This window comes from Molossus molossus, unplaced genomic scaffold (genome assembly GCF_014108415.1).
Source record: "Molossus molossus isolate mMolMol1 unplaced genomic scaffold, mMolMol1.p scaffold_m16_p_24, whole genome shotgun sequence".
Classification (NCBI taxonomy): Eukaryota; Metazoa; Chordata; class Mammalia; order Chiroptera; family Molossidae; genus Molossus; species Molossus molossus.
In genome coordinates, this window is record NW_023425360.1 from 11,610,203 (window position 1) to 11,714,197 (window position 103,995).

The 103,995-nt window shown below is 48.7% G+C and overlaps 1 protein-coding gene across 1 annotated transcript; it reads right to left on the reverse strand.

Annotated features, from left to right (window-relative positions):
- Window positions 1–1,800: 1,800 nt before the first annotated feature.
- On the reverse strand, window positions 1,801–84,774 carry CERS3 (ceramide synthase 3). The gene is made up of 12 exons (XM_036278006.1): window positions 84,724–84,774; window positions 77,337–77,438; window positions 62,701–62,874; window positions 54,819–54,933; window positions 50,665–50,783; window positions 44,400–44,457; window positions 43,447–43,497; window positions 41,268–41,360; window positions 38,034–38,162; window positions 34,474–34,580; window positions 22,021–22,174; window positions 1,801–2,089 (listed from the first exon to the last, which is right to left on the reverse strand). The coding sequence occupies exons 3-12, from the start codon at window positions 62,871–62,873 to the stop codon at window positions 1,937–1,939; spliced, it is 1,152 nt and encodes a 383-aa protein (XP_036133899.1). The 5' UTR covers window position 62,874; window positions 77,337–77,438; window positions 84,724–84,774; the 3' UTR covers window positions 1,801–1,936.
- Window positions 84,775–103,995: the final 19,221 nt, after the last annotated feature.

A 103,995-nucleotide genomic window follows, 5' to 3' on the forward strand; every position in this document is an offset into this window, starting at 1 on the left:
TCTGCAGAGACACGCTGGCCCGGGCTCGGCCATCGTTCTAGCGATTCCGCGGAAGGAGGTTCTGTTGGAGACTTCGGGAGGGTTTTGGTGTTGGTTTAACCAGAAGGTTTTTAAAAACATCTTTTTAGCCCTGGCCAGTTTGCCTCAGCGGTTAGAGCGTTGGCCTGCGGTCTGCAGAGACCCGGGTTTGGTTCCCGCTAAGGGCACGTGCCTTGGTTGCAGTTTGTCCCCGGCCCTGGTTGGGTTGTGTGAGTGGCAACCACTTGATGTGTCCCTTTCACATTGATGTTTCTCTCTCTCTCTCTCTCTCTCTCTCCCCCTCCTACTCTATCTGAACAAAATATCAAAAAACAAACAAACAAACATTTTTTTAGTCAAATAACAAGAAGTTCAGAGACCTTTCCTGTGCACAGGGCCATCCTGTCCAGGGGCCACGCCCGAGTCAGGGGAGCCTGGACGGACGCTGTCCTAGCTGTCACTTGGCTTTAAGTACGGGCCCTGAGTGGACCAGGACAAAGCGCACAGTGTGACCGAGAACCAGGAGACCGGGGTGGGGCTGCCACTCCGCTCGGCTCCTCCTCTGCCAGGCTCGGTCTGCCGGTCAGCAGAAACCCGGGAAACACCTGCCCGCGCGCTGGGCTCCGAGACGCGCCCCTGTGGGGACCGAGGCCGCTCCTGGGCCGCCAGCCCGCCTCCACCCTCCCCAGGACGCAGTGGCCCCAGGAGCCCCCTGAGCTGGCAGTCAGGGGCCCTCCAGTCTGCCTTTGCTCTGGGACTGCCGGGCAGCCTGCCTGGGCGGAGGCAGAGCGGACAGTGGAGCGCCCTCCTTCTGCTCCCGGGACCCCCTTCGGAGGGGAACCCACGGCAGGTCATACCCAGAGGCCCGGGCTCCCCGGACAGCAATGGCTCAGTGAGCAAGCTGACTGTCCGACGCCCCGAGAGGCCCCCAGGTGGCCCCTCTGGCCTGCGGGGCAGCTCTGCTGGCCTTCGGGGGGCTCGGGCAGCAGCAGGGAAGCTTCTCCCTTAGAGACGAGAAGGAGAGGCCAGCAAAAACCGGAAGGCACAGAACCCAGACGCCCTCCTGTGGCTCGGGGCGGAGGGAGGAGGATTCCCAGGGAATTTGAGAACTACCCTGGGGGAGCCAACAAATAAATAGTTTCCGAGTAAAGTGGGTACATCTGCATGCCCAGGTGTGCCCAGACACCTCCAGGGGAGCGGTGGTTAAGGAGGTCTTTCGTCCCAGGCTCAGCCAGTGCCAGGCTTGGGCAGGCTCTGCTCCCACACGGAGCTGGGGTCGGAGTGAAGGGTCAGGTGGCCACAGCCCAGGGCACACAGCGCGCTCTGCCAGGCCTGCCACCGTCTGAGCCTCACCCCGCCCCGCGCGGCGGGCGGGCATATTCCCGTGGCAGAGAGGAGGCACCGAGGTTAGGAGGGTCAGGGGCCTGGAAGCCGGGTCCCCCGCTTGTGTCCTTCTGCCCCCTCCCACTGCTCCCTCGGGTTTGCTTGTGGGAAGTGAGCTGCCCCTGTGGCCAAGCATCCCGGGAAGGCGGGCTCGCTGCGCACGGCTCACACTCTCGCGGGTGGGCAGGGTGGGGAGGCGTCGAGGCCTGAGCAGAGCAAGCTCCGGAGACGCCACCATCTCCCGTGCACGAGCACGAGCAGGACCGATCGGTTCTCCGGAGAAAGCTTTGAAATCTCTGGCCAGTCTGAGTCCCAACTGCAGTCAATCCGTGGGAACGCTTATATTTAACATCTTAACACAATTCAACAACATTTTGTTAAATACATCTGAAGGGGGGTGGTTAGAAAGAGGAAGGGCAAAACTAGGGTCCCTGTGAGCCCGCGGGCCACAGTGCGGGACGGGCAGCAGCCCTTGTCGCACAGAGTGTCCGGCAGCCTTGTCACACTCTGTGTCCAGGACCCAGGTGGCTTCGCGCTAACGGCCGTGCTGCCCGTTGGGGATGAGGCTCCTGTCGGCCGCGAGTCCGTTCTTCACACAGTCCTTCTCTTTGTCTTTGGTGGTCTCTTCCTTCTCCTCTTCTTCTTCCTCTTCTTCCTCCTCATCATCACTCCGCACATCCTGGATATTCTAGACAAAGGGAAGAACGGGCTATGAGTGACAGCCTTCCGCAAGCCTTGCTTGAACGAGCGAACAGGTGGGCCCAGGTCAGAGCTAATGCCCCCAGAGAGGAAAAGCCAGTATCCAAACCGCCAAACATTCACAGGACAGGACGTACCCTGAGTCACAAAACACAACTTAACAAACTTAAAGAACTGAAACTGTGCAAAGTATGTTTCAGGGCATAATATAACTAAACCAGAAGGCAATATCGAAAATACAATAGGGAAATCTAAAACACTCGGAAGTTAAAGGACACACCGATGATCAATGGATCACAGAGTACATTTCAAGAAAACATTTTGAACTAAAATGAAAATACAACATTTCAAAATTTGTTGGATGCAGCTAAAGCCGTGCTTGGAAGAAATTTCATAGCGTTAAGTATTCACATTAGAAAAGAAGAAAAGGTTTAAATAACTTGAGCTTCCATGTTAAGAAACTAGAGGGCGGGGTGGAAAAGGAAAAAAAGTCCAAAGCAAGCAAAAGGAAGAAAATAATAAATGAAAGCAGAAACAGTAAAAACAGTGGAGAAAAGGAATAAACTCAAAACCTGGTTCTTTGAAAAGATCCATGAAATCGGTAAATCACTAGCAAGGTTGGCAAAGCCAAAAGAGGCGCCAACGACCAGAAAACAGAAAGGAGAGACCACGGATACTGCGGGCATCCTGAGATCAGGAACAGAATCCCGGGAATAACCCTGCAGATATATATTTCACAACTGCAGTAAGTGGACCAATGTCTCAAATACTACAACCACCAAAATTCACCCCAAATGATATGAACAACCTGAATAATCATATAACTATGAGAGAAATTAAATCTGTAGTTTAAAATTTTCTGAAAAAGAATTATCATCAGGTCCAGATAGTTTCACAGGCAAATTCTGTGAAACATATAAAGAAGAAATAATACGCCCTGGCCAGTTTGGCTCAGCGGTTACAGCGTCGGCCTGCGGTCCGGAGAGACCCGGGTTCGGTTCCCGCTAAGGGCACGTACTTCGGTTGCAGTTTGTCCCCGGCCCTGGTTGGTCGTGCGGGTGGCAGCCACTCGATGTGTCCCTTCACGTCGATGTTTCTCTCTCTCCCTCCCTTCCTCTCTCTCCCTCCCACTCTATCTGTACAAAAAATGGAAAAATATCCTCGGGTGAGGATAAAAAATAAAAATAAAAAAAAATAAAAAAAAAAAGAAGAAATAATACCAAATCTCCACAGTGTCTTCCATAAAACAGAAGAGGGCAAACTTATCAACTTTTTATGAGGCCAAAATTATCCTATTACCAAAACCAAACAAAGACTGTGGAAGAAAAGATGACTACAGACCAATATCTCTAATAAACAAACATAAGCCTAAAAGTCCTCAACAGAGTATTCAAATCAAAATCAGGAATGTATAAAAATAATAATACACCACAACGAAGTAGGATCTGTCCCAGTAATGCAAGGCTGGTTCAATATTTGGAAATCAATAAATGCAATCTATTTTATTTATAATCTAAAGAAGAAAAAAATAGATAATTATATCAATTGATGCAGAAAATCATACGACAAAATTCAACATTCATTCATGATCCAAACAAAAACCCCAGCAAGGCATGGAAGCTGACGCCATGCTTGACGGCGAATGACGGAACCCCCCTAAGGCCAGGCACAGGAAGGGTGTCCACTTCCATCACTGCCATTCACACTGTATTTTAAGTCTTAAGAGGTGAAAAGAGGTGAAAGTAAGAAGAGGTGAAAAAATAAATAAAAGTCATACAGAATGGAAACAAAGTGACCCTATTTGCAGATGACATGACGATCTACGTAATCCCAAAGAATCTTTCAGAAACTCCTAGAAGTAATATATGTAAATTTAGCACTAAGGCTGCAAGATACAAGGTCAACACAAAATCACACACACACACACACACACGTGCACACACACACGATTTCTAAAACAACTGTAGTATGCTGAAAAAGTCCTCAAATATATTAGGTCCTAATTTCTGGAACTTGTGAATACTTTATACGGTAAAGTCTTTGCAGATGTGGCTTAGTGAAGGCTCTTGGGAGGAGAAGGTCACCTGGATCGTCCAGATGGGCCCTGAGTGCTGTCCCAGGGTCTTTGTCAGAGGGCAGAGGAAGTGACACAGAGGAGAAGAAACACGAGGACAGCTGGAGAGACTACAGCGATGCAGCTGCAGGCCCAGGCCGTCCCCAGAAGGTGGAAGAGGCAGAGAGCAAACCGTTCCCTAGAGCTCTGGAGGGAACAGACAACCCTGCCGCACCTTGATTTCGTCTCACAATGGATCATGGACTTCTGGCCTACAGAACTGTAAGAGAATACATTGCTATTGTTCTAAGACTCCAAGTTTGTGGTAATATGTTATTACAGTAGCTATGGGAAGTGGACACAGCTTTCCGACTAAAACCTGAAATTTAAAATCAGTAATATTTATAACAGCTTCAAAAAATAAAACACTTAGGTATAAATATAACAAAGCACGTATAGGATCGGTATGTAAAAACGACACAATTCTGTTGAAAGAAATCAAATATCTACATAATTGGAGAGACATACTGTGTTCCCTGGTAGAAAAATTTAACACAGAAAGGTAATTATCCCCAGATTGACCTACAGAGTCCACACAATACCAACTAAAATCTCCGCAAGACTTCCTGTAGATATAGACAAGCTGATGCTAAAATGCACATGGAGAGTCAAAGGAACTAGAACGCAGAATAGCTAAAGCAACTCTGAAAAAGAATAGAATTGGAAGACTCAAACTACCCAATTTTAAGACTCACTATAAAGTTACAGTAATCAAGACTGAATGGTATTAGCAATACTATTAGATCAATGGAACAGAAGAGAGAATCTACAATAGAGCCACACAAATGTGGCCAATTGGGTTTTGACAAAGGTGCAAAAGCAACTCAATGGGGAAAGAGTAGTATTTTCAACAATGGTTGAAAAAAATCAGAAATCTATAGGCAAAAAATTAAACTTGGACCTGAATATCATCATACCTTATACAAAAGTAAACTCAAAATGGATCATAGATCTAAATGTGAAATATAAAACTTTTCGAAGAAAACCTCATGACCTTGGGTTGGGTGATGAGTTCTTAGACATGACACAAAAAGCCTACTCAAGTAAAAAACAAAAACAAAAAGACTTATAAACTTAACTTCATCAAAATTAAAAACTTTTGCACTATGGAAGGATTAAAAAGTTGAGCTGCAAACTGGAAAATTGTATTTGCAAATCCCATATCCAACTGGTATTCTCAAAACTCAACACTAAGAAAAATACCAAACCAATGAGAAAATCAGCCAAAGATATGAAAATAGACACTTCTTCAAAGAGGATACAGGATGTCAAATAAGCATAGGCGTAGATGTTCAATATCATCAGCCGTTTGGAAAAGGCAAATTAAAAACCATGATGAGATAAAAGTACAAACGCATTAAAAGAGCTAAAACGGAAAGTACTGGCAATACCAATGCTGACAAGGACACGGGGTGGCTGCAAGGAGCACGTAGACATTGCTGATGAAAATGCAAAATGGTACAGACACGTTGGGAAAGAGCTTGACAGTTACTTATGAAGTGAAATAAATGTCCAGTGTGTGTCTCAGCCCATCATACTCCTGAGTATCTGCTCTAGAGAAATGAACGTTATGTTCTAACAAAAACAAACATTTATAACAGCTCTATTCCTAATTGCCCCAAATTGGAAGCAACCCAAATGTTCTTCAATCAGTAAATGGGTAAGCTGTGGTCCGTCCATACAATGAAATGCTGCTTGGCAACTAAAAGGAGCAAAACCAGGACATTTATGAGAAGTTGCATACACCTCAAAGGCATTATGTCGGGTGAAAAAAGTTAGTTTCAAAAGCTCACCTACTAAATGACATACGAATGACCTTTGTATGACGTTCTTGAAGAGACAAAGCTATGGGGATGGAGAACAGATGAGTGGCTGGGGTGGAGGAGGCAGTTATTTGGGGTGATGGGATTGTTCTGTATTCTGAGTATGGTGATGACTACACAAATCTATACCAGTGTTAAAAGTCAAAGAACTGTAGCCTGGCCGGTGTGGCTCAGTGCATTGAATGTTGTCCCATGGACTGAGAGGTCTCGGTTCGATTCCCGGTCAGGGCACATGCCTGGGTTTCAGGCTTGATCCCCAGTAGGGGGTGTGCAGGGGGCAGCCAATTGATGTTTCTCTCTCACATCGATGTTTCTCTCTCTCTCTTAAAAAAAAAAATTCATAGAACTGTGTACAAACAATAAAAAAAAAATCCATAGATCTAATAAGTTTACTGAGAAGTTTTAAAGTAAAACTTAAAAGTATTTCTTTTTAGAAAGCAAACCATAGGGTTTTCCCAGTAAACATTTGCTGAGTAAAGCATTACTTATGTGGGCATTTGGACTGTCACGAGGTTTCTGTTGTTGGCAATCAGGATGTGTCCCGTTTTCTTTGTGCAGGGACTCCTTCCGGGGCGGTGCTTAATGGAGGGGTGTATGTTTCTCTCTTCCCTTGTGTTCTCAGAGCTGTGAGGGAAACTCCCAGAAGAACGACATCGCCCCTGAGGACGGGGATAGAATTGCCACAGATCAGACTTCATTGCGAAAGACAGGAGATGGCATGACTTATTCAAACAACACTGAGAACGCGTGCTCTGGGCAAGGCCGGTGTCCACGGGGCCCTGCCCCGCTAGGCCAGCTCACCAGCATCTCTACTGGACCCAGACTGCAAAGGGAAAGACCATGGATGACGGAGGCCGTCCCTCGCACGTCGTTTTTCAAGATGACATCCACATGAGTTACTTTCTCCTCTGTGACCTGCAGACCAGAACTGACCACCTGCAGAGATTCTCAGGGTACATGTAACCAAACACCTCCCTCCGGGCACACTGTTCACGCAAACGCGGCGTGTGGAGAGGACCAGTGTCGTCCACATGTCCTGCTGGCTCAGTCACGGACGTGGACTGCACACTCAGGATGCACAGGCTCCCCGTGAACACCGGGGAGCACACTTGGCGTCTCAGCAGGGAAGACGCAGCAGAGCGGGGCGCCCTCTCGAAGACATCTGGGAGCCGGGGTCACGGCGCCCCTGTGCAGAGGGTGTCCTTCAGGCAAGGGTCACACTCGGCTGGCATGTGCTTTCATGGACGGTGGCCTTTGGGGCCTTTTTTTCCTTTCTCAAAAAATGTTTGTAGGGAACGGGGACGTGTGAATCCGAACCAAGACACCTCCCGCCTCTGTCCAGGATCTGCGGCTGCTTCGGTGAGAAGCAAGCTGGTTCTCAGGTGTGTTCCCCATCGCCTGGGCCACCCCTCAGCACCCTCGCTTCCGGGAACAGGTCCTGGCCCGCAGGAGCCTTTGGGAACGCAGTGGGTCCCCTAGTCACAGAGGTTGGGGATAATACTCCTGACTTTTAGGGGGCGGTGGCCAGGGATGCCATCCCCCACCCCGCCGTGCGCATGACGGCCAGATGGGCTGCCAGAGCGGCGTGGAGGTGAAACCCTGTTTACAATTATCCGAGCCCAGAGCCCAATTCCACTTCACATTCAAGCTCAGCGATGGTTGCCTGGTTTCAATATATTCTCAATTTTCCAGGAATGCAACTCTGCACATAAATCAAAGGAAGACTATGCCTTCTGTTGTTGTTCCGAACTTCACAGTTTCAGAAGGCCAAGCCTCTGCCGGCCAGACTGCCGGGGACACGCGGGTCCCCGGCGCAGCGCCTGGGTCAGCCGTGGGTGCCGCCGCCCGTTCTCGGCCGGCCCACAAGCACACACACGGCGGCGGTCCCCTCAGCACCGTGAGTGGAGTCGCGCACACGTGGTACACGCGAAATGCACGCTTATCAGAAATGTCTTTTCATCTCATTTCTTTTTCATTACAGCTGTGGCACTATATTGCTTTTCGAAATGAAGGCTGTAGGTGAGTCACACCACCTAGGAATTTAATTTCAGCCTAGTGCAGGGGGTGTGGGTGGCTTGAGATGACGGAGCAGGTTCAGAAAGGGTTTCCCGGGAGGGAGAGTCGGTTTGATGGATGGTTGCACGTTATGCAAACTTGAACAAGGCAAACTGGAAACAGCGTGGTATTCAAATATTAACGAAAGCCCACATTATATTCAATTGTGTCATGTATACGCCATCTGTAGTAGAACAGTAACCCTCCGAAACTCTGAAAGAGATATTTTTCACTGCCCTAAAAATCCTCCTTCCTCCACCTATTCACCCCTCCCTCCCAGCCCCTGGCAACCAGTGACCTTTGCATTGTCTCCACAGCTCCGTCTTGCCCACAGTGTCATATGGTTGGAATCCTTCTCAGATTGCTTCTTTCACTCAGCAGTGTGCGCTTAAGTTTCTCCATGTCTATTCCTGGCTTCACAGCTCGCTTCTTCTTAGTGCCAAAGAACATTCCATGGCCTGGATGCGCCACAGCGTGTGTACCCACCCCCTCCCGGAGGACACCTTGGTTGCTCTGACGTTTTCGCAATTGAGGACGAAGCTCTATGGACATCCGTGCTACAAAGGCCCGTGTGCTGGCGCTGGACCGGGCAGCTAGTGTGGACAGTGACAGGTCCTTCTCAAGCAACCTAGGACACAGGAGCTATCCTCCTTTGGAAACAGAGGAGAACGAGGCTCAGAGGAGCTAAGGAACTGCTGCAAGTCTGCACAGCGACCAGAGGCAGACAGCATGGAGCCCTGATCCAGGCTTAGACCCCTGACACAGTGCTCTAGAGAACCCCGCTGGACGTCCAGACTTGGAAGACGGCGCCAGGAGGCAGACCCCGTGCTGCCCGAGGCCCCTCTGTGTAAGAAAGCCCCCTCCCCGCTCCTGTCCTCCCACCGGACCGTCCCCGTGCCACCTCGCCCCGCCCCAGCTCGGCCCCCGCCACCAGCAGGACTGACCTTTAAGCACAAAGTCTGAAATGATGGATATCATCCCTGATCAGATGTGCCAACCGACTTTTTCCACATGAGAGAAACACTGAGATTTTTTTTTTCTATTCTACTTCATTTTTCAAAAGGTGGTCGAGATCTACGAGGCTGACTCGGTGCTTCGTTGAGGATTTGCAACCGCAGCTTGGAAATGCCGGCTAAGGCATGCTGGGAGAGCAGAGGCTTCTCCAGTCAGCGGAGGTCAGGAACGCATGGGGTGTCAATCACACCGTTCCGTAGTCCAGGTCCTTTCCTGTGACTGCAACGCGTCACAGAAACCAAAAGCGAGGCCCGCTTGCTTCAGGGGACCAGCAATCTGCACACACGCTCCCAGGCGAGCCGCGGTGGTCCCGGACACCGCCTGTCCCCACGGCGGGGCCAAGACAGAGTCCCTCTCCTGGGACCAGCCAGCTCCTCCCCTCGCATGGCCCTTCCCTTCTGTTGTTCCCTGCACACGGCGCTCCTCACCCCCGCCACCCCTTCTTAATTGTCACTGGGCAGGGAGAACCTGTCTCATGAACACTGTTGGCCTTCCGGAATCCTCCGGAAGTCGGGAAAAGCCCAGGCACAAAGAAGGATCCAAAACCTTTTTGAAGACTGATGGACCGATCTCCAAAGGGCAGTCGCGGCCTGGGCCACAGCCCTCACACCTGCCAAAGCACATGGCCCTCTGGATGCTCCCGTGGTCTACCGGCCGAGCCCCCGGGGAAGGCTTAGCCGCCGCCGTGATCCAGAACCTGTTAATATCTGGATAACTTTAGATAACTTTCTTTCTAGAATTAGCCAAGATATCTAGTATCCGACTGAGCCTCCCCAGAAATGGCCGGTCTTCTAGAACACATCATTAACAGTGTCATCCGTTCCACAGCCGGAAGGGGTGAACAACAATCCCCACAAGGTCTTTTAAGAGTCCCCCACCCCACCTGCCGGCAACTCCCTTTGGTTACACAAAGTGTTGGTTAAAACAAAACACAAGGAAGAGGTTACATACGTAAGAGACCTGGTTATTGGTCTTAGCACGGGTTTTGGAACCTACTGGAAGAGAAGATGCGTGTTCTGAGGACGGGGTGTCTGAAATCACAGGGTCCGAGGGCACCCCCCTGCACTCAGAGAAACAGAAAACCCTGGACTTGGGACCAAAATGACCTCCCGCGAATTCAAGTCACATTAAGCTGAGCTTCCCCTCTGACGGGTATGTTCTGGGAGATGCAGGCCGTGTTACGCAGAACAGCACAGTGCCTGAAGGTGCGGAAGGGACTCCTAAGCGTATCTAACCGCCTTTCTCTTTGGTGCTGACGCGCCTCTGATAACCGGGGCGGAAGAGGCACATACCCCTCCCTGCCCGCCTCCACTCATCACAGCACTTGTCCCAAAGGGTCTGTATATGTCCTGCAACACCTCAAGACAAGGAGCTCTTCTCTCAGCTAAGCGCCGCCTCTTCCTCCCCGTCATCCTCAGGGGTGCATCCTCAAAGCCCTCCCCCGGGCATCTCCCCTGCTCCGCCCACAGCCACGCCCCCACTCACTGCGCGGGAGCCGCCAGACCACTCAGTTCACGCGCAACTCAGCCCTTTCATCCCCACCCCTCAAAAAAGTGAGTACAATAAGTTTGAGGTCAACCCCGATGCCTGTCCTTCAGCATTATTTTTCACGTAACTGTTTCTTATATTTTAAGATTCCGGGATATATACCCCGTTACCAGTTGGCGGTGGCAGGTGCCCGCCCGGCCGGTGCCCACTGCGTCTGTGCCCACGACTCCGCGAACCTGGAGAGCTGTGTAGTTTTAATGCCTTAACGGACCCTGTGCGTGGGAATGTGCGGTCTCCGGTCCTGTCGGAAGCCCGGGAGGTCATGAATGACTCACGATGTCCCTCTGCTGTTTGAGCGGTTTCATGTCTAAATCCGCAATTGGCAATGAAACAGGGAACAATATAACCAGCGTTTTATGCTGTTTCGAAAGCAAACTCTTCGCTTTAACGGAATGAAAAAGTGCATTCAATCAAAGCATTCAATTTTCTGAACTGCTATCAACATACTTTCCTTTTTGTTATGTCAGTTCTCATTATCCAAGTTGACAAGGTCACAGAAAAAAAAAATTGAATTTTCCTTTTTTTATCCTCAGAGAAACTGCATGTAAATCGGATCCTCTGAAACCTGGCCACGCAGCACACGGACACTTCCCATCCGTGGTCTGGGACATGAGTTTTCTAGACCACGCTTCTCAAACTTCAGTGTGCACACGAGTCACCGAGGTCCCTGACGGATTCAGACTCCCCTTCGGAAGGTCCCGAGTGGGCGCATTTCTGAGCAGCGCTGGAGACGCCGGGCTGCCGTCAGCCACCACGCGTGGCCAGCAGGCTGCCCCATAGGCCGCAGGCCGTCTCTGGACCACCACTCTCAGAACAACGCTGTTGAAGCAAGGGCTGTCTAGTGGTTCTCCAAGGGTTACAATGTCCTGATTTCGAATCATTTTGATCTCCCTAGTCTCTCTCTGTCATGAGCCTTTTTAGTCCAGGAAGGCAACATAAAATGACCAGCATGTTTCACTTCCTATAATAGACAGTTGTTTAAAAACAGTTAGTAAATCACCTTGGGAGGGGGGGCGTGTCTTTAATTCTCCAGGGACATGCACTGTTTAAAGTGCTCTGTTTGTGGCCCTGGCTGGCTGGCTCGGTTGGTTGGGTCTTGTCCCGGGCACCGAAAGGTCGCTGCTTCAGTTCCCGATCAGGGCATATGCCCAGGTTCCGGGATCGATCCCCGGTGGGCGTGGGGGTGGGAGGCAGCCGATGGATGTTTCTCTCCCTCTCCCTCTCCCTTCCTCTCTCTGATTTTAAATAGAATAAAAATAAAGAACTCTGTTTTTCTCAAAGTACCTATTTCCACAGTCTGAACTTTCAGTTAGAAGGATTGTTAGACGGAACATCTGGGTAACATGATGTGCAGAATGGGAGGCTGTCCACACAGGTGAGGAAGAGCGAGCAGACCCTGCACACGGGGCGTCCGCGGACGCTGTCCGGGGTGGAGAGCACCCACGGGGAGCTGGTCTTCTGACTTACTCTAGTGGCCCCCAGCCTCAGAGGCAGATCCGACTCACTCAACTTGGAGGACGAAGACTGTTAGAAGCTCCAACGGCTGGGCCCCAGCCCCATAGATGCCGATGAATTGGCCCGCGTTAGGACCTGGTCTGTGAGTAGGTTTCTTTTATGGCTCCATAGGTCATTCTAGTCAGCGGCAGTTAACACAGTGAATATGTAACAAGTTGATCTGAAATAAAAAGAAGGTGTCCTGGGAGATCTTCCGGCTGTGAGCCGAAACTCCTATTCCGTATTCGCCTCATACGATTCCGATCCGCCCTTGGTTAGAATATCTATCAGGCAAAATAATAATGAGCTTTTTTTTCATGAGCCGGCTTCTGTAGAATACTCCTGGAGTCCTCCGATGGGCCTTTTAGACAAAAGGTCCTCGGAAACGCGTAAGCACCTGTCACCGAATGTCACGCTTTCCCATTCGTAGACAAAAGGCTCAGATGATGAGCTGATCAAGTTCCACAAGAAGGATCGTAACTTCCCAAAATCCCCACCATCACCAGAGTCCCCGAACAGAGAAACGTGTTTTCACCCCCTTCGGCTCAAGATGAACGAACGGCAACTCACGCGAAACCCTGCGGCCGACGGGAGCAGCTTGCACCGAAGGGCACAGCAGACCTGCCCGGCTCCGCGTGAGTCAGGCCACCTAGGACCCGCCTCGGGTGAAGGAGAACCCGGATGAGACGGAACAGGAGAGGGGTCGGGTCGGTGGAAGACTCCACAGCGGACCGCAGGGCTCTGGCCGGGGAGCTGGAAGTGTTCGGTCCCCAGAGCGGAGCGGGGGCAGGGCGTGGCGGCTGGCGTCGAGGGCACGCGTGGTTCTGCGTGCTCCCTGCAGCCACCCGTGGCTGGGACGTCGTCAGGACAACTTGCGAAGTGTGTGCTGAGAAGCCTGTCATTGTAAACACGCGAGCCTTCTGAGTCCTGTCTCCCTGCAGAGGGTAAATGCGGTCCTCTCTGCAGGGACCGGCGTTAGGTCCGAGCAGGGCTGGGAGGCCACGCGGACGCGGCTGCACAGCCGGAGGCCCTGCAGGGCCACAGGCCCAGTCCCCCAGCTGAGGGAGGCGCAGACTGGGCTCCTCTTTGGTATTGTTGGCCGAAGGCAGCTTCATTGCCCGGGTTATGCCTCCTGTCCAGAGGACTGTGTGTACCCAGCGGCAGGCTGGTGTTGGGCACAGACGTCCAGCCCCTGGGCCTCCACAGGGCCTCTCCGGGGGCCGCCAGCAGCCCTGGGGCTCTCTGGAGGGCTGCTGGGCCTTCGCGTTCATTGCATCCACTCAACTCTCCCTCTGCCCGTCCAGCTCCCCCACACCCTGCAGACCCCAGCGCACCCCGAGACCCTCCTTTAGGCGCGTGCACACCCCCGCAGCTGACGTGGGTACGACGACTGGGACACAGGCTAAGTTTGCGTCAGAGCTGCTCCTCGCCTTTGCTGACCTTTACCCTCCCCACGACTCTTCCTGGACAGCGGTGCTGGGGCCCTCCCGGCGCCTGGACTTCCCTCACACGCATCCACCACCGCGCATCCAGATAAGTGGGTCAGGGAGAGGTCAGGGGTGCGGGAGCTTTAGAGAGGCTTCCGCCAAATCCTGGTACAAGCAGTCGGCCGCTGTAGCTGCCACACAGGACCCGCTCGGACGCCAGCCCATGGCCCGCTGGGCCAGGCCTCAGTGACTGGGTGCTCTAGAGACGGGGGCAGTGGCCCCCACCCAGCCACGTGAGTGGAACAGCCAATCCTGTCCCCCCGAAGGCGTGACCGAGCTTTCCCGGTTCACAGGAGCAGAGCGCAGAGCGTCCCCACGGGCCCCAGCCGACGGGAGCAGAGCGCAGAGCGTCCCCACGGGCCCAGCCGACGGGAGCAGAGCGCAGAGCGTCCCCATGGGCCCCAGCCGACGGGAGCAGAGCGCAGAGCGTCCCCACGGGCCCAGCCGACGGGAGCAGAGCGCAGAGCGTCCCCATGGGCCCCAGCCGACGGGAGCAGAGCGCAGAGCGTCCCCACGGGCCCAGCCGACGGGAGCAGAGCGCAGAGCGTCCCCATGGGCCCCAGCCGACAGGAGCAGAGCGCAGAGCGTCCCCACGGGCCCAGCCGACAGGAGCAGAGCGCAGAGCGTCCCCATGGGCCCCAGCCAACAGGAGCAGAGCGCAGAGCGTCCCCATGGGCCCCAGCCGACAGGAGCAGAGCGCAGAGCGTCCCCATGGGCCCAGCCGACAGGAGCAGAGCGCAGAGCGTCCCCATGGGCCCAGCCGACAGGAGCAGAGTGCAGAGCGTCCCCATGGGCCCAGCCGACAGGAGCAGAGCGCAGAGCGTCCCCATGGGCCCCAGCCGACAGGAGCAGAGCGCAGAGCGTCCCCATGGGCCCAGCCGACAGGAGCAGAGCGCAGAGCGTCCCCATGGGCCCAGCCGACAGGAGCAGAGCGCAGAGCGTCCCCATGGGCCCAGCCGACAGGAGCAGAGCGCAGAGCGTCCCCACGGGCCCCAGCCGACAGGAGCAGAGCGCAGAGCGTCCCCATGGGCCCAGCCGACAGGAGCAGAGTGCAGAGCGTCCCCATGGGCCCAGCCGACAGGAGCAGAGCGCAGAGCGTCCCCATGGGCCCCAGCCGACAGGAGCAGAGCGCAGAGCGTCCCCATGGGCCCCAGCCAACGGGAGCAGAGCGCAGAGCGTCCCCACGGGCCCCAGCCGACAGGAGCAGAGCGCAGAGCGTCCCCACGGGCCCAGCCCACAGGAGCAGAGCGCAGAGCGTCCCCATGGGCCCCAGCCGACAGGAGCAGAGCGCAGAGCGTCCCCATGGGCCCCAGCCGACAGGAGCAGAGCGCAGAGCGTCCCCACGGGCCCCAGCCGACAGGAGCAGAGCGCAGAGCGTCCCCATGGGCCCCAGCCGACAGGAGCAGAGCGCAGAGCGTCCCCATGGGCCCAGCCGACAGGAGCAGAGCGCAGAGCGTCCCCATGGGCCCCAGCCGACAGGAGCAGAGCGCAGAGCGTCCCCATGGGCCCCAGCCGACAGGAGCAGAGCGCAGAGCGTCCCCACGGGCCCCAGCCGACAGGAGCAGAGCACAGAGCGTCCCCACGGGCCCCAGCCGACAGGAGCAGAGCGCAGAGCGTCCCCACGGGCCCCAGCCGACAGGAGCAGAGCGCAGAGCGTCCCCACGGGCCCAGCCGACAGGAGCAGAGCGCAGAGCGTCCCCATGGGCCCCAGCTGACAGGAGCAGAGCGCAGAGCGTCCCCACGGGCCCAGCCGACAGGAGCAGAGCGCAGAGCGTCCCAATGGGCCCCAGCCGACAGGAGCAGAGCGCAGAGCGTCCCCACGGGCCCCAGCCGACAGGAGCAGAGCGCAGAGCGTCCCCACGGGCCCAGCCCACAGGAGCAGAGCGCAGAGCGTCCCCACGGGCCCAGCCCACAGGAGCAGAGTGCAGAGCGTCCCCATGGGCCCCAGCCGACAGGAGCAGAGCGCAGAGCGTCCCCACGGGCCCAGCCGACAGGAGCAGAGCGCAGAGCGTCCCCATGGGCCCCAGCTGACAGGAGCAGAGCGCAGAGCGTCCCCACGGGCCCAGCCGACAGGAGCAGAGCGCAGAGCGTCCCCATGGGCCCCAGCCGACAGGAGCAGAGCGCAGAGCGTCCCCACGGGCCCCAGCCGACAGGAGCAGAGCGCAGAGCGTCCCCACGGGCCCAGCCCACAGGAGCAGAGCGCAGAGCGTCCCCACGGGCCCAGCCCACAGGAGCAGAGTGCAGAGCGTCCCCACGGGCCCCAGCCGACAGGAGCAGAGCGCAGAGCGTCCCCACGGGCCCAGCCCACAGGAGCAGAGCGCAGAGCGTCCCCACGGGCCCAGCCCACAGGAGCAGAGCGCAGAGCGTCCCCACGGGCCCAGCCCACAGGAGCAGAGCGCAGAGCGTCCCCACGGGCCCAGCCCACAGGAGCAGAGCGCAGAGCGTCCCCACGGGCCCAGCCCACAGGAGCAGAGCGCAGAGCGTCCCCATGGGCCCAGCCGACGAGAGCCTGAGGCCGAGTGGGCGCCAGCCGCGGGCGGGCACGCAGGACGGGCCCACGCTGCTCTCGGGCCTCCTGAGTCTGGCGCACATGCCAAGCGGACACCGAGTGCAGACAGCCCCGCCGAGAGCCCAGAGGTCCACCGACGGCGCACCTACGTCCCCAGGGCAGGACACGGAAAGGCCACCTGCTGTACGATAAGTTAGCTTATAAAACATTTTATTTTGACTTTTCACGTTTTATAAACTAACTTAGCACGTTTTATTTAAAAAAATTTTTTTTTTATCCTCACTCAAGGACATTGTTCCATTTTGTGTTCAGATAGAGTGGGAGGGAGGGAGAGAGAAACATCAACGTGAAGGGACACATCGAGTGGCTGCCACCTGCACGACCAACCAGGGCCGGGGACAAACTGCAACCAAGGTATGTGCCCTTAGCGGGAACCAAATCCGGGTCTCTCGGAACCATAGGCCGACGCTCTAACCGCTGAGCCAAACCGGCCGGGGCCTAACTTAGCACGTTTTATAAACTCATTTATTGTACTCGTCTCTGTGAACGGAACAGGTCTGCAGAAGAGCGGCTCCCTCCGTGTCGCACAGAGCTCTCGCAGAGACTCACGCAGCAGGTGGGGCGGGACGGTGGCAAGGACGACGCCGACCAGGGCGCAGCCTGCCGACCTCTGCTTCTACCAGTCTCCTAAGCCCATTAACAGAACTGCCACATCCTGGCGTTGGCGTGAACGTGGAGATTCAGTCACAAGCTGCGAGACGCAGAAACAGACACTCGCTTCCTTGCACCTCTGCACGTGGCGGGTTTCTGTGCGGGGGAGGAGGGGTCTGTTTCTCCGAGGGCAGAGTGGACACGCCCTGTTCCTCCATCCATTCGGTGCAATCAGGGCACGGCTTCTCTCACCTGTTCCCTTGGCTCCCCCTCCACCCCTCACCCCCCTCAACGTCAACAAGACGTGACCAGTGGCTGGGGGCACACCGGGGTCAACACCTGGGACCAAGGAAGGGAAGGTGGGTCTGAGCACCCACAGGCAGCTCCCGCTGCACAAGTCCTTTCCCTTTACAACAGGCTCCAACGACAGGTGTGTCCATCCAACGACCTGGGCAGCCCAGCACCTCCAAAGAGCCGGTATCTTTAACCCACAGGGAAGGAAGATACGCAAGACGAGGCATCAAGAGCACGCGTGAGGGGAGCTAAAATGGGACAGAGTCAAGCACGGAAAAGCATTTGCCTAATTAAGCAATTCAAGGGCAGGCAGTGCCAGGGGCGTGACATTTGCCACCTGCAGCGGAACCTCCCCGGGCACCGCCCGCACCCGGCGCTGGCACCCAGATGCTTCCCGTGCCTCGCTCTCGGACCCGAGGCCAGGCTGGAGGCAACTCCAACAGAACCCTGCTGTGCGTATTGAAACACCCCGGGGTGGCCTTTCCCCACCGCAGGCCGGTCTGCCTGGAGGTACGAGTGGGAGAGATGGGCTGTGTCGTCAGCGGCATTTAGAATATGTGACCACCACCGTCCTAACACTGAAAATAAACACGTTAGAAAAGCAAATGGGAGAATTTCCAACAACTTGGGGAAGACCCTGGACAGGGTCAAGTAGTGCCGGGCTAACGCTGTCCTGTGAAGAAAAGGGAATTTACTGACAAGGTCACTGCGTGGATTCCAGTCCCAATTCACGTGGCCTTGGGGCCCCCTTCTCGCTCTGAGTCTTGTCTCCCCATTGGGCACGTGACCCCTCCTTCCAGTCCTGTGGCACTTCCTTCTCTGCAAATGTGAGGGTGGGTAAGCTGGTTAACCTGGAAATAGAAAGTGGTAGCATTTTTATAATGCTCTCTTGCAACCACCAGCCTGGGTCTTTCTAGGATGTCTTTCTTCTGCAGTAAGGGCGGGTTTTACATCCCCTGTCACCCACTGACAAAGAAGCCCTGGAGGCTTCTTGCATGTTACAAATGTGGTATTTCTTTTCCCTGGTGACCGAGACGGGGTGGCAAAGAGGACCATCCCGAGTGTGAGCCGTGAACGTGACTGGGAGACAGCTCAGCACGCTGTCCTGGCTGCCGGGCAGGGCTCCGACACCTGACACCAGCTGCAGCATGGCCCAAGCGAAGGGAGGGAGGGCGGGACTGGGAGCCAGCTGGGCCGACGGGAGCCCACAGGCTTCGCTGGGATTTGGCACAGAGCGCTCGAGGGGACGATAATGGCAGCCCACACTATGACGTGTGTCCTGTGGGCCAGACAAGGCGACAAGGGCTCTCTCCGACCCGGCAGGTACCGAGACGCCAGCCCCGTTTTACCGGAGGGGAGGCTGACGCAGCGGACGGATCTCACGTCCCGTCACCGGGAGGCCTGAGACCTGCACCCGCGGGGAGCTGCACTCTTAGCTAGCACCCTAACTGCTTACTAGGAAGTTCCCTGGGACTAAAAAAAATAATAACTACAAAACGTTCCGTTATGCTTTTAAAAAGTCCAAAAATAAGTAAAAGGGTTTGTCGCTCCATTTTCGTGTATGATCTTGATTATTGGATTTGTTCAGGCACTCACTGTTTTTAAACGCCATACAATTATTTTCAATTAATTTTCTGGCTATTTCAAAGAATTGTTTGAATAAAGAATAATTCAGCCCTGGCCAGTTTGGCTCAGCGGTTAGAGCGTTGGCCTGCGGTACAGAGAGACCCGGGTTCGGTTCCTGCTAAGGGCATGTACCTCAGTTGCAGTTTGTCCCTGGCCCTAGTTGGTCGTGCGGGTGGCAACCACTCGATGTGTCCCTTTCACATCGATGTTTCTCTCTCTCTCTCTTCCTCTCTCTCCCTCCCGCTCTGTCTGAACAAAAAAATGTAAAAATGTCCTCGGGTGAGGATAAAAAAAAAAAGAATAATTCAAACAATTATGCGAATTACTGTTCGGCTCAGCGGTTAGAGCGCCAGCCCTCGAACCAAAGAGTTTCGGGTTCGGTCTCAGTTGCGATCTGTCCCTGGCCCCGGTCGGGGTCATGTGAGAGGCAGCCAGGCGATGTGTCTCTCTCACATCGATGTTTCTCTCTCCCTCCCTCCCCCTCTATCTGAAGATACATAGAAAAATATCCTCGGGTCAGGACTGAAAAAAAAAAAAGAAGAATTAGAAAAGGAGAAGTATTGCACATTAAGAGGCTCGGGTTCCCGTCTTGGCTGTGCCGTGAAATCACTGTGCGGATTTGCGGGGGGCCTCGGTTACCCCAGGTTCACCACAGGGTCCCTTTCTGTAACTACAACGGTTCAGCGTGTGACAGCGTCCTTCTGTGAACCTAAGAGGCACTGCGTGTCGAGAGCAGATGGCTGAGCAGGTTGCCAAGGGCTAGTTTCTCCACCCTGACGTATGGCTCCTCCCTCCAGGTCTTGGCCACGCACCAGCCTGAGATGTCACAGAGACATGCTTGGGTTGGCCAGCACCCAGCACGATATTTACAGAGAAGAAAGTAAAAGCTTCAGCATGATCCAGTTTCTCTTGAGCAACAGTAATGAAAGCATGCTGTGCCCCTCCAGCCCCCCGAAGCCCTTTCGCGTTTGCAGAGAGTGACCGGTGAGCACAGGAGCTCGTCACCCCTTCCCGAGGCTCCGCATAGTCGCGCTTCATGGGAACCAGTTAGGTTCCAGGGCCGTCTTGTCCTCAGGCAGCAAGGTGCCTGCTGACCACGGTCGGCAGGAGCCGGCGTTGGAAATGACAGTGAGGTGGTTATTTTAAGGTATTTGACAACAGAAGCAAACGGCAGGTCCTCACTCACCATGTGCAAGCGATGACCCAACTGTTTAGGGAAAACAAAATGTGACTGTCCCAGCCCTCGTCAGTTTGGCTCAGCGGTTAGAGCGTCGGCCTGCGGTCCGGAGAGACCCGGGTTCGGTTCCCGCTAAGGGCATGTACCTCGGTTGCAGTTTGTCCCCGGCCCTGGTTGGTCGTGCGGGTGGCAGCCACTCAATGTGTCCCTTTCACGTCGATGTTTCTCTCTCCCTCTCTCTCTCTCTCTCCCTCCCACTCTGTCTGTACAAAAAATGGAAAAATATCCTCGGGTGAGGATAAAAAATAAAAAAAAAAGTGTGACTGTCCCAAACACCACTGTGAAGAAGTGCAATCAGTCTGTCTTTTACAGTCAGCCCTGCAGACTTGTGGAGACCATAAAAAGATGGACAAATTATGGTGCAACTGCTCACCCCAAACAGCACGGTTTGCTTCCCCGGATCATTTACTCGTCTGCAGGTTCAGAATCACTTACTGAGGGCCCACCAGGCAGAAGAAAAGTAAAAGGGACACATTCTCAAGCTCCGTTCTAAGATTTCAAAGTAATCTCAGGGGGCTACCAGCTCCTGCAATGCCATTTATTAACTACCTAAGAATTACACACCTGACAAACACCCGAGGTTGTGTGCTAAAATGCTGAATATTTATTAAGTAGCATTGAAAACGGACTTGTTAGGTGTTTCTCTTAAGAATTTCAACCGCCCCCGCCCTCACCCCCCACGGACGCGGCTCTGTGGTGAGATGGTGTGCTTTCGGAGGTGGTGGCTTTACGGCTTTGGTGGCGTGAGCTGGTCCCACGGCCACCCTGCGGAGGACAGAGCGCGAGCACGCCCGCTGAAGTCACGGGTGCTGTGACCACGGCCAGCCTTGCCACCCTGCGGAGGACAGAGCGCGAGCACGCCCGCTGAAGTCACGGGTGCTGTGACCACGGGCGGCGGGCCTCCGCGGCCACCGCCAGCTCCCGACTGGAAACAGCGCGTCCAAGGCTCAGCACGAGGAACCAGGACTTCTGTCCACGCTCCCGGCCGCTGGGTTTTTAATTAGGCCTGGTGCCCCCCCGCCAGAGATCAGACATGAAAATCACCAAACAAGACTTTCTTCTGGATTCCGTGTTCGGTTCTGCCTGGCTCCCTCCCAGGCCTGTGACGACTGTCAGTCGTCAGTTAATAAGGCAACAGTTTCTGCCAAGGGACAGGCGCTCCCGGAAGGCTTGACCCAAACTTCAGACAGGTTCAGCCCGCCGTCCCTCCTTCCCCCCAGCCCCTGGACGTACACTTGTCTGACAGCTCAAATTCTCATCCTTATCTCGGTTACTTCGACTTCATCAGTCACTTAGAGCTCAAATACCCTTGCCAGAGATCACAGACAAGCTATTTAGAATATTAATAAACTAGAACCAGTCAATGAAAATTGTTCTTGGCACTCCAACCTTAACGGAGAGAGCCTGCTCTCAGAAAAACAGGCTCCAGTTCGGTAATGTAGTTGCAAAAAAAACTAACTTTCAGGATTGGGTTTGAGATCAATCCAGATGTGGCCCAATTGCTTACACCTCTGCCTGGATCTCGAAGTTAAGACACGGCAGAAAGCAATGGTCGTGATCACTGAGACACAGTTACTGAATACAGCAGGAAAATGAATCAATCAGAGAGCTGAGTGAAAGTGAACTCAGTGCCCGGCCGGTGTGGCTCAGTGGCTAGAGTCAGCCCTCCCACTGACGGTCTCGGGTTCAATTCCCTGACAAGGGAATGCTCCTGGGTTGCAGGTTTGATTCCTGGCCCCAGTTGGGACAAGTGTGGGAGGCAACCAATCAATGTGTCTCTCCCACATCATCGATGTTTCTCTCTCTCTCTCTCTCCCTTCTACTCTCTCTTAAAAAAATAATAATAATAAATGGGAAAAAAATAATTTAACCTGTCCTCTAATAAAAGTTATTTCTTAAAAATGCCTTAGAGACCTACTTAATAAAAAAAAATCTAGCTAAAATTAGAAAAAATATATTAATAGTGATCTAATTTTTAAAAAATTCTGGTTAACTCTAAATTCACTAGAATGTCCCACCTGGCACTGAAGTCTACTTGCTCAGGACGCCACGACCTGGCCAGCCCTTACCTTCATGAATATACATCTTCTGAGCATCTTCAGGATGAAGTAGCCCCAGTAAAGGTGAAGGACTTGCAGGACCATGAGCTGCAGGTTGAGGAAGATGTACGAGAAGAAAGGCTCGAGGTAGATCATAGGTATGACCAGCGTGCAATACAAAATCCTGGAAAAGCAAACAGATGACAGGGGGCTCTCGTTACAGTCCAAGCACTTGTGCATTTTTCTCAGTGAGAAAACAGATACATTTTTTTTTTCCCTCCCAAGGCATACAACATTCATTTCATTTCTAATGATGTCCAGGAAATTCTCAACAGAAAACAATACGATAGCATTACCTTTTATATCATTATTGGCAAGCCACAGAAAAAGCACAGCGTGCCTCCGGGGAGAACACTTAGAGCAAATGGAATTTTTATAGCCACACGGCCTGCGCTCCAGTGTTCGGGTACCTTGGTGTTGCTCTCCGCAAACAGAAGAATGTACACGAGCCCCATGCATCTCCCCAGATTTGTAGAACAAATGAGATAATGCATGTTTACACAGGGTGATTATTGCCTTATGACACGATCTCGGTTATTTGGCGTCAAAGGCAAATGGGGGAAGTCTACAAAAGTACATTTTCTGGATGAAAGAGCCATTTTAAAGAAGCGAAACTCCCATTATCACTTCTACTTTCTAAAGGAAATTGCACACTGCATTAATTTCAGAAACAGACTCCTAGGCGCAGGTGACCTGCCCCGGATAACCCAGGGCACACCACCTCCAGGTACGACCGCAGCGAAGGGCCATCGAGTCCCTCCCCAGACGTCAGACACCGCTGCAGCCTTAGAGTTCTTGGACAGGTTCGTGTGTAAGTATTTTATTCTAACTATAAAATTAATGTATTCCTATAAAATTGGGGAAATCAAAGTTGCCCATAATGCCATCATCTTAAACAGCACTGTAATTTTTTAGTATGATCTTTCAGTTTTATCCTACACATATTTAACTTTATTTTTAAATGAACATAGAGTAAAGCCGACTGTTTTTTGGTGTGCAGCTCCATGAAGTATAATATACGCATAGATCTGTGCAAACGGCGGCACCACTGGGCACAGCACAGTCCCACCCCCACCCCCTGTGCTATCCCTGTGCAGTTACACCCTCCCCATGCCCAACGCTGGCAACCACTTATCTGCCCTCCGTCCCTTTAATCCTGTCTCTTCAAGACGGCCACATAAGCAGGACCATACAGTGCGTCAGCGTTGGGACTGTCTCCTCGCACTCGGCACCGTGCCTCTGAGATTCGCCCGAGCTGTCCTGGCTCTTGAAGCATGTTCCTTTTTATGACTGAGTAGTTTTCCATTTTATGGGCGTACCACAGTTTGTTCACCTATTCACCCCCCGAAAAGCATCTGTATTATTTCTGGTTTTCCCACAATTATGAAAAGAACTGCTGTAAACATCCACACACAGGGGTTTGTGAGAACATGTTTTCATTTCTCAAGGGTAAGTACACACGGGGTGGGGTGGGGAAGCGAGGTGTTGCCTTCTAAGCACGCACTGCAGTCCACAGGAAACTGAGCACCGGGTCTCCAGGGGGCTGTGCTGCAGGGACTCACCCTCAGCAGCACCCAGGATTGCCGGTGGAGGTTTTGCCACTGCAGTGAAAGTCACACTTGTGGGATTTTATGTTCAATTTCATTTAGCCTTAAATCCAAAAATACTTCACACTGGAGATGGTCTTCCCCAAAGTGACAGTTATTTCCTTAGAAGTGTGTATTTCCAAATGTGAGATACAGTGGATGTATTCAAGTGCAAGGTGTATACTGAAAGCTATTAAGACTTTGCCATACACTTTCCCAAAATTATAGCAATTCTAAGGCCACTAGGAATTCACGAAAGAGTTTCAATGAACCATCAACCAGGACCAAATGGGTCTAAAATTTAACTTAAGAAACAGAACAGGCCCTGGCTGGTTTGTCTCAGTAGTTAGAGCTTCAGCCCACGGTCCAGAGAGACCCGGGTTTGGTTTCCACTAAGGGCACATACCTCGGTTGCAGTTTGTCCCCGACCCCGGATAGGGTCGTGTGGGTGGCAGCCACTGAATGTGTCTCTCTCACATTGATGTTTCTCTCTCTCTTCCTCCCTCTCTCCCTCCTGCTCTATCTAAAGATAAATGCAAAAATGTCCTCGGGTGAGGATACAAAAAAAAAAAAAAAAGAAACAGAACAGCCCGGCTGGTGTGGCTCAGAGGTTGAACGTTGACCCATGCACCAAGAGGTCGCTGGTTCGAATCCTGGTCAGGGCACAAGTCCAGGTTGTGGGCCCGATCCCCAGTGTGGGGCATGCAGGAGGCAGCCAATCGATGTTCTCTCTCATCCATGTTTCTATCTCTCCCTCTCCCTCTCCCTTCCTCTCTCTAAACTCAGTAAAGAAAAAAATTAACAAAGAAAAACAAAACAATTTCAGCTTCCGTTGCCTGTGATGCTGGCGGTTCCCGGTGTCTGCTCAGTAGCTCCACCTCCTCTTTTGTGAGTGACGGGTCTTCAGCTGCTGAAAAAGCAGTGATACAGACCCTGAACTCCACACTACAAAGATAACAGCCACCTGCCCGTTTGACTTATGCAAATTCTTTTTTACAAAAAAAGTAGGAATTACAGAAAAATATATAGAGGTTAAATAAAAATCACCTAAAATCTCACAACTCACCTAGTCCAGTCGGTGAATCTAATTTAAGACATCTTTCCTAAAAACAACCTTAAAGGTGCCTGCCCCCATTACCACGTGGTTTTATATACCAGGGATCTTACTATTCATGTGATTTGTGTACCCTGCTTTTATCACTCAATAATATGTTAGAGAGAGTTTTCCATGTCCATGTATGTAACCCACATATCAGAGGTCAGAAAGCATTTTGTAACAGAACAGACAGAATTTCAGGCCTCTGGGCTATTTGATCTTTACGCAATCACTCCACCATGCTACTATAGCTCGAAGGCAGCCATGGACAATACCTGCCTCAATCAAAGGGTGTGGCTGTGTGCCAATAAAACTTTATCAACAGAAACCGTTCCTGGGCTACATTTGGCCCTGTGAGTCCTAGCCTGCCGCCCACACTCACCCTGCGCAATGGCTGCACAGAAATCCATCCACAGCTATCACAATTTATCAGTTGATTGAATGCCTTACTGATAGGCATTTACATTCTTTCCAAATGTTCATCACACTGTAAAGAACACTGTGTACGAGAACACCTGCTTCCTCAGATCTAGGCCAGGTATTCTGTCAGCCTCTGTCCACAACATTGCATGGCTGGTATTTGCATTTTTATTTATGATATTTGCATTTTATTTCATCTATGTATATATATTAGTTTGGTTATTTTTATTTTATTTTTTTATCCTCACCCAAGGACATTTTCCCATTTTTTGTTCAGACAGAGTGGGAGGGAGAGAGAGAAACATCGACATGAAAGGGACACATCGAGTGGCTGCCACCTGCATGACCCAACCAGGGCCGGGGACAAACTGCAACCGAGGTACGTGCCCTTAGCGGGAACCGAACCCGGGCCTCTCTGGACCGCAGGCCGACGTTCTAACGGCTGAGCCAAACCAGCCAGAGCTGTATTAGTTTGGTTATTTTTATTTAAACATTTGTGAACTGCTTCTTTGTGGCATCCATTTTTTCTACTGAAATGTTGGCTGTTTTTGTTGATTCATAAATGCTGTTTATATATTAAGGACAACATTATTTTTAAATCATGTTAAATATCACAACACAGATTCTTTTAACCTTGTTTATGATTTTTTTTTGGCAAATTAGTTTTTGAAGTGTTTTTGTTTTTTTTTTTTATCCTCACCCGAGGACACTTTCTCATTCTTTGTTCAGACAGAGCAGGAGGGAGAGAGAGAGAGAGAAACATCGATGTGAAAGGGACACATCGAGTGGCTGCCACCCACACGACCCAACCAGGGCCGGGGACAAACTGCAACCGAGGTACATGCCCTTAGCGGGAACCGAACCCCGGTCTCGACGGACCGCAGGCCGACGCTCTAACCGCTGAGCCAAACCGGCCAGGGCAGTTTTTGAAGTGTTTTTGTAACCAATTGTTTTCTTTATAGCTAGCCTCCAAGTTATGCTTCACAAGGCCTTGCTCACACCCACGATCACACACTTGACCCTTGAACAACATGGGCATGAGGGGAACCTGCCTCCCACACAGTTGAAAATCCACATAACTTTTTGACTCCCCCAAATCTGAACTACCAACAGCCTCACTGCTAACATCAACAGTCAATGAATGTATATTTCCTGTTACATGTTTTATATACTGCATTCCTACAACAAAATAAGCTAGAGAAAAGAACATGTTATTAAGAAAATTATAAGGAAGTCAAAATGCATTTAAAGTATTTCTTAAAACACACACACACACACACACACACACACCTGCGCACAGGTGGACCTGCGCAATGCGAACCCGCGTTCTGCAAGGGTCCGAAGGAACTCATATGCCGGGAGCCACTTGCCATTCTGATGGCTGGGTCTTTCGGCAGTTCTGCGCTTCACTCTGTACTCAGCCTGGAATGCCCTTCCCCCTTTCAACTGTGCCTAATTTATAATTAAGCTTCATCACAGATGCGTGTGTGCAGGGGCAAAACACATAGTACAGGCAGGATTCGGTACTCATCGCACTCTCGGGCCCCCACTGGGGTCTCGGAACACAAGCCCTGCGGACATCGGGGGGCTGCCGTGTTGCTACTGCTGTCACTGCGCGGACCTCTCCAGCACCCTGCTGCGGAGCTCACAGAGTGCTGCCGGGACCTCTCCAGCACCCTGCTGCAGAGCTCACAGAGTGCTGCCTGGCCGCTGGGCCTTCTGCCGAGTGGGGAAGAGGAGGGAGCCGCCTGGAGAGGAAGCGCAGGCTCAGAGGCCATGGGACCCTGTGCGCCTGAGCATTCTCGTCAGGACAGAGGGGACAGGGCCCCCAAGAAGGGCACCGGCGCTCGGAAGGGAGCAGCCCCTCTGACCCTGGGGCCAGCGGACTACAGGGCTGCAGTGGCAGCTTCAGGACCTCTTCCTACGGGTCTCGGTGTCCTCACTAAAGGACGGTCCAGTCGCTCAATCTCAATTGCTTCTCTTTCAATAAAAGAGGAATGGGAAAAGAAAGACACACACACACCTGCACTGGCCGGTTTGGCTCAGGGGTAGAGCGTTGGCCCATGGACCAATGAGTCATGGGTTCGATTCCAGTCAAGGGCATGGACCTCAGCTGCGGTTCGTCCCAGGCCCTCGTCGGGGTCGTGCAGGAGGCGACCAGTCAATATGTCCCTCTCATGTTGATGTTTCTCTCTCTCTCTCTCTCTCTGACTTTCTCTCCCTCTCTCCCCCTCCCACTCTGACTGAGCATAAATAGAAAAATTTCCTCGGGTGAGAACTGAAAAGAAAAAGAAAGAAACACACCTGCCCTTTCACTTTGGTCGAAACAGGCATGCGCTGTATTCAACGCCTGTACATTCTTTTTTTTTTTTTTTTTTTTTATCCTCACCCGAGGACATTTTTCCATTTTTTGTTCAGATAGAGCGGGAGGAAGAAAGAGAGAGGAAGACAGAGAGTGAGAAACATCGACGTGAAAGGGACACATTGAGTGGCTGCCACCCGCACGACCAACCAGGGCCAGGGACAAACTGCACCGAGGTACACGCCCTTAGCGGGAACCGAACCCGGGTCTCTCTGTACCGCAGGCCGACGCTCCAACTGCTGAGCCAAACCGGCCAGGGCAACGCCTGTACATTCTTTTACCCCACAGCCACGGGTCCCTCTCTCAGAGATGCCAAGGGGCTGCGGGCTCAATTCCTGCAGCCGCTCTGCTCTGTCCACCACTACCGTCCGGGGCCGGCAAAGCTTGGCTGGCCTTTGCCACTTTGGTTTTGTTTCTCATCTTCACTCTTTTTACTGCTGGAGTTTAGATGTTTTGTTTTGTTTTGTTTTCTAATCACTTTGTTGGTATAAACAGTTTTTTTTTTATGGGGTAGAAAAGGCAGCCGCCAAAAATCTGTACTTTCTAATAGAAACAAAGTTTAAGGCCTTTTTTTCTCGTTAATTGTAGGTGTGAGCAGTAAGCCTGTTCAGATAACAAATACTGGTCCACAGTTGAGTAACTGCTATCTTACATTTCAAAGATGTGCAGTGTGCAGTGGAAGAAAACTTCATAAATACTTAGGGAAGGCAAGTGACGCCTGCTCTTAATCATCCAAATTAGTAATTTAATTTGAAACATATCTGTGCTGTGTTTCAAATGTCCTATTTCTAGTCTTGGTTCTTCCTAACTAGCTGTAGCTGTGTGGTCCTGGAAATATGTTATGTCCTCACCTAGAAAAAAAAAGGGGGGCTAAATGCCTCAAACATGTTGATGACATGAAAGACAAAGGAGGAGGAAGGACTTGCTCCAGGTGAATGACAACTGATTGCAGCATGTGATCCTGGTCCAGATCGGTTGTGAGGGAGAAAGGCAGTAAAAGACATTACTGGATCCACTGACAGAACTGGAACACTGAGGGTGGATTGCCATGTCTCCTGAAACTGACCACTGTACTGTGATTCTGTGACAGAATGTCCTTGTTCTAAGAAATAAAACAGAAGTATTTAGGACTAAAAGGACATGACGTTTGCAACTTTCAAATGGTTCAGAAAAATGTGTGTGTGTGTGTGTGTGTGTGTGTGTGTGAGAGAGAGAGAGAGAGAGAGAGAGAGAGCTGAGAGAGAAGGAATGACAAAGTAAACAGAACAGAATGCTAACTGGTAAATCTGGGTAAAGGGCTTTATGATTTGTGAGAGGTCTTTATGATTTACTTGAAATTTCCCAATAAACTTGAAATTATTTCCAAATAAATAAATGAATAAGGGAATTGGACTAAATTGTGAATAAGGTCCCTTATCCTAAAATTCTATGATTTGAAGAAGAGCGATTATGATTATCGTTGCTGTTCTTTACACATTTATAAACAGCAGAAGTGCCAGGCATGTGGGGTGCTAGGGAAGTTCTGCTGAGGGCACAATGTTGAACAAGACATTGAACAAACATGTGGTGAAACTCACTGTCTCCCGCACAAGGTGTGTAACTGGAAAGTCCGGTTCGAGATACACATCTGCAGTGGTGGCTCGAGGGAGTGGCCCAGCTTCAGCAGAGCCAGTCTCACGTTGCACAAGACCCTCCTACTCCCCGGCAGCTGTGCACGGGGCCCTGCGCCATCCCAGGAGGTCATGGATGCTGAGCATGACACCATAAGGCCATGCTCTGCCCTTGACTTAGCCCTCGTTCAGCACTGAGGCCCCAGGCTTTATGAGGACAGAAGGGCCCATGGTGGCCTCACTGTTGCCTCCTTCTGACGAACGTCAGCTAGAGCACAGCTGGATGCTTTCAGCTTCCTCTTCTCTCTTCTCTCTTTAAAACTGCCCTCTTGCCCTGGGCGGTTTGGCTCAGCAGTTAGAGCAAAGGCCGGTGGATCAAAGAGTCGTGGGTTCGATTTTGGTCAAGGGCACATACGTTGGTTGTGATTCAATCCCTGGCCCTCACTGGGGTCGTGTGGGAGGCAACCAATTGATGTGTCTCTCTCACATCAATGTTTCTCTCTCTCTCTGTCTACCTCCTCCCCTCCTTCCTCCCACTCTATCTGAAAATCAATGGAAAAAATTCTTGGGCGAGGATTAAAACAAAAACAAAAAACTGTTTTCTCTCTGATCACCATTCCAAGTATTTATATGTTCTCATCACCCACAATATTCCCTTTCACGTGAAACTCCCCAGGGTACCATTTTTCTACACCAGTGAGAGCTGAAGTCTGAGGTCTGGTGGAAAAAATAAACTTCCCACAAGTGTATCTACCCTTGGAGCTACGGATCTGAATATTATTCACAGTTGGAGGTGATTTTATTTTCTTGTTGGAAAATCCAAAAAAAAATAGGTCAGTATTAATAGTCTTCAACTGTAATGATAAAGTGGTGGATACAAAGGTGCCTCCTACTGCCACTAGGAACAGCCACAAGGAAGGGATCACGCCGTGGTGAGTTCCAGAAATGAAGCGATGAGCCAGCCACCTGTAAACCTCGGTTGAAAGAGCTCCCAACCTGCAGCTGGGCCAGCCTGGGCCAAACCCATTACCTGTTCTTGCCTTTTATGGAGGAAAACTGCCAGGAGTCAGAGAGTCATTTCCCTAACTTCCACAGGTCTTTCTAGACTCGTGGCTTTGTATAAGTAGATAAATGACATCCAGTAATTTGAAAATGTAGAAGTCATTATTTTAAAACAATAGCTGGGAATACAGCGTGAAAATACATACGCCTGAGATTTAAATACTTTTGAATAAAAATGCAGACAGATGGGGTAACCAGGCAATTTGATGGAGGCAATGTGGACAATGCCAACTGGACGCTGTCCCTAATGGGGAGAGTAACAATGTTTACAGAACCACTGTCATCAACTCTGGCTGACCCTGCCTGAGAATCAGCTACACGAAACCCTGTAAGGAGCAGGAGGGGAGGGGAGGGACGCAGTTGTACGAAGACAAAAGGAAATCACTACGGAAAGCAACTGTGCGAGCGGCTCGGGAAAACGAAGGGGAAGCCAAGAGAGAGAGACAAGTACAATGCACGAGCTCTAGTTCTTTCCCGAGAAGCTTCCGGAAAAATTTCAGATCGGTCAGCTTTCTCCCGACTCAACGGTTTGGGTTTTTTAAATTTTTTTTAAAAATGAATTTTAGAGAGAAGAAGAGGAAGGAAGAGAGAGAGAGAAATATTGATGTAAAAAACATCAGTCAGTCCTGGCCGGTTTGGCTCAGCGGTTAGAGCATCGGCCTGCGGTCCGGAGAGACCCGGGTTCGGTTCCCGTTAAGGGCACGTACCTCGGCTGTAGTTTGTCCCTGGCCCTGGTTGGGTCGTGTGGGTGGCAACCACTCGATGTGTCCCTTTCACGTCGATGTTTCTCTCTCTCTCTCTTCCTCCCACTCTATCTGAACAAAATATCAAAATATGTCCTCGGATAAGGATAAAAAAAAAACAAAAACAAAACACATTGGTCAGCTGCCTCCTGAACACCCCCTATTGGGACTCAAGCCCACAACCTGGGCATGTATGCTAAGACTCGAACCTGGCAACCTTTGGGTGCATGGGACAATGCGCGACCAACTAAGCCACACGACAGGGCCCCAGTCAACCTTTCGTCTCACCCCCTAGTGTGCAACAAGGGCATCTGGAGAGATCAGAGCAGCCAGACTCCAAACTGCCGCCCACAGCACCTGTCAGACGTCTGGATGCCGAAGGGTCTGCCGCGTGCGTGCTGTGTGTGCCCTGGTGACCCCAGCAGACCCGGCCGAATCAAACAGCCCTGACAAACGAGTGCGCAGGGCTGCAAAGACTGTTGGAACCGGTAACAGCAAGGAATCGCAAGCTGATTATGTGACGTGCTCAAGCTTATGGGGAGGCTGTTTGAGTCGAGCAATACGCTGCAGCTGATTCTTCCAAAACACACTGAAAATGCATCTCCCAAACGTCCAATGGCCTGGTGAGGTTTTCTTCAACCTTCCAAACAGTGCAGACCAGTCAACGTCAGTGCAGAAAAAAGTTTTACCGGCAAAAAAAAGTTTCTCCAGTCAAGTCTGTTAATACTGGTTTACTGACGATCAGCGAGCTCCCTGAAGCCAGCCAGCCGTGCTGTGGGTGCTCTCTGAACCCAGTGAGGTATCGAGACCAGGAAAATGCCAATTACATGGGACCATTTCTCCCTGAAACCAGAAACACTGGCAGGACAATGAGCTCTCAAATGCAGGATTTTTAAAGTCAAGGACATACGGGAAAGTAAACAGTCCACCTTCACAGTCACCCAACCCCAACGCGATGTCCGGTGGTTTATGGGGCAAGAGTAAGCCTGCGCGTGGATTTTGAGACATTGTGGGAAGTCTGAGCTGAGTGTCCTCATTGCTAAATAAAAGTCAACCACAACAGCAATATTTAGAGGCTTCTCAGAGGGCTCGCCAGACAGACAGCTCCCCTGCTGTGTGCTTTTAAAATATGTCCACAAATTCTTTGAAACGATTCCCATCAAGAAGTGGAGTCTAGTCCGGCCGGTGTGGCTCCATGGATGGAGCATCATCCCATGAACTGAGAGGTTCCAGTTCGATTCCCCGTCATGCCTGGGTTGTGGGCTCAATCTCCAGTGGGGGGCGTGCAGGAGGCAGCCAATCCATGTTTCTCTCTCTCTCTCCCCCTTCCTCTCTCTCGAAAAATATCAATTAAAAAAAAGAAAGAAAGAAAGAAAGAAAAGAAATGGAGTCTAATTTTCTTTCCCTTAACCATGAGCTGGATCCAATGAACAAAATGAGGTTGGAAGTGACTTGACGTGACTTCTGAAGTTAGGTTATAGAAACAGAGCCAGCATCCGCCTCGCCCCTCTCGCGCTGCTCACCAGCGTCCCAGCTGCCATGCTGTGCGGAGGTCCGGCCAGTGCGGGGCCATGTGTAGGTGCTCCAGCCGACAGGCCCCGCTGAGGCCCTGACCAACAATCAGCCTCAGCCGGCTGATTATATATGTGTTACCTCAACCATGTGAGTGAGGAAAGGCTTCAAGAACATTTCAGCTGACTTCCCAGCCACCATCTGACTGTAACCACATGAATGAAAATCATCTAGCCGAGGCCAGTCGATTCCCAGAACCATAAGAGATAATAATAATCAATAAATGTTATGCTTTTAAGAGTGAGGTCTGCAAACTATGAACTGTGGGCAAAATCTGGCCTGCAACCCATTTTTCTGCAGCCTGTGAGCTAAGCTGGGTTTGGCACATTTTAAAAGAAACTAAACAAAACAAAGAAAAATATGCAACAGAGACCATATGTGGCCTTCGAAGCCTTAAAGTCGTTATTCTATGGCCCTTTACAGAAGTTTGCTCACCACTGTCTTAAGCCTCCACATTTTCAGATGGTTTGTTATGCGGCTACAGGTAACTGGAACACACGGAACGTAGGAGGAGCCGTCGATGGGCAAACCCTGGATATAGAGGCCCATGAAAGCCACGTGAAAAGCCACAACTCAACTGTTACCTGCAGGTCAATACCTATGCCAGCGTTGATTACTATCGTGAAATTTTTTGATTTCAGAAACACACTTGCTCAGCCAAAGTAAAAGTGATGGCAATGTGATCTGTCGACCAAGAAGAAGATAATAAACATGGCCCTCAGCTCTGGTTCCAGATTAAATTCCAAAGTCTGAAAGACTCCTTAATAATTTTAGTAATAATAGCTGGCATTTGCTGAATGCCTTACTAGGTTACAGACAGTGTGCTAGGCTATTTTATGTGTATTACTTCAGCTAAGCCTCGTGACAACCCTTATTTCCATTTTACAGATGAGAAAACCGAGGCACAGGGAAATGATCTAATCTATTCAAGATCGCATAGGTAGTAAGTGCAGAGCCAGGATTTGAACTCAGGACTGACTTGCATCCGTAAACTTAACCACTGCTTCTCCTCTCCAGAAAATGTCCTATCAAGACATCCAGCCCGTGCTTAAAAAATGTAACAGGCTTCCGTAGGAAGGACAGCGTGCTTTGACCTCTCTGGCGGGCCTCCCTAGAGGCTAGTCAAGGGCTATTCATCTCCCAGGAGCCCGGCCTGGAACCCACGCTCCATCCCCTTCCCCTGGAACTTGGGATCTTCAGTAGCACTACTTTTTCTGCTGCGAGGATTTGAAACTCCCAGACTGGCCCCAAACTATGGCTGGTTACAAACGGCTCCTTCCAAACCATCAAAGCCTTCCTCGCATTTTTCTCCTGCTTTCTGTCGGTCAACGCAGGGAAATTTATGCTTGCCAAAGGAATGACTGTCGGGGAAGACACAGCCTGGGTTCTTCGTCGCCAGCCTTTGGGTCGAGAACATCAACAGCCTGATCGAGCGCCAATCAGCGTGAAAAGGATACGCAAACCACTGTTGGGACCAGTGGTTTTGAGAACTGCGACAAGTATCAGTTTCCTCATCTACAAACTGAGCGACAGCACCTGCGTTCAATCTGTTGCGCACACCGGTGCCAAGATACACAAAGGGCCTGGCCCAGGTGGCTGGCATACAATTAATGGCGGTTATAATTACTGTAATTTCGACACAGCGCATGCCTCTCTGTTAAAGAGCTGATAACTGGCCAAGGACATTTCACCGGAATAACTGGAAAAAATGTTAATCCCGAGAAAGATCCATATTCATGAACAAGGCGGAGAGGAAGAGTTGGTGCTTCCCCCTCCCTTTGCTCTAAGCCTCGTCCACCGTGGAAGGCGGTGTTTTCATTTTAATGTAACAACGGCCCCCTTCGCATTCGTTTCTCCAGCCGAACTCGGCACCAGGAACTGGGGACCACGAAAGAAGGGGCGATGCGCCGATGTGAAGGGCAGGCCGCCTCCGCGCAGGCCCAGGGGCAGGGCGCGCGTCTCGGGTACTCACCAGAAGGGGAAGATGACGAGGCGGCTGATGAAGAAGATGGCAGAGAAGATGAGGAACAGGCTGTTGCAGGTCTGCTTCCACCCAGCGTAGGAGAACATCTTAGCAGACTGGAAAAGAGACGGGCATCGCGTTCAGATAAAATGGTGCGAGCACAGAGTTCTGAGTGGGAGGTTTGTCAGTGATGGAGTGTCTGGGGCCCGCTTCAGAACCACCTGGGCGGGGCGCGCGTGAACGGGGACATAGACGAAGCACGATTTGCGACAGTGGTCACCGTCATAGTGGGGATGGGTCCATTGGGTCTGCTACACTCTTCTCTGTCTTGTCAAAATACGTTCAGATAAAAAGGATATGTTAAGATATCGCTCTTGTCTTTCCCCAGCACGACGAGTTAGCACAGCTGCTCGGAACGTGCACTTTATTTGGGCGTGTATTTCACTTCTCCGTTGCCCGGGAGGTCAGCGGGGACACGCGTGAGGCGCTGGGCTGAGCCGGGCGCACGGGGACGAGACAGAACGAGGCAGCCACCTGAAGGCACATGGAGGCACCTCCTGGGCCTTGTCCTGGTTGAAATCAGGTTTCAGGCACTTGATTTTCTCTACTGACATTATGCTGACCTGCACTGCTTCTATTATCTGTGTCGAACGAGAAGAACTACAGAAAGCATTGGTTAATGTGGCCTTAGCAGGTTAACTGATGGGGATTCTCTGTCCCATTGTCCAGTGGGGCCCAAGGCCGAACGGGACCGTGTCTGGAGTTGGGCTGGGGTGGGTAAGAGTTGCTGAGGGTAGCGCATCCCTCCAGGGAGCGTGGCTTAGGCCTGGGTCATTTCAGGGCTGAAATCACCCCAGAAGCTCAAGGCCCCTCCGGAACAAGAAAGGCTACGTCTTTACACTTCAGGAAGGGTCACAGTGCATGCTGCACCCTTACCACGGGGTAAGGGCATGGTTAAGCCATGGGGTTGGCAGGGGGCCCAACGGGAACGGTCTCAATTGCTGAACTAGAAGGCAGTGTGCCGGTGGCGGCAGACGGCGTGGAGGGAAGGCTAGTTCCGTGAGTGCCGGATCGGAGGGGGGCACTGCCTGAGGGCCAGAGGCCAGGCCAGCGTGGGTAGCCAGAGACGTGCACAGGTGTGAAGACAGCCCTCTCTTTGGGGCAAACATACAGCCCATTCTGACTGTACAAAGATGGGTGTCAGACAAGTAGCCCCCTTTCCTTGGCTCAGCGACAGTCAGGATTCTGGTAGAGTGTTGGGCCTGGATCTGAACTTGAACGTGTGCACAGTGAGCGAGGACGAGGAGATGCACGGAGGAGGGAAAGGGATTCTTATAAGTAAAAATGGTAAACGTTGAGGCTGTTTCTCCTCGGAAAGAAAAAGCTAAGAAATGGCCCACAACTGTCTGGAGGGTTATGAAAGACTAATAGTCCCCATCCCTGGAAGGTCTAAACAGGCGCACAAGTCGTACCACGTCTGGGTTCAATTAGAACTTGACTGAGAGGACAAACATGTGAAAAACGGTCCGGGGAAGCTGTGGACGAGGCACCCCGGAGAATATCGGAGCGGGCCCGGGCCCCTGCCGCACGCTGTCCCCGCCACCAGCCGACGGCAGCACGGGCCTTGCTCACTGAGCCCTCGTGTGGCCCGCCACGGGCGAACCCGGAATGATTCATGATCGCCAACCGCAAGCAGGAGCTGCTCTCATCATTCACCCACGAAGGACCTCTGAGTGTGACATTCCATTCGCCTTGCTTTTCCCCAAAGGTCCTCGGAACATTTTCTAACAGTAATGAGCTCAACGTGACAGCGTGCCCTACGGGTCAGGTACGGCTTCTCACGTTACAGTGGAGGACAGAAAACAAGCCATTTTGCCCCGTTGCCTAAGGAGTTGCGCTGCGTCCACGGCAGGGTGGGGGAGGGCTGGCAGGGACAACCCTGGGCTTATTTTCACTTCCAACATCGAACTCCCTTGAAATAACACAATGAAGCTGTTTTCACAGTGGGCACACACCACAGGCAATTGAACTGGAGGGTTTCGAAGCAACAGCGTAGCATAACATTCTTAAGTCATGGCCCATGTGGTCTTCATTTCCAGGCAGGGTCACTGAGATACGATCACAGCAGAGATGGCCACATTCGGAGAGCGACACATGGAAAAACTGGCACGGTCGCTTGGCTAAGCCATTTGCTGTCCCGGAGCAACGATGCAACGATAATGATCTTGACCTTCAGAATGGGATCTGCATGTCTAATTCGGATTACAGACAAGAAACAAAATGCCCTGTGCAGCTAGCGTTTCAATAGTAGCCAGTTGCTTTGAAATGGCTTCCAATGACTTCTGGTCATGTCTAGAACAGGGTTTGGCACATTACAGTCCAGTCTGGGGGCTAAAACGCTGGTCAGCTCTTGAGTTAAGAATGGTTTCCACATTTTTAAAGGCGTATAAGGAAAGAAAAATAGGAAAAGCTAAGAATATGTGGCCCTGGCCAGTTTGGCTCAGCGGTTAGAGCGTCAGCCTGCGGCCTGGAGAGACCAGGTTCGGTTCCCGCTAAGGGCACGTACCTCGGTTGCAGTTTATCCCCGGCCCTGGTTGGTCGTGGACTCGATGTGTCCCTTTCACGTCAATGTTTCTCTCTCTCTCTCTCTCCCTCTCTCTCCTTCCCACTCTATCTGTACAAAAATTGGAAAGGTGTCCTCACGTGAGGATAAAAAAAAACTAAGGATATGTGACAAGAGAGTCTATGGGGTGCACAACGCTAGATTCTCTCCCTGGCCTTTTACCAAAAAGCTTGCTGAACCCAGAACTAGAAGAAGAAGATCCTGTTACATTTCATTTCATTTCTTGCATGTCAGCCTATATTCCGTTACTAGCTCTTCAAGAGGCAATTGTGAATGAGAAGTGGGTTAGCAGCGTCTCCCCAGCTTCCTTGTGAGTGAGACTATTTCACTGACAAGCTCAGTGTCTCTGGGAAGAGTGGCTCAGACCCTGCCTCAGGTGGACAGGCCCTGACACACAGCGGACCCTGTGGAGAAAACCATCCTGATTTTGCTCCGTTCCCATATTTTGTGTGGTTTGGGAATAGGAAGACTCTTGTTCTAACGTCCCCTGTTCCAAAACATCCTTCCTTAGAAACTACATGTCATTTAAATGAACGGAGGAGCATCAGCGCAGGGCAGGCACCCAGTGGGTGTTCAGTTTGGCTTCCGTGAGTACGTGGTGCTGTCCGATGTTAAGAAGCCATGGTGACATGAGTCCAAGTTTGCCTTGAAGGGGAAAGAGCTCACCCCATCTTCAGGTGTCCCAGCCTACTCCCTGCACCACCTGCATGCGACTCCCACAAGTAACCTCTCCGTCCGGCAGTGTGGAGAAACAGACCCGGGAACCAAAACCTACAGGTTTCATGTCTTTGAGCTTGAAGGACTGGGGACCCGGAGACCTCTGTGGCTTGGGGTGTTTTCAGGACAGACAGCCCTGCTAAGTCGCTCACAGACAGTTCTTCCTGTGAGAACCCACGGGAACCCAGGACGTCGTGTTGTGATCAGTGTTTTAGCGGCGAACGTGTACCTCCAGCCAAATGTCGGCCACATCGTGCACAATCATCACCAGGGTCCCGCTGCGGATGTAATTGGCGCACCACGAGAAGCTCATCAGACTGATCGCGGCCAGGTGGTGGATGACGTGAGCCAGAAAATCCTGCACATGAGGGGTAGATGGAAACCACTGAGAAAATGCAGTTACTTCCCAATCACTGGAAGAGCTAATAGTAATAATAATAATAATAATAATAATTTAAAAACTAAATTACACCTACACATTTTGAAATTTGTAAAAACTTTCACTTTAATTCTAAACTTAATCCTTATGAAGGACATAGGACAAGAATTATCCTCATTGGTAAAGTCACTTAACATTTTTTTTTTTAATATGTTTTTTTGTTTGTTTTTTTATCCTCACCTGAGGACATTTTTCCATCTTTTATTCAGGTAGAGTGGGAGGGAGGGAGAGGAACAGAGAGAGAGAGAGAAACATCGACGTGAAAGGAACACATCGAGTGGCTGCCATCCGCACGACTGACCAGGGCCGGGGACAAACTGCAACCGAGGTACGCGCCCTTAGCGGGAACCGAACCCGGGTCTCTCAGGACCGCAGGCCGACGCTCCAACCGCTGAGCCAAACCGGCCAGGGCTTAATATGTTTTAATTGATTTTCTTTTAGAGGGAAAGAAACATCAATGAGAGAGAAACATCAATTGGCTGCCTCCTGCACACCCCCTATTGGGGACTGAACCTGCAACCCGGACACGTCCCCTGACCGGAAATGGAACTGGGACCTCTCAGTCCATGAGACGACGCTCAATCCACAGCCACACCGGCCAGGAAAAGTCACTTAACTTTGAGAAACCACTGAACAGTTGTCATCTAAGTCCTAAAATACGTGGTTCTTCCCGACGCCCCACACTGGATCTATGTACACGCACGCACACACACACAACCATATTCCTATATACATTTGCACTTACTGTTTATTCTGTGTCTAATTCCCAAAAGGAAAATAGACTTGAAACAAAACTACACAACCACTGAAATAAGAGGTAACACATAAAAGTGGAATAACTGTATTAGCTAATCTAGGCTAAGAAAAGTTACCACAATTGAGCATCAAAAACTCAAAGGTTTTCTGCAGAGAATATGTACAAACGGCCAAGAAGTACACGGAAATATGCTCAACTTCATCAGGAAAACGCAAAGCAAGGCCACGATGAGACACTACTACACACCCCCCAGGACAGCGACAATGAGAGAGAGAAACAGTCTTGGCCAGTTTGGCTCAGCCACTAGAGCTTCAGCCCATGGACCAAAGGGTCATGGATTCGTTTTCCGGTCAAGGGCATGTACCTGGGTTGCAGGTTCTATCTCAGGCCCCAATCAGGGTGGTGCAGGAGGCAACCAATCACGATGTTTTTTCTCTTTCTCTCTGTCTCCCTCTCTCTCTCTTCCGCCCTCCCTTCCACTCTAACAAAAAATCAATGGAAAAATACTCTCGGGTGACAATTAACAAAATAAATAAACAAACAAACAAACAATCAGCAGCTTTGGCAAGAACGTGAAGAAATTGGAACCCTTGTACACTGCTGTTAGGAATGTAAACTGGTGTGGCTGCTTTGTTAAGTAGGCTGGCAGTTCCCGAAAGGGTTAAACATAGAATTACCATATAGCCCAGCAACTCCACTCCTAGGCATATACTCAAGAGAAATAGAAACATACATCCAGCCCAGCCGGAGTGGCTCAGTGGACTGAGTGTCGCCCCATGGACTGAGAGGTCCCAGTTCGAATCCCACTCAGGGCACATGCCCAAATTGCTAGCTTGATCTCCAGTGGGGTGTGTGCAGGGGGCAACTGATTGATGTTTCTCTCTCATGTCAATGTTTCTCTCTCTCCCTTCCTCTCTCTCTCTCTTAAAAAAAAAAAAATCAATACAAACATTTTTTTAAAAGTCAACAAACTTAAAAATAATAAAAAATAAGAAATGGAAACATATGTCCATGTAAAACTCTGTACATGAATGTTCATAACAGCATTATTCATAACAGCCAAAAAGGTGGAAACAACCCAAATATCCATCAACTGGTAAGTGGATACACAAAAGGCAATACATCCACCCAAGGACCATTTTTTTAAAAGGGTATGAAATACGGACACCTGCTCCAACGTGGATAAACTTTGAAAGGATTAAGCTAAGTAAATGGAGCCAGATACAGAAAAACACACATTGTGGGATTCCATTTCTATGAATTTCCACAAGAGACAAATCCATAGAGACAAAGAATAGATGCGTGGTTCTGAGGGCTGGGGGATTTAGAAGAAATGGGAACTGACTGCTAAAGGAATTAATTTTTGAGGTGATGAAAATGTTCTGAAACACTGTGGTGATGACTGTGGAGCTCTGTGACTAGACTCTAAACCACCGAATTATGCACTTTAGATGGATGAATTGTATGGTATGTGACTATTTCAATACAACTGCTTTTTTAGAAAACATAAAAATTCCAGTTTCCTTGTGGCCAAAGTCAAAGAGTAAACATGATAATAATAATAGCTTAATTTATTGAGCACTTACTGTATACCAGGAAGTGCTTCATATGGTTTAACTTGCTTAATCCTCACAACAACCAGAGGAGATAGAAACTATTTTTAGCTCCAAGCTACAGACAAGAAAATCAAGTTTAGGGAGTTTAACCAACTAGCTCAAGATGTTTGTGAGTGGTCAAGCAAGGGATTCAACCCCGAGCAACCTGACCTGGAGACTGTGCTTTGCCCAACTCCGAGTGGTCTTATGTCTCTGACGGTATGTGTTTACAAAGACATGACATATATCTACATTTAATTTTTGAAAAAAGTACTCAATGCACCCTATTAAGCATAAAGAGAAATCAACTACTATAAAAAAATCAAAGGTTTTATTGCCTCAAGGAACAGAAAAAGATAAGATCAACCTACCTGAGTGTGTGTGTGTGTGTGTATTCAGACCTTCTAAAAATGATTTCCTCAATTCTATCTCTTGAGAAAATGACTCAATTAGCTTCCAAGTTAATATTTCTATAATGTTCCATTAAAATACTTACCAAGGCATCAAAGCATGAAAATAATTTGCACTGTTCTATCTGCTATAAAAAGCAATAAAGCTATGAACTGGAACCTAACACACATAAAATATAATTTAAAGATTAAAATTTGGGGCAGGGGATAAAAACTTTGGGGAAAACAATGAATCAAGTAACTTAGTCAATGAGAGACTTACCTTCCTCTTGACATCAGAACCCAGGCTAAATAAGAGAGACCAATAAAAACTCATCTCCAAGATGTAGTACCAGTACTGGGATGGCAGCAAGGGCTGAGAAAAATGAGAGTATTCTCGTCAATGTCATTTAATTCATTTTAAGGACAAAACGACTGTTTATACCTATTGATATAAGAGGCCCCCAAATAATGATGCTTTATATTTCAACTTCTGAGAAAAAAAAACTGAAAATAATATTTTGAGGAATTTTGTTTCTAAAAGGGTAGACAAGAATTCCAAAATAAAGTTATTCTATCAAAAGTTATCAAGCATAAGGAGGTAGGAATAAGAAAGAGAACAGACTCACAGGTGATCAAGAAACTGGATTTATCAGACTTGGACTTTAAAATAACTTTGAAAAATTGGTTAAAAGGTGGACATTTTCAGTGGAGATAAGGAATTCATAAAAAAAAGAATTAAAAAAAATTGTGAACTTAAAATATAATAACTAAAGTTGAGAACTCAGACAATGCAGTTAACAGCAGATTAGACACTGCTAAAAAAAGCACCAGTGAACTGGAGGACATGAAAGTAGAAAATAACCAGAACTGTGCAGGGTCTGAGATTTTTTTTCTCTGTTTGCAAGTTAGCTTGCCAAAGTGTCATGGATGCTGGTAGAAGATATGAAACTTCTGAATTACAAATAAAAAAGTTTATTATTCAAAGTAATAAGTTGCCAGATTATCAATATTTGTGTCGGAGCTCCCATCCCAAATCCCACAGGGCTAAGCAAAGACGGTCAGATGACTCCCATCCCAAATCCCGCAGGGCTAAGCAAACACATGCAGTGGGATGTGTTTACAGAGAAGAACCTGAGCTAGGGGAACCTGAATGTTTTGTCATGGACAGTAACGTGTCTATCCTTTGCTTCAGAAGGAGACATTCTTTCTATTCTACAAGGTGTTATACAAACAACCTTGATAAAACAGTGTGGAGCCAAAGGCCATCAGTGCCTCACTTCATAAAACATGCCAGAGTGCACGAGACCTTGGAGAAACGTCTCCTGACAGACAAGTCCAGAGAGACGAGAGGATGAAAAACCCTGGGGAAAGCGTAAGAGACACATGGGAGGTAGTGTCAAGGTCTAGCAGATTTGCACACTTGTAACTGAGATTCCAGAAAGAGAGGAGAGAGGGGGAGGAACAGAAGCAATGGCTAAAATCTTTCCAAAACTGACTGAAGACATCAAGCCACAGACTCAAGAAGTACAATGGACAATAAGCAGGATAAATCCAAAGAAAACCACATGTATGTGTATTATAACACAGGTGCTGAGAGACAAAGACAAAACATTAAAATCAGCTAGAGGGAAAAGAAAAATACTGTTCAAAGGAACAAGATAAAATGAACAACTGAATTTTTAAAGAAACAGATGAGATGCAGCAGACAAAAGGACATCTTTGAAGTGCCAAAGGAAAATCACTACTGATGCAGAATTCTGTGCCCAGCAAAAGTATCCTTTTTTAAAAAAATTAAGGCAAAATGATAACATTTCAGACAAGCAAATCAAAGGGACCCCTTCAGCCAGAAGGATAATAACTTCGTGATAATAATGTATGAATCGATGTGTGGACAACTTGGGTGATTTACAGAACAGTAACAGGAGTGACTTGTAGGGTTTTTAGTATTTGGAAGAAGGGCTGTGACGAGGGTATCTGGCGTATTCTAATGACCTTATAGTGACAAGAAAGAGGTAAGGACACTAATTTGTATTAGATTCTAATAATTCAAGGATGCACATGGTAATCTCTAGTATAATTACGAAAATAAGAAAAGTACGCCTAACTGAAATGCTGCATAAGGGAGGAAGTGGAGAAATAATTGTATTAAAAACTTTACTGTCCCATAAAAATGTAAGAAGAGAATACCAAAAAAAAGAGAGAAAATGCATCAGATGGTACAAATAAGAAAATACAATAGCAAGAGGGTCAATTTAAACTCAAATACACAATTACATTAACTGCATTCAAACTAATGAAATGAGAGAAATGGTGGGTAAATAAGGATAGCTCCGAGAGAGGAGGAGGAAAAGGACGTACAGAGGAGGACAGAGGGCAGGGAAGGGACTCAGACCTAACTCAGGGGACCGTATGAAGCCCTGACGGCGGAAGCAGTGAGGGACGAGGTCCGAGGTCCTTACCTGTCTGGGATAGCCGTTCCACACCTCCCCGAGGTCATATGCCCAAGGTTTCTGGGGGGGAAACAATAAGTTTGTCAGAATCGAAGGCTGATTCAGCAGGAATAAGCTATTCCTGATACCAGGACGGGGCAGCGTGCCCAGTAAGATGCATCTCTCCCCCCTTCCTGTTGCCCCGGGGCGTCTCTCCCTCTGTAGGTGTCATACACCCTCCTACACACACCCCTGGACTAGCAAATCCGGGACCCCAAACAGTCTTGTCTCACAGAGCAAATAATTCCAAACAAGTGCCTCTTCTAACAAAATTATTTCTGAACCGATTATACTACTGCTTCTGTAGCAATAACGTACCTTGAGATAGCTGCAGCAATAAAGTATCTCAAGAGAAATTGAGAGAATCTTGGGAGACGTCTCTACAAGCTGCCTGACTTTTCTTTTTATACGAACCATTTACTATTAAGTTTATAATCACTTAATGGGGAAATCATCTCACAGTTATTTGAACAGACACTGCAAAGTGGATATGGTAAGGGGAGATTTCGGTCTTGATGGGCGAGTAATGGAAGTCTTCATGGGACAAGGGGCATTGGATATGAGACTGGTTGGACCTTGACAGGCAGAGAAAGATGGGACGGGTCAGACATTCCCGGCAGAGGGGATACAATGTGCTGAAACCCCAAAGTGGGGTGTACCAGGTATGTTAAGTGGACTGTCAGAAGTCCAGGTTCGTTGGTGCGTGAGTTCCCTAAGTGGAAATAGGGAGAGACTGGGCTTAAAAATTCACTTTGCAGATGCAAAACTTAATGAAGGCTTTGAAAGACAGACTGCGGAGGCGCTGGAGGTTGAAAAGCTGGTTATCTTACTGAAAACGTTACAGCCTAAGGAAATCAAGGGCAGGCATTTTAAAAATGAAAGACACATTCCAATAAAAAAAAAATATCAAAAAGACAACTTACATCGTAAAGAAATGCAATTCCAGCAATAGTAATCATTAAGTAAAATGCAAAACGCCAGCTGTGGAAAGAAAGAAAAGTCTTGTAAAGGTGGCTGACGTGAAGAGAAAGACATCCGGGGGTGGCAGAGAGCGCGCACAGTCTGGGGTCGGATAACCCTGCGCGGGGGTCTCCACTGTGCCTCTCATTTATCAGACGGCGGGAACTTCAGGGAAGTCACTTAACCTAGGGGGCCTTAACTTCTTCATCTGTACAATGGAAACAACACCACTTACCTCAAAATGTAAAAAGAACTCAAAACAGTTGATGAAAAATACTGATCATAGTGTCTAGTATGAAGTAAGCAACAATAAGTGGCAGTTTATTATTTATTATTATTATTATCATTATTATTAGCCCAGTTCCTGACACACAATAAATGATGATTTGATGTTACGAGTATGAAATCCTTTATTTCATCCCCATTTAATTCCCAGTGAAAAGATTCCTGTGGGGACAGACGTTTTGGTCTTGCCTCTGGAAAGTATATTTTGAAACAAGACCCTTTTCTCAAGTTTGGAGAAAGACCTATAAACTAAGACACTTAAAACACATATCACCCGATGGTAACTCATGGATCTTGTTTGGATCCTGATTCAAATAAACAAACTGTAAAGAAGACTTGAGACAGTTGAGGAAAAATGAACACATTGAGTATTGGCTGCTGTCAAATGATTGTTTTATGTAATGATGCCGGCACTGCAGACATGTCTAAAGCTACTGCGGCGTATCTCTTTCAGAGCTGTATATATATCAAAGTACTTCCAGATAAAAGCATACATGTCTGATATGTGCTTCAAAAGTGATCTTTAATAATAAATGGATGAAGGCAGTCAAAGGGGCAAACTTCTAGTTATAAGATAAATAAGTACTGGGGATGTACTGTACAGTAGGGTGACGCAGGTTAACACTGCTGTATAGTATATTTGAAAGTTTCTGAGAGTCGATCCTGAAAGTTCTCATCACAAGCCTGGCCGGTGTGGCTCAGTGGTGGAGCATCGACCCCTGCACCAAGAGGTCACCGGTTCGATTCCCGGTCAGAGCACATGCCCAGGTTGTGGGTCCCATCCCCAGTGGGGGGCATGCAGGAGGTGGCCAATCATTCTCTCTCATCGATATTTCCATCTCTCTCTCCCTCTCCCTTCCTCTCTCTAAAATCAATAAAAAGAAAAATATTTTTTTAAAGTTCTCATCACAAGGAAAAAAACTTTTCTTTTTTTTTTCTATCTAAGAAACGACACATGGTAACTAAACTTGTGGCAATCATTTCAAAGTGTACGTACGCCGAGCCCATACACTGTCTACTTGGACGCGCACTGTGTGCTGCATGTCAATCATATCTCAGTGGGGCTGAGGAAAACACAACCTACAAAAGCACCAGGTGGGGGAGGAGGGCAGGTGGGGACGCAGGACTGGCCTGAGCTGATGATTATGAAAGCTGTGATGGGTAGGTATGTAACACACACAGTTCATTCTGCTGTCTGCTCTTGTAATTGTTTACAGTTTTGCAAAGCAGAATTGTTTTAATTACTGCTATGCTATCTAATGATCGCTGAAGCAACGGCAGAATATTAGAAAAGACGTCTGTTCCTTAGTTTGTATACTGCCTTACAGCTCTTTCAGCAGGAGGCCCGCGTGGACTGAGGAGGAGGAACGAGGGCGTGGCTCCACTTTGCAGCCGGCAACCGGGCTGTTTCCCGGCGCACGAGGCTGGGCAGCGCCGGCTGAGGCAGACGCACAGGTCTTTGGACTCTGAGCCCAGCAGTGTCTCCTAAACACTGTCACATCAGCTTGATGAACAGCTGTCCTTCATGGCTTGTTTTGATAGAGAGAGAAAAGTAGGATTCAGCTGCTCAGAAAGTTCAACCACAGAAACGCCCAAAGGGCACTTTATAAAGCGAGCTGGTTGGGACCTGTTCCCACGCCTCCCTTGCGGCTGGTCCCGTGAAGCCCACACAGACGCCAAGGGCATTTCCTCCGCTGCCTGATGATCTCAGCCGAACAGGAAGCACAAGAACGAGGAGGGGTGAGACCTGCCGGCCCCAAAGGGAGCTGTAAGCCAGGTGGCAGGGCTCCTAGTCTGTTTCTCAAATAACTGACCTCTTGACCCCGTGCCAAGCACTGTGCTGAGCACACGTGCCCCGTGTCAGCAAGCTCACGAAGTAGGTGCCTGGTTCCCACAGGTAGACACCGTGAGCACGGAAGGACACTGAGGCCGAGGGACATCCAGAGCTCACCCAGGGCTGTGCGGAGACATTCGGACCCACGAGTAAAACCCAAGTCTACCTCTTTTAGATCCGTCCTAGCAGGTTTCATGGCACTATGCTAGGGGTTCTCAAAGTGTGTGCCCCGGGCCCCTGACGTCAGACTGTTTTCAGAGTAACACTGAAACACGATTTGCCCTTGCTCACCCCTCACAGGGTGCAGAGGACACCTCCAGAGGGTCCACGACATGAGGAGCCATCGCTCTGACAGCTAGTGACACGTTCCCTGAGGTCCCACGTGTCAGAAGGGTCTCCATTGTCATCTCTAGCCATGTGATCACCAGTAGGTGTGACACGCACAAGCAAATGCTCTTGGGGTCTGTATTAGCTTTGAAGAGAACAAAGGGGCCCGGAGCCAGGAAGTTTGAGGACAGCTACCCTTCCCCAAGAACAAGGTGAGTGAGGACCCACTTCTCAATGCCTTCACACTGCTTCCAATGAACCTGTTTATTTATTTTTCCAGGCAAGGCTGAGTTTTAAAAAACTGCGTGTCAGGGGGTGGGGGCAGAGAGCTCCTGGAAAATAATCCAGAAACTGACAAGTCAGGCAGCCATGGTAATGCTGAAAGATGAGACTGCAGGGTCAAGTCAGAGGAACCGGACAGTGAACCTGGACCCACGGTGGGCGGGGCTGCAGACAGGGGCTAGGGTGGGCGGGACTACAGACAGGGGCTAGGGTGGGAGGGGCTGCAGTCAGGGGCTAGGGTGGGAGGGGCTGCAGACAGGGGCTAGGGTGGGAGGGGCTGCAGACAGGGGCTAGGGTGGGCGGGGCTGCTGAGAAGGCAGCAGATCTGCCCTGGGCCAACTCCTCCCTCTGGACTGGGGGATTGGACATTACAGTTTTTTGTTTGTTTGTTTGTTTTTTATCCTCACCCTAGGACGATTTTGCATTTATCTTCAGATACAGCAGAAGGGAGAGAGGGCAGGAGAGAGAGAAACATCGATGTGAGAGAGACACATTGACTGGGAGCCACCCCCATGACCCCAACCGGGGCTGAGGATGAACTGCGACTGAGGCACATGCCCTTAGTGAAAACCAAACCTGGGACTCTGGTCCGCGGGCCGACGCTCTAACCACTGAGCAAAACCGGCCAGGGCGATTACAGGTACTTTTTATAGTAAACTGCTCACTGCTAAACGAAAATGCTTATTTTAAAAAGAGAAGTGATGAGCCAATGTGGAATTTGATTAAAAAATAAAGGATCCTCTGTGGGTCAAAATCCTTAAATGCTGTGAAACAGAGTTTAGGGACCGTCGTTAAAGAAAGTAACCAAGTAAATAATTCACTGAACTTAAGGGGTTGCAGCTAATACCTCCTGACATGCAGAGGAGCTCTGCCCCTTGGGGAGTGGTTTGAAGAACTTGGTGTGGGGTGGGTGAATTCCCCGAGACGTCCTCAAAGCCCGGGGCCAGGCGTCTCCTGCTAAGATCACAGAGACACCCAGGGGTACATAGGGCAGTCCCTACACTGAACAGCTGGGCATTTCTCTTGAGTCTGCTTAGTTCACAACGACTCTTAACAGCTCTTTGAATGAGAGAAAAGGCTGTGACATTGCTAAAGAAGAAGATAAAACTTCAGTGGGTGAGGGGCCACCCCGTTTCCTGGGTACTTGTATCATCCCCCGTTTCGTGCCTCGGCCTTACTTGAAACAAACTACCTTCCGCTCTGCCTTCTTTTCTCGGGTCAATCTGGCCCCTCCTCAGGGTCCAGCTGACGTCTGGCCTCCTCCAAAAAGCCTTCCTCTGTCGTATGCAGCTCCTCCGACAGCTCACGCGCGTCTAAACGTGGCCGTGGACAGCAGGTGGACAGGCCCCCTGCCACTGGGCTGGAGTAACCACAGACAGCGCTGAGGGCCTGTGACCACGCCTTCCACTTTCACTTCCTCTCAAAATCCAGGGCTCCGCCCAGTGTCGGACAGGACCACGGACAGAGAAGACAGACAGTCAGCATGACCCTCTGCATCGCGGACGGATGAGGGCGACCTGAGGTTCCCTTGTGCCTGGGCTGCGGCCAACGTTCATTAAACTCACTGACGGCCAGATTCCCCAGCGCTGGACCCCGTGATCCAGTCACCTGACACAGTGCCCCCTCGCCCACGTGCCAAGAGGAGCAGCATCTGGCGGGGAGCACAGTGCCCAGGAGAGCCTCAGAAAGGGAGCTGGAGGAACTCCGCGCAACAGCCCAGCAACAGCCAGGTGACCTTGAGCACACTCCTTAAACCAGACGGACGTGTAGCTTCGCGTTCCTCAAACAGGGCTGGCCCACCCCCCTGCCCGCCTCACCCTGTCGCTGGAGGATCAATCAGAGATTACTTATAGACTGCAGACCCTGTGGTGTATGAGAAGTCGCCAGAATTTCACTGGGGTAGGAGCCAGCTCGCGGCGGAGAACCAGCCCCTGCCTGGGGACTTCAGGCCCAGACCCACGAGCCAGAAGGCATGAATGGAGCTCCGCTCTGCACTGCTCCGTGCTGTGGCTCAGAGGTGCCAGGCTCACGTCGCCGGCGCAAACATTCCCCAGTCTCGTAGGCGCTGAACTTCAGAGAGAAGCAGAGAGAAGCAAACCCGGCCATACACCTCTGCCCACAGGGGAGGGGTGGACGCTTGTGATGAGAAGTGAGTGTCAGCTGAAGACCCGGTCTGTGCCTCTGAACTCGGCCAGGCTCCCCGCTGGGTGGCAGGGCCCGAAGGCACAGGTCAGTTACAGGGAGCCATTAAAGCTTTGCCTCCCAAGGTCTCTGCTTGTTTTTCATTCTGCACTGATTTTAGAGAGTGAGGAAGGGAGAAATTGGGCGAGATGGAAACATCGATGAGAGAGAACATTGACTGGCACGCCCCCCACTGGGGATTTGGCCCATGGCCTGGGCATGTGCCCTGACCGGGAATCGAACCGGCGACCTCTTGGTGCAGGGGTCGATGCTCCACCACTGAGCCACACCAGCCGGGCTCTGCTTGTTTATTTGGGTCTAATATCAGCTCCTTATCCATTTCATGATCAAAACAAAAAATGTCTCTTGAAAGTCACAGGCGATGTGAGGACTCAAGGGACGGGCAGGAAGGAACACGGCTGGTGTGCAGAACGTGGCATCAGACACGCCACTCACCCCTCGTCTGGACGGAGGGGGGAGGAACAAGGAAGGCCAAGGTGTCAGTTTCTGCCACCAAGGGCCTAGAGGACTACAATATTCTGCAGAAGAGGAAAACAAACAGACAAATGGATCCTCTCAAGTGAAACCAAAAATAAGTTAGTGCAGCTCCCTGTGCTCAGAACACAGCCAAGTCGCCGGCTCCGGCAGGTTCCTACGTGGTGCTGCAGCCCATTCTGACCCCCCTGCCAAGCCAACAGGTGAACCCGCAGGAACCGGGCGCCCCGTCCACAGGCAGGGGTGGGGGATGGGCCTTCTCAGTGCTGGGAGGGGGGACCGACACTCTGCCCTCCAGTGTGATGTAACAGCTGCAGTGTGATTGCAGACAAGAGAGCACATCTTGTGAACTAGGGCCAACCTCACCCCGACCCTAGAGAAAATAAACACCACTTAAGACATTTTTATGATTTTTCTGGACTTCAAGATAAGTACATAATATCTCCGGCTCATCCTAGAGCAGCGGATCTCAACTTGTGGGTCGCAACCCCTTTAGGGGTCGAACGACCCTCTCACAGGGGTCCCCTAAGACATAACAGTAGCAAAATTACAGTCATGAAGTAGCAACAAAAATAACTTTATGGTTGGGGGTCACCACAACATGAGGAACAGTATTAAAGGGTCGCGGCATCAGGAAGGTTGAGGACCACTGTCCTAGGGGGTTCAGAGTCTGTCCCGTTGCAGAGAAGGGAACTGAAGTACAACAGCTAAGGGACAGAGCTGGGTGCGAACCCTTTGGCTCTAAGCTCAGGACTCTTCCTGAGATGACTGCTCTGCTCCGTATAAAACTGTAGCGTTTCGAAAGCGGGGACTGTCCTTCTTACCAAGCTTCCTGGAATTTCTTCATCCTGCAGGGCCTCTCTTGATTCCGCCGACTCCGAAACCATCTCTCCACCTGGCGCTCCGTCAAGTTGCACTTCTTCGCCAGTCCATAAACATCATCCTGCCAAGGGATGAAATGGATGAATGAGTGATAAAGAGCAGAGCTGGACTGGCAGGCAGTCAAGAGACAGCGAGATCAGATCACAAGAGCCTGTGCACTGGAGAGAAGAGGGATTCTGCACTTGAACCTGAGCCAGAGAATTTACCTTTGGGCTGATGGAGTCACACACACACACGCCATACCAAAAAATAAAAAATAAAATAATACACAAACAAACAGAGAGGGTGGTAGTAGCTGGAACTCTGAGTTACTAACAGAGATCAATTCTCCGTACGCTGGCAGCAACCCACAGGTTCAAGCTGCATACGTAGGCTGACTCGTTCAGCTCGGCTTTGCTTAGGGCCTCGGGACCAGGTAGAATAATACGGCTTAACCTGTCGATCAAACCCAATCTCTTCATTTTTCTGATGAGGAAACAGGAACACTGAGAGCTTAGCAATTGCACAAGACCTGAGATTAGCCGCAGAGTGAGGACCGGACCTCGGGCCCGTGCGCATTCTGTTATTTCACATAATCCGGAAGACGGTGCAGGAAGGACCCACACGGGTGCTGGCCACCACCTCCCATTTCATCAGACAGAGGCCTATCCACACAGCTGGGAAATACCTCCGGCATGAAAATGACGGCCGCAGAATACGGCTTCTCTTCTGGGAGGCAGAAGTTGTAGGTTATGATTTACGGTTGGAAACTTTATGAAAAACGGATCAGGTCAGAGGTCACAGACTGGAAGCTCTGTAGATGCGTAGCCTTGAGCGCTGTACTCTGACCCTGTGCGCCATGGGGTGGAGCAATGGTCAGAGGACGGGGGCTCCCAGATGTGAACCTGGCATGTGGACTGTCACGTGCGGTGGCAGTGCTGGGGGGAAGGGCTGAAACCCATCAAGGGGACCACAGACAAACCCATCACAGAGAAAGTGTTCCTTTTCTTCTAAAATAATCTGCAAACATGAACAGCTATGCCCCCCGACAGCGGCCGTGACTCCAACCCTGTTGCTTGGTGCATAGCAGGACACATTCTAAAATGCACGGCACGACTATTCTATACATTCTCAGACGGAAGGGGCTCCGAGTCTGGCTGGACTGGTTGAAATGCTTTATTCATTCAATCACTCAAAAAGATTCAGTGAGCCTCTGCCCACAAGGGCCAAGCGCTGTTCTAGGCACTGGCGATTTAGCAGGGAGCCGAAGTCCCTGCCCTCACACTGGCGCGCTCTCAGATCTGAGAGCAAACCCATTTTATTATCCCGGCATGTCTACAGACGTCTGCTGAAGAAATGCATCCAGAAGATGCAATCAAACACGATCGAAGTGAGTCTTGGCAATGCGGGCTCATCCACTACACTGTTACTGGTGGGGGCGGGGGGAGTCCCCTTGCAACAAGTCTGCAGACATGTTTTTCTTTTGTTAATACACGACACGAGCGCTTGCCCAACACCAATAATGCACAGAAGACTGTGCCAGACGTTCCGGAAACCAAGCGTAACGAAGAAACAAATGCTGTTCCCTGGAGAAGATGTGAGTTGTGAAGACATGTTCAGGAACACTCCTGTGGAAGTCGGCGTGAGAGGGACAGACACAGTCACAACAGCTGACTGTCACTGAGCCTCTGCTCTGGGTCAGGCACTATTCCAAGGGCTCAGTTCAGTCCTCATGACAGCCCCGTGAGATAAGTGTTATCCTCATGCTCCATTCACAGAGGGGAAACTGAGGCACAGAGCAGCTCATCTGCTGACCTGCACACACAGCCAGCAGCAGAGCCAGGGTCTGGCCCATGCCATCCGTCCTCACAATGTGTACCTTCAGCTCCCACACTGGAGGCCTCTAGAAGAAGCAGTATAGCCTGGAGGAAGGTCCTCAGTGGGGGCCCAGAGACCTGGCTCCTTGCCTGAGGAACAAACTCTCTGGGCGTGCCGAGGGGTGACCCCACCTCCTTGGCTCTCACATGTCTCACCTGGAGAGCAAACTGAACTAGAGAGCGTTCTGCTCTGAGGAGTCTGCATCCGCGGATGAGACAGGCTAGCAAACCGGAATGCCTTCCTGAACCACAGTAACGGTTGCCTTAGATCTCTTCTAGGGTGACACTTATTTCTTCTGCATCAGTTCTCACTGTGGTTTTGCTGAGGGAAAGGGCTAGATAATAAGTTCTTCCATTACCCCTTTTTATCAATAGCAGCATAATTGATCTGTTGGCCAGAGCCGTTGGTCCGTTAGCATGGCTCACTCCCAGTACATCTTGAAGTTGTTACTGAGACAGAGAGACATACACACGCATATGAATAATGGACACACAGCTGCGTACACACAGGCACAAAGGAATGGTGCGAAATCACAGCTCACAGCTCTCAGGGAGAGTTGATGCGCACAGTGTTTGGGGGCCAAAGCAAGACCGTGTTATACCCTTCTGTGATAACCAGCCCGAATCAATGCTGTGCACACTGAGATATTTCTGACTTTATGGGTGCAGAAGCAACGGAATTCAGCAAATAAAGTTCAGGACCTGAAAACGCCATCCATCCTAAAACCATGTCAGCATACACTCTTGACTTTTAAACTCGCTGGTGACAACTGTCTGCATTCGTCCTAGAGGGTGTGCCATTTTTGGAGAAGTTTTTTCATTTGATCTCTCACTTAAATTCGGAGGTATAAAGAAACTAGACCTGCCTGGACACTATTTTTTTAAACTTATTAGATTAAAAGTTGTTCTATGGTATATAAACCTACAGCACACTACAACATTTCACGAGGGACATCCTGCATTGGGAAGGGAAGCGTGACTCCAAAAAGTCTACGTCTAGGGACCAAGCAGAAGCACAGTGTGTTTCTGAGTGTGTTGAGGCCTTAGATAAAAGTGTCCTTCACACGACAGCCACACAACAGACACTTTCACACTGCATGTGATGTACACTGATGTTGCCATAGTCATCAAAAGTGTCAGTGATGGGCCACCCTGCCTCAATAATGATCTTTTTTTTTTTAAATCAGTAACATTGGCTCTGGCCGGTTTGGCTCAGCGGTTAGAGCGTTGGCCTGCGGTCCAGAGAGACCCGGGTTCAGTTCCCGCTAAGGGCACGTACCTCAGTTGCAGTTTGTCCCCGGTCCTGGTTGGGTCGTGCGGGTGGCAGCCACTCGATGTGTCCCTTTCACGTCGATGTTTCTCTCTCTCTCTCTCCCTCACACTCTATCTGAACAAAATATGGAAAAATGTCCTTGGGTGAGGATTTAAAAAATAAAATAAAATAAATCAGTACACATTGTATATATCCTATCATTAAAAACTAAATTTTGATCTCCATACTGAAGTTATGCCATTAATTGTTAGTGTTCAACATTAGAGTTGTACAGGATAGTTCAACTCTTAGCATTCGTTATTTTACATCACAATGTTTATTTGTCATTTTATATTATGCTTGGAATGCTATGCAACCAGTCAATAGAGGGAAAAAATTCAAATGACTCAAATCATTTGCCAGTTAACTGAAACAGACTGACCGTGCAGATGAGGTGAGCCACAGGTGACTGAAATATTAAGATTCTTTTTTAAAAAATTTTTTTCTTTAATTATTTTTATTAATTTGTTTGTGTTACAGATGTCTCTCCTTTTTCCTCCATTAACACCCTCCTCCCCATCCCTCCCACCCCGTCCCCGGTTTTGTTGTCCATGTCCATTGGTCATGCACACATGCATGTAAGTTCTGTGGTTTTTCTCTTCCCTCCCAACACCCCTCTTCTGGGGTTTGTCAGTCTGTACCCTACCTCTATGTCTCTGGGTCAATTTTGTTCATCAGTTAAAAAATATTTTTCTTTATTGATTTTAGAGAAAGAGGCAAAGAGGGACAAAAACATGGATGAGAGAGAACATTGATTGGCAGCCTCCTGCATGCCCCGCACTGGGGATCGAGCCCACAACCTGGGCATGTGCCCTGACTGGGAATCGAAGCGGTGACCTCGGTGCATGGGTCGATGCTCAACCACTGAGCCATGGGGACTGGGCTTAAGAAAGATTCTTAAATCCCAAAACAAAGAGTTTGTACTTACTTGTGATGGTTGCCTCGTAGAGTATTTGAAAAACTTCTCTAAGACAGGGTTTGGTACAATCTTCCGGACTTCCTCTTCGATGCCAACTGCCTTCGCTAGAGGTGTGGCAATAAGTCTACAAAAACATGAGAGAGTAGTTCAGATTCTGACGGTGAACCCACAAGGACACCGGGATACTCAGGGTGCAACTTGAGACCCCTTATGAAAGCTCATTCTTTGGTCCATGTTGTCACTGAACTACCCAGAGCCAGATCCCTCTGCCTTGCAGAAGTTCAAGGAGAACATATTTCGAGACATTTTATACAAGCAGTAACTTAAAAAAAAAAAAAAAAAATACTGGCACAGTTCCTTAGAGTCCATTTTATGCAAATCCACATATATTTATACACAAGATCCAGGAATTGGGGTAAACCATTCCACTTAGAGCTTTATTTTTAAGATTCCCAGAGATTACAATAAATAAAAGTTTTGACAGTAAAAGTTTTACTTGGTGATGTTACCTTACAAAGATTACTGTGTTCCTCTTTGAAGTTCTAACTTAAGAATATGTCATACTCTTGGGTAAATGTCTAGGAATGGGAACAATGCGTGGTGTGGCAAAGATGCTTAACTTTATGAGAAACTAGCACATTGTTTTCCAAAGTGGTTGTACAATTTCGCATCCCAACCAATAACGTGCCAGAGTTCCAGTTACTCTGTATCCCTGCCAACACTTGGTATTGACAATCTTTTCAATTTCAGCCATTTTACTGGGGGGTGTAGTGGTTTTCATTGATTTTTTTTTTAAACTGTAACATTTATTATTTCTTAACTTCTATTTGTTATAAGTTTTGTTTGCTCTCCTTTTTTCTTCCAGTCCCTCTAAAGTAGAAGGTTAGATTATTGATCTGAGATCTTTCTATAGCTCTACGTTTGTTTATAGCTCTACGTTTCCCTTGAAGCACTGCTTTTGCTGTATCCCATAAATTTTGGTGTTTTCTTTTGCACTCACCTCAAAGCATTTTTTAATTTACCTTGTGATTTCTCCTCTGACCCATTGGTTATTTAGAAGTGTGCTGTTTAATTTCCAAATATTTGCTAATTTCCCAATTTCCTTGTTAGTATTTTTTATTTCATTTTGTTGTGGTCAGAAAACGTATCTTGTACGATTTCAGTCTGTTTACATGTATTGAGACTTGTTTTGCGGCTTAACATATGGTCCATTCTGGAGAATATTCCTGTGCTCATGAGAAGAACGTGTATTCTGCTGTTATGGGGTGGTGTGTTACATATATGTCTATCAGATTGATTTGAATTACAGCATTGATCAAGTCTTCTATTTCATTCATCTTTTGCGTAGAAGGCAGTTGACAACTCTGTCTTAGCCTTCACTTCCAAGCTGCACAAAGCTCAAGGTCATTCAGAGGTAAGAGCTTAGAGCCTTGCCAGGTTTTTCCTGAACATGTGGCCAGCCCTGGGCATGCCCAAAGCTCTACAAGTTCAAGTAGCCTCTGATTTCCAATATGTCATAGCTTTTCAAAGCCCCTATGGACATTCTGTTCTCCAGCTAAGCTTTCCCGAAGTTAATAAACGGCCTCTAATTGTTTTAGACAAACACACCCAAGGAAAAGGTTTTCCTCACTGGGAAGTCCTCAGTCAGGTCACATAAAGACAGCCTCGTGAGTAGTGTCTTCCAGAGAACCAGTGGACAGTCAGATGGTGACAGCTCTCTGGTCATGATGCTCTAAAGAGTCCCAGCTCCGTTCTGCTCCCTTCCATGGCTGCAATGCTGCTGGTTGCCACTGGAATTGTGGGCTGCTGGCTGTTCAAGGCTATCACAGAGGTGCACAGGGCTAGCTATGAATGGGGAAAGTTACACCACCACAAAGCTCGCTGCTTTTGTCCAAGAGCCAGCTCTTTTTCTTAAATAACACTCCCTTAATCGCAGCAAGCCTCTGGTTAATTCTGAATTTTGAAAAGTTAATTTTGACAGTATTTGTTAGTTGTGGGGTTTTTTTATGTTTTTATTTTTATTTTTTATTTTAGAGCGAGGGGAAGGGAGAGAGAGAGATAGAAACATCGATCAGCTGCCTCATGCGTGCCCCACTGGGGATGTAGCCCGCAACCTCCAAAATGTGCACTGATTGGGAATTGAACCTGTGACCTCTTGGGTCATGGGATGATGCTCAACTAACTGAGCCAATACAGGCCACGGCTATTAGTTTTCTGATTATTTTTATGGAGAGGGTTTTCAAAGGTCCTTAACCTCCAATGTGTAGTGGTTTTAATTTGCATTTTGCTAAGTACTATGTTAAACGTCTTTTATATGTTTACTTGCCATTTATATATCTTCTTTGGTAAAGTATCTGCTAAAACCTTTTGCCCATTTTTAAAATCAGTATTTCTTTGTTTATCATTGAGTTATATAAGTTCTTTATATGTTCTGAATTTAAGTCCTTTCGCAGATACATGTTTTTGATAAATTTTCTCCCAGTCTATGGTCTGTCTTTGCATTTTATTTATATCTTTTTAAAATAACTATTAAGACCCTTCTTGCATTCTTTTCAATCATACTATTCAGTGATTTTTTTTTTTTTTAAAGAATATTCACCAAGTTGTACAATCGTCACCACGCATGGGCTTTAGAATATTTTCATCACCCCCATAGGACTCCTCCTGCGTATTTACTGCCGATCCCTGTTCTCTCTCACCACCACCCTGGGTAGTCACCAATCCATCTTCTGTCTTCACAGCTTCGACTTCTGGCTGTTAGAGACAATGCACTTGCAGAATACGTGTTGCTCGTTTCTGGCTTCCTCCACTGGGCCTGATGTTGAGGTCCACCCATGAATTTGGATGTATTTAGAGTTCATTCATTTTTCTAGCTCACTAATAATTCATCGTACAGATATGCAAACATTAATAACGTCTTTTGAAGAGCATTTTAGCTATTTATCAAAAGAAAGAAAAGCACGCACACCCATACAAATTCTTGTGCTCGGATGTTCGCAGCAGCTCTATTTGTAATAGCCAAATATTGTAAACAATCACATTTCCATCAACTAGTCAGAGGATAAATTAATTGTGGCATATCAATACACTGAAGGGCTACCCAGCAATGGCGAGGAATCAGTATACCTACATTATAACAATGTGGCGAAAATCCCAAAGCTCTATGCTAAGTGACACAAAAGCTTCTAATCTGTGTGATTCCGTTCATAGGAAATCCAGAAAGGGCAACATTATACTGTCAGACGCATGTCAGTGATTACCAGGAGCTAGTCTTTAGGGAGGAGACGAACTGAATGGGGGACCAGCTGATGTCAATCTCCTGTATCATAACTGTGCTGATGGTTACATGACTTAAGCATTTGTCACATTTTAGGTGAACTTCATTGTAAATCACATCTCAATTGAATGGATTTTTAAAAACAATAATAGGTTCCTACTCTTCCTTCAGTTCTAACAAAGGCTCCATGTCCTGCCAGGTCAGTCTATTCTTCTACTTAGTAGTTTCTGTGTTTGATTAAATGCTGGAAATTTTAGTTATGAATGATCATTTAGCCCTTCAATTCATTTTTTATAACCATGGGAGCTGAATAAAAATTTCCTGAGATAATCTGATAAAATGTATAAACCAATCCAACTTCCAGATGGACCGAGTGCTCCTGGATACGGCCCATGCATTTCAGAGACACGTGAAAACAAGTGAGTGATGAACCAGGTGGTGCGCAGAGCGATGTGGATAGGTCATAAAACACAGCGCATACTTAAAGAAATGGAGAAGAAGAAACAGAGCAAGGTCTTATCACCCATACCACATGTCAATTGGCAATACGCACCATTTATGTTTATGCACATGTTTCACGGGGTCATACAAACAAAAGCCATCCAGAACACGAGAACCCAGCAGGGAGGGCAATGGGACAATGAAATGGGGATAAAAGGTAATTGGTGGAAAAGTTCATTCCAATCCATCAATCAAAAGAGGTCTCACACAGACCAAAGACAGCATGCTATGATTTGAGAAATATGATTGATTAGTTCCCCCTTTGCATAAAAGGTCCAAATAAAACAAAAATTAAGATGTTCTTAAAACTAGCAAAGTCTCAAAAAAAAAAAAAAAAAAAACCAAAACATATCTGACAGGGTTTTGGATAAGTAACGGAATTGGTTCATCTACCCAACCTACTAGTTGAAAATCTTTATTGGAGAACACATTCATTGTTTTACTAGTAGAACAACACAAATACAAAATGGTTTAATATGGTAGTGTTCTCAATCATAATCACTCAGTGCTATCTCCTCAACTGTTAGAAATGAAGAAATTAGAAAAAAATGAGAAAGCAAAGCAGAGCTGAGCCAAGAAGACTTATGCAGTGAGGGAAGGCAGCCAACCTCCGCGCCAAACGAATATAGCATTCCCTCTGCAGGGTCATGTGAGAGTAAGTATGTGGTTAAGTATACACAGTGGATAAACATCCATCCATAGCATACTTGCTGATATGAGAAACATATCTATATTAATTTAAACAAGAAAGAAATATGGTCTTGTTTTTCAACATGTCCAGGCTCTGAGTTCAGATACAACATTTTCCATAGAACAGAGAAAAGAAATACACGGAGTTTTCTCCTTCAGCATTGCTCTTTCTTGTCAAATAAATCTAGAAAATCAATCACTGCACCCAGTGTGAGTGTGAGTAAGTAGGACTATGCACTTTATTGAAAATCTCTGTTGGAAAAGGAGAGACAAAAGCAGCACAATAAATGTCTGATGCACTGAACTGCAAACAGAAGGGAAATGGCAGGTCTATGCTCTGGAAGCACCTTCGAGATGAGCTGGCCGGAGCTTCCATTTTATCGATATGGAATAGAAAAAAGTCCAAGGGGGAGAAAAAAAAAAAGTGAACCTCTGCTCCCATGGAAACGGTTCCAAGTGAGGTGAATTACCAGGACAGGGTCTCTCAGGTTTGCTCCTGCCGCAGAACCGAACCTTCTGACGGCCCGGTCCAGGTACCCCAGGAGCCCCTTCTCTATCTGGCAACGTATCAGTTACCTGTGAGCCAAAAGCCTTGCAATTCCAGATGTCGCCCCATTTTTCAATATTGTTTTATTGAACAAAAGGCAGGCGGGCCCAGGCAGATATTAAGCATGTGGAGTCTGAATACTTCTAAACAGGAACAATAGCCTGCTGGCGTCTGCTTGCTCCCCTGTTCCTGAGGTTCAAAGGCTCTTTGACGGGATTTCATATGAGGAAACCAAGTATCGGGAGCAATGCATATTTGGAGACTGTTTCAAATGAGGACAGTGACAATCCTTTCAAACTCCTGCGCGCTGCCCCCACCCTTCCCTGGGGGTGATGGGCACCCCAGTCCGTCGTGTCTGCGTGGCTGGGCAGACGCGGCAGCGGTGGGCCATGTAGTCGGCGTACAGCTAAGTGAAAGAAACAGATGATCTAGTTTCACCAACTCCACCACTCTTCTGGGAACATAACCGACTCTGAGATAATGTGTTTATTCCACACGTGTTTAAATTTGAGTAGCTCAGCTCGCCCTTTAAATTACACTTCTGACGCATAGAAGAGTCTGCATACGCTAGTTAGAAACTGCCATTCTAGACTTCAGAACCAACAAAACAAAACAAAAAACGTAAGCCACAAACGAAAGTTTGTAAGGAAAGGAGATCCTAAAATACGAAGCGAATGTCGGTCACTTTCAAATGACCTGCTTGTTTGTCCCTGGTCAGTTCTGTCCCTGCTCTGCCCTCAGCCCGGAAGGGGCGGGGCCTCTCCTCCTGCCTGTGATGGCTCCTGGCCAGGACCAAAGGGTGGGAATAAGCAGCCAAGTCCTGTCACCATTCCTAGGACAGAAGAAGGAAGCTTTCTTGTGCTCAACATTTCATAGGATACGCTGAAATGTCGTGTCAACTTGACATGACTTTTTAAGATCAGAAAATGTCACATTTGCTATCAACCCATTAGGCTGTGTCTTCTGTGTTCCTAAGAAATATTAATTTACTCTCTTTTGCCATCAGGGGTATCGCACTGTGAGAGTACAAGAGGCACTGGTATGGGGACGACAGAAAACCAGCAACCCTGAACCTGGCGTCACAACACCTGGGTTCAGGTCCCAAATGCACTCCTTACATACTTTCTGTTTGCGCTTGGTCAGGTCACTTGCCTCTCGTTTTCTCCACTGAGATTGTACCATTTGTGATTCTATAAACCTCTTAAACTCTAAGTTTCTACTCAAATGCAAGATGTCAGTAATATTTTATTTATGATCTAAGTGGTTTAATCTAATACAAATGACACACAAGCCCTGGAAAAAAAATATAAACGTATTCTTTAAAAAGCACGACTGCTCTCCCGTGTTAACTTTCCCTCACTAACGCTGCGTTAAAAGACATAGGAGATTAGCAGAGCAGCACACAGTGTCCGCGGTGTCACAGAACGGGAAGAGCTCAGGGTGAGTTACTGGGAGTTCAAGTTATAAAGACAGATAAGGTGGTGCTGACTCAGTCCCTCGAGAAGCATCAACACTGGTCCAGGGAATTAAAGGAGGACTGGATCCCGTCCTAATTGTTGTTGGCAAGGCCAAGACCTACACTAACAAGCTGGTCCTCCACAGCTGTGCTGCTTTGGCAACCAAGAGGATTTTCTAATTCACTGTCCTGATCAGAACATTAAAAATGGAGCTGTCCACCAAAAATGTAGGAAATCTGCAATGCAAATCAGTAGAGGACCTGGATGCCAAATTCAAAGATCACCGGACACGATGCAAAAAAGCAAGCATTTCAGGCTGGAAAAGGCTAGTTTGCTAATTTGGTAGAGCAGTGGCAAAATTCTACTTTATTTATTTATGCATTCTTTGACAAATCCAAAGACATGAGTAAAAAGTAGAATTAACTGTCAAAAAGGAAAAACATTTTCAAATGTCCTCAGCTAGGGTTTAGTGGTATCCGGGGGCCTTCTCTTTCTCCCCATAGAAACAGCACACTGTTGGCCCAAGTGAAGTTGCTGTCTGAACAGAAACCTTTTGGAGAGTCCGTGAAACAGAGGTGGTCAAACTAACTCTGGAGATAAAGCCCCTGCAAATGGTTATACACATATGATCTGCATTACGGTTAGTCTTGGACAAAACAGTATCAGATTTTGTCTTAAGTTTTTCCAACTCTTCACATTCAAATATTCTTTTTGCTCCAAAAAAATAATGTGCTAATAACAGTTTTTTGAAATAGAGACAAGTCCAGAGATTATAGATGAACATTTATCTCCTGTTATCATAACACTAATGCAGTTTTAATAAAAAGACTGGAAGTACTATCTATTTAAATTAAATTAAGAAAAAAGAAAAGAAGCTTACTTTTTCTGAGAAAGCAAATTTATATTTTGCCTTTGATTTCCTTTAACTTTGGAATGAAGGGCTGCTATTGAAACTCTCAATGGATCTTTAAAATAAACCATGTGATAAAGCAATATTAAGTTTGGTCTTTAATGAGCCATTTTTGCTGTTTTAGAGGCATTCTGAAGTGAGAATGCACCCCCTAATCACAGCCTCTCTATCACTGCCTTTCTGAGGTGCATGTTCTTTGTCACCCACCATGGTGCATGGAGGGTGAACTGGGTCTCCACGCTGTCACTGACTCGAATAAGCCCTGGGATGCTTAACCTCTCAATCTCAAGTTTCTCCATGGCAAAACTAAAGCATTGTTTCTAATTTTATCTGCTCAGCTCCTAGATAACATTTGGTGTGCATCTGATTTCATGCGCTCCCCCAAGAATCTGCAGCCCAGCAGTGGCCACCTGTGAACAGCTTCTTCAAGGGTCGCACCAAGATTCTATCATTCCAAAGTGGCGACAAGCAAGGGGCATGGAGAGGGAAGACACACAGACAGTACTTACTTTTCAAAGATGTGTCTGATAATCAGCAAGCCAAAAGCATATGGAATTGTCATATACAAATGGGAGGGCTTTACAAAGACGAGTCCGTCGTGATCTTCGAGATCCGACCACTTTATTGCTGGAGGGAGCCAGAACCTTTCCAACCAAAACCAGTCCTTAAACGTCTGAAACATTCTAGAGAGAGAGAAAGAATACATTAGACTTGCAAAGCAAACAAGGTTGGGATAACACTGAACACCTGTCCTCAAAATGCCTAAACCAGAGAGTTCCGGGAGACAAGGTGACGACAGAACACTACTGCGTGGAAGCTTCATGTCTCCTCCCTGCGTTAGGCAAGAACTGCTTCGCCAATGCTCTCGGAACGACTTTGACCGTGCTGGGCAACCTGGAGTTCACGTACCACTGTTCATATCTCCTGTACAGCGCGAGTTAATGTTATGGGCATGTATCTTCCCTTTACATGGTTCTATGGCATGAAAAATAACAGTAATCTCTACAGCTTCAACTTGCCAAAGGTCGGACCTCATGAATGCTCCAAAGGCATAAATCTTCACTGGAGTCCTAAGACCTTCTCTAGCAGATACAGAACAAGCACAGTTTGCTTCACGTTACAGTAAGTTCCTTGGGAAGGACACTGAGGACGGCAGGTTGGTTGTCTGGGCCACCTGACATCAGTGACCAGGAGAGGAAACCAAGAGACAAAACTTGCGTGGAAGGGCTCGGCCAGACATGGCTCAGAACAGCAGGAGGCGCAAGTGTTTGAGTCGAACTTCCCCTCAAACTCAAACTTCCTGCAGATCTTAGAAGCCAACCAAGGCCATGAGAGTCTCTCTGTGACGGGCCAGGCTTGTCCTTCACGCATCAGAAGGAGGTAACTCCTGCACAAGGGCAAAGATATTCTTTCCTAGCGCTTTGCCTCAGCATGCTCATTACTTCAATGGCTCCAAATTTAACAGACTGGGACTCACGGAACACATAGCAATGGTGAGGAGTTAGATTTCTTTTTATATTGTTATAATAATTGTTATACTGAAGCCTTTGTTCATTCCCGAAATATGACTCCAGGCGGTATGGATCACTTTGTCCAGTGTGAAATAAAAATATTTCTCATTTAAATTTATTATAATATTTATGACTTAGTGAATAATAAACAGCTAAGCTTTGTAGTTCTAATTAAAGAATTAAATAAGTATCCTACAACAATTATGTAGGAGTTACTGCTCTAAATACCACCATATGCAAGCAATGAATTGAGAAGTGCTGAGAGCCACAGTCACTTTAATAACCAACAGCCAAAAACACTTAAAGGGAAACAGAGGGAGAAGGAATTCAGAAGTTGAGGGTGGAGCCCCGGAAAATGCCATTCAAATGAAGAAGAAACAGGAAGTCTACATCATTCATTCTTTCTTCACATGCTGCCAACAGACATCAACTGTTGCAGCTTCAAAAGAATGAAGACTCCCTTATTCCCGTTGTCCACAAAATCAGTGAGAAATGAAACACAGGCCTGCAAAGGGGTGCTGAAGTTATTAGACTCGTAGGAGACCATAAAGTAGCAGCTCTTCATGACCTTGGGTTAGGCAAAGCCTTCTATGACACCAAAAACAAAACAACAAAATATAAAACAGCCCGGCTGGTGTGGCTGAGTGGTTGAGCGTCGACCCTGCACCAAGAGGTCGCCGGTTCGATTCCCGGTCAGGGCACATGCCCTGGTTGTGGGCCTGATCCCCAGTGAGGGGCATGCAGGAGGCGGCCAATCGATGCTCTCTCTCATCGATGGTTGTCTTTCTCTCTCTCCCCCTCTCCCTTTCTCTCTCTAAAAATCAGTAAAGAAAAAAAAAATTTTTTATTTTTTATCTATCCTCACTTGAGGGCATTTTTTTTTTCTTTTTTGCATTTATCTTCAGATAGAGTGGGAAGGAGAGAGGGCGGAAGAGAGAGAGAAACATCGATGTGAGAGAGACACATCCAGTGGCTGCCACCCACACAACCCCAACTGGGGCCTGGGACAAACTGCAACCGAGGTACACACCCTTCTTAGCAGGCACCGAACCCGGGACTCTCTGGTCCGTGAGCTGACGCTCTAACCGCTGAGCCAAACCGGCCAGGGCGAAAAAAAAATTTTAAATAAAATATAAAACAGATAACTCGGCCTTCATCAAAATGAAAACGCGTTCCAAAGCTGGCCCCCTGGCCCAGGCCCTGCAGCGCCTCCTGCGCCCTTCGGAGCCGCCTTTCCGGGCGCACACGGGACGCGCGTGGAGGAAGCCCGCGCCCACCCCCACAGCAGCGGGGTCACGGCGCTGAGTGGGGCTGGGCAGCGCCTTCCCGCTGCCGGAGCCAAGGTGGACCGCGGTGCGCCTGTGGGCCGCTGGCCTGGGATGGCCTCGGCCTGGCCAGCTGGACGCCGTTCAGGACGGCCCGGAGCCGACAGCTCTCCCGGCAGCAGCCGATGGCACCCGGCCTAGGCTGTAGCTGCTACTAGAGAGAGAGTCGTCTTCCAGCCTCCGGCCCTTCCTCATCTCCGTGGTGTCTGCGTCGTCCAAGGCTGGCCCCCTGGCCCCCGCGACGCTGCGAGCCACTCCCAACAAAGCCCTTTGTGTGCGGGTAGTCAGACAGAGGTGGACCGCACTGCCCACGGCCACGGCACTGACTGATGCACTCGCACTCCCGCCCCCCGGAGTGGAGACTGCGAGCCCCAATTCGTCTGCACCTTAGCTCCGGCAGAAGTGCCCGGGGAAGCCGGTCCGGAATAACGGGAGGGGCCGGCAGCCCGCATCACGTGTCAGGTTCTCCCCGTTTGGCCGTCGATCTATCTGGCTGACAACGGGCACCCATTGGTCCCCTCTCCTTCCTTCTCCTTCACCCCACCCCGGCCTCCATCACTGCTCCTGTGCTGCCCCGAGTTCCAGCGTGACAGTGGCCCTCGCGGTCACTGCTACCCAAGGCTTTTTGTTGCCGTTCGGTGTAGGAGAGGCTGCTGGCCTCCCTGACGCGGCCTCCAGAGCACGCTGGGCGGAAGGCAAACAGGTCGATGCCGTGGGCCGAAGGACACCTTTCTGCGGCTGACTACATACTGCAAGAGTTCAACATCCAGATGGACAGAGAAGTAGAAAGCATCGCCGCGAGAGGTAACTGCAGCTTTTAAACCCCACAAACTACCGCTCTTTTTTTCTAAATCCTCACCCGAGGACATTTTTCCATTTTTTATTCAGACAGAGCGGGAGGGAGAGGGAGGAATACAGAGAGAGAGAGAGAGAGAGAGAAACATCGACGTGAAAGGGACACATCGAGTGGTTGCCATCTGCACGACCCAACCAGGGCCGGGGACAAACTGCAACTGAGGTACGTGCCCTTAGTGGGAATCGAACCCGGGTCTCTCTGGACCACAGGCCGACGCTCTAACCGCTGAGCCAAACTGGCCAGGGCCAAACTATGCTCTTAAAAAAAAAAAAGAAATCTGAGCGTTTGCAGCAATGCACCTGTCACTCAGAGACCAGCCTGTGCCTCCGTCCCTTTCGGGACAGCTGAGTCCCATGTCAGGCTGGCAGCCCCCTCTCATCTGCATGTATTGGCCTTTCTAGAAAACAGCCAGCTCAGGGGACAACCCGCAGCCTCTCTGTTCAATGTCCTCTTGGAGGTGAACAGGCTTCTTCACTAACCCAGTCCCCCTTCTTTCTCTCCAGTTGCTCAAACTTCCCCTTTCCCACCCCTTGTACAGTCTTCAGTACTGCAGTTTCTATTTATATAAAATATCCGAAGGAACTGCACGTTTGACTTATATAAAAATGTTGAAGCTATTTTTAAAATAAGAAATATTTGCGAGAAAAACACTTGCATTTCTTTCTCTGCGTTTTGGGAGTCGTGGGGAACAGGGGCGGTGCTATCCCGCCTGCTGTCATTGTGAAATGTTGAGACCCCGTTTCACCTGGAGCCACCAGCAGTCTGCAGTCAGACGACCTGACTAAGGCAGGTTCTTAGACTCACTGTGCTCTGACCGCGTGAGCACAGAGCCCAACGGGGCGAAGGAAAGCTGCTGGGCATCTTTCTCGGGTGAGCACCATCAAATCTGACCTCAGGGCTGCAGAAGTAAAACCACCTGGGCAACACGTTTATCACTACTTGAAGCAACATTTTTGTCAAGTGCTAAAAAGACAGTACTTGAACTACTGCTGAGGTCAGACTCCCGGTCAGGCCGGGGCTGTCGACATCCTCTGGCGGTTACCCACCGGTCCCTGCTGTTGACCCCGCGTCAGCTCCAAAGATCACTAACTACAGAACATCCTCCCGGGCGGAGGGGTGGCAAGAACATCTCTCTACTGGACGAAAATGTCACGCAGACAGAGGACGGTGACGAGAAATGGGAAGTCAGGTAGACAAACCACACTGGAGCGAAGGCACATCAGACTGAGCAAGGGGAAGGAAGACACTCCAGAATCAATATTCACGATATCTGAGTGTCACAGGTTGGAGGATGTGAGAGCTTTGGAGACTGGGTGACCCCACTCTAGTGAGGCCAGGGTTCTCTGGGAAAGAGAAAGTCAGCCCCAGAAGGGCAGGGACCTTGCCCGGCCTGCCCACTATTGTAAGTCCAAAGCATGCACATAGTAGACACTAAATAAACCTGCTGAATGAATGGATGGGAAGTTCACCCAGGTTGAAAATCCAGGAGCGGCCCTGGCCGGTTTGGCTCAGCGGTTGGAGCGTCGGCCTGCGGTCCAGAGAGACCCGGGTTCGGTTCCCGCTAAGGGCATGTACCTCGGTTGCAGTTTGTCCCCGGCCCTGGTTGGTCGTGAGGGTGGCAGCCACTCGATGTGTCCCTTCACGTCAATGTTTCTCTCTCTCTCTCTCTCTCTCTTTCTCTCTCTCCCTCCCGCTCTATCTGAACAAAAAATGGAAAAAATGTCCTCGGGTGAGGATAAAAAAAATAAATAAATAAAAAATAAAAATAAAAAAATAGATAAAAAGAAAATCCAGGAGCGATGTTATGGCCAAAATGTTATCTTATTTAAGAATCTACAAATAACTTCATTTTTCTTAGTTGCAAACAATTTTTTTAAACTTGGTGCAGGGGTCAGGTAAACGCTTATCTACCTTTAGTCTGTTTGTGTTTTCGTTGGAACTAACTCTATGAACTTGGCCAAAAATAACTGGTTATGCCTTTCAGATAAAATACCAAGGAAAACATTAGCAGCTACTTCTGTCCCCAGCACCAGGGCTGAGCAAACTGTAAATCGTAGTTGTGACAGCATTTTCAGTTGTGCCATTTCATTTCGAATGGACAAGACAACGCAAGTGACGGGACAACTTAACTCTGGAGGATACTTGCTTGGATTAGGCTAGTGCACAAGAAGCCCGGAGACGCCTGGGCCTCCAGGGGTACGGAAATGCAAGAGGAGAGGGGAAAAGCAACTGTACTTTGTGTAGAGAAGTAATTAACTTACAACAAGATAAAAACAACGTTAAGTAATTCTCTCATACTGGGTTTTCCAATTATACCAATTTAAAGCCTTGAAGAAATTCAGAACAGGCTTAGACACTAAAAAAAAAAAAAGATTCAGAGTATTTGTAGCAGGAGGATGGTATCGCCTCAGAGACGTCATTGAGGGGTATCCGGATGTCCTCAGCATCCATTCCTTCTAACTTTCCTTACGGGCCCCCACCCCCACGTGTGACCGGGGCAGGTGGCTGCCCACCATGGGAGTCAGCATTTCCCAACCCCCCTGGTGGCCAAATGTGGCCCTGCGTGCCTAGGTCTGGGTCAGCGACATGGGCATGGGGCTGGTTTCAGTAATCTTCCTAAACACCCAGGTGTGTCCTGGTCTCTTTCTGTCTTCCTTCCCGGCAGCTAGAAATGGGGATGATGCCCGGACCGTTCCTACCAGAGACACAGACTCCATGTCACACCAGTCCGGAATGCTTAGTTCTTTCTGTTGTTGTAACAGCTTGGACTATAATGCCAATAAACAGGGAAGAATACAGTGGAGAACTACACAATAACTACACTTTATATTGTTTCCACACAGATTACAAAACCCGAAGACATCTGCTCATCAAAAAATACCTTAAGAGAACAGAAAGGCAGGCTACAGACTAAGCGAAAATATTGGCGATATTTTGCAATGCAAAAGACTTGTATCTAGAATATATAAAGAACTCCTGCAACAGAAAATTAAAAAGTCAAAGGGCTTCTTCGACAATAAGTCCATCGGGGACCCGAATTTCCATGAACATTCTGTCTCTTGAGGAGCACTCTAAGTATTTGCTACATCTACTGGGCTTCTTGTAAGGAGCCTGTGCCAGTTATAAATGGTCACACGGCAAGAGAGGGGCAACAGGACAAGAACCCGGGAAGTCAGGCTGCAGCATCCGTGCTTCTGATCACACACGCACTGCCTAGCAAGCAAGAGTCAACATCGTCACCTTTTTGGTCATGCTAAGGAGCCAAGATGATTCCCAGGGGGACCAGCCTGGAGCACCCACAGAGGATAGGTTTTAGGGGCAACCCATCCTTTCTGCTCTGTGAAATGGGCCTGGTCCCTTTGCTTATTTCCCTTTGCCAGCTGGTCTCTGTCAGAGGGGGTGGTAGAGACACAGCGGGAAGACAGATTTGCTTTCTGCCTCTGGCTCCCAGGGATGCTCCAGCAGCCGCAGCAGCCAGCAGATTCGCTGGCGCCTCCCCTCGGAGCTTTGTGGCAGTATCTCCCGTGAGACACTTCCCAGTGAACTGCTCTCCCCAGCCCCCGAGACGGCAGGTCTCCTGCAAACCCCAGAGGGCTGCTTTCCAGCAGTTCTGTGGGTACCACAGTAGCTCCCCTGTCCCTCTCCATCTGGACCTGCACGCCAGCCTGGGGGTGGGGGGCTCCTCCTTGGGTGCTCGGCCAGCCCTAACTGCTTCCTGGAGCTGTGATCCCTGCACTCCTTGGAGCTCCTCCTACCAACGCTTTGCTACTCCGATCCTGATTGGACCCCACTGCCTTGATGGACAGGTCCAACCATCTTTATGTGCGTATTCGAATACTAATTAACAAGAGCTGAAGTTCATCTGAGCACGTCAGAAAGGCTGCTGAGATTCTGATTCCAAGGAGAGCCTTCTCCTTCCCCCTTTGCAATGCTGGGTGCAGCGTTGGCTCACGGATGAATAATGCCTGAGACACCAGGACGGCCCGCTCTGCCCTTTCGCTCCCCTGGTTCAAAGCTGAGGCTGTCCCCACGAGCCAGCCACCACTTCCTACTAGGGCGATGCTTTGTACTGCTCGCAAACGGAATTGGCATATTTTTTTTCCCCAGAAAAACTAATAAACCCTTAAAATGCCAGCTAGGCGCTTGGCATCTATATGGTCAAGTTCTCCTCCGAGCCCAGGCTGTCCCCTGGCACTGTTCTCCTCAGGCCGTGTTTCTGTTGGCTCTGTGACAGAATGTCACGGAATGCCTTGATCTCCGACTCCGACTTCAACAGCCCCTGCCTAATGCAAACACTGAGCCAGTGACTTTGCTCCTGGAGCAGCAGAGTGGGCTGCTGTGTGCAGAAGAAACCCCGTGGGGAGGGCCCTGCAGAGGCTGCCCTCCGACGCCTCTCCCACATGGGGAGGCGGCTGCCCTGCACACTGTCCCAGCACTGAGCAGCCTGTCGCGCGGCCTCGGATGACGGGACCCAGCCACCTCTCCAGGCTCACCTGTGCCCCTTCTCCCCTCACGTCATGATCCCGACAGCCAGGTGTATTGACCCTTGAGAGCCAAGGGCACGGTTCCGTCCAGCCGCAGGACAGGTGCATAGACTATTCCTCCTGCCTAGAATGCCCTTACCACCTGCTTCGCCCCTCGTCCTCCTTGTCCTTCAAGCCTCAATGTGAGGGTCCCTAAGAGCATCAGCAAGGCCCCCTCCCCCACGGAGCCCACAGCTAAATCAGCTTCTCCTGTTGGATGCTGCCATCCCTCCCCAGGTGCTCCGTCAGCTTGTCTTGGTAACACGTATGAACTGTGTGATTCGAGATCCCTAGACTTCAAGATGCAAGTGGGCAGGGAGCGCACTTGTTTCGCTCACAGTGGTGTTCCTACGTTGGCACGTGGTGAGTTGGCACAAACAGGAAGTGCTCAGCGATCTGAGAGGAGGCAGAATAGCACAGACTCTGGAGCCAGACGGCCTGGTCTAAAGCCCAGCTATGTGCCCTTGGACAGCTAACTTCACATCAGTTCCCACATCTACAAAACAGGTTATAACCGCACCTCCCCGATGGGGTTACTCAATGATAAACTGGGTAAATATTTGCAAATCACTTCATTACATGCTGGTTAAATGATAAATTGGAGTCAAGCTATTAAATATCATGCTGCCCTTATAAAGAGAGTAACTAAACGTCCTGGCAGGTTTGGCTTGGCGGTTAGAGTGTCGGCCCACAGACCAAAGGGTCTCAGGTTCAATTCCCGGTCAAGGACACATCTGGGTTGCAGGTTTGATCCCCAGCCCCGGTCGGGGTCATGTGGGATATGTCTCTCTCACATCGATGTTTCTTTCTGTTCCCCCTCCCCTCTGTTTCACTTTCTCTAAAAAATTATATCAATTGGAAAAAATATCCTCGGGTGAGGATTAACAAAAAAGAAAAACCAAGTAACTAAATGAACTTTCGGGTTCCAAATGTCTCTAATTGACACCTATTAAATTAGAAGTTATTTAAAAATAATATTCAGGGCTAACTATGACATAAATATATCATATATACTATTCACATACAAATGTGAAATCTTTATATTCATATGTTACTGGTGGTAGCAAGACTACCCTTTTGGAACTGGATAATAAATACATTTTAGGAGTCACTAAGATGTCCAAGCCTACCTAGAAATGCATGTAAAATTGGACAAAAAATTTTTTAATACTATAGGTAATAAATAATACTTCAGTGTTAGTAATAATGGTTTTTAAAATCTGAAATGTTTAATTACATTTTGAAATGTTAACACTATGTACTAATAGTTGGCTGAAGCTAAAAATCATTGAACTAATCAACATGGGAAGTGTTTATGACATGCTAAAAATAAAACTAAAATTCAAAATTATATCTATAGTATAATAAGTGATGGTATGTGACCTCAGTGTAGTATACTATTTTATACACATATATGTATGTATGTATGTACATGTATATGAAGATAAAAACTAGAAGAAAGCATTAAAAAAATTCATATGCTAAAATGATAAAACTCTGGGTATTTTCAATTTTAAATTATTCTTTTCCCTGTCTGAAAGGTATTATTAAGGTGACATATTTCACATTAATATGTTTTTCAAGAGGCTATATTTTTTAAAGTAAATGTTGCACATACTAAAGCTAATAGCTGGTTTGAAGTGAGGCAAGTCTGCTACCTACAGGTAACTTATCACAGCCTTTTTACTCACATACAGCTAACCAGAGGAGTGTTTGTACTCTAGCAGTTTCAAAGAAAATAAAAAATAAGCTTCCTTAGTCCACAGGAAGACAGGCTCTTGAGATCTACGTGTGAACTGGCTTTAGACTCTGGAGGTGTAAAGAGAAGACAGAAGATGCGGTGGAAGGAGGCAGGATTCACCGAAGTGCAATCCCTCGGGGTGCCTCTCTGCCTGTCCGGAGGCTCTGGCTCATCCCTGCCCTGGGCGTTCTCTGACAGGGATTGCCGGAGCCCAGCTGGGGACCAAGAGAGAGGCAAGTGACTGGAAGTTCACTTGGGCTGAGAACACGGATCAGAACTTGCAGAGGAGCAGGTATGACTGAGACCAGAAGGCTGTGACACAAAGCTGAGCACAGACACATCTTAGGAGAATGCAAATCCTCGGGTTCAGAAGACAGGAGCCCAAGACCACTGGGAGGGAATCCATGAGAAAGCTACACAGGATTGATAATGACTAGTCCTGCTTTCGAAGGCGGAATTCCCTTCCCCACAGTTAAGTGCGGTGGTTCGGGTTAACTTGAGAGGTCTGGAGCGTAGACTAAGAGCCGGGTGACTAGGCGATGGTATCTCAAGGCCGAGAGAATCTAGCCCAGCGAGCATCGCAGCAGCAGCTCCTCCTCCCATCTGCTACTGAATATTCTGTTCTGCTGCGTTCCGTGCGTGCAGCTCTCTTCCTGTCTGGTGAGTCACACGCATCTGGCCTGGCCAGTCGCTGTGCTACTAGTCTCAGTCACAAGTGAGTAACGAATGCAAAGCAAGCAGCTGGCAGCCCAGCTGCCAGCGACTCCCAGAGGGCCCGGTGGGGGTGGGGCTGAGCCTGTCTCCAGCGCTCCATCTGAGACTCCAGGATCCGTGTACCCCGGACTGTGCAGCGGGGCTTTCCTGTCACTCAGCCCCAGGTAAACGGGCCAGGAAGACCGCCATGCAAACTGCAAACCCATAGTTGGTGAATTCAATAAAAAATGAAAACAACCACCACCACCAAGCAGCACAGTACTTCACACACCAAGCAGCTCAGGCAGCTGTCTGTCCAACAGCTGAGACCCAGGAGAAAGAACCACTGTGGTTCTGGTGTCGGAAGGCGCGGGTTTGCAGGCCAGCCCTGGGGTCACAGCTAAGTGGTCTTGGGCAACCCAGTCTTTCCAAACCTGCATGGGCTCACCTGTTGCAGAAACCTGCCGCAGGTGTGTGACAACACCTGCGCACAGTGAAATGCTGGGTCAGTGTTTGTTGAGTAGTCATAGTGGCTTACTATCCTAGCCTTGTGGGTATGGGCAAGGATTCCAGATCAGGCTGCTCTACATAATAAGAGTAAGCACTGAGTTTAAAAAGACTCCTCAAGAGACAGTCAGGGAACACGTCTCACAGACCCCCCAATTCCCCAAGGTCTCCATATCGCCTGCTGCTGGTTTCATGGGTTTCCCACAGTCCAGGGACCCACATAATAGGCACCCACTGTGCTGAGCAGAACACCTAGGACAAGTCCTGAAGACCTGGCACCGTATCCTCTAATGCCAACTTTTCCAACAATGAGACCCACCTGAGGCGAGGACCCAGCCCTCCCCGCACAACTCACTGGGGTAGAGGTCCCAGGACAGGACCCGTGGGAACGCAGGGCCTGTGGGCTTAGCAAGAATTAAGGCTTGGGAATCCGAATGCCCACCTTCACTCCCGTCCAGCTACAGGACTTCATGAGAGCAGTGACTTCCAAGCGTTGACTGCCTCATCGGTAAAATAGGTGTCATAATTTTTATTTCTGCAAAGCCTCGGCCAGGGTTAAAGAACGTCAAGCCAGTGACCACCCACGATTCCCTACGATGCCCTGCGCAGTGCTGAGGTGACCCAGACCCAGTGCTGGTGAGGCAAGTGGCTTCTCTGAAGAACGAGTGTCACTGGCTAGGGAACTCATTTCCTCAGGGACAGAAGCATCCCTCCCACGGTAGGGCCCGTCTTGGGCAGTGTCACCAAGGGAAGCCTTCTGAGTGAGGACCACAGGAGGGCGTGGGGCCACGCCTTGATCAGAAGGAATCACAGCTGGAGGAGGATGACTTAGTCTTAGGGAAGGTCTTGGGGTTACTAAGGCACACTGATGAAGCAAGTCCCCAATTTTAATATTTTAACATTTTAAAATACATGGTTACGTAATGTTTAAAGGCAGGGTTTCCTGTGGTTCAGCCCGCTGCCCCCACAGAATGATGCACCCCTTGGAAAAGAACGAGATGACGACTCCACTAATATTCAGATGAAGGTGGGGTGCAGTGGGGCTGAGAGCCTCCAGCAGAGGGCAGGGAAATGGTCAAGAAGGCAGGAAATCCTATCAACGGACTGTTTTCCATGGCTCCCTTCTTTGACTCTGACGTCATAAACAAAGTCACAACAATAAAAGGCCAGATTTCCCTCCGGCAAGAACCATCAGGATGGGCGGGGGACGGGGCGCCTCCTGCTCCGCACTGTTTTCTCCCTTCCGTGGCCAGGGCAGCTGTCCCCTGTCCACAGACACCAGCCCTTAGTATTTTTATTCACCAAGAGAAAATAGCCCATGAAAAATCTCAAAACTGAGAAGAACTGGTCACTCCCGTCCAGTCTCTAATGCAAGAAGCCCCTTAGAGGAAAAGCAAAGTATAAGGCCAGGTTTTTTTTTTAAGTAGATGGAGGAGAGACAGAGACAGAGAGAGATACAGGCTATCTATAAAGTCTGTAACATAGAGAAAATGTTTCATTTACGCATGGTACTTTTTTTTTTTTTTCATTAATGATTAAATCTATGGCTTTCAATTTAGAGGTATTTTGTGTGCAAAAAGTGTTTGGAAGGGGAAAAAAAAATCTCTTGAGTATATTGTATAAAAATGTAACATGAATGAATGAATGAATGAATGAATGAATGAAAATGTCCCTAGGTTTCCAGGCTTTCAAACATACATTGTTGCCAAAGGGGCATCCGTAAGTTTCTAACATGTGCATCTGGGGATTTCATTTCGGTCCCTCTGGTTGCTGCTGCTGGTGCACAGCAGCTGCTACGAACAGGAGAAATACCGTCCGACACGCAGCGAGCTCAGGGCACTGACAGACTTCCAGCCTCCTCTTCCCTGGGGAGGAAGGTGGAGCATGAGCCGAGGTGACCCCCCCTAACCCCTCCACTGGCTCTGACTTGGGGTCTATAAAGTTCCTAAGCCTCGTTTCTAAAATTTCTTCTCCTTTATACCCAGGCTTATTGGATATTTTCTCAATTTTTTTTCCTGCCAAAAATATAAAGTTGGAAAAAGTTACTATGGATGACGACTGAATTTAGTGAGGCAGCACTAAACCTGGAGGACAGTGGCGGGACGGGAGCTGAGCCGACCCGCGGGCCGGTGGCGGCTCTACGGGCGCTGGCTGAGGGAATTCACATTCCTCTGTGTCGTTGGGGCAGTGACATTTGAACAGAAATGCCTTAAGGTTGATCTGAAAGAAAGGAATGAGCTGAAAGAAAGTGAATGAAAGGATCGGATGACCTTCAATTCGAAACATCCCAAGTAGAGTGTGTGAAACAGACATGAGAGAGACACTACTCTAAACCTATGCATCTCTCCGAAGACGCCAGGGACCCCTATCTGAACCTCAGTGAAGTCCTTTTGTTCAGGGGGTGGGAGAGCCTGAATTACTTTTCCTCCCTGTCGCGTGAAGACGTTTCTCAGTAAATTGGTCCTCCTGCTGGTTTACGAGGTCGGGGATGTCACCTCCCACCTTACGAAATCGAAGCAGCTTCGAGCTTTGCCTGCTGTTCGGGGATGTTCGTGGGGCGTGGCATACAAGAGGAGTCACACTTGATATTCCACAGCAATTCTGAAACTGCTCGGCCTCTGTCACTCCGTCATGCATGAGTCATGACCATTAAGTACCAACGATGTGCCAAGGGCACTAACCTTGCCCAAGAGGAGCCCCACATCTCTTTCCCACGGGCCCAAGGGGACATGCCCCCTTTCCAGACTTGCTAGGGGTCCTAGGAACCCAGAATTCCCTGCCCAAGCAGCTCTGAGCCCACATCCAAGGCCAGCATGGATGCTTCCCCAGGTCCGTCCTCCTAAAAGCAATAGCACAGTGTACTCGCAGGCCTAGGGATGGCCAGAAGGGGACAGCTGGAGAGCGGGAGGGGGGACCCATGCTTGATCACATACACAGAGGTGTCTGTATACACGGCACTGGGCTCACAGCCAAGCAGGACAGGGCTGGGGCTGGGGGAGGGACAGGCTGAGGGTCATGTGCCTCCACATGGGATCTTGCCCTGGGCCCCGCCGGTGTCAGGGTGAGCCTGTCCACGGGCTCAGAGTTGTCTGCGGCCCTAGAAGTCCCCGGACTTCTGGGAGCCGGGAGATCTGTTCTGGCCGAGCAGCCACGACAGAGACTGGCAGCTCAGCCGGGACAGAAACCCTCCTGGAACTCCTGGGGGTCCCACTGAACCTCCTTCCCCGAGAAAGCGCCTCCTGAGTCAGCAGGGAGCAGGTCTTTACTCCGGCTCACCGGTGCTTCCTAGTCCTCCTCGCCTCTCACGTTTACTCTCCCCCAACTGGGAAGCAGATGGGGGGGGGGGCGGGGTGCAGCTGCAAAGCTTCTGGTAAGAAGGTGCAGAGAAGCATAGGCTAAGAGGGGGTGGTGGCATGCCGGGGTCACAAACCCCTTCTGCATTCTCTGCGGACCCGTGAGCGATTGGTTACACCGGAGGGTGGGGACGTGGGCAAAGCCCCCCGTCCGTGTAAGCAGACCACTGGTGCCGGAGCAAGTGTAAGTGTGATTCGGATGTGATTCAGATGACCGGGGCCTTGACATTTGGTTGTGCTGCGGCAAACTGAGAATAGCAACACTCTGTCTTCACAGCGCATCACAAAACAACGAGAGGATTAAAGTGATGACTAGCGGTTATAAAATAGATCACAATGTATAAACTTTCTTCCACAAGTGTGAACTCATTGAATCACCTACGATTGAGAGGCTCTTTACCACCTGGTGACGCCTTCCGTAACACATCCCCTTTCATTAAAAAAAAAGAGGAGAGAAATGTATAGTATTTCACAGACAGTAACAACATGGTACTTGCCTGGCCCCAAAACCACTGCTCCCCAGAACATGAAAAACAATACCATATGCTCAGCTTTTGAGTTACAGATGTAATTTTCCAAGATTACAGTTAAGAAAACACAATAGCGGTCAAATAAAACGTAAATAATGATAATTACCTTGCGTGTATATGATAGCTCACTGCAACGAGCTCAGGTATGCTGTGTATATTTGTCTGTGTGTGTATATATTAAGGCGTTGCGTTTCCTTTCACAACATCCCTGCAGAAGCAGAAAAGGGGAAAGTAATTAGTAGACTATACAATCATACCCATAGGTTTCCTTCTAACTATAAAACTTTAAGTCAGAGTTATGAACCAGTGGTAGAACTCGGTGCCGATCGAATTGGGCCAACCAATCCGTTTTGTCTGACCTGCACAGTGTTCTAAAACAACGCGAGCCAGCACTTAAAATTCAAAGTACATACACGCATAGCCCATGGTCACAGACAACAGTGTGGTGAAGGCCAGGGGCGGGGGGCTGGGAGAAGCTGGGCCAAGATGAGGGAAAGAGGGGACATCGGTAAATAGTGTCAACAGTAAAAATATATTTAAAAAGTGAAATTCAGAGGTTTTCACATAAAAATCCAGATTTGCAACTTCACCCGAATAATCAGAAGATTTGGCAGTACAGGCAGAGGATTAAAAGAAAAAAGAATGTTATCAGCACCCAAGACCCTCCCCTTCCCCAACAATCCCATCCTTACTCCCAACGCCGTGGATCAGTGCTGCCTGCTCTTGGACTTCATGTAAACGGAAGCATACCCAACGCGTTCCTTCGCATCTGCATTATGTCAGCATTGACGACCGAGGAGCACCCAGGCAGATGCACGGAACAGGAGCTGACTCGTTTACACTGGTGCTTGGCATCCCGTGGTCCACTACCCTCTTCCCACCCTGTGACGGACAGAAACGCGGCCTGTTCTGAGTTTGGGGCTTATCACAAATCATGCTGCTCTCTGTGAACATTCTTGAACGCGCCTTTTGGTAAACACACGCGTGCATTTCTGTGGGGCATATACCGAGAAGTGGAAACGCTAGCTCGGAGGTATACATATACTCAGGTGTAACAGACGCTGTTGGACTGTTTCCCAAAGACGTGGTCCCAGTTTCTACTCGTCCATCTGTGTACGAGAGCCCCAGCGGCTCCACGCCTTCACCAGCATGTCTGTGGTCTGTCTTTAAAGTTGAGCCTCTCCGGCACGTGTGCAGGGTGCACGGAGCATGCTCCGTGTTTCCTGGCTGTTCGGATATGCTTCTGTGAAGTGGCTGTTCAAATCTCTTGGTCGTTTTTTTATTGCACGGACTTGTTCATTTGTTTTCCATATTAATCCTGGTTGATTACTTTTTTTTTATCCTCACCCGAGGACATTTTTCCATTTTTTGTTCAGGTAGAGTGGGGGAGGAGAGAGAGGAACAGAGAGAGAGAGAGAGAGAAACATCGATGTGAAAGGGACACATCGAGTGGCTGCCACCCGCACGACCGACCAGGGCCGGGGACAAACTGCAACCGAGGTACATGCCCTTAGCGGGAACCGAACCCGGGTCTCTCAGGACCGCAGGACGATGCTCCAACCGCTGAGCCAAACCGGCCAGAGCCTGGTTGATTACTTATATGGCAAATGTCTCCTCACCCCTCTGCAATTTGTCTTTTGCTCTTTTATTGGTATGCTTTGATGGAAAGAAATTCCTAGTTTTAATATAGTCCAATTTATAGATACTTTTTCACTGTATTAGTACATTTTATGCCCTGTTTAAGAAATCACTGCCTACCCTGAGGTTATTAATATGTTCTATTTTGTCATCCACAATGACACAGTACAACAGAAAAATTGTGGAAGCCAACTATGTGACTTTAACACTTTCTAGTAGCCACATTTTTAAAAGGAGAAAGAAACTGAAGTTAATTTGATGATATATTTTATTGAACCCAATATATCTAAAATACCATTTTAACATGTGATCAGCGTAAAAATGATTCATGAGATATTCTGGATTATTTTTCTGCAAGTAAGTTTCTCAGACCTGCTGTGCGTTTCACACTTGGAGTCTCTGCTGGGCCAGCCGCACCCGGGGACCCGAGAGCCACACGGAGCCAGCAGCTGCCACTGGCTGGAGCAGGTCCAGAAGCTATGTTGTCTTCCCGGGCACACACATTCACATCTAGAGCTGTACACATTTTGAGATTAGTATCAGGATTCTTTTACCTTCCATGTGGACAGTCAAATGGCCATCCTTGCCTCATAGTATTAATAATGTCATAACTCAAGGGCCCAAATATGTGGAGGTTTATTTCTGGAATCTCTAGTTCATTCTGATCATCTAGTGTGCCTTTGGCTTTCATATTTCTTTTATTATTGTTATTATTGATTTGAGAGAGAGAGAGAAGGAGAGAGAGGAAGAGGCACACACAGAGAGAAGGAGAGAGAGGAAGAGACAACAGAGAAAGAGAGAGAGACACACACATGGATTTGTTGTTCCACTTATTTATGCATTCATTGGTTGCTTGTTTGTGCCTGGCCCAGGAATTGAATCTGCAACCTTGGTGTATTGGGACAATACTCTAACCAACTGAGCTACTGGGCCAGGGCCTGGCTTTAGTATATTTTTAAAGTTTCCTATTGGGCCCTGGCCAGTTTGGCTCAGCAGTTAAAGAATCGCCCTTCGGTCCAGAGAGACCCGGGTTTGGTTCCCGCTAAGGGCACGTACCTCGGTTGCAGTTTGTCCCCGGCCCTGGTTGGGTGGTGCGGGTGGCAACCACTCAATGTGTCCCTTTCACATCAATGTCTCTCTCTCTCTCTCTCTCTCTCTTTCTCTCTCTCTCTCTCTCTCTCTCTTCCTCTCTCTCCCTCCCACTCTATCTGAACAAAAAATGGAAAAATGTCCTCGGGTGAGGATAAAAAAAATAAAATAAAATCAAGTTCCCTATTGATTCTTACTTCCAGCCAGTATTGAGAACCACTATTAATGGGTCACAAAATCAATTCATCAGTCATGACCAGAGATTTTTAGAGTGGAATGGAATAGAAGAGAAAACATCAATATGTGCCAAGTATCGTTTTGTGAAACTTTTTTTTTTCAGTTAGTGTGTGTGTGTGTGTGTGTATTCAAAGCTGGGATCTAAAAAGTATTTCTTACCATCAGTGATAGGCAAAAAAAAAGTTTGAAAACCAGTGTAATCAGTGAAACAATTACTTAGGAAGATTCAAGTTGCGTGTTATTTTACAGTCACCGTCCAGAAACACTGAAGTTCTGCTTGTCTGCAGCTGGAGGGGGGCCAGAGATCCCAGAAAGTGGGTCTGCGCCGGAACCAGTCAGGGAGAGCGAGGCCCAGCTAATGAGCCGGTGCAGCAGAAGGAGCTCGTTAGGAGACCCTGCAGCTTTGACCCACCATGGACCATGCTAATGAACCCATGATGTGAACACGACCAACGAAAATCGTTAATCTGCGCGATCTGGGATTTGTTCCGCATCAGCACAGTCTAAGTTTATGAAGTTTTAAGCAGACGTTGAACAAGAAAACAAATTTGAGGGGAAGAATTGAAGCCAATTTAGTTAGTAAGTGGTCTCAGGTAATCCTCATTATTAAAGAGTATGCTCTCGGAATTTGGGCTTCAATCTTGACATGATTACTTTATTGTTCAGCCTGAGTCAGGACCAATCTAATCAACAAGTATTTATTGGCAATCTGCTGAAACACACATGTCTGGCAAAGGAATCAAAATAAAAGAAACAGACCTTGTTTTTCGCATACAATATTGACAGAGAATAAGAGATTTAAGGCTGATGTCTTTTTCCCACTGAGTACTTCATTGTAGAACATGGAGAGAGTAAATGAAAATAATTTTAAGCCCCTCAATGTAGCATTTTCTCTCTTCAGATAACCTGAACATATGCTCTAGCTATGAACTGTATCATTTTCCCTTTTCTGAGAAATGTATTTGGTGATCATCTCACAATGTATACAAATATCGAATCATTATGTCACATCTGAAACGAATATAATGTTATAAGTCAATTCTGTCTCAATTAAAGGAAAAATCGAGAGAACGGCTCCCACACTTCTCCCTTTCCAGGGTCGGCGGCCACACGCCCCACGTCTGAGCGGGCGCAGACGCAGGGTGGGCGAAGGCAGCGCAACCCACGTCGGCCTTTGTGGCCCACGCAAAACAGTAGGTATCTTCTGGTTCTGTTTTATATTGTGCACGTGCACACAAGTGTGTGTGTGTGTGTGTGTGTGTGTGTGTGTGCATGCGCCAATCCTAAGCAGAGGCATTTGGAAATTTTGGTGAAATATCTTAGTTTCCTGGCATTTCCTGAAGATTGAATTCAGGAAACCGTAAAAAGGAAATTTTCCATTGAACTGGAACTTCTGTAAACCAAACATCAGCTCCGGGTTAGGCCTCCGGGCTCTGCAGTTCACTCTCCTTGAGCCCGAGGCACGACCCCCTCCACGGGCTCCCCAGTGGCCGGCTGGGCAGGGAATAAAGACGTGATGGTCATTCAAATGAACCCAAACCTTTTGACTGTATTTGAGCAGCATGTCGACACTTACAGTCTGAGACATTGTAAATTCTCATACTCGGGAAAGATGAAATGTATCCCAAAGTCGATTCTTTTTCTTACTAAAGCTATCTTCTGTTTATTAAGGGGTTTTCTCAGGCTTTAAGGTGAGATAACAATGACATTTGGGAATAACTTAGCTGTTTTTAAAAACACAGTGATCGCTGAAGTCTGTTCACGATCAAACACGTGCCCACCGCCAACCAAAGCCCGTGGGGGATTCTGGGTGGCACGGTGCTGTACACGTCAGAGATTCTTAAATCCTCAGCCACTTGCCATTTGCGGTTTCATACCTAAGCCCTGATTTATTTTCACCGGGATTTTTGGCTTAGGCAAAGGTTGCGTCGTTTAAAACCCCTGCTACAAGACACAATGTCAAGGCAGCATGGACAGTATGACCCGCAAAACGGTGACACTGATTCTCGCACAGAGCTTAGGGACACGGGTCCTGCTACTTTAGGATGTCTTTTTGGTCTGTCTGGGCCTAACTCAAAGATTTCTTCAACTGTCTGGGTCCACCAAGGCAACGAAACAGCAAATTTGGGCCCATAAGGCCGCTGCCGGTGTTTCCAAGGCAAGGGGGACGAGGGTGCGCCTGACCCTGACCCCAGCCGGAGGTCCAGGGATCCTCTCCTGGGTCCCTGTGACGACCTCTGCTTCATCAGGGCTCACAGCTAAGGACACACTGTCAAAACACCCTTCTTGATGCCAACTGGCCTACTTGATAAACTTGTCTCCGGGCTTTCAGCCAGTAAATAAGCCAATCTCGCGGGTTTCGGATCCATCTTTATACAGGTGTGTTATCTCTAGTTTAATCTTTGTCCTGTATTCCTAAAGTCACATTGGGGGGGCGGGGGGCTTGGAAAGCCCAAGGCTGCAGTGTAGATGACCTGCCTGGGGCCCAAGGTAAGGAAGTGGGTGCCACACTATACTCTGTCCCATGAGGTCTTGTAGCCAGACCCTCCTCTCATGGGTACCCTACCCATGGGCAACGCTTCTGCTATGACTCTGGGGGCCCAGGAAAACTCAGATGATCTGCCTGTGTGTGTGTGAGAGAGAGAGAGATAGATAGATAGAGAGAGAGAGAGAGAGAGAGTGTGTGTGCGTGTGTGTGTACTGATGCACAACTCTGCAATCATTAGCACAAGAAACTGACTTTTGAACAAGAAGCATCTGATGTTCTTGCTCGGGCGCTGTGCCATGGGGACTCTTAGCAAAGATGCTCACGGCCCGGACGCAGAGGCTGTGTTGAAGCGGGATCAGCTCCACCTTGAAGGCTCTCGAGAATCACAATGTGCTTTTCAGAGAAAGTCAGTCACATCATGACATAAGAAGGCATCAGCAAACAACTCGAGACGTGAGTACGAGGGAGAGGCCACCGCCAGTTAGTCAGGCAGGAGGGCTTTGCACACCTCGTCCTTGTGTTCCTCATAGCAAGCAACCCTGTGTGATGGACACTACCATCATCACCTTATCCATCAGAAGCCGAGGTGTGAAGAGCTGCACCAACTTGCCTAGGCCACAGAACTGGCAAGCAAGAAGCAAGGATTCAAATCTAGATCTTTCTGCCTTTCCGTCCACCACACCACGCCGTCATGCCCGCAACAGAAGCAGGTTGTGGACTGCCTTTTGGTCTTTTGCTACAAGATACAACTTAGCGATACTATCATGGGTTTGGAACTCCTTCTCGGGACGAGGGCTCTGAGAAGGGCGGGCTGGATAGGATGGGAACGTTGCAGCCTCCAATCACACACCTCCGGGAGCACAGAGGCAGCAGACATCTGACTTCCCCCCTCCCCTGCGATGTCTCTGCATCTCTCTCAGCCCCAGATCCTGAAAACTTCGCAGTGTGAGTTTTCGCTCACTGGATTAAATAGGAAGATGCATGTATGTACAGTAAGAGCTCGATAAATGTAGATTATTCTGAACCCAGAATTATCTTCCAACGTATGTAACTTAAGGTGACTGCTTTTAGAAAAGGCAGGAATATTGTTGATGGGAAGAGTCTGCATATTGTCTATATGAACGTATGCCTCTTTTCCCCTTAAAGAATTTGTCCCTTAGGCCAGGAATTCTACCGATGAAATTTTAAGTGGACCCCACACACACACTTTGGGGGGAAAAAAGGCTTGAAGGGGGAGAGGAATGAAAAGATGCTGTTTAAACTCCAAGCCCTCACTCATGATAGAGAAGGTACATGAACATCATGGATTAATGAATAAATGAACAGTCACCATCTGGTGAGTCCCAAAGGTTTCTTTTCGTTGCTCCGTGTAAGGGCTTTTTAGGAAATCAAATTACTTAAAAGACCATCCTTGCCAAACATGGGCTTGGGTTAGAACCAAACAAAGTTGTGTTTCATTTCTCCCCGCGGGGCTGGCGGTTTGAGCACGAATCAGCTAGTGTCTTCTAGAGATGACACCGAGATGGTCGCCCCGAGACAGACAGCTGAGGAGTGTGCCCCGCTGCCAGGGAAGACAGTCCTGTCTCGCCGCACACGGAGACATTCAGACAGGTCACGAGTGACCCTGGCCATGCCACCTGCCGGTCTGCGGTCTCGCCTGGTGTTTCACTGCAGGTCAAGGCTCCTAATAAACAAAGCCGAGCATCCGCCTCATGGGACCTCACTCCCGGGGACAATTCTCCGTAGCCCTTCAACGAGTCAGTTCAAACTCCCCGAACAGCCAGTGACACAGGTCAGACGTGGAAGTTTGGACAGAGCGCTTCACTCCACTACGAAAGACGTCTGAAGCAAGGCCGGCCAGGCAAAGGGACTCGAACCCCTCTTCTCTGATCTCTCGCAGAATACCAGGCCAGAGCGAGCCTTCTGCTCCCTCTTGTCTCTCTTTCTGTGACTCACACACGCACGCACACACGCACACACAGTCAAGGCCGCCTTGGTTTTGAAAGTTCCCCAGTAGCGACATCAAAGGGATGGTGCCTACCTTTCAAAGTCCACAGAAAGTGCCCCCTGCTCCGGCCCCGCGTTCCGGCAGCTGCTTCTCCCGAGAGGCAGCACCCTCACCTCTGTCTGAGTGCTGACATTCCTTCGGAGACCCACCCTCGAAAGTTGCAAGTCAAGATTTCTGACCGAGGGCGGTCAGTGACGTGAGGCACAGCTACTGGATGGCACCTCGGGTTCTTCCTGGTGGGATGTCCCTTCCTGTTTCACCACTTGGAGAGGAGAAAACCGGAATTCAGTCAGACCCAGAAGCACAATGAATTGCTTCATCACTGTTGCCTTCCGGGGCACACTGCAATCACCTTGCTGTTTGCATCGAAAGGGAAGGGGTTTGAGCAGCAGGGAGCAAACCTGTTGACAACACACCATCGCCAAGCTGGTCGGACAACCACCACGCAGGGCTTTGTGCTACCTGAGCCACCACTACTCACCGCCACCCCCGCGCCACGGGCTCATCAACTGCGAAGCCCCAGTCCGCAGAGATGTGCCCGTTCCCTAGCGATGGAAGCTCTTTTGACCTGCATAACCACCAGAAAAATAAGAGTCTGGTCCGCTTGCCTTTTTAGAAAAGCCACGTGTAATTCTGTTTCTCTCTGTGCCAAAGACACGGCATCGCGGACAGTGAAAGACACACCTACAAGCAGCAGGGCCTGGGTGTCGTCCCTGCCTGCTTGAGACACGTCCATTTCCAAGGCCAGCCTGAAGGGTTACTGGAGCTGGTGCACCTTCTTGGGGCCACTCCGCTCTCTCTAGCCTGGAGATGAAACAGCTTAAAAGTGGCTCTGGCTGTAAGAAGGCTTTGGCAAGTTGGTTCCTGCCCTCCCTGGGGAGCCAGACCTCCCTCCTACTCTGGGAGCCTGCTTCTAAGGCCTTCTCATTGGCTGATGTAAATGCTGAAAGACACCTTTCTCCAGGGTTAGCTAGGAGCCGGGAGCCAATGAAAAGTTGACTAGAGGCGGGGGAAGGGGAAATGCCAGTTTCAAATTCTTTGGCCACAGTTTCTCAAATTTCGCTGATGAATTTGGTCAAAGGAGGAGGGGCTGGTGAAGGCCTCTTCACTCAACACATGCTCACTCAAGTCTCCCTTGTCTGTTTTCTCTCCCCAGACTTCTTTTTTCTCGTAAGCGGTTCGTAAATTTTAAAACTCATCTGGCAGGAGGGCTGACCGTGCGGTTCCCAAATGCGTGGGTTGTGGTTCAGACCCCCGGCACACCGTACCAGGAGAACACACAGGACTGCCCTGTCTTCCCGACCCCGTGGCCCGTGTGTAGTCTATCTTAACCCCAAGTGCCACCCGAGTTATCTTCCTAATTAACACCTTTCTCTCTTTTTTTTTTTTATCCTCACCCGAGGACATTTTTTGTTCAGATAGAGTAGGAGGGAGAGAGAGAGAGAGAGAAAAACATCGATGGGAAAGGGACACATCGAGTGGCTGCCACCCACATGACCAACCAGGGCCGGGGACAAACTGCAACCAAGGTACATGCCCTTAGCGGGAACCGAACCCGGGTCTCTCTGGACCGCAGGCTGATGCTCTAACCGCTGAGCCAAACCGGCCAGGGCAACACCTTTCTCTTTTTACGAAATTTTTTTTCTGTATTGACTTTAGAGAGAGAAGAAGGGAAAGGGAGAGAGAGATGGAGACATCGATGAGAGAGAACATCGACTGGCTGCCTCCTGCATGCCCCCCACTGGGGATCGGGCCCACAACCTGGGCATGTGCCCTGACCAGGAATCGAACCAGCGACCTCTTGGTGCAGGGTCAATGCTCAGCCACTGAGCCACACTGGCCGGGCCACACTTTTTCCTTTATCATGTCTCTCTCCTCTGCTGATAGCTCCATGAGTGGCCTTTTCCCTGTAGGGTTCCTTAGCACAGGAGACAGCCTGGCGGCAGCCAAGTCTCCAGAACCTCCTTTGCCCCTTCCTGCTGCCTCCCAGACAGCTCCTGTGCCCGTCCATGGGCTGCTCTCTGCTTTCCCTGCCTGATGAAAGCCAGGCTCCCCTCCAATTCTCCAGCTCTCAGCCCTCCCTGCTCTGTGTTTACACCTACATGACAACACTTACTCCGCTATCATAACTTCACTGGCTTTGCATCTGTTTCCCCACTACGCTGGGCCGGGGACATGCCTTAGACATCTCTCTACTGCTGGAGCTTCAACACAGCGCCGAGCTGTCCAGCGCCTGTCAGACACGTGACGCCTTCGGCGGTGAGCACCCGCACTCGCTTTCCCTCGGGGGACACGTGGGGAAGAGAAGACCCCGAGCTCTCATTCCGACTCCCGGCCTCGGAACTAAGTGAGCCAAGAGAGTATTGTTGAACCACGTTTCTTTGGCTTTAGTCATTTGGATAATTAAATACATGTCATCTACCGATGAAACAGAACGTTCAAATCACGTATGAAGTATGTGTACATAGCTCAATGTGTCCTCTATCATCAAAAGCAGATGGCTGTCGGCTGTATTTCTTGAGTCGGTGTCAAGGTGTAGTTCCTCCTCACTCTTCAGGGACGGATGTAAACATTAACCTGCTGCACACACACTGTGCAACGAGGGACGACCACCAGAGACACGGGCGTGAGGAATTCTGAAGGTCTGCTCAGCGGCGGCTTCGGGGAGCTCAGGGTCTCCGAGCACGCCGAGTGGGTCTGTGCACAGCTCCTCGGAGGAAGATAAATAAATACAAGCGGGTTCTTTTGAGGACTCCTAAGGTAATGTCTTTCTATTTCTCCTTCTCGCTGAGCCTCCTAATAAACTGATCAGTTCACTGCGGACAGAAAGATAACCCCCGGGAAGCGTGATAGAGCAAGTTGAATGTATGGGGGCCATTTCTTCCAGGCAATACTTAACAGTTTCATTGTCTGAGAAAATTTCAGGGGTAAGTTAAGATGTTAAATTAGTTTGACATTTTGACTCCTCATTCAGCGATATTAAGCCATTTCTTAAAATCTTAACAATTCATTGCATTTCAAAAAAAAAGGGAACATCGCCCTAGCCAGTCTTGCTCAGCGGTTAGAGCCCGCAGACCAATGAGTCACGGGTTCGATTCCAGTCAAGGGCACGGTTGTGGTTTGTCCTTGACCTTGGTCGGGTCGTGCGGGAGGCAACCTGTCAATGTCTCTCTCACATCTATGTTTCTCTCTCTCTCTCCCTCCCTCCCTCCTACTCCGTCTAATGATAAATAGAAAAATAGATCCTCAGGTGAGGATTAAAAAAACAAAAAAAATAAATGAACGTGGTCTGCCCGCCGATCAAAGAGTCTCAAGGTCAATTCCGGTCAGGGGCACGTACCTCGTTGTAGTTCGGCCCCGGCCCTGGTTGTGTCATGTGGGGGACAAACAACCAGTCAATGTGACTCTCTCATGTCAATGTTTCTCTCTCTCTCTCTCCTTCCCACTCTGTCTGAAGATACCCTCAAGTGAGGATGAAAAGAACTAAAAACTAAAAATAAATAAAAATTTAAAAGTGAGCGTCACACCTCTGACGAATGACATGCAGGCAGTAAGCCTGATCTCAGTGGAAAGGACTTGCGGGGAGCAGCTGGGATGAGTTTTACGCGCTGAACAAGGCTGCTACAAAACGTTACTAAAGGCAGTGTTGCAAGCATTCCTGAGCTTATCTCCTGTAGTAAAGTGAGGGGGGAGAAGACCGGTGTGGACCCAGTCGGGATTCTGGGGGGCACTTAGGAGTGCAGAAGAGCAAGTGAGACTAAGCAGGACCCGGGAACACGGACCCGGTCCCAGCAAGCAGAAGAGAACAGACACCTGCCCACGGCCCGCAGGTCGGGAGCGACAGGTGCGCAGCTACACGCGTGGGGTGTAGACACGAAGGGAAGCAGGGCAACTTCTGACATCCCAGCTGCATGGCAGGGCTCGGACTCACCCTTAACCTAGTTTTCTAGACAAGAAAATGTAAGCTTGGTAGACTCGACCTGCTCTCTCATCAAAGGAGAGAAGCCGTTCCAAGGAGAAACTTAATGGATATCATTTTGGCCATACGGGTCTAACCTAACCCATTCAATGATCAACAAACGCTGCTTTCTTGTGATGTCTCATCTCACCATTGTTTCAGACTCTTCAAATGCGCAGCTTTGCTCATAGATAGAAGCGTTAAGTGAAACGCACCCAACCACGCACTCAGATGGAACGCCTATGGGGTGCAGTGCGACAAGCAGAGGTCGTCATCCCCAGACCAATGCCTGCACCCACTGAATCTGAAGACCCTGCCTCACGACGTGAAACAGTCTCCCCGATGATTTGCCTGGACCCCCCCCCCAGTGGATTCCAGATGACAGGACCTGAATGCGGCCCCTTCCACGCAGCCACCAGGGCCCACACCCTCCCTGCCAGACGACTCTGTGAGAACAAGAGGAGACAGAAGGGAGGTGGGCAGAGCACACAGCGACCTCTGGCTATTCCCTTGTTTGTGGTCTATCTCCCCCTCCTGATGTCAGCTGCAGGAGGCCGGGATGGCCGTCCACCTGGGGAGTCAGCTGTGCTGGGCAGGGCGGGCCCTCGGTGCTGCGAGAGGACCCCTCGCGCCTTAGTTATTTACGAGGTGCCTCTTCCTCTCCAACACAGCCGGTCCTTTCCCAGGGGCAGTGCACTGGGCTTTGACGAAGGTTAAGGTCTATGTTGTGTGTGACGAAGAGGGCCAGACCTACTTTGAGTTTTTTGGGGAGAGGTTTTTCCCGTGAAGACTTAAGTCTGTGTCCCACACGGAGTCCTTGAGAGCCAAGGGTTTTTAGAACCCATCTGGCCTGGACTCGGGGGAAGCTTGGAGCAGTGTGCCAGCCAGACGGCACATCTGTCTCGTGAGCTGGTTGTCAGCAGCCTCTCGGTCCATCACCCCCACTGAGGGCGGGTGAAGGGTCTGTGCGTGGAGCCCCTGCCCACAGGTGCGGCTGTCAGTAACGGGGCCACATCTCTGCACATCTCCTCCAGAAAGTGTGTGTGGCTAAACCCGTCTTACTTTGTTCTCATTTTGTGACCTTATTCCGATCGGGGGAATGGCTCCGAGTAAGTCACCTAACTCTGTCCTTTGGGTTTCTCACATACACAGGGAAGAAAATCATGGCAATACCTTTTAAAGTGGCAGAAAGATTAAATGAGTTGCTATGTATTAAAGCGCTCAGGCGAGTAGCCGGCATAGAGCAAGCACTCTGTGAACGTTAGCTGTGGTTACAATTTTAATTCTTAATTTATTTCATCCATAGGCTTTATTTCTGTGTTACTTTGTAGCAGACTTTATTTCATGCACATAGACTTAGTTTTTCCAATTAAATCTTGAGTACGAGGACTATGTAAAGCCTCCAAGTAGCACTCATTACCATTCTCTGAACATAGTGCTTACCCATTAACTCGTTCAACAAGTACTTATTGCATTCATACCATGTGCCAGGAACATGATATCTGTGGAAGGAGCTAAGGATCTCAAAATGAAAACAGCATGACCGCCAAAACTGACACAGTCGCACACTCACACACCTACCGTGCGGAGTGCAGAGGGAAATCCACACGTGTGTGCCACGTGGGTAGTTACCTGCTTTACACAGGTACAAGTTGGGACCTTCGAAGAGATGGACTCTCAGACATTCACTATGTCATAGTCTACTCTCATGCAAGCATAAGCCATGGATTCTACTATTTCTATCTCTCTTTTAAAAAATATTTCTGATCTAATGAAAGAAGCTCTTTTTAAAATTTTTTCCTTTATTGATTTTAGAGAGAGAGGAAGGGAGAGGGAAAGAGATAGAAACATTGATGAGAGAGGACATCAACTGGCCGCCTCCTACATACCCCCCACTGGGGATCGGGCCCACAACCTGGGCATGTGCCCTGACCAGGAATCAAACCTGCGACCTCTTGGTGCAGGGTCAATGCCCAACCATTGAGCCACACCAGCCAGGCAAACCATGGATTTTAAATGAGGAGCTGAGACTACATAAATATGGCATCAGAAAACAGACAGGAATGGGCAGGTAAAGTTTTCACCACCACCACCTACCCTCCCAAAAGAAAAAGAACAACCAATCCCATGACTGTGTCAGTCTGTGAAGGCAGAACCTGGTAGATGTTGGACATCTACGCTCCCTTCGTCCAACACTGTGCTGGCAACTACGTAAATTAAATGTCCCATGCGCTCTGAATAGGTTACAGGAGGTCACCAGTAGAAGGAAACAGGAGGCAAGAGGGAGCCCGATATGGGTTGTCAATACCTGTCCTGCATGACAAGGAGATGAGGAAACAAAGTGTCCCTCAGGCCTCCAGCTGTCATTCACTCAACACAGGGCTTATACGCGGTGTTTCAAATACGAAGATGGATGCAGTTTCTGAGCTCGTGGAGACTACCATCTCTTCCTTCTTGCTGCAGTTCCCCCTCCTATCCCACACCCTACATGCCACTTGCCAACAAAGAGCTAGGAGATCCGCGCGGCTAACTCAAGAATGGGCACCTCTCGCCCTGGCCCGTGTGGCTCAGTTGGTTGAGAATCCGCCCCTGCACCAAGAGGTCGCCGGCTCGATTCCCAGTCAGGGCACATGCCTGGGTTTCAGGCTCGATCCCCAGTAGGAGGCAACCAATCGATGATTTCTGCTCATCCATGTTTCTCTCTCTCTCCCTTCCCGCCTCTCTCTAAAATCGGTAAAAACATATTTAAAAAACGGAAAGAAAAAAATAGAATAGGCACCTCTCTTCAGCTTGTGAATTCGTCACTACACTGGTTTTAAAGGCAGGACGGAGCCCCCTATGAAAAACACAAGCTGGCCTAAGCTTCTTCTTCTTTTTCTCTCACAATTATTCAGTGCTTTATTTTCTCTTCTTCATATTTATCCATTCCCTTTTCATGACACAGTTTGACTGCTTTAGAATGGACTAAGCTTCTTGATGTCAGCCAACTGAGACTCAGTCTCACGAACAAGACACTCACTCCTCTGCCTACGTGTTAACAAAAGACATGGTCACCTGCAGGGCACCGGAAAGACATATACCAGGCTGAGGTTGGGACTATGGCTGTTGGACAGGCTCAGTCACCCTTCGATTATTTCCAGACCCCCTAAAAGTGGAGCCCTACACCAAATGCACTTCTCCTCCTCAGTCGCTTTTGGTGGATGGCACCAAAGCACCCATGGTGACCAGAAAATCCTGGTGCGACTAAACGTGGTACTGAGACCCCAGTCCTGGGGGGCTGTTTCTTTTTCTTTCTGGTTCGAGAGGTCAAGCTGCCCCCCTGCCCTCCAGGTTACCAGGTAATCTTAAAACACAGCCCTCATCAAATTACTTCCTTGCCCCCAAATTTATGGCTTTTTTTTTTTTTTTTTTTTTTTTTTTTATTTCTTCATCCTCACCCGAGGATATTTTTCCATTTTTTGTACAGATAGAGTGGGAGGGAGAGAGAGGAAGGGAGAGAGAGAGAGAAAGAAACATCGACGTGAAGGGACACATCGAGTGGCTGCCACCCTCATGACCAACCAGGGCCAGGGACAAACTGCAACCGAAGTACGTGCCCTTAGCGGGAACCGAACCCGGGTCTCTCCGGACCGCAGGCCGACGCTCTAACCGCTGAGCCAAACTGGCCAGGGCCAAATTTATGGCTTTTTAAAAAATTTATTTTTATTGTTGAAAATATTACAAATGTCCCCCCTTTTTTTCTCCTGTTGACTCCTTCCCCCTGCTCACCCCCTGACTCCTGGCCTTCACTGTACTATTGTCTGTGTCCATGGGTTATGCATATGAGCATATCAATTCTTTGGTTAGTCTCTCCCCCCACCATGACTTCTTTATATGCTGGTTACATCAAATATACATTTCTATGATTGTCTATTTCCTGAACTCCTTTCCAAAACGGGATCCTCACCCAGCGTATCCCACTCTACGTTCCAGTGTACCCCAATACCAATCTCCCCTTGGGCTGAGCCAGTGGCTGTGTTCACGCTGACCTTTGCTCATGTACCTCCTTATCCACGCTCCACCCAACTCTGCTTCTCCTACCGGCCTGAATCAACCTTTCTCTTCCTTGAGTCTTTATACTTATGACCCAAATCACACCATTATCCCCATTTTATATGCAGCCCCATTCTTTAATAGTGGTGCACACACTTGTGTAACACACACGATCAGTATGTGTATATGTGCACAGATACACATGTAGGCATGTGCCTTGTCTGCCCTCGGCTGTTAACACCCTATGAGCCCAGCTGTCACCCCAGAAACACTTCCAGGTTCACAGGAGACCCTCGCGCATACCTTAAGGGTATGGTAACACGCTTTCCCTATATGTTTGAAGCTTTATGTACCTTCTGCAGTTGCTCCTCCTCCTTCCATGGGATGGTCATTCCTTCAGCAATTATTTCTCGAGCACCTCCTATGTGCCTGAAAACAGAAAAATCACAGTGAACAAGGCAGCCCGGGTCTCTGCCTTCTCAGCACTTAGAGTCTCCGGTGTTGGCGGAAGCCGGGAGCCATTCTCTGAATGCTGACGACCATGTGCTCTCCTCTGAAGGAATCTCCCAAGACAGGTCGGCTGAACCGCACAGCAAGTGCTGGGGGCCAACACTTTGGAGGATACCAAAGGGGTGCGAGCAAAATGCCACATGCCAACCTAATGACAAAGTGTTCCTCACTGGGGAAGAATACTCTCTGTTTAAAACCTCTTTTACATTAGGCTGGTTTTGAATTAAAAATGGAGATGTCACAATTTGTTACACTGTTGGGTGTCTTTTGAAAGTGTTCTGTAAGACACGATAACTTCTATCCACTTATCTCGTTTCAAAGTCATAACTTGGCTGAAATAAGTCTGCCCAATATTAAAATATCTTAAAAGAAACCGGGTATAAAAATTAAGTTTTACTAAAAACGAATACTGTGAATCACTGGATGTTTACATGAATAATTTGTAATTTTGTTCATTCATGCATTCATTTATTCATATGTTTATGGAGGTTTTATCATGGCAGTTAGGATACCAGTGGATACAGTTAAACTAAAAATGCTTTGCTTTCTCACGTCTGCAAGGCCCATTTGCAAAATGCAGTTCTAGCCATTTACAAAGCAATGAAATTCCTGGCCTAGACATCAGAGGATAAACTGCACATTGGAAAATTAGCTCCAACAACTACAGTCCAAACTGTTAGTGAGTTAAACCCTTAAAATCAAAATCAACCCACTTACAACAAGTAAATACAAAAGTAATTATTGCAAGAAACAGTAAAGGCTTCAAATTTTAGTTAATTTTGAAAATTATCTTTTCTCAAAGCTGAAAAGAACATTTGTTATCTTACAACTCAATAAGAAAACCTCTGTATTCAGAGAAGGTAACATAGTAACCAGAACAGACCAGAAAACTCTGGGCCTGTTACACTTCATCACTGGGCTTCAGCAGGGACAATGTACTGCAAAGATCTTCACAGTAGAAGTAACCTAGAAATCATGCATATTTTCACAGTAACAATGATAGCTTGGTGGCTTCCATAATGAGCAAACCATCAGAGCACCTGACCTCACATAGTAGAGCAACTGTACCATTCCATTCCTAACATGTCAGCAACGATCTATACCAACTGGGATGGATCAGATACCCAAACAGATGCCATGCTAATATCATGTAAAGTAAACATAAAACACGGAGCTAATTAGGGCAGAAATACCACTGGACTCTTCCACAGTTTCAATCATGTAACTCGATGGTATCGTGACAGATTATGACTGCTGCAAGGGTACTTGGTGATTCGGTAACATATTTACCCTGGGCTAAACCAGTAAGTTCGTTTTTCAAATGGAATCCACAATAAATATATTTTACATCATGACCTGGTACAAATACATCTACAAATATAGATAACTAAAACCAAAGTTTCACAACACAATACTTACCCATATTATTAATGATGTATTTAACTGTCTATTCTCACCTAATATAGACTCTGGACGTACTGAATTTTTACTGACCCATTAAAAATGATGAGGCACAGTGTACACTTCCCAAACCAACCTAACTGGATTGTCTTTGCTCTTTCCACAACTGCACATATTACTCTGTGTGTGTGTGTGTGTGTGTGTGTGTGTGTGTGTGTGTGTGTTTTCTCATTCCAGCTGATTTAAAGACATTATTTGATGGGATTAAATATACATGAGTACACATCAAATATCAGAGGGTGAGTTAGGCCTCCAAACTATGACAAGAAAGAGGGTAGGTGTCATTCTCATCTTTGAGGTCCCAGTACCTAGACCTCAAAACTGGGCCTGAGCCACAGGGGATCCTTGATCAATTTCGTTGAATTTTATTAGAGTAAATAAAGGAGTGTCTTCAGGGTTTGAAGTCCTGGCATCGGGGTAGTAGCTTGCACTGAGAAAAACGAAGCCCATTCAGAGAGGCTTCCTGGCCAGGGGCACAGAGGCCAGAGGCTGTGGACCTGCGTCTAGACCTTCATTCCACTCCGCATTCTCAGCGCTCTCTGCTGAACCCTCTTCCTCAGAAACCGGCAGAAATCGGGGCTACAACTCTAGCCACCCGAGTGGGGTTCCTACCCAGAGAGGATGGAGCACAAAAACCCATTTAGGCAAAGGACAACCGCTTGGCGCTGTAGCCCTAATGGAGTTTGCAAGGCCTGGCACAGGGGCTGCAGCAGAGGGGTGGCGATCCAAGCCCGGGACCTGACCTGTGAGGGAACAGGGACTGGCCTGCGAGAGGACACAACCTCGGCCTAGCGGGGAGTGGGGGCAGGGACCCGGCCTGAGTGGGGACAGGGTCTGGGCTTGTGGGGGGACAGGGTCCAGCATGCGGGGTACAGGGTCCGGGCTTGTGGGGGGACAGGGACCCGGCCTGTGGGGGGACAGGATCCGGGCTTGTGGGGGGACAGGGACCGGGCCTGCGGGGGGACAGGGTCCGGGCCTGCGAGGGGACAGGATCCGGGCTTGTGGGGGGACCCGGCCTGCGAGGGGACAGGGCCCAGCATGCGAGATACAGGGTCCGGGCTTGTGGGGGAACAGGATCCGGGCTTGTGGGGGGACAGGGTCCGGGCCTGCGGGGGGACACGGCTTCAGCCTGTGGGGGCGGTGGGACCCGGCCTGCGTGGGGACAGGGACACAGGCACCGCCGTGGGGGTGAGGTTGGCCCCCAGCCCCACACACACCCGGGCCGCCTGGGCGGTGCGCTCTCTCCAGCAGTGTCTCCCGTTGGGAGGGTCGGAGGGTCCGAGGGTCGAGGGCCGAGGTCCCGGCGGAGGCGGAGCCGGCAGTGGGGCCGTGGCGCGGTGCATGCTGGGCCGGGCTCCAGGCCAGGCACGTGGGCCGGAGGCGGTGGGTCCTTCCTGAGCCCGCTCCGCCCACCAGCACGGGGGTCACGGCACAACCGACCCTGCAAACCGGGGGGTCACAGCACAACCGACCCTGCAAACCGGGGGGTCACTGCACAACCGACCCTGCAAACCGTGTCTAAGGTGCCCTGGTGGCTGTTGTCAGGGAAACAGGCTTTGGACCACACAGCCCTGGGTTTAAACTCCGACTCCTCAATTTACTAACTTTGGGGTGTGTGACCTGGGCTTTTTCCTAACCTTTGAAGTCTGATTTCCTCCTGAGTAAAATGGGGGTAATAATTCCTCCTTGCACGGGGTCCTGAGGAATAAATGAGATAATTTCTAGAAAGTATGTAGCATAATATCTGGTAAAAATTAATTAAGTACTCAGAAAAAGCTATTTTTAGTCTCAGCGTGCACAAAATGTTTAGCATATGTTCTTAATAATAAGCCACTTAATTATTAAGTCTTATTAAGTCTCAGTACGTTCTCCATGAAATAAAAAGAGAAAGGCATTGTGCTCAGGATAATAATAATAATAATAATAATAATCAAGGAGCTGGGATACAGGTAATACATGAATAGAGATGGATGAAAGGATCCAGTAAGGAAGTAGAAAAATAATCATAGATTGAACACCTGTTTTGGAAGGGATGGTGATTTGAATTGACATTGGAGAACGTCAAACCAGGTATGAAGAAGTAAAGAGCTCAGATAGCGTCCCAGAATATATAGCAGAACAAAGATCAAAGGGCTGAGAGAGGAAGCATGGTGATTAGAAAGCAGAAACTCAATCTACAAATGATGATTTAAAAATGAATTGTCAATGATATTGAAAGAATGGCAAAAGAGAACACAGGAAAACAGTATCAGGGATGGTATATGAGACCCATCGTCTTCCACCTCTATCTGCAGATTAATGTAAAAACATCCTCGGGTGAGGAGTAAAAAAAAAAAAAAAGACTCATCATGTTCTGGGCAAGAATACTCAAAACAGAACCAGATCTAGATAAAATCTCAGGACATTTTTGAATCTCAAGGACAAGAAATTATTTGAGACACACCCATCAGAAAATCAGTTAACCTGAAAATAACCAAATGAGGATGGTTTCTTCTCCAGAACAGCTAAGGATAGAACACAGTGAAGCAAAATGGCAACAGCGTAAGAAAAATTGTAACACAAAAACTAGTCCCGGATCAACTGTCACTCAGCTCACCAAAAGGAATGGCCACCGGAAGACACTGTCTGATAGCAAGGTCTCTGAAATGCACCCCTCGCCCTAGACAAGTTGCTGGGAGGTATTCTTCCGCCAACCTCCCTGGAAACATGGCCCAAAGGGAACCAAAACTGTGGTTAGCTTATTGGAAATAAACAGTTAAAACTAAGTAATACGTGTAATGGTGATAATACAGTGGAATATGAAAGAGAAAAGCAAAATTTGGAGAACAAAGTGATTGGGAATAACAATTTGCTTGATGAAGTCAGATGAAATTAACACTGGCCAGAAAGCTGGAGGGGCAGGAGAGTGAGCTCAACCCAGCACAGGAAGGCTTCCATCTCGGCTTTGATGACTAGATAAAGGAATTTCCAAACATTTGCTCAAAGCATAAAAAGGCAATGATTTGTGTAGTTAAAAAAAAAAGAGTAGGTGTTTTCCAAATAACTGCAAAACATTAATACAAATAACTAACAACCCATAAGAAAACAAAGGATATATCAAGAATCCACTATACAATATGTAATGTATTACCAAAAAGTCACTTATAAGGTTAAAACTGCATTTGCTATATGTCAATGAAAATGAGAAAGTTTTTTATTTTGAAAAGGGGAAAACTTTCTTGGGGTTGCGTGGGTGGCGGCCACTTGATGTGTCTCTCTCATGTTGATGTTTCTCTCTCTCTCTTCCTCCCTCTCTCCCTCCCGCTCCATCTGAAAATAAATGCAAAAATGTCCTCAGGTGAGGATAAAAAATAAATACATAAAATTTAAATAAATAAATAAAAGGGGAAAACTTTCAATTGAGTATATACTATAAAATCCAATTTTTTTTATTATTTGCTGCTTATACATGATCAGACCAAAGAAATCATTCCAAAAGGTTTGGATGGAAAGTCACATAATATGGTTGGAGAACCTCAAAGCCTGGTCATGGATGGTCCCAATGTGCTTTTCTTTAGACACCACGGTGGCTTTTTCCAACCGCTCATTCACGATAGGCAGGATGGACAATGCAGACTATGTGAGAATCCCAGCAACGTCGCCCCATATACCACTATTGCGAATGGCATGCTGCTGTGTGTGTGAGCCCAGCCTCCCACGCTGGGCATGTCACCACTGACCTCCCACAACTGGAATGACACCTCTTCCTGAAGATGCGCCTCTGCCGTCCTCCACAACAGACTATTAAAGAACTATATAGGCAGTGCTGTTCACTTACTTTGTACAGTGCTGGTGGCATTCCAATGCCTTCTGTCTCTGTGCCAGTTTAGGAAGCACAGCATCATGTTCAAGATCCATTTCCAAACCCCAGCTGATGCTGCACCGACCGGCTCTCTTACTCAGAGCTTCTGGAGAAGCGGGTTATTTGTGGTTACTGCTAAATGTTCCTCTGACTCCACACTCAGTTTGTAATAAAACTCACCCATACAGTGGGAACGTTGTGGGCAAGTCTTTTAATTTTCCTGTTCACTGCTCATCGGCCCTTCCATGCCATCATCAAATCATCTATCATGCATAGTAAAAGTGACACCCGATTCAGAAGGCATATGCCATATTCAAGCAGAGAATGGTACATCATGACACCAAAGGTGATTTTTCTCATTATTGTTAAAAAAAAAGAAAAAAAGGAAAATCAGAAAATAAATTTTTTAAACAATTTCAGAAAAACTAACAGTCAAAATCAATTCTATTTTAAGATTAAAAAAATTTTTTTTTATTGATATTAGAGAGAGAGAAACATGAATGAGAGAGAACATCAATTGGCCGCCTCCTGCATGCCACCCACTGGGGATCGGGCCCACAACCCGGGCATGTGCCCTGACCTGGAATCGAACCAGTGACCTCTTGTTGCAGGGTCAATGCCCAACCACTGAGCCACGCCAGTCGGGCTATTTTTAAAAATTGATTTTAGAGGGGGAGAGAGAGAGAGAGAGAGAGACAGAGACAGAGAGACAGAGAGAGAGAGAATTCAATGTAAAAGAGACACATCAATCCGCTGCCTCCCGGAAGCTCCCCGACCAGGGGTAGAACCGGAAACCTAGGTTTGTGTCCTGACCAGGAATCAAACCTGAGACCTTCCAGTGCACGGGACAACGGTCCAACCAACTGAGCCACACCAGCCAGGGGGAAAATCCAATTCTATTTTACACTTCCAGGCTATACAACAGGTTTATGTTTTACAAAAACGAACAAAAATACCCAGAAATTTAAACATGGAAAATAAACTCTTCTCAGCAAATAAAAAAATGTTTAGCCACAGGAAGCTGCCCATTCTTGTAATAATTTATTGAGTAACTTAAAAAACAAAGTCGTGAGCAATCACAGATGTGTTGCTGGTGGGTTCCCGTTATGGGCCCCGAGGGAAAAATGCGTCTGAAGCACTTAAAAAATACTGATAATCTCATTCACCGCTTCTAGAAAATACCTTTAATGTAAACCCATGTTTTAAACTCCATAGCTTTCAATGATTAGGTAGACTCTTGTCTCAAATCAGACTGGAAACACCCGAACCCTTCTCACTGAACGAGAAGTATACCCTGATCACATTTTATTTCCCAGTTCTAAATATCAGAGAAGTGTACTTTCTTTGAAAACAAAGCAAAAATCCCCAAAATGAAAAATGCAAGCAACCCAGAGTATCCACCCACATGTATTTATCCGGGGTAGTAACTGTACTAGTTTAGCCAAACTACTTGGTAAAGCTTATCAGTGCAAAGGCAAGTTGAGAAAAAGATGGTTATTTTTCCTTTATCTTAAAAAATACACTAGTGATGCCCTGGCTGGTTTGGCTCAGCGGTTAGAGCGTCGGCCTGCGGTCCAGAGAGACCCGGGTTCGGTTCCCGCTAAGGGCATGTACCTCGGTTGCAGTTTGTCCCCGGCCCTGGTCAGTTGTGCGGGTGGCAGCCACTCGATGTGTCCCTTTCACATCGATGTTTCTCTCTCTCTCTCTGTTTCTCTCTCTCCCTCCCACTCTACCTGAACAAAAAATGGAAAAATGTCCTCGGGTGAGGATAAAAAAAAAAATATATATATATATACTAGTGAGCTTTGTAATTAGGGGGAATGCATGGGGTTAACTGTAACAGCTTCGAGGGTTTCAGCTCCACCTTCTTTAGAATAATCAGAAAGAGTGAGAATTGGTTTGCTAGTCTGATCCTATGATCACAGTCAGAAAAGGCACCTTATCAACCTCAGTTTTCAAAAGGGCAGTCTACTAAAGGGACACAACTTCACACATTGTCATCAATGACGAGACCAATTATGTTCAGTATTTAGGTCAAGTTTCCAAACACCTGGGCAGTTCAGGCCTGTTTGCTGCGTCCCGAGTGGGCTGTGTGTGGCAGAGTGGGCCCCACGTGTTCTGAGAAGAGGCGGGAGGAGCAGGGGGTCAGGCTAAAGCCTGAGGCTGGGCGATACGACCTTGGCCTTGAGTGGTGGTGTGCAAATTGCTGCTGACTTTGATGGCGTGTTTTTCAGCCTTTCTATCATTATCAAGGTGCCACGGAACATTCCCAGTGTTCAGATGGCACAGAGAACACAGATGAGTTGAAAACCATTGTCCTTTTTGGTTTCTCTCCTCCTCTCCCGTGCACACTTGAGTCCAGCTCAAATTGCTCTCAGATGTCACTGACTGCCTCCTAATGGTCAGAACACCCAGGGGCTTCTTTTCAGACAGGCTGAACTCGATGTGTTTTCCTCCTCAAAGCCCTACCGAACCTGTTTCCTCCCAACCTTTTTTTGTTCTCCTGCCAAGGTAATTTCTTTCACGTTCCTTCTCCTATCAGGGCCTCTCCCCCTCCTCTCTCCAGTCTCGGGGTCATCAGCCATCTCCCACGATTTTCTGTGAGTCCTGTTCCACCCTCAGGATGTCCTAGTTTTCAGCATCGGACCTCTGTCTGTTGGACGTCACCCAGTACTGATGACAGCCCTTGAAGTCACTCAGGTAAAAACTGAACTCGTTTCCTCCTCATCAGACTTTCTGCTTCTCTAGTTCCTTAAACAGCAGCAGCCACACGAGTGAAAAGAAAAGAAAAAAAAAGTCAAGCCCTGGCTGGTTTGGCTCAGCGGTTAGAGCGTTAGCCGGCAGACCAGAGAGTCCCAGGTTCGGTTCCCGCTAAGGGCACGTACCTCGGTTGCAGTCTGTCCCCAGCCCTGGTTGGGGTCATGTGGGTGGCAGCCAGTCGATGTGTCTCTCTCACATTGATGTTTCTCTCTCTCTCTCTCTTCCCCCTTTCTCCCTCCCGCTCTATCTGAAGATAAATGCAAAAAAAAAAGTCTCAAGGTTGACCCTCTCCCTCTTTTTAAAAATGTTTTTTTTTCCCCCTCTGTTAATATGAAAACTTTCTTAAATTTCTTTAGTACTTTCTCCTCTCCATTTCTTCCTTTCTCTCTCTGTGGAACTTCTATTATCCAGTTACTGAACCTGTGGACTGCTCCCCAAGTATTCTTAACACCTCTCTCTCTAATTTCCCAATTTCTTTGTACCCTTGCTACACTTTCTAGATTCCCTCAACTTAATTTCACTACATTTCTTGGGTTTTTAGTTTCTGTTTTCATATTATCCATTTAGGAGGTCCCCGGCCAAGTGTTCTTTTATGTGTCCTGTATAACCAATTATCTCCGAGTGGATTAGGACAGTAACATCCTCCTTGCTTCATCTCTCATTTGTTTTGCCTTTTTCCCGTTAGTGACTAACCCCGAATGCCCGATCATCCCTGGCTACTCACTCCTGTGTAAGAGTTGGGCATGTAAATGTCAATTAGACGCCCTGTGCCCATGAGTAAGGCTGGCCACTCTGAGTGTCCTAGTATGGAGATTTGGCTTTTTAAAAAAAAATTTTTTTAATTGATTTTAGAGAGAGTGGGAGGAAGGGAGAGGGAGAGAGAGAAACATTGATGAGAGAGAACATTGATTGGCCGCCTCCTGCATCTGGCCCACAACTTGGGCATGTGCCCTGACTGGGAATCGAACTGGCGACCTCTTGGTGCAGGGTCGACGCTCAACCACTGAGCCACACCAGCGGGGCTTGGCTGCTTTCTTTGGGGAAACTCCAATGTATCTTTAGATCTTTTCTCTTGGTTTGGTCAGAGTCCCTAGAAGTCTCTTCTAGTTTTCTGGGAGAAGACTAGAGATAGTGGTGGTTTTCCACATTCAGTGTGTTAGGAGTCAGATTAATCCCACATTCATGTGTTAGGAGTCTAATTGATCCCATACTTAGCATGTTATGCCTATCCTCACCTGTGTCTGGTGGCCCCCAGGCCAAAGCCCGCTAAGGGATGTTTTGTTGTGCTCAGTCAGTCCCTGTGTCTCGTTGCTCTTGGTCGTGGCCCCTTCGCTCACCTCCGTGGGTCCCTGGAGGGGGAGGGGCTGAGCAGGTGTTCAGCCAGGCCTTGCTTCTGTCCTCCATCCCCAGTCCTGACTCTAGTGACTTGCGTGGGACTCATTAGAATCTACTTGTCTGCCTCGCCACTGTCCGGGGTGGGCAAAAGTAGGTTTACTGTTGTTCATGTGGAAAATAATACGTTCATAACAATACGAGAATAAACTGTGTTTCACGTACTCACAACTGTAGACCTACTGTTGCCCCGCCCAGTTCTGCTACTGACGTCACTTCAACACAAAACTGGTCTTTTATTACTAAACCTCATGGCTCTCCACCGCCTACGGACTAGTCCAAACTCCTTAGCACAACCCCCAAGGTCTTGGGTGATCGGACCCCAACATACCTTTCTAGCATGGCGTCTCATCACGCCACCCACCACACAGATCAAAAGCTGCAATAATTTTAGTTTTAATAGTGCATCATCGCCCTGGTCGGTTTGGCTCAGTGGTTGGAGCGTCGGCCTGCGGTACAGAGAGATCCGGGTTCGGTTCCCGCTAAGGGCACGTACCTCGGTGGCAGTTTGTCCCTGGCCCTGGTTGGGTTGTGCGGGTGGCAGCCACTCGATGTGTCCCTTCACATCGATGTTTCTCTCTCTCTCTCTTCCTCTCTCTCCCTCCCGCTCTATCTGAACAAAAAATGGAAAAATGTCCTCGGGTGAGGATAAAAAAAAAAGTACATCATCCTCTGTCTTGAGGACCATCCAGTATGGAGAGGCGGCTGGGCCCTGACTACCTGGATCCATTTCCTGGTCTCTGCCTCTTCAGCGGGTGGGTGCTGTTGGGCAAGCTGCTTAATGTCCTCATCTGTAAACGAGGAGTCACAATAGTACTGCCCTGCAATATTATTGGGAACAAAGGATGTGCAATGTGAGAGCAAAAGATGTTTAGGTCTGCACACCTGTCTGCCCCAGTGGCTTATCCAATCCTTGGAGAGGGAACTCTCCTAATTCACTCAGCATCTTTCATGTGCTTATACAATGGGACAGCCAGGGTGCTGTTCAGGGACAATGTAAAAAGAGGTTGGCAAACGGAGACTGTTGACTGATGATTGAAATATAAAGTGACAAGGGCTACGACGCGGGAAAGAGCACAGTAAGAATTAATGGCTCCAAATAGACGGGGAAGGCTTCACAGATCCCACACGGACGACAGGACTCAATGAATATGTGAGAAACCCAAGGTGGTGCTGCTGAGACGTGGGTGGGGGACAGCCACAGGCTAGAGAAGCAGGTTGCGGCCAATTGCACAAGGTCCTGCCTAACCTGTTTGAGTCTGTAGTTTGTGTCAAGCTGTGCATGTTGATTTCAACATCCCACCCCATGGAGAGTGCCGAGGATAATTCTGAGTTTAATAGCTGAAATGCA

Bases quoted from the DNA above. Each gene is read 5' to 3' on its own strand.
- CERS3 (XM_036278006.1), bottom strand. From the start codon at position 62,873: ATGTTTCAGACGTTTAAGGACTGGTTTTGGTTGGAAAGGTTCTGGCTC. The intron at 50,784-54,818 runs GTAAGTACAAAC...ATCCCTTGGCAG, and splicing joins CTACGAGGCAACCATCACAA to GATGATGTTTATGGACTGGC. The intron at 44,458-50,664 runs GTAAGAAGGACA...TTCTTTCCACAG, and splicing joins AAGAAATTCCAGGAAGCTTG to CTGGCGTTTTGCATTTTACT.